A 127,943-nucleotide genomic window follows, 5' to 3' on the forward strand; every position below is an offset into this window, starting at 1 on the left:
TAGGGAGGAGAGAAGGAGCCAAAGAAGGAAGTTTAGAAGCAGTTGCTACGAAATAAAAAGAAAACCTGGACAGTGTGGTGAAACAGAAGCCAAGAGACACCATGGGGTGGGAGCAGCAGTGTCAGGTAGAGGTAGCACACCCTGCCTTGGAGGTGGACCACCTACTCATTTAGTCTGCAGACTTGTACTGTGCATCACCAGGTGCTAGACCTTGGGGTTGGTGAGGCAAGCTGTGAACAGAGCAGGCGGGACCATCTGCAAGGGGCAACGTCTGGCCTTGCACACCTTGTACTCCTCTCTGAGCTCTACCTCACATCCTCTAGCTGCTGTTGCAGACCAGAACTGGACTGCCAGAACCAAGCTAGAGAGCACTCTGGCACCGGACTTGGGGAATGTCCCTTATTTGCTGGACCCCTTGGACCACATCCCCTAGCCCCTCAAGGTTCTGAATTCTGGCTCCACCCCATTCTCTCTCAGGCTCCTGCCCAGCCTACCTCACCACAGACCAGCCGAAGCCCCTCCTCCTCCTCTTGCCACTTCATCCTCAGAGTGGTTGGTGATGGGACTTGGTCTGAGTCGGGCCCTGATTCCTCCTCCCTGCCAACCAATAAGAGAGTGGCATTCATTGCCCCTCCATTCACCCACAGGATGCACACAAAAAGCCTGAAACCAAAGCCATAAACTTTCTCCTATGAAAGGTGGAAGCCAGAAAGCCAGCAGAAGAAAAAGCAAGTCTCCAGAAACTGGAACTACCCATGACTCCTCTGCTCTGGGATTTCCCCAGGCCTTGAGTTACCTAGCCAGGACCCTCCTTAAGAAGCGCCTCCCAGGGGCATGGGGCACCTGGGTGGCTCACTCAGTTAAGCATCCAACTTGAGCTCAGGTTATGATCTTGCAGTTTGTGAGCTTGAGCCCTGCGTCGGGCTCTGTGCTGACAGCTCAGAGCCTGGAGCCTAATTCAGATTCTGTGTCTCCCGCTCTCTCTGCCTCTCTCTCTCTCTCTCTCTCTGCTTCAGATTCTGTGTCTCCCTCTCTCTATGCCCCCCCCTCTCTCTCTATATATATATATATCTTTTTCTCTCTCATTTTTTTTTTAATTTTTAAAGGGATGGCACCTGGGTGGCTCAGTTGGTTGGGCATCTGACTTCGGCTCAGGTCATGATCTCACAGCTCATGAGTTCAAGCCCCATGTCAGGCTCTGTGCTGACACCTCAGAGCCTGGAACTTGCTGTAGATTCTGTGTCTCCCACTCTCTCTCTGCCCCTCCCCTGCTTGCACTCTTTCTGTCTCCCTCAAGAATAAATCAATAGTTTAAAAAATTTTTTTAAATGCACCTCCAAACTCTGAGGCCCAGCCCATTCCTGGTTCTCATCTTCACTCCCCCTTTGGAGTATGTAGCAAGACCCTTTCTGTCTGCATCAGGTAAGGATTGGAAAACAAAATGAGAAGAGGACAAAAGGCAGGTGTGGGGGTGGAAAGGGAAGAGATGAGACAAATGCAGAGATGGACTAGCAGGGTGGTAGAGAAAGGCCATTCTAAGCAGCTGACTTGGAAGAAGGCTCGAGAATCCACCTCCTCCCTCCCCTGGGTAGCAGTTAATGACCAGTGAGGTGCCAGAGAAAGAATGAACCCAGGATAGGCAGTGGGGGCAGGACCCAGGCACAGGCAGCTCATCATAACCAGGTATACACATACACTCACCAGGGGCCCTGGTGGGTAGCAGGAGTGGCATCGTTTGGCTCTGGCTGCAGCTTCTCTGAGATCCGGGCCAACAATTCCGCCTTCTCTAGGAGACGGTTATCTAGGGGTGCAAGAGGGTGAACCTGGGACAGAGACACTTTCCAGAAGACTCCAGGCATACCTGTACAGATACCCAGGGATGCAGACTGGGGGAGCTGCTGACAGTCTGGGCTCTGCCCTTTGCCTTGAGAGGTATTTGTGTAGCTCTACCAGACCTTCAGCCCTGGCAGAGCCTCCTTATGGCACTTGCCCACAGGCTCTCCCAGGAAACGTGCTCTCCTGAGGACAGAGAAATACAACCACAACTGGGGAAGTAGATGGCTGGCCTTACTGCACACTGAGGGTACTGAGGGAAGGAAGAGGCCAGAGATTGATTCAGTCTTGCCGTAGAGCAAGGCTTTGCCCCAAAGAATGAAGAAACACACCAAGCTCCACTTGCTAATGGCCTTTGGCAAATTACTTCCCATCCAGGGGCTCTAACTTTGTACACTAAAAAACAGTCCTGTCTTTCACAGTTGGGGTAAGTAAGGTTCCTCCAGGCCAGAAGAGAAAGTCCTTGAGCAACTCTCTAGCAGACCTCCTTGAGTTTGGTAGTTTTGGCTACAAACCCAGGAATGTCTCCCTCCACCCCCACCACACTCACTTCCTCTTTCTCACCAGTTCCAGGGTAGGGTGGGGGTGGTAATCCCAGGTTTAGCTCCTCAGCAAATTTCCTTCACCCAGTCCCCTGTCACCTTTAACTTAGGTCACTGGCCTAGTTCTCACACAAAACCCCAGCCCAGCCCTCAGGGCACTGCAGAGCAAATCTAAAGTAGATGCTATTTTCCCAATTCATTGGTGAGAAATCCTGAGGTTTAAGGATACAACCCACCCAAGACCACGGAGACTAGAGCTTCATTGTGTCTGATATCAGCCCTCCAGATTCTCTCCAGTCCCACAAATTGCAGCTGGTGGGGAGGGGGTCTCTTCCCTCAAGTTGGATGGTTCTATTATCCCTAAGAGCAGTGGAGAAGTGAGGCTGTCTAGAGGCAGGAGGCTAGCTTCACATCCATGAGGGAGAGTATCAGCAACCTAGAAGGTTGCAGGGAAATCACCCAGGACAAAAGCAGCAAATTCGGTTTGGGCGGTGTGGAGGGAGATTTAGGTTAAGAAGCAGCTAAAATTAGGACAAGTGATGGAGCTGGAAGGATAATCATTGGACCTTCCACCCCAGACATACAATCTCGAATGACCAGTGGCACTCACACAGATGCATACCTGTTCATCCTGACCAGCCCTGCTAGAAACACCTATGAGAGTATGACTTCTTGGGCTTAGCCAGCAGCCAGTTCTCTCTAGAAAGAGAACCCCCTGCTTCTCCCTCAGGCTTCAGTTGCCCAAGCACAAAGATGTTCCAAAAACCTGAGCCAGGATCATTGTCAGTGGCAAAGCCTGGGACACTGAGCTTCCTCCCTAAGAGACTCAGAGTTTAGAAGTAGCTACTCTGGAGTTCTTTCACTGGGCCACAGGGACCAAATGGATTGACTTAGGTTGTACCCTGGGACCGCTCGGGAAGGGGAAGCATAGAGACCCGAGAAAACCAACACTCGCTAACACTAACGAAGCCCAGCCCTGGGAAAGGAGGCCCCTGGGAAGTGAGGAGCGCAGGAGCACCAGGCGGGAGCTCCGACCAGGAACGGGCTCTAAGCAGAACCTGGACTGGGAAGGGCAGGAATGCTGGCCAGTCAGCGGTGGGGCGTAACGGACCGAAAGGCCCGCAGGCCCAAGGCTTTGGAGGCAAGAAGGCATTGTTGCGTGCGGGTGATAACCCGAGGAGCCAGACCGCCGGTCCGCGCCCGGAGCCCCATCCCCTCCACTGCCATCTCCCCAGCCCCAGTGGCGCACTCACAGGCCGGCACCAGTTCCAGGAAGAGTGCCTTTTGCGTGCGGTCCCGCTGCCGAAGCTGCCGCACTATGTGGCATTTCCAGCGGGAGACGGGGACGCCGAGAGCGCCGGGCCCCTCCATGGCAGCTCTCGCGCCCGCAGGGCTCTCAGCTCCTGCGGAAGGAGGCGAAACCGGGGCGGGGCCTCGGGGACTCGGTGATGTCAGGGGGCGGCAGCGGCGGGGAATCCCGGGTTATACTAAGAGCGTCAGTGGGGGGAGAAAGCAACGCAAATATAGGGCGAAGTAGCCACCCCCCGTTCCAGGATCTACACCATCCGGATCGCACCAAAAATCCTCACCTACATGGGGGCTCCGATTGCTGTCCACACGTGGGGATGGAGGTCACGGGTTCCGGGGCGGCTTCCTCCAGGCCTGTGGGCGCGCTCCCGGGTCGGATCATTAACCCCTCCGCGCCGGGACCGAGTTCTTAAGTAACCGAAGGTCGCCCATGGCCCTCCTGGACAAGTAGCCCTCTGAGCTAGGGACCTAGAGACCCCGCATACCCGGACCCTGCCCTCGAGGCGCCCAAGATCTGTGAGAGGAGGCGATACAGACGTGAGGCACACGCAGCGTGATGGCGAGTTGCAGCATAGAGGAGGAAGGGACTGAAGGGAAGAGGTGCTGCTTTCTCAAAGATGACCGTTTTTGAGTTGGGAGGTGGGACGTGAGGGTTGCAATAGGTGTTGGCCAGAACAGCGAAAACGATTCCAAACAGAGGGAAGTGCAGACGTTCCATAATATAAAAAGTCCCAGGAGACACAAACTCGTGGAAGGACAGGAGGCAGAAAAACCCTCGTGAATATCAAGATTTAGGGGCTCAGTTCTTCGCCCCGAAAAAACTGAGGTCCCTGAGAGTGAAGGGCTGCAGCCGATTTCATCTGGCAAATCCCTGGCCTAGAAGGGAGAAGCAGCTGGCTTGAGGTTGCACAGGAATGGGTGGCTAACCTGGCCAGCAGCCCACTGTCCTGAGCCTCAGGGCTCAACAGTTCCCTCCAGGGGTGGCCTCTGGAAGAGTAGCAACGTATCTTGCAGGTACACTTGACAGTGAATCATGGTTTGCAGGGAACTGTGATAAAACTGTCTCTCCGTCCCAGGGGTGGCTCAGTCAGTTGAGCATCCTACACTTGATCTGGCTCAGGTAATGGTCTCATGGGTCTTGAGATCAAACCCCACTTAGGGCTCTGTGCTGACAACCTGACAGTGAAGAGCCTGCTTGGGATTTTCTCTCTCCCTCTATTTCTGCCCCTCTCCTGCTTGTACAGGCATGCTCTCTCCAAAATAAAGAAATAAACTTTAAAAAAAAAAAAAAAAAACACGTCTCCAGCAAGATCCCTGTCCAGAGCTCTGCAGACGTATCTAGTGTGAAGAATGAAAGGAGGGATTCACTGGACCCAGCCTTACCCCAGGGTACACTGTAAGGTCCCAGCAGGCCTTGCTCTCAGTGAGTGAATGCAGACCTGTCCATTCCCCAGGAAACAGAGAGAAATTGGGCGATGCTGGGGAGCCATACAGACCCAGGAAGTGATAGGTCTTTTGAGATGCACATGGGGATGGGTCACAGAACTTGGAAAGCAGTAGATGCCAGTGACACCCCAGGATAAGGTACCCTGCTGTGCTTTGAAATCACTGTGAACTGAGCTCCATCCCCCACATGTCATTGCCTCCGACCCTCATTTCCTTTGCACAAGTTCCTTTGGAACACCTTCCCCTTTAGGCTCCTCCTCATGGGTCACCTCCTCTAGGAAAACTTTCCTGCCCCTTCATTGAGTTCATTCATTTCTGACCTCAGCCCCAGCCCAAGCCTGGCCTGTCTGTTGAAGAGGTGGGTGTGGGTAGTAACATTCACCAGAAGGCATGCACAGGAAAAGGGCATGGTACCGTGGAGAGCTAGAGCCAGTTGGTGACGGTGACAAATTCCTTTTAGGAATTCACCTGTCTGACTCTCAGGTGCCCAGGGGCTATACCAGAGGAGCTGGGGCGTTGTGCATTCAAGGATGTGTTAGTTAACAGGGTTCTGCTTGGCTGTAAGGTGCAGAGATGCTATTTCTCTCAAGTGAAGAGTCATTTTGGGGTGAGGAGGAACTAACCCTTTTTGGCTCACAAAACACTCCTAGGAAATTTAAAATAATTTGTCATTTTTTAATAGTCTGATAAAGAAGTGATTGATTTTGACTAAAAATATCTTCTATCTTTAGAATATGAAAGATTGTGCTACAAAATTCATGTAAATCTTAAATAACACTCATAGTATATGACAACACATTTTTCACATTTAACATGCTGTTTTATTTATCTTTATGTAAAAAAACACATGATTTGATGACCAATATCTATAAAATGGGACTATCTCATAATTCAGAGATTTAATGCCCTTGAGAATATGTAGTTGGCCCTTGGGCAACATGGGTTTGAACAGCACGGGTCCACTGATAACATGGATTTTTTTTTCAATAAATATAGTACTGTGTGATGAGAGAAAAAGAAACAAAAGACAGGCTTTGTTGTAGCTCTGTCGCTCATGGTCTCCAAGCAGAATTCCTGAGGCATACAGATTGTAACACTCCTACAGCTCCCTCAAGGACTTCCTTTTACTTATATTTTACCAATATACCTTTGGTCTTGTTAGTGTTACTTTCCTCTTATAGCCATAAACAACCCCCAAGATATATGTTAGCAATTACCTTATAAGCATATGTCTCCCAGGTATACATCTGAAGGGTCTCAAGACTAATGTTCTAGTAGCCAATGGCAAATAACTTTATCTTACTTAGCAACTGCTGGCTCCTCAAAGTCCCAGAAACCTTGTTTCCAAATTCCTTAGAGACTTAAGCAATCCTTAACACCCACTAACTAAAATGTATTTAACCGGTCACTCCTCACAAACACAAGTGCAGCTCTTTCTGCTCATAGGTCCTGTCCCCGTGCTATAATAAATACATCTTTTTGCACTGAAAACATTTCAAGAATCCTTTCTTGACCATCTGCCTGTGGCCACACATCACTGTAAATGTATTTTCTCTTTATTATTTTCGTAATAACTTTTTTTTCCCTCTAGCTTACCCTATTGTTAAAATACAATATACAGGGATGCCTGGGTGGCTCTGTATGTTAGGCGTCCAGCTCTTGGTTTTGGCTCAGGTCATGACTTCACAGTTTCGTGAGTTGGAGCCCTGCATCTGGCTCTGCAGTGACAGCAGGGACCCTGCTTGGGATTCTCTCTCTCTCCCTCTCTCTCTGCCCCTCCCCTGCTTGCACTGTCTCTGTCAAAATAAATAAACTTTAAAAAATACAGTATATAATACATATAACATACAAATTGTATGTTAATCAGCTGTTTATGTTATTAGTAAGGCTTCTGGTCAACAGTAGGTTATTAGTAGTTAGATTTTAGAGGCACCTGGGTGACTCGGTCAGTTAAATGTCTGACTTCGGCTCAGGTCATGATCTCACAGTTCGTGGGTTTGAGCCTCATGTGGGGCTCTGTGCTGACGGCTAGCTCAGAGCCTGGAGCCTGTATCGCCCTCTCTCTCTGACCCTCCCCTGCTCACACTGCCTCTTTCTCTCTCTCTCTCTCTCTCCCTCTCTCTCTCTCTCTCTCCCTCTCTCAGAAATAAATAAAACATTTTAAAAAATAGTAGATTTTAGGGAAGTCAAAAGTTATATATAGAATTTTTACTGTTCAGGGACTGAGTTGGTGCACCTAACCACCACCTGTTCATGGGTCAACTGTACTTAGAAACTTACACCTGGGTTAGGTGTCTCCTAGCAGCAAGAGTGATTGTTTAAAAAACTAATCAGTCTATGTTACTCTTATTTAAAACCCTAGAAAAACAAAACAAAACAAAAAAAACCTCCAAAGGGTGTTCCCAGCATATTCCAGCATATTGAAAGCTAATTTCAAACTCTTTATCATGGCCTTCAAGGACCTGCTTGCTCTGGCTTGTGCTCACCTCTGTGACCTTACTTCTTTCTACCCTGTGAACAAAGCCTTATTCATAGCACTGAAATAACCATCTAACTCATTCTCATGTTAGTACCTTTGCTATGGATATTCTTTATTCCTAGTGTTCTTCCTTCAGAGCTTTTTAAAAATGTTTATTTATTTATTTATGAGAGGAAAGTGGGGGAGGAGCAGAGAGAGAGAGAGAGAGAGAGAGAGAGAGAGAGAGAATCCCAAGCAGGCTCCACGTTGCCAGCACAGAGCCTGATGTAGGGCTTAAACCCACGAACTGTGAAATCATGACCTGAGCTGAAATCAAGAGTCAGACACTCAACTGTCTAAGCCACCCAGGTGCCCCTTCCTTCAGAACTTTTCAGAACTGGCACAACCCCTTTTTTCAGATCCTCCCTGTTCATCTAATCTGAAATAGACTCTATGCCAATCAGCGGCTACAACATCAACTAATTGCTCTGAAAGAGCCCTTATTGCTACCAGAGAGGCTCTTGTTCCTGCATTTGTGGTAGTTGTTTTTGATCTGTATTTCCAACCAGGCTATAAACTTCAGGAGAGCCAGGACCAAGCTGTCTTTGACCCAGCTCTGTCTTCAGACTTAGAACAGCACCTGAAAACAGTTGAGGAGGTGATCAGTATTGCCTCAAAATTTAAAAAAAATTTTTTTAATGTTTTAGTGGTCCAAGGCTTACAAGTTTTGAATTCAAAATTATAGATATATCTAATTGGAAAATAAATCACATGAATAAGTTTTGAATTCAAAATTATAGATATATCTAATTGGAAAATAAATCACATGAATATAGCCAAAAATTTAAATAGTACAAGAGTGAGCCTATTTGTCTCACACCATCATATTGGTTAGGACAGGACAGGCTGTTCTGTGGTCTTTTGTTTCTCTATTACTTAATACAACTATGTCTTAATAGCTCTCATGATTCTGTGTGCTGGCTGAGCTCAGCTGGGTGATTCTTGCTTTGAGTGCCATGTGGTTGCAGTCACAACCAGGACCAGAGTCATCTGAAGACTCAGCAGGACTAGTTGCTGACTATGGCTCACTTGTTTGGCTAGCAGCAGATGCTGGCTGTTGCCTGGATGGCTGATTAGAGCTGCAAACCGGAGTGCCTCCGTATAGCCCCCGTCCATTAGGTCCCTCAGAGCATGGTGGCTAGAGTCAGAGAGGAAGCATGCCCAAACAAGCATTTCAGCAGGCAGGCAGCTGCTAGTTGTCTATGGCTTGAGCCCACCAAGTAGCACAGCATCACTTGCTCTGCGTTCTATTGGCCAAAGCGGTCACAGTCCAGCCTGGATTCAAGGACAGGAGACATAGATCCCAGCTTTCAATGCAAGGAGTGTCAAAAAATCTCTGGCCATCTTTAATTCATTACATGTGGCACCAAATAAACCTTCAAATCTTAGTGGCTTAACACAAAAAGGTTTATGTCTCACTCGCATCCTAGTGTGGAGTAGACCATATCGATACGTACTCTCCTTTAGCTGGGGCACAATGACTCAGATCCAAGCTGCTTCTACCCAGGATCTCCATCAGCTCAAAGTTCTTTGATCCCAACTGCTTAGGTGGGGGCCGCAGATGGGGGGGGGGGGTGGAAAGTTTTCACAATGACACTTAATTGCCTTGGACCTGAAGCGCCACATTCTTTTGCCTCCACTCTCACCGGTAAGATCATATCTACTAGGAAGGTTGGGAAACATAGTCTCCCATGTTCCCTGTAAGAGGAAAGTGGGTGTGACTACATTGTTGTGGACGCACACCAATTTCCCCGTCTCCTTAGCTAGAAGAATCATCATTCTTCTTGGTGTGTATCCTTTCAGAAATATTTATGCATATATAAACATATAAAAAATAAAAACGCAATTCCACACACTGCTTCTTTATAAAACATACTTTTGGTAAGTATTAGAGAACTTTCCATATCAAATTATATAGTCCTACTTCATTCCTTTTTAAGCCTACAAAGCATCTCATTATATGGATGTGCTAGAATTTATTTAATCAGTCCCATATTGATAAACATTTAGGCTACTTCTCATTATTTGCATTTATTGTGTTATACTGTACAGCCTTGTACATAGATCTCTTTTTTTTTTTTTAATTTCTAGGAGAGAGAGAGAGAGACAGCGTGAGTAGGGGAGGGTCAGAGAGAGAGGGAGACACAGACTCCGAAATAGGCTCCAGGCTCTGAGCTGGCAGTCAGCACAGAGCCCGACGCGGGGCTCAAACCCACAAACCGCGAGATCATGACCCAAGTGAAAGTCGGACACTTAACCGACTAAGCCACCCAGGTGCCCCAACATAGATCTCTTTTTAACTATGTTAATGAGCCTGTAGGAAAGCTTCTATAAGTAATATTTAGAACATATCTATTCAGTAATTTTATAGTCCAGTAACATCGAATTAGAAAATGAAGTAAAAATGAAGTCATTCACAACAGTCACAAAAACTATCATACATAGGAGTATACTCAAGAAGAAATTTATAAGCTGGAAATGAACACCAAATCTAATTTGAATGTTTGTATCAATTTATATTTAATGTATCATAAGTGATCAATGAAATTAACTGAAGGATATGAAAGAACCTGAATGAAAGAAAATACATGAAATGTTTGGTGTTGAGAAGACTAAAAACAAAAATGTAATTTACAGGGGCGCCTGGGTGGCTCAGTCAGTTAAGCGTCTGACTTCAGCTCAGGTCATGATCTCATGACTGGTGAGTTTGAGCCCCATGTCAGGCTCTGTGCTGACAGTTCAGAGCCTGGAACCCACTTCAGATTCTGTGTCTCCCTCTCTCTCTCTTTGAAACCCCCTCACTAATGCTCTGTCTCTCTCTCTCAAAAATGAATAAACATTAAAAAATTAAAAATCTATATATATATATAATTTACACAGATTATTAGTTTATTATTATATTCCAATTGAAATCCCAATAGCATACCTTTTTTTTTTAATTTTTAAATTTTTATTCATTTTTGAGAGACAGAGCGTGAGGGTGAAGGGGGAGAGAGAGAGGGAGACCCAGAATCTGAAGGGGGCTCCAGGCTCTGAGCTGTCATCACAGAACCCTACTCGGGGCTCAAACCCACAAACTGTGGGATCATGACCTGAGCCCAAGATAGTTGCTTAACTGAACCAATGGAGCCATGCAGTTGCCCCTCTTTTTTTTATAGAACTTAATAAGGTGTCTCTGAAACTCATCTCAAAAAAGAATACCTGAGAAAAAAATATTTTGAGAATAAAGTAAGACTATTATAATGGAAATGGTGTAGTGTTGGTTCAGAAATAGGCAAGGTTAATAATAGACTAGAGACCAGAAAAAGATCTCCCATGTAGGAATTTAATATATGATGAAGGTGGCATTTCAAATAAGTGGAAAGAGGGGTCTATTCAATAATTTATGTAAGGACAATTTGTTATCCAGTTAGAGAAAAATATATAGTTAGATTCCTTATTTCACATCACATGCAAAAAAGCAAATTCCAAATGGATTATATTACATTATGATTTATACACATAAAAATAAAGATATAGGGTATCTGGGTGGCTCAGTTGGTTAAGTGTCAGACTCTTGGTCTCTGCTCAGGTCATGGTCTCATGGTTTGTGAGATCTGCTGCTCTCCCCCCACATCAGGCTCTGTGCTGACAGTTCAGAGCCCGCTTGGGATTCTTTCTCTCTGTCCCTCCCACTCTCTCTCAAAATAAATAAATTAGCTTTAAAAATAAATAAACATTTTTTTAAATGATAAAGAAGGGCACTTGGGTGGCTCAGTTGGTTGAACATCCAACTTCAGCTCAGATCATGATCTCATGGCTCATGAATTTGAACCCCGCATTGGGCTCTCTACTGTCAGCACAGAGTTAGCTTCAGGTCTCCCTCCTTCTCTCTGCCTTTCTCTCTCTTTCTCAAAAATAAATAAAAACATTAAAAAAAAAAAAAAGGAAAGAAACCATAAGGAAGCACTGAGAGTTTGAGTATTACATTCTGGAAGTATGCTGTTTGGATTTTTGTTGTTGTTTTTTAAGTTGGTGACTATATGCATTTTTAAAAACCTTAAAAGCACAGCCAAGGGATTTTGCTTCAAGTTGAGTATTTAGAAGGCTACTTCAAAATACTGTGGTAGGAGTGTGCAGTGATCCTTTGGGGCATGATGCTATCACTTCTGTATTCTAGCCAAAGTGAAGGGACCAGGTTCAAAAGTGATCATACTTCCAAGGGTTGCGATTTGGGCATCCTTCAGTATGGGCTAATGTGAACAAGGCTTTGAAATGGACAGCAAAGGGGAAAATGATCCCTTTTTATTTTCTAAGAAGTCAGGTCAAAGTAATGTGAATGAGAGGAATACAAACTTTTTTGGTAGATATGTCAGAAGTGGAGTGGGATGAAGTGGCAAGAGGATCCTTCACAAGGAAGTTAAATCTTCAAGATGTTGAAGAGTGTTTGGCTGCAGATATGTTCACAAGCAAACCAGGCACCGCCCTAGAGGAAGCGGACTCTCACAGTACTCCTGAGAACCACTGGCTTTCCCAGCAGCAGACAGCCCACATCTCTCTCGCCCCTCTGCAGAGCTGGCCCAAGGAGAAAGCCATCAGGCTCAGTGAGGGCAGGTGGCTGTGAAATTCCCAAGGCAGTAGAAGGGATTAGGGACTGGAAGGGGGTGGGGTGAGGGCACCAACTGGAAAGGCTTCAAGAGAGAGAACCATAAGGGAGGAGGAGGAGACAATTGGGATCTCCTCTGCAGCCTCCTCATTGGTGCCACACTCTTTATGAAGGGCCAAGGACAAGTGGCAGAGTAATTTTGGCCTGGTTTCTACCTGCACCTCCCTCCATTCTTCCCAGCTTTCTAAGGTTTTAGGATGCTGACCTATGTGGAATGCAGCTGATTCAGTGTGATGCAGTTTTGAGGACAGTGGGTAAAGAGGTAGGTGAGGCGTGTCCACATCTCATAGCCAGAAGTATGCACTGCCTAGTTCTTACTTGAACACAGCAGTGAGGGATGATTTAAAAAAAAAAAAAAAAAAAAGTTCAGTTTTGAACACACTGAGTTTAAAGAACCTGTGAGTCAACCAGAAGCAGAGGTCCAAGAGGTAGGACAAAGACCTGAGTTAGAGGTTAGTGGGTCATCAACATATGGATGGACATGAATGAGGTCATCCAAAGAGTATGGAGGGTAAAGACAGGGCCTGTGACAGAACGTGGAGGCCACTAGTACATCCAAGTGTCCTAGCCCAATCAGCCAAAGACTACTAGGGACAAACTCATAGTCCAACAAAGTCAGGTTATCCACCCATGTTATGAGGAAGACAACACGTCAAAGGAACCATGGGGTGTCCCACCAAACACAAAAGAGAGAGTCATTATAGGACTTCAGAGAGAGGTAGAATTAGGTGAAATTTAAATGAAGCAATATTTTTTTTAATGTTTTATTTATTTCTAGGAGAGAGAGAGACAGTGTGAGCAGGGGAGGGTCAGAGAGAGAGGGAGTGACAGACTCTGAAACAGGCTCCAGGCTCTGAGCTGGCAGTCAGCACAGAGCCCGACGCGGGGCTCGAACCCACGAACCGCGAGATCATGACCTAAGCGAAAGTCAGACGCTTAACCGACTAAGCCACCCAGGCGCCCCTAAATGAAGCAATATTTTGATGGCTCAAAGCAGAACAGAGCTATGTATAAAGGAGCCAGCATCAGTTCTGGACTGCCAAGTGGAGCCAGGGACCTGTTTCCTTAGAAATAGTTAAGTTAAAAAAAGATGTGGGGGCTCATGGGGGGCTCAGTCGGTTAAGCATCCAACTTCGGCTCAAGTTATGATGTCATGGTTCATGGGTTAGAGCTCAGCTTTGGGCTCTCTGCTGTCAGCACAGAGTCTGCTTTGGATCTTCTGTCCTCCTCTCTCTGTGCCTACCCGGCTTGCGTTCTCTCTCGAAAATAAATAAGCATTAGGGGGAAAAAAAAAAAAGATGCGAAAGGATGTCTGGGTGGCTCAGTTGATCATCTGACTCTCAACTCAGGTCATGATCAGCTTAGGTCATGATCCCAGGGTCATGGATAGAGCCCTGAGTCAGGCTCTGCATTGAGCGTGGAGCCTGCTTAAGAGCTTAAGATTCTCTTTCTCTCTCCCTCCCTCTACCTCTCTCCCCAGCTCAAATGCTCTCTCTCTCTTTCTAAAATTAAAAGAAAAATTTTTTAAAGATGTGAAATATTATGTTCAGAAATTCCTTATCTGAATCTCTCCATCTGGTTTGTGAATTTTGTCCGCATAGTGACTTATACAAAAGTTTCGTTCTTACTTATATAATTTCAAACCGCAAAGTTTCTGACAGTCTGATTTAAACAAATGAAGTTGCTCAGTGAGTAAAAAAGAACTAGTCACTCAAAGGAGGGGGTTGTTATAACATTTTATAGCTGCAGTATGTCCTGGGGGAACATAGTATCTCCCATTAATTTTGCAGCTGGCTTTATCTGTGTGTTATAGGGTCCTGATAAATAGGGCAGATTTTTACAGTCCAAACTAACGTTTAGGCTTTCAAGGGACAAACAATGGAAAAGGACTATGCAAAGATAGATAGTGGATAGGCAGGAAGAAAACCAAAATGTTAAGTCTCACATAGCAGGAGGGTGATTATTGTTGTAGAATGCTGCTAAGAAGTGTAGTTTACTGGCTACTTACTTCCCAATACAATAGCCACTAGCCACAGGTGATTTAAATTTTAAGTTAAAATAGGGGTGCCTTGGGGCACCTGGGTGGCTCAGGTTATGATCCTGCTGAGTGAGTTCCAGTACTTGGGCTGACAGATCAGAGCCTGGAGGCTTCTTCAGATTCTGTGTCTTCTCTCTCTGCCCCTTCCCTGCTTGTGTTCTCTCTCTCTCAAAAAATAAATAAACATTAAAAAATTTTTTTGAATTTTAATTTAAAGTGATTAATTACAGGGATGCCTGCTGGCTCGGTCGGTAGAGCATCCGACTCTTGATCTCAGAATCGTGAATTTGATGAGTGTAGAGATTATTTTTTTTAAGTGATTAATTACGTCAAAGTTAAATTATTTTAAAAATTAAGTTAATTAAATAAAAATTGTTATATCTTCACGGCATTTAGCCACATGTCAAGTGTTTGGTAGCCATAGACTAGTGGCTACAGTATTGGACAGTCCAGATATAGAAGATTTCCATCATCACATAAAGCTCATTGAACAGCAGTAAAAGACCTGGGAGTCCCAGGTGAAGGTGACCCGTGTTTGAGCGCAGTTTCCAAGGAGTGATGTAGGGGGTGGAAGCCTTGTGTGAGGTGCAGACAGTAGTGAGTAGCATTCTTTCTAAAACTCGGCCCTAACTGCACAATTCTCCATAACAGCAGGTGTGTAACTAATGAACATCCATTCCACAAAACCTGGCGCAGAGCACTCAGCGTTCCTACTCCCCTGCGCACTTCCCCTGCTCGCACAAACTCACTACGGTCCCCAAACTCCATCTCCCAACATGCCCCGGGTCGTCCTCAGCGACTCTGGCTCTTTGACTGCTGGGAAGTGTAGTTTTTAAAGCGTTCCAACTCCAGAAAGGATCTAGGCATGAACTAAGGCTCCCATAAGGCAGTGCATGGGCCACTGCAGTTCACTTCACCGCAGCCGCCATGTTTACCGTGAGGGCCGCCAGAATGGGCACCCGCGATTTAGGGGAGCAGGGTCTGAGATCCTGGAGTCTACGCGAACGAAAGAGAATAGAAACCTCGCCGGGCCTCTTCCTGCCATCCCTTATATCTGCCGCTTGGGGGCTGTGGGGAATGCTTCAACCGAAGGGGAGCAGATGGGGGCATCAGTGAGCCGTGGTGACTGAGCGGTCACTACAGCTAAGACACTTGGGGGCAGCGTCTAATTGGGAGCAGCTTGAGGGCCATTGGGCGGTCCCTGGCGTGAAGCGCACGCGCAAATGAGGGCCCTTGCGGCCTCTGTAAACACCGAAGAGCGCCTGCGCTAACGGAGCGTCTCTGCATCAACACATGGGGGCGCCTTAGCGAAGATAACTGTAAAATATATAGTAGCGTAAGGGTCTTGTTTCTTTCTGTTGTGCTTTTTCTTATGGTTTGTAAAGTACAGTCCTCTTCATCGCCTCTCTTATTTTGATCTTCATAGCAGGTTTTTGTGTTGCTTTGTTTTTAGTGTAGTGACATTTGTTTTAGTTTTCCATCATATATTCTACTTGTTATTTCAACAGTTTTTTGTTTTTGTTTTTGTTTTTACAAATGGGACAACGGGTCAGAGAAAGTCACACAGCCGGAGTCCTAGCATAATAAAGTGTGAAGGACCAGAGATGTTTGGGGATTCACTGGCTCTACCCTAGGGTGTGCCTCTGACTTGCTGTATGACCTTGGGTAATTCTGTTCCCTTGGGGAGCTAAGCCTTCTCGTTTGTAAATGAAAATAGGTTGTTGGGAGGATCAAAAGAGATCCAGAAGTGAAACTAAATTCCCAAGCAGTCTTTAAGGGCAAAATATTATAGTCAGGTGTTGAGGGGCTGTTTCTTCATTCAACAAATTGCAAAACTGAGGGCCCCAAAGGAGCAGAAGGTTGCTGCAGGTATCAGCTGTGAACAAGGGCTGAGACCCAGCACTGCTGCTTTCGGGCCTAGAGTCTTTCCCGCATCTCAAGGATCAGTGTCTTTGCTGGATACAGGCTCAGAGATCAACTGTTCACTGAGGCCTAGGGGAGTCCCTATTCCCAGTCTTTCCCTCCAACCCCACTTGGCCCTAATGAAGGAGGGCCCTGCTCTGTTGAGATGACTACCAGAGGCAGGAAGTGAAGGAGGATCTGGAGAATGCTGGAGAAAGAGCAATGCTGCTGGAGCTGTACAGATCCTGCTTCTCAGGATCATGGTCCAGGCAAGGGAAGGAGGCCAGGTGTGACAGATGAGGGGGTGGTGCTAAGGGGACAGACCCTGAGCGGAAGGACTGGGAGGTCATGGGGCTCTGTTTCAGAGCCTGGTAGGAATTGGACACTCAGGTAACCAGGTGAGGCCAGTGGCAGCATGAGGTAGTATCTGGACTGGCCTGATGATAAGAAGAGGATGATGCTGAGAAGCCACTCCCTTAACCAGGTGGAGCAGCCAGGTGGTACAGCATACCATCCCCCAGGATCAGGCAGCTGCCCACCAGAGAAGTGAACTTCCCTCTGTCCCTCATGGTGGCACTGGGCTGTACCCAGGTGTTCCTGTCTAGAGGGCTCTCAGAGGTTCTGGGGACAGGTCAGGGAGGGGCTGGGAGATCCTGAGATCTAGTTGTACATGGAGCCTTCTCAGGCAAGTCATGAAAGGCAAATGTTTGTAGAAACAGAAATCCAAGATTTTTCTCACTTCAAAGTATCTAGTTCTCTTAACACAGGGGAAACAGACTAAAGGAGGAAAGTGCTCTGTTAGGGACACACAAGGAGTTGGAGTAGAACTGAACTAGGATAGGGATCTTTCCATTACATGGCAGTGATCAAACATCTTCATCAAACATTTATTGAGTGTCTAACATACACTCTGAGAAGAGCTACCTTAGGGGCATACACAAGGCAGGACTGCAGTCAGATCTGGCTTTTAATCAGCCCTCTTAGTGACTTACCGCTGTTTTCCTGAGTGAGTCACAGCCCCTCTGAGCCTCAAGTTGCCTGTAAAGTGGCAGAGTAAGACTTACCCAGGGTGTAACTATGAATGAAATGAGTTATGACCTGCTAAGCCATCGAAAAGCACCAGGCACGAGGCACACACTCAGTAAACATTAGCCACTGTCATTACTCGTGAACACAAGATGAGAAGCTGGCTGCAGACAGTGTGCTACTAGAGACAGGCAGAAGCAGCCCCAGAGATACTTCCCCTCCATGCCTTGGGAGCCAGAGTTTCTGGAAGTCAAGAGGGGTGGGGGGCTGACAGGGACACACATCCCCATTTCCTCCTCTGGCACTGGGAACCTGCCAGGGAACAAGTGCCTCACCTGGCATGTTTACACCTCCACTTGCAACATGATTCCCTTCCCTACAACCTGAAGTCCAGAGTTAAGGTGATTCTTGCTCAAAGCCACACATTACAGCCCTGGACCGTCAGACCAGAACCAGACCATGGAGTCTTTACAACCCATCAGGATTTGGGATCATGCACAGTCCTTCCTCCCTGCAAGGCAGAAGGGAAAAAGTGCTAACAGCAGGGGCTTGACCTGTGTTTGCCCTGATCAAAGCAAAAGCTGGAGGGAAGGGGGGGCCCTGGGGGGCCTAACATCAGATACCCTGTCCTGTCCCCAGCCCACCCTGTTGCTGGTAATTTCAGTTCTGGTCCAAGCCTCCCTGACAGAGGTCTGCTTCAAACCCCTTATTTATAGAGGAGGAATGAAAGACCCAGAGAGGCCAAGAACTCACCAAGAGCACCACAGTAAGGTAGGAGTGAGTCTGGGCCAGAACTCAGGTCTCCTGACATTAGGTCAGGGCTCTGCCTGGCAACTAATCTGGGGGAGGCAGGGCTCGGCTCCGTCCCCCCTTCCCAATGCCCCCTTGGCCCTTAGCTTGGACAAGCCCCAGTGCGGCCACCTGGGTGGGCTCTGGTTGGGGACTGGCAGAGTGGAGGTAGGTGCGTGGAGAAGTAAGAGGAGGCAGAGTATAAGAGCTGATCAGAGAGAGGCCCAGAGCTGATCTAGGGTGGGTGGACTGGGGAAGCTCTTCTTGGTGTGGTGGCTGCTGCAGGATTCTAGGACCTTATTAATCAGTCTGAGGCAGCAGAGGATAAAAATACCGTGGGAGCACACTCCTGGAGGAGGGGAGCAAAGCAGATTCAGGAATGAGTCACAGAGCCCAAGCCCTAAATTTAGAAGGTGCTGAAGGAGGCAACCTCCCCCGGTGGGGAGCATTGTGGAGATGCCCACTGACCCAGGACACCAGGGCCTCAGGACAGGGGGCAGTGGTTGGCAGAAGCTGCCTGCAAGGCATTATCCTATATTGAGAAAACAGGCATTTTGAGTTGCTGCTTAGGCATTTTATAGTACAACAACTCTACTCACACTCGGAGTCGACATTTAAGTGAGGACCTGAGTTTAGGATTCCCACCATAAGTTCCTGCTTTGTTTTTCCTGGTTATTTAAAATGACCGCTGAGTTGAGCCCATGAAAAACTAGTGACCTCTACCCCAACCACCTTCTAAGTATTAGGTGCTTGCTACCCTGTTCTCTATCTCTTGCTGCCTGAAGACCTGGACAGAGAGGACTGCCCTTTTCCTGGCTCATGGTGCTTGTTCTGAGATCCCAAAGTAATAAATCTTGTGACTTGACTTCCTTTGTAGGAGTATACTGAAACTGCGCCTTCCATCAAAAGGACCTCGAGGTTTTCACTTTCCCATAGTGGGAGAGCTCTGATCCCAAGGGAGCTACTTGCCCAACCCCGTGTGGGTGTCTCATGCCTCCTCATTCAGCAGATCATAATCTACAGATTCCTGACACACCAGCTCCCAAGTTTTCCAATACTTGCCCCGTGGAAGCTGAGCTTGTCCTAGGTTTGCTCAACGTATGGATTTTGATCCCAGAATGAACCCTGAGCCAAGGCAGAACCTTCAGCCCCATTCTCACACAGAGTCCCTAGAGTGCCTTCCCCACACCAGCCCCTTCTATGGTCCTGGGAACTAGTCCCTGGAGTGTGCACATCTCCATTCTGTTCTGCCCACTGGCTGCTCATGGCCAGGCTCCCCATGTCCTGCTGCTGTCCTAGCACATGGTTGTCCGACACTGGCGGGGGGCAGGGGGGGGGGGAATCTGTGGATGCAAGGAGCTAACATCATTGAGTGAAGGCCTCTCAGAGGGGACCCATCTAGACCTTTAGCAGCATTTGGGAATGGGGATGAGGAAGGGGGACAAGATGTCATAGTGCTCACCTCTGCTTTATTCTCAACCTCCAGGCTCCAGATGAACCCAAGCTGCTGCTTTTCCTCCAGGTCACAAGAGAAAAGTGCTGCCTCCAGGTCAAGGAACAAAGATGCAGGAAAGAGGCCATGTCTTGGGGACAGATGTCAGACATGGGGGGAAGGGAGCTGGGAAGCTATGGAGCTTATTGTACACTTGTTGCTTGCCAGGCACTGTGCTGAGCACTCCACGTGCATGAACTCACTTCTTCCCCAATGATGTAGATTCTACTAATCCACCCATTTTAGAAATGGGAGAACTGAGACACAGAGTTCACTAATTTGTTCTCCTTCACACAGTAAAAGGTTCTAACCCAGACAGCCTGGCTCCCTGGCTCAAGCTCTTAGCCATTATGCCAGACTGCTGAGCAGGTATTTCCTTGTATCTGGGCTGCCTCCTCTCCCATTCTTCCCTCCCCACCCCTTAGTCCCGGTACCCTAGAGCTCTGGGCACTGCCCTTTGGGCCTGCAGGGTGTAGCCCCAGGCTTGGGGGAGGAAGGAGTGTAACAATGCCTGCACATGCAGGGCTTCACAATTTGCAGAGCCCCATCCTACCTCAGCCTAGTGGTGGGAGTCTTGGGCACCACCACATTGTCAGGACAACAGGCCCAGAAAGGTTCCTGGGGTAGAGAGAGCCTGAAGCAGAACCCTGGGAACTCCTGCTGTGGGAGGGCTCCAGACCCAAATGGCCATGCCCTCCCCTGCATGCTGGGTCCCCCTGCTGCTCCTGTCGAATGGGCACTGCCCCTGCAGGAACCTATTTTGACTGCTGGGTTGATGCAGCCTTCCAAATGCCCTGGGCCCTGGAGTTTCCTGTTAGAGGCTCCAGATCCATCTGCCTGACCCCAGGCCTTGCCTGAGGCTCTGTGCTCAGGCTGGTAGTAGTGGGGGTGGAGGTGTCCTTGTGTGTCTTCAGGAAGGACAAAGTTGTCTGGCCCTTCTACTGGGGTAAGAAATCCGGCACTGGGACGAGTACCCCTTTTCTGGAAGCCCACACACAACTTCATTCTTTTGGCTTCTTCTTATTTTTAAATCTCAAAGTTGGGCACCCCAACTCAGGACAGTTTCCACCTTCTGGGACTAGAGGGCCTCTAGGGAGCACTTTCTATCACCCTTTAGATGGTGGAAGGGGCTATTGCTTTTCCTGAGGGGAGAGGCTGCTTAGAGAGGCTTGCCTGAGGACCAGGGACCTGCCCAAGGACACAGCCTGGCCCAGGTATAACACAACTTCCCCCTTCCCCCCTCTGCCCTACACCCAGAGAACCAAGGCAGGGATACCAAGGATGGGTTCTTACTGGGCCTTGTTTTCCTCATCTGTTGAATGGGGCTAATGGTCCCTGCCTAATCTTCCACCTAAAGTTGTAAAAGTCAGACAAAATGAGGATGGAAGATTCTTACTCTAGCCGAGTGCCTCTTCACAGAGAGAATGTGAGGGGCCGTGTGTGTGTGTGTGTGTGTGTGTGTGTGTGTGTGTGTGTGTAACAACTGTGCCTCTGGCAGGCCAGGGACTGCAGTCTGCAGAGGACTGCCGCGTGTGCTGAGTGTGCGGAACTTCCAAGGCTTTGTGGATGTGGGCGTGGCAGTGCTGCAGGTGAAAGGCTGCCAGATTTAGCAAATATTCGGGGCATACTTATACTAAAAGTGATCCTTCGCTAATCTGGAAGTTTCACAGGCGTCCTGTGTTTTATCTGGCAAGCCTACTTTAGCACTCTAGGTGACCTGGTGTGCCCAAGCATGTGTACCTATGTCAGGCCGGCTGTGCCTGAGACTGAAGTGGTGCGTGGCTGTGTTGGGACTGTGACAGGACATCAGTGTGATGCTATGTGGCTATGACAGTGTCACCCGGAGAAGCCAGGTCGTGGGTGACTCTGCCAGTATGGCTCTCTGACTCCCTCAGGCTCCAGCTGCTCCCTCAGGGCAGGGTTTGGGCTGTTTGCTCAGCGAGGCCCAGCAAGGGCAGAGACCCACCCTGGGCAAACACTTAGATCCGGCTCCAGATGGGACTGAGATCCAGAGCTTATTGCCACCTGCCCTCAGACTGTAAAGGACACATCCCTGTCAAGGCCAAGCCAGCCCTGGAGGCCTGAGAGTGCTCTATCCTGGGCCCTTCCAGAGGGGCCCCTGCAACCACCTCTCTACTCTGCTGCTTCCTGGTGACATCACACAGATCACTGCCCAATCTTCTAGAACAGTGCCTCTAGGGTGCTGCTTTGTTACCCTAGGCAACCTGGGAATTTCTCCACCCAAACGGGCAGGCCAGATTACCTCTGAGGAGGGGGTGGGGCGAGAAAGGGCCAGGGTGGGGCCTTCTCATCTCCCAGAGGGGAGATCGGGGCAGCCGTCTGTCTGACTAGATGGTGAGTAGGAGGGAGCACCCAGGAGCAAGTCAAGACTTGGTGGCCCCTCATCGTCCAGGACACTAGGCAGGGTGGGGGCCCTGGGCAGAGGTTGAATCAATCTTAAGACAGAGAGAGGTTGGTGACTGTGCTAACATCACCCCCAGGGGAGTGAAAGGGGTGGCATATAATGGGGAGCAGGATGAGAGCTTTGGGTTAGGACCTCGGAGACCTAGGTTCTTATCTCTGCTTTGTCCCTGCTTGCTGGGCCTTTGTTTTTCCCTTTTGTACACTGAGGGGCTGGCGACAGATGACATTAGTCTGAGGATCTTTAGTTCTGATGGGAACACAGTGAGAGCAGTAAGGGAGAGTGTTAGAGACCATGTCATGGGTGTCTCCAGGCAGGTACCCTGACCCCTGCTCCAGTGGCAGTCAGGGGCAGTGAGCAAAGGCTGGTGTGACTACAACAGACGACCTGTCCCCATTCCAGGAATCACAGTCTTGAGGTACTAGAGCTTCCCATATGGGCTCTGACTTGCTTTGTGATTCAGGGGTGTCCTGTTTCTCTCGTGGCTTCCGCTGCTCTCTCTGTGAGAGGCACGTGTAAGACCTAGCACTTGCTCAGCACCCTAGGTAATGATTCCTCACATTCCCATGACACCTCTCAGTTTGCTAAGCACCTTCTTCTCATACAAGCTCCTCCCCTCCACACCCACTCTGACTCCTGCTCTGTGATGCCCTATTCTGGGGCTTGGGATCCAGACAGGAGCCAGACTGGGGCCCTGCCCTGGGGGCCCAAAGAAATACCTTGATCCACCTCTGATGGAGGGGCCTATGGCTGAGGCAGGGGTCTGCAAGGGCAGAGTAGGGTCATGCCTTGCCAAACTCTTCCACTGTTTAATCTTTCATGAGAATCTTAACCACTATCATATCAAGATGTTACCATAATACTTTTTGTTGGAAACATGCCATTTTTGGACAGTGTATTCTTTCTACCTCCCCTCCCGGTTATATTTTAGATTATTTGGGGGTGAAACTGACACATGCACAACTCTTTCCATTGCAATAATTCTCAGTAGGTATTTTTATTTTAGATAAAGAAGCAGGCTCAGAGAGGATGTGTCACCTGTCCTTGGTCACACAGCTAGGAAATGGGTGTAGCTTGGATTTGAACCCAGGTCCAGAGCCCCTTTGGGCTGCCAGGCTGTGCGGGGGTGGCCAAGTCCTAGAACTGCTCTCCAGACTCCTCTCCCTCCCTCTGTTCCACCCTTAAGCAGACAGAGTCCTTCTCTCTTGCTCAGGGGTGTTTAAGGGTCATGTTTAAGAGGCTGTCATAAACCCCTGAGCCAGAGATACCTAAATTCAGGGGAGTGAGGTAAGTGGGCTTGCAAGAGCAAATTAATGATAAGTAGGATGGAGAGTGATTCTGCCCATCCACTTGGCTAGCTAGCCTGGACTGAACCTAGGAGCCAAGGTTGAGCCCAGGGCATGGCCATCCAAGCAGGGGTACCAGGTCACTTACTTCTGACCCAAGACCTTCAAAAGATTCATTCTTGGCTAATCTGTGTTTGGATTTGAGTAATGGTTTGCTTTCTGCCATCTGTTCTTCTCTGTCAACCTGCCCTTAATACTGTCAACCTAGTCTTACCTCTTTTGCCCTGGACTGGGTGGTAGGCGTGAAAGGTTTATTGCCCTTGTGCCTGCTGTCTGCTGAGAAGAAGAGCCCTTCTTACTGGGGCCCTAAGAAGGCAGGATCCACCAGGTCAGTGCTCCCATCTCTTTTCCTTATTGTAGATCCCAGTAGGCCCTGTGGACTCCTTTTTAGGTCTCCCACCAACCTGAGTTGTGGGAGATAAAACACAACCTGCTTATGGCCATCAGATAAAACCACTGAGGTCAGAGGAGGGGCAGTGACCTGCCTAGAGTTAGGATGGAGGCAGAGAAGGTACATAGCAGAGAGCCATAGCCCTGGCCTTATCTTGAGCCCAGAGCCAGCTCCCCTGCCACCACTCCTACACTTTTAAAGAATGTGGGTTAGAAGGGGTGGGGGTGAGTATCTGACTATGCCATCTACGTACTGGAGATCTAAGGTGATCACACCTCATGGGGACCCACAGCTCATTTTCCAGGATTTGCTTTGCAGAATGCTCCTTGAGGCCACCCACCATCATGGCTCCCTGCTCAGCCCCACTCACTTATAAATTGGGTCTGATTCACAAACATCTTAAGCACTATAGGAAGAAACACCTCTATCTGTGAACCCACTGTGACACCTCCTCTTTTTTTCTCTAGCACCTTTAAGAAAAGCTATTCCATCCCAGAGATCTAGGATGGTGTGGCTAGGAGGTTTTATATTCTTATTCCTTCATTCTACAGATGGGAAACTAAGGCCCAGAGAGCATGGGCAGTCAGAGCAGAGAAAGGAACTCTGGGGTGGGAAGAGGCTGTGACCTGGGTACTGTTCAGGATGGCTATGTACTACTCATCATGTGACACTGGGCAAGTTAGCTGTTCATCCAGGTGAGCTCACCACAGGCTCTCCCTGCCCCTCTGTGGTCAAGGGCCAGTCACTGGAATGAGTGAATGCTCAGCCTTGGGCCATCTGTGACACTCATGCTGGCCTGGCCTCAGAGAAGTTGAACTATTGCCTCAGTTCACTCGAAGTGACTGGAGGCAAAGCTGGCACTAGGACCCAGGTGGTGGGTGGCAGCCTCCCAGGCTGGAAAGGGTGGCTGCAGTGCGAGTGGATGAGTGGATGTATGTCCCTCCTCCCCACCTCCCAGCCTGGCTTTGGAGCTCTGGCCAACTCTGCCTTGAGAGGGGCAGGGGAGCCCCAGAACTCTGGGGCCAGATGCTGTTGAGAGCTTAGTCTGGTCCATGGGAGGTGTGTGGACAGGTGCTGGGGTGCTCAGGATGGATGGTGGTGAACCACTGCCAGTCCGGAGCTGGAGCGGCGCCTGGTTAAATCCCCCAGCTGGGAGTAAGACTGGAGGGGAGATTTTATCCAAGTCGGGTCAGTTTATGAACCTCGAAGCTAGTGGGTTAGAAACTTCCGCCTGGGTTTGTGAACCTCACTGTGAACTGGGTTAGAAGTGGGTAGGCTTGGTGTGCTTCGTGGTTGGTGGGGGATGCAAGCTTTGGCATCTCTAAGTTGCTCTTGATTGTGGCGGGTGTGTGTTCCCATGTTTGGGTCTCTGGAGTGTCGTGTGTGGGTGTCTCTGGATGTCTGGGGACAGAGTGCCCGTGTGGAAGTAGGTTGTTGCAGGGATGTATAACTGTGAGTATGGGAGGGGGATGGAGAGAAGGGGCTCACAATTAACTTCCAGAATCCCTTTTCAAGCACCTCAGGGCCCCTTCTCTCAGAGTCCACTCTGACTTGGCCCCTTCCAGCCCCATCCCCAACCCCAGCTTGAGGACTAGTGCTCTCTGGGCCACGTCCCCTCCCGGGGCGGGAGGGGGCGGGCGCTAGGACCCTGCGGGGCGGGGCGGGGCGGGGCTCCGAGCTCCGTCAGCTGTACCTCCGCAGCCTGGAAAATACCGAGCCCCGGGGAGCGGAGCCCCCGAGCCCCCAAGCCTAGCCCGGAGGGAGGGAGGGTGGAAGGGAGGAGGCGCGCGGGGCGAGGGGGCACGGGGCGGGGCCGGGCGGCGGGACCCACTGCTCCTCCTCCCGGACCCCCCTCGCGCGGCCCCGGTAGCCCGAGCAGCGGCAGCAGCGGTGGCGGCGGCTGAGAAGCTCGCACCCCGGGCCCTGGCGGGTCCCAGCGGAGCAGAGGGCACAGGTGAGCGTCCGGCACGGCAGGCGTCCCACCCCGCCCCCACCACCCGCCGGGCGCGCAGTCCGCGCCGGCGCCGCTGCCGAGTTAGTTGAGCCGGTCCGGCGGGCACCGCGCAGAGCCCCGCCGGACCGTCCGTCACCTCGGGTCCTGGTCTCCCCTGGGTTCCCGAAGAGCTCTCGAGGAACCCCCGCACCCGATACGCAGCCCCTACTCCAGCCCCAGGGAGGTCTGGGGTCGCTCCTGCGGGTGGCCCTCGAGAGACTGCCCTGTGCGGGTCCGCGCTCTCTAGGGGGCCAGCCCCTGCCTGTCTCGAACTCTCCATCCGCCCAGGACCCCAGACAGCCCCACCTGCGCCCCCAGCGCACTGACTCCTGTCCTCAAACCGGTCCTGCAGGTCCCAGGAAGGTGGCGTCAGCATCTGCAGCCGCGTCGACGTTGTCGGAGCCTCCGCGGAGGACCCAGGGGAGCCAGACTGGGACCAGGGCCCTGGGCCTCCCCATGGAGAAGTCTGCTGCCTCAACGGAGCCCCAAGGGCCTCGGCCAGTCTTGGGCCGCGATAGTGTCCAGGTGCCCGACGACCAGGACTTCCGCAGTTTCCGGTCAGAGTGTGAGGCCGAGGAGGGCTGGAATCTGACCTACAGCAAGGCCGGCGTGTCTGTGTGGGTGCAGGCTATGGAGATGGATCGGACCCTGCACAAGATCAAGGTAGGATTGCCCTGCCCCACGTGCAGCCTCCACCGCACCCTTGCTGCCTCTGGCAGGGAGTCTTCTGCCCCTCTGCAGGGCCACAGACACCTGGTTGTGCACCTGGACCCAGAAGGAGTCTCCTGCCAGGGAACCAGGAGGAGGCAGTTTGCTGGACAAGTGCACCTCACCCAGATGGGCCAACTGAGGCCTGGAGAGGGGGTGTGACTCACTCTGGCTCACTCAGCCAGAAGCCAGGCTTCTGCATGCCCTTGCCTGCTCCTGGAAGGTGGGCTGCTGCCAGGCCTGACTAAGAGAGAGGTCTCCTTCTGGGACTCCTCTGCCCCAGCAATTCTTTACTGGGTCCCTGACTTGAATCATCCCGGTCAGGAGACTGAGCCCTTCTCTCCCTAATTCCTGGTTCTGTCCCCACTCTCTGCAGCCCTGGGTGTCAGGGACCTGATTACTTCTTGCCTGATGTGCTGCTCTTCCCTCTTTCTTCCCTGGCTGCTTCCAGAGTCACCTGCAGGGACTTAGGATTGTGGTTGGCAGATCCTGAAGGCAGGGCTTGGATGTCCCTGCTTTATACAGGGCCAGGCTATGGGAGGAGGGGGCCAAGGGAGGCCAGCAGATGCAGGGCAGATGCAGGCACATCAGCTCCATCAAGAGCCTTAGCCCCACTCCTCACAGCCCCATGACTTTCCTCTTTGCCCAATTGGGCAGGTTTGAGATTTGGGACCCCATGAGCCCGCATCCCCTTGGGGACTAGATAGGGCAGAGGCTGGTGAAGACTATGGTCTAGAGGCCTCGGTAGCTGCCCCCAATACATCTGGCATTGCTGTGAGTGCCTCATTTCGAGTGGGGCAGTTCTCCCTTAAATGGGTTCTTGGCAGTAGGCTGTGCCCTTCACCTCCCTTGCCTTCCTCTTTCTGCTGCCCTCCTCCGAGGTGTGGCGGAGTGTATTCTTGTTGGAGGGGGGCAGGGGTGGGGCACTGGACTCAGAGGGCACTCCTGCCCACGACCTGCTCTCAGACTTAGCTCTGGCATCTTGACTTCATACCACGGTCCGAGAAATCTGACCTTCCCTCTCTGACCCTACGCCTTTCTGCTTTACTAAATCTTAGTCATTTACAGCTTTGTCCATCTGTCCCATGAGGCTGCCTGCCTCATGCTTTCTGCCTTCTCTTCCTCCCCCCCACCCTATGACTCTTTGTATACTAGCTATCTGATTATCTCTTTCTCTCTAGGTTTCCTTGTGTGTCTCCTCATCTGGGACTCTGCCCAGGCCTGAGGGCCCTGGCCAGGGGCCTCCTGGGGGTCTGACCTGTGTCTGAGGCTGAGGAGCAGGGAAGAACAGGGCAGCTGGTGTGTCCCAGCTTGGTGCTCTCTGAGGGCAGGGACAGATCCTATCCCTCTCTGCATCCCTAGCATCCAACACAGATAGAGCAGGGATATTGGTTGAATGAAGGATGGAAAGAAGGAATGAACAAACTGAATGAAAGGTGAGCAAGGTTGTTGTGAGAACAAGGTTGTTTTCCTGTGACCTGGGAAAAGCTTAAGGCTCTCCAGAAGGGGAAGGTCTGAACTAAGTCCAGTACTCCCACCCTTTGTGTCAATAGGGCGGAGCTGCCTCCTCCCTCTGGCTTGGTTAATGAATAAACCCAGCCTAGTCCAGGACTGGAGTTGATGGGTCTTGGGGCCAGACTGACACAATAGACCCCTTGTGGTCAGATCAGGCTTGTCAAGTGGCCTGCCTTGGGAGAGGAGGGGACTTGGAAAAACTGAGTGTTGTGCTTCCTAGCTGGGACCTGGATCCTCCTTCCTTCTCAGACTAAGCAGAGTTTGGAGGTGCCAGAAGGCCCTTTGCAATCCCCGTTTCATACTCCCTCCTCACTGGGGTGTAAGTGAGGACACTGAAGCTCAGAGAAGGGCAGAGGCCAGCGAGGGTCACACAGCCAAGTCCTAGAAGAACCAGGCTTGGAACCCAGATTTCCAGTTTTCTGGCCTAACCCTCTCTGTTCTCACCACGATGGAGATAGAGTTGGGGACAGGAGGCAAGCAGGGCTTGGGCCAAGGACAGAGACTGGGGCCTTGGCTATGGGCATCCTGAGCAGCCGGCCCCCTGACTCCTAATCTCCTCAGCCCAGCCAAGTGGAGCTCTGGGAGATGGTCAGAAGTCTCTGAGCTCCCCATCCCCAAGGTTCAAGGATTCCCAGGTTCCATGCAGCAAATCTCATTTCTGATAGGAGCCCCTGCTTTGAGTCAAGCATCTTTTCCATCTTTGAATTTACCCTGAGGCCAGTCCTGGGCAGTCGTAGGCTTGTCTCCCTGCTACAAAGAAACTGAGGTCAAGAGTCACTTGCTTAAGATCACAGAGCAGCTGAGGCAGGCGTAGGACTCAAGCCAGCCTGACTCCAGAGCACTGGCCCCCTCTGCTTGGGTTCACATTGTTAGTCAACGTCATGGCATTTGACCCCATCAATAACTCTTTGAAGTACATGGTGTTTTCATAATCCCATTCCCGTTTGATAAGTGAGACAGCTGAGCCCCAGAAAGGGGAAGTGGCTTGCCAAGGTCACACAGCAGGTCTGAAGCCAGAGTCCCCAGGGAAGATTGGGTCACTCCAGGGGGCTGGGACTCGACCACAGGTGTTTAGCTTTTGCCCCCTTACCCCATCCTGTCCCAGCCTGTCTGTGGGCCTGCCCCTTGAGCTGGGAAAGCCAGCCTGTCCCCTGGACATGCCCTGTTCTCGGGATCCTCGGGGGGGGGGGGGGGGGGGGGGGCGGATGGGGTTTCATCTATCTGTCTACCTGATTTTCTCCTCATCTCCCTTCCTCTAGACTTATCTTCTCCCTGTCCCTGTGTCCAGAGGTCCCTAAAAGCCACTGTAGCTCTGGGCCTAATGTTTAGAGCCAAGACAAAGAGGAGAGGCTATCGGAGGCCGCCTCTGCCCTTTTCTTCTCTCCTGGCCTCAGGTCTGCACTGTGCTTTGGTCACTGGAAAGGAGGAGGAAAACACTGCCTCCTGAGAGGCCTTGTTCCAGAGGCAGATGTTGAATACAGATCCTGGGTCCAAGGCAGAGGGCAGATTGGAACCCAAACCTAGGTCTCTCATTGCCCAGGCCAATGTCTGAGTGTATGAGAAATGCAAAGCTAGGGGATCTGCCAGTCATTTAAGCAGGGCCAGCTTGGGTCCAGTCCTGGTTGTGATATCCTCTTCTGTGGATGACCATTGGCATGTCCCTGCCCTTTTCGGGGCTGTTTCTCCATTTCTTCCTTGGGACTTTCCTGGCTCTAAGGGCCTCTGAACTCAACTCCTGTGCTGGGGCCCATGGGAGAGAAATGAGGAGTGAGGGGGAGAAAGCAGGAGGTGACGTGGCCTGCCAAGCCCTGCCCTTGATGCTCATGTGCTCAGACTCTCCAGTGTTGCAACCCTGCCTAACCTTGTGCTTGGCTAGCCATGTGAGAGCCAGAGGAGAGCTGGTCCTGTCCTCAGAAGTTTCCAGACCCTGGTGAAGAGAGGAATGACAATTCCAAGTGACTTCTGCCTACTACTCAGGGCAGATATTCACAGGCAGATTACAAAGGCAGGAGTGGGCCCAGTGAGCAAGGTCCTTGAGGGGCTTGGTGTCTGGACCAAGGTTGGGAGGTCTCTTGGAGGTTTGTGGCTGAGAACCTGAGGTTCCTCTTGCTATAGGAAGCTGGACAGTGGGGACCTGTCTTCTCTGACTTCCTTTCCTATGGCTCCTCCCCTTCTGCTTTGGAGAAAGCTCCATGGCCCCTCCCTTCCCTATCTCACATCCACCTGCTCCCACAAAGCACCCCCCCCCCCCAGGCTCTGAAGTCTTTCCCTCTAAGTGCCTCAGGTCAGAGGTGGCTGGAAACTTTAGGGGAAGTCTTTCCGGGCTAGGCTGAGTCTGGGGGGAGAGAGCACGTTTTCCAGAGTCACAGCCACATGGCCTTGGGCAGGTTGCTGCCACTACCTAGGCTTTAGCCTCTTCATCTATTGAGTGTGGATAGTAGTGCTGCCCTGCCTGTCTTTGGGCACTTCATTCATTTGCTTATTGACTGAATGTTCCCTGATAGCTTCTCTGCATGGCCCTATCCTGAAGGTTAGGGACAGAGAGGAGGATCAAGCCCAAGCACTGCTCTCAAGGAGCTCCTTTGTGCATGGACAGACATTTGTCACAGGAGCTATGGAGACCCAGAGGGGACCTCTGAACCAGCTTTGGGGCCAGGGAAGTCTTCCTGGAATGCTCAGGTGATCCCTTTGGAATTGGATGGAGAATGGGATGGACAAGTTTGATTGCATTGGGAGCCTTTGATATAGAAGAGCAGCTGTGCAAAGCACAGAGGAGGGAAATAGAGTGATACATTAGGAGACCATCAGGTGGTTTAGTATGGAGTTAGAGGTGATTAGAGAGCTGGACCAAGGTCCTAGGACATGGGTCCTGGAGGTCCTGGGGTGCCAGGGGAGGGTTTTCGATAAAGCAAGTAGGAAGTGGAAGAGGAGGGGGAGGATGCTGTATTTGTCTGGACAGAGTTGCTGAGTCCTGTGCTAAAGCAGGGGCTGTGGGGAGTGGAGCAAGGGATTGCATCCAGAGAGATTTAGGAGGGATAATGGATGGGACATGGCAGTATGGCATAACCCTTTGCGATGTGCAAACTATTCTGCAGGCTGGGGTGTAATACGGTATGGATATGCAGCTCCCTTGGTGCCTGCCTTGGGATGAGGAACCTTGTGAGTGTGAGCAGAATGGGGGTAGGTGTCTCCAGTCAGTGTCGCCCTGGGGCCAGAAGAGCCCTTAGTCCCCAGGCTGGCTCTGTGCCTCCACACCCAGCTCCCCAGGTTCTGGCTTTTAAACTTTAATGAGCTCCAGCTCAGTTTCCAGCCGAGAGTCTTTAAAGTTTCAGGAGGTGAGAGGAAGGAGGGATCCTGGAGACAGATGGGTTTTCTTTCTTCCTCTGTATCTCCACACCTGGCTGGGCCACCTGGAACCAGGGCTGTGGGTGCTAGGACTCCAGAATCTGGGACCTTGGCTGGGCCACTCCAGCTGGTTCCTGAGGGGCTAGGGGCCACAGGCCTGGCAACCAGGTTGCCACCATGATAGATAGGATAGAAACCTTATTCCAGCCCTGACCCTTTACCTTGGTCCCTACCTGGCGGATGAGCATGTGCCAGCAACAGGTGGGAGGAAAGCTTTTCAGACCTGGTGTTAGGCTTGAGGTATCCCTGTTCCTCTTGGTGCCTAACTTTATCCCCTCTGGCATGCTTGCGCTGGCCTCAGTGCTCTGTGGCCCCTGAACCTTCAGAAACACTTTCTTTCAGTGAAAGAAAGTGGCAGGCTCAGGACTTAGTGGTGGATCCCATGCCAAATACAGGCTCCTCTCACCTGTCATTAGTGAGCAGGGGCAGGTGACACAGGGCCGCTGGAGCTATTATCTGGGGCTTTAGCCTAACAATTGCCTCCCTGCCTCTCATCCTGGGCTTCCCCAAGGCAGATACTTGCTACTTCTGATGTCTCTAGATCTTTATGTCCTGAGGCAGGTGAGCAAGGCCTGCACTTGTATGCTGCCCTCCCCACCCCACCCCCCAATGCAGCACACACACCTGAGAGGTAGGGGGATGAGTACTGTGGTCCTGGGCCATGTGTTTCATGCCACAAACTGCATCTGCTCCTAGTTCCCTACAATCCCCTCTACCATCTTTTGGCACCCGCACCCGCCCTCCCTTCCCATCTTTGTTTTCTTCCAGGCTGCCTGGGACCTGATTCTGGACCAGAGAAGTGATAAAAGTCTTAAAGGAGAGGCCTGACAGCTAGAGGGGATGGACTTCCCTTGTGTGTCTCTGACATTCATTCATTTAACACATTTTTATTGAGCACATATTATATGCCAAGTATTGTGTTATATCCAGGAATTTAGTGGCAACTCAGACAGATCAGACTCAGCTGTTAGGAGGCTTACATCCTGAGGAGGAGGCAAGAAGAATAGAAGCAAACAGATCATTAAATAAGATGACAGATGGTGGTTATGTGTTATGGGGACAGGATGGTGTGACAGGGGTTGTCTGGCCTTCTATGTGTTGATCTTCTGTTTGTGAAGCTGGATTGTGGGTGTCTGTGTGTGTGATAGGGTCCTCAGTTGGGTGGACTGTGAACCTCCTCACATCTGCCCAGGTGACAGCCCCGGGGCAGAAACCTGACTGGGGTCAGTAAATCGTATGGAATGTATGCATGTGCGTGTATGTACGTGTGGACATGTATCTGTAGTTGTGTGTATGTGCCTCTGAGTGTGGGACTGTGTGTTTCTGTGTCTGGCGTTACTGTGTGTGTGAGTCACGCCCCCTCGCTGCAGCAGAGTTGTCTCTGATCCAATTATGTCTCCTCAGCTGTCTCCTGGCAGCTCTATCCCCGGGCTCAGCGCTGGTTCTGCCACAGTTTCCGCCCCCCCCCCCCCACCTCCATCCAGCCTCCTGACCTGGCCTCTGGGCCTACCTCTGGGTCTCAGAGTCTCCTATTGGGGTGTGTCCTCTATCCCTGTCTCTGATGGTTACTGCCTCTGCCCTTACGTCTCTACTTGTCCCTTTTCCTCCATTTTCTTCTGTCCCAGTTATTTATTCATTCAACAAACCTCTTCGCATACCTCCCACCCACTCTGTCAGCCGCCGTGCTAGTGCTGGAGACCTGGAGATGGATCAGACGTGGGCCCTGCTCTTGAAGCCTAGTGGGGAGACTGACGAAGGTGGAGACAGCCTTCCAAGAGAACTCAGGTGGAGGGAGGCCAGAGGCTGACAGCATGTGGGGGGTGTTTGGGTGGGGCCTTGGGAGCCCAGCCGGAGCCAGGTGGCAAGCTGAGCAGTTCTTGGTGAATCCTTCTGTGGGGTAGGCTCCCAGAGGCAGGGGTGCAGACTGAGAGTGAGAAGGAGTAGAGATGGAACCAGAGTGAGGAGGACATCTTGGAGTTGGGATCTGGCCCAAAGGCAGAGAGAGAGAGAGAGATAGCAGGAACTTTCAAGCTGGGCAGTGCTGTCATCAGCTCTGGGTTTTCGAAAGTTCCCTAGCTGCTGGGGAAGCACTGGCCTGGGAGCCAGGAGACCGGAGACAAGGATGCAGCTTCCGTGGTCCAAGCAAGGGTGAGGAAGCCTGCCTCAGGTTGGTGAAGAGCTGCTGTTGGGAGGTTATGCCTGAGTGGAATCCCAGTGATGAGAGGGAGGGGTGAGTCCAGAACCATGCCTAGGTTCCAGGCATTGGAGGGGAGCGGAGGGCAGTGCGCATTGGGGTGGATAACACCACAGTACTGGACATGGTGAGTGTGAGCCTGTGGGCCGTCCAGGGGGTGATGCCCCGGAGGCTGTTAAAGATGCAGTCTGGAGCTTACTAGAGAGAGTGCTTTGGGGGCATCGGGCAGTCTCTGCAGCCCTGGGAGGTGTTTCTTTATCCAATTTGTCTTGATGTCTGTCTGTCAGCCCTGGCCCTTGTCTTATGTCACTAGTCTCCCCCTATCCCTCCCTTTTCTTCCAGGCCTGCTCACTCTCTGCCTCTCTCATCTTTCCCTCTTCTGTCTGGCTCTCCCACCTCCGCCAGGGCTGGAGTGGCAGGAGCTCCAGGCCGGGAGGTCAACTTCTGAGATGTCAGAGCAGGCTGGTCCTCGCTGCTGCAGAGCTGGGGCCTGCTGGTCTAGAGTCTGAGGGGTGCAGTGGGGGGTCCAGAGAAGCTGCTGGAGACTTGGGGGAGGGACAGGGCAGGAGGCAGAGCAGGTATGAGTCACTCAGCCCTGGATGGAGAGCATAGCAAAGGGCCCGGGCTAGTCTGTCTGAGCAGACTTAGGAGCCCTGTCTAGGAGAGGCAAGGCAGCACCTGCACTCTCCACAGTCTCAAGGGGACACCACTTTTGGGGAGAAGATGGTTTGGAGGTATTTGGTGCCAGATCCCCTTTCTTTCAGAAGAGAGGGCCACAGGGCTTGTGTGGTCATTGTGCAGGTGGGGATACTGAGCTAGAAGATGGGGAAAGGACCCCCTGCTCTGGGCCCACACCACACATGCTCTCTGTGTCCATCCAGCTCCCCTCACTCCAGACAGACCCAGTCCCTAGTGAGGATCCTCAGGGACAGGCCTCACCTGGCCAGGTGCTTGCTCACCTGGGATTCCTTGGATCCTCCACAGAGCAGAACCTGGTTCTCAGGGAATAGCCTTGGTGAACAGTGGGTCATGCTGGGTTCCGTGTTGGTTCCTGTCTTCACAGTTTTGAGCTACCATTTACAAATGGGCATAATCTTCCCTCCTCCCAGGTAATTGAGAGGATGGAATTAAATGAATATGTGAAGCTCTTAGCACACCATTAACATTTGCTGAATGGATGAATGAAAGAACAGCCTGAGGTACTCAAGGGACAGTTCCATTTCCTCCCACCTCCTTCCAAGTTTACTCAGGTTACCTGGTGGAACTGCTTGAGCCCTCCCCTTCCTCCTGCCAGTCCAAGCCACTTCCAGCCCCCGGGCTCATGCCAGCACCTCTGCCCAGAGCTCTATTGCCTCCTTTTCACCTGAGTGCTGTCTGCTCTTCCATTTATCCTTTAGGACTCCACTTAGGTGCTCCTCCTCATAGCTGCATCTTGGCCTCCTGCATCCTCTCCCCCTGCCCTGCCTACCCACGGTTGTCATTGCCTGTGCAGCTGAGTGGGGTGGGGGTGGGGGGCTGGGTCCCCTCTGGTGCCACTCCTGGCAAGGTCAGATGATGCTGAGGTAACTCAGCATCAACATGGGCAGCCTCAGGCCCCATCTCAGCTCCAGGTGTGGAGGAACAAGGTCTTCCCGATTCTGGACAACACTCTCAATTCAGGGTGAGGGTGAGGAGTATAGTTTCTATATCTTGTATAAACTGTGTTGTACCAAGAATCCAAAAATGGAAACTAAATCACCAGAGCCTCAATTCCTGAGTAAAACTTTTTCCTTGGTTCCTTTCAACTCTCATTCAAGGATATAGATAATTTATACATACTTCAGACCTCGGTACAGGTACAAATTTGTATCCTCTTTTTCCATTTAACATCGCATCTGTAAAAGTTCCTTATATTGCTACAGAATTATTAATTCAACATTTCCAGCAGCTGCTCCATCCCAGGCCTGTTCTGGATTTGGGAGGTTCAGAGCCTGTCCTTCCCTGGGTGGGTGAGTGGGTGGGGGTGCGCAGCTCTCAGTAGCTGGGCAGTGATCATCCAGGTGATATGTCTTAACGCAACCGGGCCCAGCTGTTGGTGGTGTTCCAGGTTCTCAATATATTTTGCTAATTGCAAATGCAATAATATAGTTATAAATATTGTAGCAAGGTTTTTCTTGGTGTTTTTTCCTGAGTATATAAGTTTCTGGTCCTGGGGTTCTGGGAATTGAGTTGAGAGACATTTTTATGATTTAAAAAATATTTCCCAATGGGGAGCATGGGTGGCTCAAGTAGGTTAAGTGTCTGACCCTTGATTTTGGCTCAGGTTATGATCTCATGGTTTGCAACATTAACCCCTGCATCAGCTCTGCACTGATAGCACAGAGCCTGCTTGGGGTTCTCTCTCTCTCTCTCTCTCTCTCTCTCTCTCTCTCTGCCTCTCCCCTGCTCATGCCCATGTGCACCCTCTCCCTTTCTCTTCCTTCCTCCTTCCCTCCCTCTCAAAATAAATAAATCTAAAACTTTTTTTTGCCAAATAGCTTTTCAGAATAGTAGAATCAATTTTTGGTGTCACTTACTGTGTAACGGTTTTACCATGTCCTCACAAGCAGTATTTTCTATTATTTTAGCTAATTTACTAAATATAAATTGGCACCTCAGTACAATTTACATTTACTTTTTTTTAAAACTATCATAACTATTAAGGGTCTTTCAGCAAGTCCCAGAATCTTCCCTGAACCTGTCTCTGACACCCCCTACCCCTCCACTACATTTTTGCAAGGATGATGGCAGAGGGAGTAAGCCTCAAGTGCCGTGGAGATTTTTGCAAGAATCTAGGAGTTTTTCACCAAGACCTTCCTTCCAAAGTCCACAAGAGCACTAGGGACCACTGGCCATGACCCCTGTGCTCTAAAAGTCAGAGAAGCCTACACAGGCACAAGCTCTTTGCTGGCTTACCTGTCCATCCTTCCATTTGGAAACACTTCTTTACTAAACCATGCCAGATACAGGAGAGGCCAAAACTAATTAAGGGGGCCACAGCATTGCAGGCCACTCAGTGCATTGCAATGTGTGCTGATGGAGGGAGGCCCTGGGTGTGGAGGAGACAAGAAGTAGGCCCCAGCTCATCCTAAAAGATTTAAGGACAAGAAAGGCTGCCTGGACAGGGAGCAGCCAAACTGAAGTTTGTTCAAAAACAAAATAGGGAAGGAGCCTGCTTTTTTGGAAAGCAGGACTGATCCAGACCTCTCTCTCCTGCATCCCATTCCCCACTTTCTCTCTGACCCCATGTCAGTGCCCTTGAGCTATTCTTGAAATTTGTTGGGGGGCATGGAGGAAAATCTTAGAGGTCTGCATTCTGGGAGCCCCAGAGGCAAGGGCAGGTGCTTTATCAGCTTGGCTTAATGCTGGCCTCTTGAGGCCTTTGGGAGAGACAGTGGGGGGCTCTGGGAGGGGACCCTTCAGAACAGGAGGCAAGGGGGCTGCTGAAACTGAGCCTCTCACCCGCTATATGCCCCAGGCCAGGCTGCATCTTTCAGCCTCGGGGCAACATGGGGCTGGCAGTGCCTGGTTGTGTGGGCTGTGATGGGGGAGCGGGTACATTTTTGTAGGGCCCTGGTGGCCAAGAGTTGCCCCTTCATTCCCTGTCCATCCATGCTATGGAGGGATACGGGGCATTTTTGGTTTTTTAAACTTTGTTCCCTGGCCCTGTATATACTGCCCTTTGGGGATTAGCAAGAAGGTGTTCCGGTAGGCAGGGCCTGAGAAGTCCTTGGCGGGGAGTAGGGGTGAGGGGGAGAGGCTGGGGCTTGGGGCTGGAGGAAGGGCAGCTGCTGCTGGGGCTTTCTGTACAAGCCTCACTTAATCCTCACAGCTCCATTATGAGGGGAGGATTATCTTTGTTTGACAGAGGAAGATACTAGGATTCAGAGCTGAAGTCCTTTGCCCAAGCCAAGGCCAAGAAGGGAGGATGTAGTGGGTCAGAGGCCTCTCTGACCTAGACGGCCAGGAACCACTGTGTAAACATGAACCTGTGTGGCCTGGCTGGGTCTGGTGGGGCAGTGCAGTGGCCGAGAGATTCTCGGGGGTCTTCCAGGTGCAGAGCTCCAGGGCGGAGTTTTGGAAAAGTACAGCTCTATCTTTGAGCCCAGAGCACTCTGAGGATGGAGTCAGGAACTCTGCTCTGAGGAAGAATGTCTGAGCTTCGCCTTCCTGGTGAGCAAGCCCTCTGAATCCAATGAGCTCTGCATAATAACAATCAATTAACTAAGGCAGTCGCCAGTTGCCAGCATGTTGTTTGAGCTGGGCCAGTCCTGCCCCTTGATGAAGGTAGCAGACAGCCTTGACACTTCGGGGTCAGGCACACCCAGGTGATAATTCTCTGTTTCACCACTCTTAGCCTTTAGGCCTTGGTCAATCCTTATAACACTCTGGGCCTTAGTTTCTCCATCTGTAAAATGGGGATGATGATACGATAAGAGACAGTATTTGTATAGGATACAGCTTGGTGTTGCAGACAACTGGCAGAGGCAGTTTGCCCTACATGTCAGCTCCTGTGGGCTCCATGGGCCACGTGCTGCCGGCTCCTCTGTGGTGATGACTTAGGCAGTGATTTGGAGCCATTGGTACATGGTAATGGTTACTGAGGCTGTGGTTATTATTCAGGGCTGTGATTGATTTGGTACTGAGTGCCCCACCCCTAGTCAGGAAAGCTTCCTTTGATTTGAATATGGTTCTGTTGGGAAAAGATGCTTTACATAACAGTTATTCCTGTTACAACACTATCTACTAAAATGCAGCACGGTGAGCAGTCAGCACAGCCTGTGAGATGTTTCAGAGCCTACATGAACCCCTTACCTTCTCTGGGCCTCAGTCTCCCCAGTGGCAACTGAAGAGTGTGGAGGAAGAGATCATCTCCTGGGTCCCTAGGACTGTGGGATAATCCGTGTGCTGCACGTATCCCACGGGCAAGGATACTGGAGACCTGGGGTGAGAGCCAAACTTGGGCCATACCACAGCCCTGTGGAGGTGACCTTACTTCTTTACCCCTGTCTCAGATCAGCTATCTCCCTGGGTCCTGGAAGATACTACAGCTCTTCTCCCCACCATTTCCCTCCCTCCGTGGAGATCCCTCCTCTAAAGCTGAGCACTGGGAAGGCCTCCAGACAAGCACAGGGCAAAGGGTGGGAGAGAAGAGAGGGGCCACAGTGAGACACAGCTTGGGCACTGGATCCTGCTTGGTACTTATTTATTTATTTAAAATGTTTATTTATTTTTGAGAGATAGAGAGCGTGTGGGCGTGCACATGCACACCCACAAGCAGGGGAGGGGCAGAGAGAAGACACAGAATCCGAAGCAGGCTCCAGGCTCTGAGCTGTCAGCAGAACCCGATGAAGGGCCCCAGCCTACGAGCCGTGAGATCATGACCTGAGCCAATCGGAAGCCTAATCAGCTGAGCCATCCAGGCGCCCCTGTACTTGTTTATTTAAGCCTCCAGGTGTTTGCACCCACCCGTCCCCCTGCTGTGATGCCCTCTCTCTCCTTGCAGCACTTCTGCCCCTTTTCCTCTTAGGCTCTGTTGCCTTCTGCTCCCACAGCCACTGTGCCCCTCTCCTCCACCCCTACTCCTTCTCCACTGGGATTCTGTGTCCTTGTCCGTCATGCCACCCACTTGTTGGGGCCTCTGGTCCCCCTCCGAGTTCCTCCTGCCCAGTTGCAGGCCTGGTACACAGAAGACTCCAGAAAGTGGTGACTGGATGGCTGGACAGATGAGCAGGCCCCAGGATAAGGCAGGAGAAGCACGTAGGGCACAAAACATGAGGTGGCACATGCAAATGTGACCTGGTCCTATCCTGTAGAAGACTGAATGGCTGCTCATGGAAGCCGGCTGAGGTCCTAACAGCTATGATTTTTTGAGTATTTACTATGTGCCAGGTATATTACATACATGATCTCTTTAATTTAATCACAACATCCCCATGAGACAAGTACTATTATTATCCTTGTTTTTCACGTGAAGAAACTAAGATGCAGGTGCTTGTGCCCAAGGACTGGGATGGGAACGTGGGATTGCCAGACTCAAAACCTGCAAGACTCTCCCCTGATGGCCCTCTTCACTTAGCCAGTCCCTTCTGACCATGGCTCTCTAGGACTAAGTGTCTTGAGGGCTGGGGGTGTGCAGGTCCCAGGGCTTCTGAGCAACCCCAGTTTTGTACCTCCCAAGGCTGGAGAGAGTGGAATGCAGGAAATACGGTCTGTAGTTTCTCTGGTGTCACTTGCTCCCTCTGGGCCACAGTTTTTCTCAGCTGCAAGTCAGCTTCCCTGCTGGAACCAGGCTTTGAGGGGTTTGCCGCTCAGCACGGCTCCTTGACTGAGCAACCAAGAGCTACCCCTCTTCAGTTCTGGTTTGCAGGGGGAGCTCCCACATGTCCAGATGAAGTGACTGACTTGCCCAGGGCCCAATGGCTGTGCGATCCAGTCACAGGCCTGCCCCCCAAGTGGTCTCCAGTGACTCACCGCTACCCCCACCATCCCTCTGAAGCCTCTTAGAATTACACCTCACAGATGTGGCGGCTGCCACAGTGGGCAGGAACAATACCCTGTGTAATTTACCCCTCTTGGCACAGCCCCCTGCCTCCTGGGGGCTGTGGAAAGAGCATGGCCAGGAGCCAGGCGGGATGAGGACACCTGCGGTCACCCTCCACTCTGCCCTCTGGACCAGCCACCCAGCCTGCCTGTTTTGTCACCTGCAGTACCACAGCCCCACCAGGGTTCCCTGCCCTGCCAGCAGGGCGCCGCTGACAGTCTTCCTGCCCGAGAGCCTGCCACCAGCCTGGGAAACCTTTAAAGTTCCCCTCTTTATTTTGAAGATGAAATGTTATCTCTTCTCAGCCTTTTGGCTAAGATCAAGGGTAAAGATGAAATGATATGCAGGGTTTACACTCAACTGCCAGGTCTGTCTCGGGTCTGTCTCGTGGCCATCATGCCCCGCCTACTGCCCGCTGTCTCAGAGGGAGGCCTTTGGTCCTAAAGCCACTTAACAGCCCTGAGCCTGAGGGAGAATGGGCAGTGTCTGGGCAGTGTGAACCCCTCCTCAGTGTGCACCCAGCCCCCAGCCGTGAGTGCACCTGGGCCCTTGGGCATGCTGAGCCTGGCCAGAGGGAAGAGGCAGTCAACCCAAGAGCATAATTCTGTTGTCACTGCCCCTCCACACATTCACTGTCCAAGATAACACCTCTGAGGACTCACAAAGCCAAATCAGCTTCCAAACTTGGCTGTAGAGAAGTTCTCGTTTCCTCAGATGCCACACTTGAGTGGTTCTTAATGGCTAAGAGTACAGGAAAATCCGGTTTTGAATCCCTGCTCTGCTGCTTGCTTTGCTGTCTGATTCAGGCAGGTTGCTTAATCTCCTGGGCCCCAGTCCTCTACTTTGCACAGCACAGGAGTAAGGCCAGCTTATAATTTGGGGTGAAGAGTGAGCATGCGTTGAATGTCTGCTGCAGCGCCCAGACCTCCACACAGCTGCTCAGTACAGGTCGTCTGGATCCTGCTGCCGCCGCCAGTTTGACCCTTGCCGCCTCCTTCGACGCCTTTCTCACCATCCCAGCCCTTCCCTCACTCTGTTCACTCACTCACTTGCTCGTTCCTTCACACGTGTCATGAGTCCTCTTAGGTCTGATGGAGTTCCCAAGTTCTTCCTTGACTTTCGCAACCCTGACACTCAGCTGGGGGGACTTTTGTAAAAGTCCCTTATTTGGGGTTTGTCTGATTTTTCTAATGACTAGATTTCGGTTATGCATCTTTGGCAGAAATGTCACCTAAGTGGTGCCTGGATTCTCTTCATTGCATCCTATCAGGCAACACCCAGTTGTAACTTGTCCCATTACTAATAATGTTTGCTGTGATCACGTGACTCAGGAGGGGGTCTGCCAGCCTTCTTTACAATGAAGTTACTCATTTTCCCTTTGTAATTAATAAGTATTTTATGGAAAGTAATACCCTATTTCTCATCAAACATTCCATTTATTTATTCATACCTGTATGTACTTTGGCTTCCTATTTAATTCAGTGGAATATAATCTTTAAAAAAAAATTTTTTTTTTAATTTAAGAGTGTAATTGGGGGAGGGGCAGAGAGAGAGGGAGACACAGAATCCAAAGCAGACTCCAGGCTCTGAGCTGTCAGCACAGAGCCCAACACAGGGCTAGAACTCATGAACAGTGAGATCGTGACTTGAGCCAAAGTCGGCCACTTAACCAACTGGGCCACCCAGATGACCCAATATAATCTGTTATTATCACTATTTTATTTTTTTACTCTATTTTGTATGTTAGAGAGAGTGTGTGCACATGCAAGCAGGGAAGAGGGACAGAAGGAGACAGAGAGAATCTTAAACAGGCTCCATGTTTAGCATAGAGCCTGATGCAGGGCTTGATCTCACGACTCCAGGATCATGACATGAGCCAAAATCTGAATGGGACACTCAACTGACTAAGCCACTCAGGCACCCTGATTATCACTATTTTGATACATGGGTGGTCCTAGCTTTAGTCTGTGGTAGGTTGCCAATTCTCCTCATTTGTCTGAGACTGAGGATCTTCCCATGATGGGGGATTTTCAGTGCTAAAACTGGCAAGGCCTTGGGCAGACCCTGACAAATCGCTCACCCAACCAGTGGGAGCTCTTCATCTGGCTCCCGTGTCTGCTGGGCGAGGTCCCTATCATTCTGTGAGTATGACCTTACCTTCTGGCACAATAAGATGTTCCAGGCCAATCTTATCTGACCCAGCCCCAGGATCCTGCATTTCTCTAGGAAGCCCTGGACCCAGGGCCTTTTGAGTATTAGCTACACCACATCAGGGGAACTGGAGCAGAAGGAACTCACCTTGTCTGCACACCACACTCTTGTCCGCTTCTGTGCTGTTCCCTCACTGCTTTCTCTTCCAGGGCCATTGGCAAACACCTGCCTTTCAGACTGAGCTCCTCTGTGAAGCCTGATGCCTGCCTCCACTCTGCAGAGCTGACCACCTCCTTTGGGCCCTTACCAGGCAGTTTAGGGCACCTCTCCATTTTCAAGTTGGTCTCCTCCCTTAACTAGAAGCCTCTCAAGGACAGGCCTCAGATTCAACTCTGATTCTTCTGTGCTCTGCACAGGGCTGGAATTGGGGCTGTTAGCTAAATGACTGGATCCAGAGTCATAACCTTCCTCATGGATCAGAAAAGCAGAGAAGGAAGGTGATTTGTTCAGGCTCACACACTGAGTCTTTGCAGGCTAGAATCTGTCCTCAAACTTTGGTTTTGTCTTATCTTCTCTTTTTACAGTTTTATACCTTTGTTTGAAAATCAGTAATTACGTCTCATCCACATTAACTGTCTGTAGATTTTTGAAAGCAATGATAGGTATGCAGGTAACCAATGCATGGAGCTTGTTTGAATCTTTATCCTTATTATGTTTCCTGGACAACTGCACACAGATATGGTATGGAACATTCCTTATTCCTTTGGCCCAAACAGCTTTGTTGAGCTTGGTGTGGTGAGCTTCTGGAGTTCCCATCTCCATGGCAAATTTCCGTATCTCTTTGGGTGCCCAAGGGGCACACTTCTTGAAACCCACTCCTTAGACGCTTATGACTGTTGATGGTATGTTCTCTGGCCACTACCTCATTGATGGCAAACAGCCCTTCATCTCATCATGCTTCTTTATGGGAGTCATTCTGGTCCTGGTTGGAAAGTGATATATTTGAGACAACTGGAGAAATGTGAATATGCTCTGAGTATTAGATGTGCTGAAAATTTACTGAAACAAAATGGCAGAGAATGCTGCCTGAAGAAGTTCGCAAAATGGAATGCTCAGTATAATCTCATTGGGGGGAAATATGCACAGAAAAGGCTTGGGAAGAATAATCACTGAAGTGTTAACAGTGGCAATCTCTAAATGATGAGAATATGATGGTTTTCTTTTTGCTGTCTGTATTTCTAATTTTCTAAAATGTATGGTACTGTTTCTACAATAATGGAAAGATTTAAGTAGAAAGATCCCTCAGAGATACTGAGAGGTGCACTCACTACATGCCAGGTACTACCACCCCCACCCCCACCCCCACCCTTCTTTCTGCAGCCACCAGTGGAGGTGGTACCTTTATTTCTGCAAGGTACTATCCTAAGTGCTTTATACACATTACCCATTTTGTTCTCACGGAAATGGCTCTGAAGAATTAGCCCCATTTTAGATTTAAGAAAACTGAAGTTCCTTTTTTACATGTTTCCCATGGCACCGTCTGAATGCCCAGTTCTGGGAGACCTTGTTAAACTACACAAGAAAACGTGTCCAGTTGCTGATGAGTTGCATTAACTGATGTCCAGTTGAGCCTGGGGTTTGAGCTTTTGGGTGAAAACAATCACCAAATAAGGACATGAACTAAGCTTCATCTTGCTGAATGCAAACCTAGCAAAACCTAGTTCTGTTTTTACTTGCTTCCCAGACGTATGATCTGGGTTAAATCCCAGCTCTGCTGCTGACTAGCTGGGTGACCTCAGTCAAGTTACTTAACCTCTCTCAGCCTCAAGTTCCTCCTTGGATTTCTTGTCTGACAGAGTTGTTTTGAGGGTTAAATAAAGAAAGATATTCTTGGCTCTTTTCTTCCCTAGATGGAAAGCTCTTTGAGGACAGGGCTAAAAACTGTAAGAAATCCAAAGATATTTGTTGGATGAAGAAATCCACCCATGAAGTTCAGGGGTCTGGAAGGGTATAGATATAGAGATTTGGTATATGGGAGTCCAGAAGGTCTGGCCTGATCATTCAAGAAGGCTTCCTGGAGAAGGAGACTGGGATGAAAAGGAGGTTTGGTGGGAGCGGAGATGGGGGAGATGGTGTCTGGATACAGGGTCTGTCTGTCCTGGCAAAGGTGGCTTCTGGTAGGGCTGTACAGGTAAGCTGTTCTTCCCTGTTCTCCTTCTCCCCTTCTTGCCTGTCTGTCCTTTGGTCTCCTGGCCAGGGCTTTTAGCCCTGTGTGACCCTGACAACCCATGTGTCTGTCTGCAGTGCCGGATGGAGTGCCGCGATGTGCCAGCTGAGACACTCTATGATGTCCTACACGACATTGAATACCGAAAGAAGTGGGACAGCAACGTCATTGAGACTTTCGACATTGCCCGCTTAACAGTCAACGCTGACGTGGGCTATTACTCTTGTGAGCAGGCACAACGACAGTGGTCCTAGCCTCTCTGCTTCCACCCAGGCCTCCAGCCCAGCTTCTTTCTCCCACCTTTCCTCCTTGTTGTTTTTCTTTAAATTTTTTTTTAACATTTATTTATTTTTGAGAGACAGAGAGAGACAGAGCATGAGTGGGGGAGGAGCAGAGAGAGAGAGAGAGACACAGAATCTGAAGCTGGCTCCAGGCTCTGAGCTGTCAGCCCAGAGCCTGATGTGGGGCTCGAACTCATGGACCACGAGATCATGACCTGAGCCAAAGTCGGAGGCTTAACCGACTGAGCCACCCAGGCACCCCCCACCTTTCCTCCTTGTGATCACTCCCATGGCCAGGCTGCTCAGAGACCTGAGTGCTCAGATGTAGGGCTGCCCTCCCTGACATTTCTGTCCACTCTGAGACCCTTGTGCACACACACATACACTCACAAAGACATATGCACTCCCATGTTCACATATACACACTCCACACACATGTACATGGAGGCATGTACATACCCCACGGCCACATGCCACATACTCACAGTCACACATTTTCAGATACATACACTCACAATAATATATTCACATTCACATATATGAACAGGTCAGGCCAGCAAGGTAAGGGCTGTGTGAGGCTGTGAGCAGGAATGGCTGGTGACACGAGGGGAGAGGGTTCTGTCTCTTTCCTAGTGTCAGCTCTGGGACTGTGGTCTGGTGGGTGGGTGGGGGGTGTACCTATTTGGATCAGGGGGAACTGGCAATTAACTAGGCATCCCTGTGTCCCTGGCTTCTGCTATGCCTTCCCTTGCAGGCAGGCAGGACAATGGTCTTGCTGAACTATCCCTTGCCCTCCACAGGGAGGTGTCCAAAGCCCCTGAAGAACCGTGATGTCATCACCCTCCGCTCCTGGCTCCCCATGGGCACTGATTACATCATTATGAACTACTCAGTCAAACATCCTGTGAGTCTGCCTGCCTTCCCTGCTGGGTGGGCAGGGGAAGGTCCCAGGTTCAGCTGGGCCAGCAAGCCTGGCCCAGGAAGAGATCTCTGGCTACTACGATGACTTTCATGTGACTTCAGCCTTGGCATGAAGCTCTCTGGCCCCCAGTTTCCTTACTTATATAGTGAGAATAATGGCTCTTATCTCCCTGCTCAGCTCTCAGCAGATGAGAAGAGGGCCACGTGGGCCATCAGTGTGGGCAAGTGGGATGGGCTGGCTGGGAAAGGGGGTGCAAGTGGTAAGAGGCCCTGAAGCTGGGCCGCCTTAATCTCTATGGCAGGCAAGACAGGGAGGTACAGCTGGCCTGGGCAAAGATGAGTGCATGTGTGAGTGCCCATGTATGTGCTCATGACCCCTGACCCCAGACTGAGGGCTTTCCTGAGGGGAACAGGGAAGCCTTGAGAGGCAACAGTGACCTAGACTGAGTCCTCCCTTTCTCCTTACCCCAACATCAAGCCTGGTCTGGAGTGAATGCCAGGGGATGTGAACTAACTACCTGTGTGTGTGTGTGTGTGTGTGTGTGTGTGTGTGTGTGTGTGTACTCACAAAGACACTTCTTTTGCCCCAACCCTGAGTCTCATCTCCCTTTGCCTTCCATCCCCAGAAATACCCGCCTCGGAAAGACTTGGTCCGAGCTGTGTCCATCCAGACGGGCTACCTCATCCAGAGCACGGGGCCCAAGAGCTGCGTCATCACCTACCTGGCCCAGGTGGACCCCAAAGGTGAGGGCTTGGCCCTAGCAGCTTATCACAGGATCCTTTCCTATACCACAGGAGATGTGGTCTGATCTACTAGGGATCAAAAAGAGCCTTTGTTAGGAGCTGTTTTGTATTTTAGGGCATCTCTATCCAAAATATCATTTGAACCAACGTTTGAGACTTTATAATGGTTTGAAAAGCAAAGGCCAAGGTGATAGCCACTGCTCTGTGACAAAGCTTGGAGCCCTTCTCCTGGGCTCCCACACCCCATGCTCTGATGGGCTTCCTGCTTACTGGCTGCTTTCACTCCATCTGTCTTGCTGGTTCCCATCCTCTGCCCATCCCAGAGGGCTGAGTTTTCCAGGCTTTAGTCCTCCTCCCTTTAGGAAGGCTCAGCTACTCCCAAGGCTTCTGTGGCCAGCTGACACATCTCTCTCTGCTGGGATCCAGATCCCTGTGGCCATTGGCCATGTCCCTCATCCCTCAGGATGTCTTCTGGGACCTGAGACTTACGGTGTACAAAGCTGAACTATGAACTATCTCCCCTCCTAATTTCCCCCTTCTCCTTAGCCTCTACCCCCTAGTCATCCATACCAAGAAACTGGCGGTTGACTAGGGTGCCCTCTTCTCACTCCCAGGTCTGGCCACCAATTCTTATTGATTCTACCTTCTAAATAGCTCCCGAATCTGTCATTTCTCTCTGTAGTCAGCCTCCTTCTCTGTCCGTACGGCTACACAGGGATTTTTCCCAAACATGTACTTCCTCATGACTCTCTTCAATTAAAATTCTCCTGTGACTTTCTGTTGCCCTCAGAGTGAAGTCTAAGCCCCCTCCCCAGGCTTCCCAGTCCTTCCTCACACCTTACACAGTCCTGCTTCCCTGTCTAGGCAGCTTTCCTCCTTATCCTAGAAATACCTCTCCTCCCTATTCATGCCCCCAGGGCTGCCTCACATGTCACCTCCTCTGTCCCTGATGCCCAGAGTTACCACTGGCTCCATGCTCGCGGGCCCATTCCCCTCCAGCAGAGCACTTGGCACATTGTTGTGTCCCAGGCAGTGAGTCGCTCTTTGGGTCCCTGGGGCTGGCCCAGAGTAGGGATCATGGAGTGGATGCAGAGTGTGAGTGAATGGGTGAATGTCTAGGGGATGGGTAAGCCCTGAACATCTTTGCCCGGGTGTGCCCCAACCCCACCAAGCACCCAGTGATGTAGGCCCAGGGCTCCCTAGAACCTCACTCACTGACTGTCTGTGTTGGGTGTCAGAGGCAAGAGCAGACACTTGGGAATGAGAAGGAGTGGATAGTTGGGCTGTGGATTCCAGGTGAGGCCAGCATGGGGAGCTCAGCCAAGAGGCCTATGTAGCAGCTAGGCTGCCTGGGTTAGGGGACTTGGAAGGACAGGTAGAAAGAGGGTGGAACATCAGGGCCATTCACAGGTTGGGTTTGGGAAGGGATATCAGTAGAGGGGAGGTGGCAGGCAGGAGTTTGGTGGGTTAGGATTTCAACACACTTGTAGCCTGTGGTCACTAAGGATGCTGTGGTTTTCTTCCATGCTCTGGGGCTCAGTAAAGGGACAGTAGGGGTATAGCAGGACGGCTTGGGGGGGGGGGACACGACAGAATTGAGCCTAGGGACCTTGGTCTGAGATGGAAAGAGAGAGTAAGGATGGTGAAGTCTTATAGAACTTGCCTCACAGCCTCCTCCCCTCCCATGGAGAAGAGAGTAGCCTCCTTGGAAGCCCCAGGCTGGAAGGAGTGGGTTGGTATGTATGTTTGGAGAGGGCTGGGTCCCTGAGGCTGCTTCTTCCCTTCTCTCCTCATCACCCTTCCCTGCTCTCATAGGGTCCTTACCCAAGTGGGTAGTGAATAAATCTTCTCAGTTCCTGGCTCCCAAGGTGAGTGGCCTTGGGACTTTGGGGTATGTAAGCAGGGGGAGAGGGTTCTGGCTGAGGGGGTGGGTCTGGGATGGAGACTGGGAGTCAGGGGGCGGAGTCAGGGCCAAGGAGCGGAGTTATGAAATGGGCAGGAGTCAGGGTCCCGGGAGCTGGAGACTGAGCCGCTGGAGCGCGCAGGCCGCGACGTGGCGAAGACTCAGTCTCACGCCGTGTCCACCCCTGACGCGGCTGTGCGGCGGCCCCTCCAGGCCATGAAGAAGATGTACAAGGCGTGCGTCAAGTATCCTGAGTGGAAGCAGAAGCATCAGCCTCACTTTAAGCCGTGGCTACATCCGGAGCAGAGCCCGTTGCCGAGCCTGGCGCTGTCGGAGCTCTCCGTGCAGCACGCGGACTCGCTGGAGAACATCGATGAGAGCGCGGTGACAGAGAGTCGGGAGGAGCGCTTGGGCGGTGCAGGCGGCGAGGGCAGCGATGACGACACCTCGCTCACCTGAGCGTGGCACCACCACAGGGACCTAGACAAGATGGAGTGGGGCCAGGGGTGGCAGATCCTCCCGCGCTTTCTGCCCTCCCCCACCCCCTGCGCCTCAGAGGGACGCTGGGCTAGGGCCCAGGCTGGCTCTGCGGCCTGGCTGGACACAGCCCCAATAAACGATCCCACAGCCTCAGCTGGCTTGTTGCTGTGCCTGTTTCCCACCTGCCAGGGCACGACCACTGACCACTGTAGCCTTTAATCTTTTGTTCTAGAGTCCATTTTGTTAATTTTATTATTGATCCTGTGGCCTTTGCCCCTTTAGGCATCCCCTCATTTCCCCATGTGTAGATGGGGTATGTGTCAGGTTATCACCCCTTCCTCCTGTCCATGGTGTGTTCTGTTCTGTGTCTATTCCTTAGTTAACTCATCCATTCACCTGTCCTTGTTACATGTTCATTCTGCCATTTGCTCCTGGCTGTTTGGCTACCATTCACTGGTCTCTAAGAGAAGAAGTAGGTCTGGCCAGAAGCCCTGGGTCAGGGTTCAGAGGGTGAGGTTCTACTGTGTGACCTTCAGCCTGAGGCCCCTTTAGTACAACCTGCGTTGGTAGAGGTTCTGACACTCTCCAGCCATCACATAAGGAAGGGAGAGAGATTCCTGGGTCTCAGACCACAGGGCTGTGGGCCTCAGAGTGAAGGTTGGAAGGTTGGGGGTTGAAGGTGAGGGTCATCAGACTCCATTGCACTGGAGGGACTAGGTGCTGTGATTTGAGCCTTCCCTGGCGTGCTTTGAAGACCTCAGCCCTGCGTTAACAGAAAAGGTGGGGCTCCCGGGGCTTTGCCAGTGGTCAGATGCCAGTCCCTGGTACTGTGTTCTGTCTGACTGCTTGGAACTCTAGGCTTTGATTTCTAGAGGGATGCCTGCACCTCACCTGTTCTCTGTGGCCTCCAGGAACAGAGAGACATCCTGTCTGAGGATGCCTAAGGGACATCCCTGCTTTCAGGTCGGGAGGAAGGCTCTATGCTCTGCCCCTCTCCAGTGTTCTTACACCCCATATGAATTTGGGACTGGGAAGTTTGCTCCAAGGTTTGGCCCTGTCCTCTCCTCCTGAGAAATGACTTGCCTTAGCCTTGTCAGGAAGACACAGCCTACTTGGCATCAATTCTTTTCTAGGGGAACAGGGTGAGTGTTCAGGGGAGGGTTGGCAAGAGATTCTATAACTCACTAAGACTTGGGTTCCAATCCCAGGCTTGCCCAATACTGGCTTTGTAACTTTAAACAAGTCCTGGAACTTTTCGAAGCTTAATCTTCTAATCCCTAACCTGAGTGATTTTTTGCCTTCAAGGAGAGGTATGAGGATTTAGGTAAAAGCACTGGGCCCAGCATGTAGTAGGTGCTCAAATTAATGGCTTCTAATTTCAGAGTCAACCCCCATGTCCCATCTTGTTGAGAGCTGTTTTTCCAAATATCTCCATTGGGCATTTGGAGAAATAGAAAAGTTAAGAAGTTAAGGTCTTTGGCTTGGCTGGCCCCAGAGGTGACAGGGACCCAGGACCCAGGAATTACTGCCAAATCCAGGGCCCTCATCTGTGTATGTGCTGGCAGGATAGGCAGAAATCTCCCAATATCCCTTGGCCAGTCTTGCCAGGACCTCAGGCTGTAGGCAGCCTTCTGCCAAGGGATCCTTGAGCTCTCTGACTGGGTAGGACTCTTCTGCACCACCCTACCCCATGGGGATGTGGGCCCAGGGAGGGAAGTGGGTTATCCTCAGAGAATGAGGTGGGAAAGGACTCCCTGGAGGAGGAGGTCGGGGACATAGGTCGTTCTGCCTCCAAATGTCCCTTTCCACCCTGGGGGTCTGGTCCCCTGGGGCGGGACTGGGGTGGGAGTGAGCGGTGGGAGTGAGGGTGTAGAATCTCCAGGAGAAGGGTGGCAAGAGTCAGGGAGTCTCAGGAAGAAATGGAGACTCAGCGGGCAGCGGTGGTGGAAGTAGAACTGAGCCTCAAGAGACAGAGAACAGACCTCCAAGCAGCGAGAGGGCCTGGGGAAACAGTCTGACCCGTCCGCTAGGCGGGCCAGAACAGCGGACTTAAAAGATCCCTACTAGGCGGGGCCGAGGAGGGGGCGGGTCCCTGTCCCTTCCCCGCCCTCCGCTCCCTGGGGCATCACGTGGGGCGGGCGGAAGCGCCCGGCAGGGTGGGCGCGCCCCGCCTGCGGCCGAGAGTTTACGGCGGCTTGAATCAGTGGCGGCACTGGGACCCCGGTCCCCGGGTCCGCACGGGGAATCTTCGCCCAGAACAGGTAGGTGTGACTGCTGGGGCCTCTCCGTCCGCCGCTGTTTCCGCAGGTATTGTCCGGAGTTTCCCCATTTCGCAGAAGGGAACGCCGAGGCCGCACGCCGACTGTGCGCTCGGCTCTACTTCCGCGGGCGTTTCTTTTGTAAGTTGTCGTTAGTGTCTAGTCATTGGGGTGAGGGTCGCCTCCTGAGAATGTGTAGTCAGGCCAGAGATGGCAGGGAGGAGGACGAACCGGCAGGACAGGGGGCTTCCAGCTCTTAGTCCTTTGGTATGAAGGCTCCTAGGAGCCGGAGCCAGCCAGAACCCCCGGCGCCTTGCTTTTCTTACCTGTGAAATGAAGGCTTCAGTGGCTCTCACCGCGGAGACCCTTACAGCCCTGAGCATTCGTCTGACCCTATGCCCTGTACCTGGGCCTCCAGTGACCTTGGCAGACAACTTCCGGTCTCTGCAACTCAATTCCCCACCAGTAAATGGAGGCATGACGTCCCAAGAGCCCCTACCTGGCCCAGTTGCTGGAAAAAGAGGAGGTGTGTGTTCACATAATGGGGTCAAGCTTGGAGTGGGTTATTGGCGCTGCAGAGAGCTGGCTTGGAGTGCAGCCTGGGGGACATGGGGTGGGTGTTTGGTGTTTGGGGAACTCTGGTCAGGAGCCATTATAGTGTGGCTTCTGGCATATGCATTTCCCTCCTCCAAAGTTCCTGCCCTGGGGAGCCTTCCCTGATCTCCGGGCTTGGTTGGGGGTGGGGAAGTACTACAGGGTGGCACAGATTTGTGCAGGTACTCAGAAAGGATTTGTCTGCGTGCTGAGCACCAAGGAGGTCCAGACTGAGGCATCCAGGATGTCTGTCTTTGGAGATCAGAGAGTGTCTAGGTTAGGGGAGACCTCCCAGCAAGCTCATTACAGAGTCACGGAGACAAGTGCAGACAGGTTCTGAGATAGAATTGGGGACTGGGACTCTTGGAGGCCTAGGGAAGAAGAGATGCCTGGAATGGGCCTCGGCAGTTAAGTGGCAATTACCAAGGATAAGGACCTTCCAGAGGACAGCACAGCTTGTGCAGAAGCAGGATGTCCATGGTATGTATATTTGAGGAATGGCGAGGTGTAGAGAGAACGCATCCCTGTGTTCCCTGGCTGGTTCGGGATTGTGCAGACCCAGCCTCCCCATTCACCACTTGCTCACAGGAGTGGGGCAAAAGGTGAGGTGGAAGTGGGCAGAGGCCACTAGGGGCCCTGATTGCCCGCACGCTTCACTGGGGTCATTGAGGCCTCCGCATTCAGCTCTAGCCGCACCCCACCACCTCTCAGGCTCCAGTCATGCTTCTGTGCACTTGAAACCTCAGCCCTTTGTGCAGGTTGCTTGTCTTCCCTACCCACTTTCTCTAGAACTTTTCTCCCCATCCAAATCTCCTAGGTCCTTTGGGACTTCACAGGTGGGCTGTTTATCTCCTCCTGCCTAGCCTTTCAGTCCTGTATAGGGGCACAGCTTAGGAAGGGTCTCCTTGGAGCTCTGTGGGGAAGGGACCTGCAGAGCCATGGGGATGACTGGGACGTGGGATAGTCCCTGTATAGCCACCAAACACTATGTGACTCTGGGAGTCCCCAAACTTCTCAGAGCCTCCATTTCCCCATCTGCAGGATGGGGTGATAAGCTCTGGTCTCATGCTCCAGAGAGAGCCTGACGATGTAAGAATTAGGGCCCGAGTCTAAATCCTGTCCATGGCAATGAGTGTTTGAATGAAGTGAGAACCTAGAGGGAGGGGTTGGTTCAGATGGGTAAGGGGCCTCTGAGAGTCCTAGGGGCTAGTGGTGGACTAGCCTAGTGTCAGAGTAGGACATCCGCTGAAGAGAGGGGAGTCCCCTCTATTCTCAGGGGCCCTCTCTACCCCACCCCACTCTTCCTTTAGCCAAGCTCAAAGCCGGGCCGGCTGATGCCCAAACAAGTAGCCTCTGTTCCCAGGGTGGGGGGAGGGGAGGCAGGCCCTGGGCTCCAGGCCCGCCTGTCCAGCTCTGACCCTGCCGCGCACCCCCCACCCCCCGCCCTTCACTCTGGATCTTAACCCGTGGGAGCCTGAGACAGGCCCTGGGTTGCTTGAGGGCTCATACTTCTTGCCCACCAGCTGTCCCTCCACCCAAATTTAGGCTCCCAAGGGTTCTGTCGCAGCAGAAGGGGATGCTGTAGGCCATGAGCTGGAAGTGAAGAAGGAAGGAGGGAATGGAGGTGGGAGCAGATAATATGGTCATGTACACTCAGAGCCCAGTTAGCCCTGAAGCTTTTTTCACAGATGGGGAGACTGAGGCCAAGGGTCAAAGATCAGACCAGGATCACACACTGAGCCTTGGTGGGGGTCAGGACTGATCAGACTCCTAGTCTGGGCCCTCATGGGGAAAGAAGAGGGAAAGGGAGGGAGCTCTCCTTGATTTGAGTACCTAGAGTACCTATCATGTGCTTGGAGCTGCACATTTGTCCTTTTATTTAACTTCACATTGTTCCATGAGACAGGGATCACCCTCCTGTAGCACAGGGGAAGAGACAGAAAGAGCTGAGTAATCACATCTGCCAGAAAGATGTCAGTAAATAGGCACATAACACTGGCGTGGGCACTTTCATGTATATTAACCACTTTCATCCTCCCGAAACCCTAGAGGTTGTGTACCGCTCTGCAGATAAAAAGACTGAAGCATAGGGAGGATAAGTAATTTGCCTAAAATTATAGCAAATAAGTGGTAGAGGCAGGGTCAGGACCCAGGAGTTTGTTTGCTTCCTTTGGCCTGATTTCCTCTTCCCCTACCCTGACCTTACTCCTTGAGCTCAGTCCAGGGTCCCACTCAGTGAGGGGCTTTCCCTTGGGTGGTGGCCAAGGCTGCTCGAGCACAGTGTGACCCCAGCCAAGCAGGCGCAGCCCTCACTTAAGAGTAGACTCCAGTCCCTTCGGTGGCCCCTCTCACCCCCTCTTCTGGTCTCAGGCTGGCTAGACTCATCCCCCTTCACATCCCTGCACAGAGGAGTGTTTCATATTTCAGGAAGGGGTTCTGTGCTAAGCAGAAGGATATGAAGGGCCCTCAGAGACCCCCTACAAGTACAATGCCCACAAAGCTCAGGGCCTGCTGCTGACTCAACACCAGAATGCCCAGCCCTGATCAGAGAGGACATCTTGGCCACTTACCCCTGCTGCCATTGGTCCCCCAGACCTGTACATTCCAATGAGGGCTCTGGGGAGGACAGCCCAAAGAGGCAGATGACCTCGGGTGTCAGGGACGGCTAGGGGGTGGGGGCAGTGCATGGTTGGCCTTCCACATGATCTTCCTGTGGAATTTTTTTCTGTCTCAGCCTTTGGAACATAGTTGAGAAGGGAAAAGATCTGTCCTATAATGAGGACATCTGTCCCAGACTGTTGGGACAATCAGAGTGGGTGGGAGGGGACGTGGAATTAAGTGACCAGTTCAATAACAAAATTATTATTTAATGGTAGTAATTATAGTAGCAGTAGCTACTGTTTCTTGGAAACTTAGTATGTGCCAAGTACTGTGGAAGCATTTTGTATTGATTTAATCCTCAGCAATAGTCTTGTGGAGTCTGTGCCGTTCCCATTTTACAGATGAGGAAACAGACCCAGAAAGGTTAAGTGATTCTCCTAAGACCATCCATTACGTAGGAGAGCTGGGAGTCTGGATCTCTCCCTCTTTACAATGAGAACTCTGAGTACCAGGAGACGCTCAGATGGAGGAGATCCCAACCCGGTTCTATCCTGGGAACTCCCAGCCTGGGTCTCAGGGAGTGGAGGGCTGCCTGGTCCAGTGACACTGCTGGCACCCAGCTGTGAGGATGGCATGCCTGCAGGGGCATCCTGCTTCTAGACGGGACTGACCGCTAGCAAGCCCTGAGCCCCCCATGGGCCCAGCTCTAGGGTGAGCATCTCTTGGAGATCTTCTCATTGCTCCCGTCATGTTCTGTCGGCTCTGGGCTCTGTTGAATATGGTGGTTCTCCCAGACTCCATTTTGCTGACGAAGAAACTGAGGTCCGTAGAAGTTAAGTGACTTGTCTGTGGTCTCTCAGCCGAGGAAAGGGAGAGCTAGAGCCGGCACCCAGGCAGAGGCTCTGAGGCCAACAGTCCACCTCCCTACCTGGGGCCTGGTCAGGGGCCTCCTGGGCCTCTGAAGCCCTGAGCTTCCCTCAGACACAGCCCACCTGCCTTGTCATAGGGTCCAGACTTTCTCCCTGACTGAACCGAGAGCCTGAATCCTCTTAAGGTGCTTGGGGTGTGGAACAGCTGGATGGCATGGACGAACAAACCCGGGAAACACGGTTCCAGAGCTGAGAGGCCGAGAAGCAGGCACGAGCTGTGGTCAAGAGTGTGACACTCAGTGCCAGAGGACTCTGGAGGACGATTCAGGGGTCAAGAGGCCCTGCTACTCAGATGACAGGAGGGAGGAATATGGCAAAATATTCCTCTTCCTTATTATCTTCATTGTGAGGGCAAAAAATGTGCGTGCAAGGGGAAGAAAGAGGAGGGTTGGGCCCTCTCACTGTTGCTCCTCTGTCCCCATTCCCAGGGCAAGGAACTCGGGTCATACCCGGGATCTCCACTGCTCGGGGCTCCTGGGGGCGTCTGACCTGGCTGGGCCAGTCCTGGGGTGGGTCAGCCTCCAGGAGCGGGGAGCTATCATGGCATCTTGCTACTCTGTATGCCTGGGTCTCCTTTGCCTCCTTCCTTACTGCCCGAGAGGGCACTGCCCTGCTCCTGGGCATCCTCTTCACCCTTCACCTCCTTTCCCCAAAATGCCAGGGCTGGGGCTCTGGAGTCCTGTTCCTGCCCTCTGGTTCAGTGAGAGGCTTTGAGCTGGTCATTTCAGTGAACTCAGCATCCCTTGATCTTCAGAGGGTGGGCAGGAAGCAGCAGCTCCCACAGTAGTCTCTAGGTGTGGACAGATCTGGACAGGAGCCAATCAAACAGGGCAGATGAGTTGGGGTAGAGGGCCTTCTCCATGCCTCTCCACTTCCACCCACCCTCTCCCCACATTGGGCAGCTGGAATTTTAGGACTCTGAGATTCTAAGCATTGGGGATTCAAGGATTCTAAGGCTTCGTGTGCTGGCGATTCCCAGCTTCTGAATTTCCAAAATTCTGAGTTCCAAGAGCCTGCAAAGCCTCGAATTGGGCCGGGTAGATGCTGAGTTGAGGCTGAGTCCTGTGCCACGCCTTGGCCAGCTGGTACCAGACAGACAAGGCCCAGAGTTTATCAGGGTTGCTTCTGGAGGTCCGTAGCACAGCTGGCTTCCAGGCTCTGTGGGCTCTCTATACCGCCTCCTCCAGCATGTGCACCCAGCTGTCACCTTTCAAAATATCTGAGAACCAGACCCTGGAAGGGACTAGGCGGTAGCAGAAGAGATAGCCATCTTGGTGGAGAATGGGGAGGGAACAGACAGGGGCCACTCCTCTTCACTTGCAGCCGGTGGGGCTGTCATCCTGGATACCAGGATGCGGTTGAGGAGAGGCCCAGGGATGGCTGACGGCTGGCTGGGTCACAGAGCAAGGTCTGGGTCACACTGCTGGGTGAGCCAGGTCCTCCCAGGGCCAACATGGAATGTGGTTCACCAGGCCCAGGTCCAATGTTGGAGGGTCAGAACCAGGCTCAAGGGCCCTGACAAAGTGGTGGATAAAGACCTGAGCCTGGGAGTCCAAAGGCAGACACTGCCCCTCCTCCGGGCAGGGAGGCTGGGCCTTGGCTCAGGGCCATTGAATATTTCACAACGCTGCCACCCCCACCCACTCCTTCCGGTGCCCATCAGAGCCTATGGGCACATCAGCTGCCCTCAAAGGGCCTTGGGCATGAGAGTGGGAGCTGCCTTGTGTGGAGGAGGCCTGTTTCCTCCCCATGAGGGAAGTGCCCTCCTCCTGGAAGACTTCCTGGCTGGGTAAGCTCCTTCTTGGGTTGTGCTTCCCATCTCCTTTCTGCTCCACATCCGTCGGGGCAAGCAGTGTGCACGTGTCTATGTGTGAACTTGTGTGCCCCTGGGCCCAGATGCGTCCTTGGAGGACCTGCGATTTTTGCCTGCGTGCAGGTGTTCTCGGCATTCCACATCCCAGTGGATTGGAGTAGGAGGTGCCAGGCTTTGTGCTCCTTGATGTGCAATCTGGTGAGGCTTTTTTTCAAGTTTATTTATTTATCTTGAAAGAAAGAGAGACTGAGCAGAGGAGGGACAGGAGAGAGGGAGAGAGGGAATCCCAAGCAGGCTCTGCTCTCTGAGTGCAGAGCTCAACACAGGGTTCAATCCCATGAACCGTGAGATCACGACCTGAGCCGAAATTAGGAGCCAGACACTCAACCAACTGAGCCACCCAGGTGCCCTTTTATCTGTTTGAGTGGGGACTGTCATCCTGGCAGGCCCCTGTGAGTCTGCAGCTGAAATACCATAGTTTGTTCCCAAAGGCCACCCCAGCAGCCTGGTGGGGAGAATGCCACCCCCCTCCCCCCAGAGGGCAGGGTTGGGGACTAGGCTTTGCCAGATGACAACAGGATGGCTTTGGGGTGGGATCTGTCCTGCTTGCTGAAGGGGTGCCAGAACCTCAGCTGAAGTCCTACGTCTCCCCTCAGACTGGGGCTCTTCCTCCTTTGTCTGTCTCCTCAGCTCTGAAGGTGGATGTGCTAAGCGCAGGGAGAGTGAAGACCCAGGAAGCATCTAGTTGTTCTAGTGGTTCTGTTCCAGTTTCTGTTTCAGGACGTGAACCAGGACACTCATCTGCCTCTACTGCCAGTGGCCTGGAAACCCACATCTTTCAGTGCTGGGCCGGCCTAGCCTATGTGGAGTAGGGGGGTTGCTCCAGTAACTTCGAGGTTACCTGAGGGGACTATCCCCTCCCAGTTCTTCCAAGAAACAGGCTAGTGGAAGGGGTAGGGCTTCAGTCTGGGGGGGCCTAGGTCCTGGTCCTGACTTGTTGTGTGGCCCTGGTTAGTTTAGTTTCTTGCACCTCTCTAGGGCTCACTTGCCTCTTCTAGAAGAGGGGAGAGTTGAATAAGGTGGTTCCTAAATGCCTAAGGGGCAGGTGGTTGCGGGTATGGAGAGCTGGGGGAAGGCAGAGCTGAGGTGTAGTAGGGAGGAGGCTAGAGCTATAACTGGGTAGGCACGAGGGGAATGAGAAGTGCCTGATCTAGGAGGCCAGAGGCCAGGTTCTACCCACACTCCGGCCACTGATTGCAGTGTGACCTCAGGCAAGTCATCGCTTGCCTGAGCTACTTGCTTTCCTTGTATAAAACTGCGAGATGCCCATCAATCAACAGATATTCACTGTGTGCTAACCTCAGGCTGGTAGTGGGGATGCAGGGTAATCAGATCCTGGTCCTGCTTTCATGGAACACCCAGCCAGGTCTGGGGTGAGAGTGTGTGTGTGTATGTATATGTGACACACTCACAGATAGTGACATCCCGGTTTGATCAGGACTGTGGCCATGGGAGTCACATGCTTTCTGGAGCAGGTGACATTTAGACTTGAAGGGCAGGGTAGAGAATGATGTTCCAAGCAGAGGGAACAGTATAAGCAAAGACCTGAAGGTAAAGTGTCAGGCAGTGGAAGTGGAGGGAATGAGATGGATGAGGAATGAAGACGCAGGAGCCAGAGGGTAGAGGCCCTTTGACCTCTCTGGGTATTAGAGAGTCATGGAAGGAGTAGGCAAGGCAGAAGGATGGGGGCTGGTCTCCGAGACTTCTGGAAGTCTAGGGAGGTTCTGACCTGCTCTGGAGAATGGTTGGGGGCGGGGGAGGGGGGGGGGCGCCAGCCCCAGGGGGTCTGAGAGTCAGCACTTCCTCTCTGTGGGTGAGGGCTCCCCGAGCAGTGTTTATCAGGCCAGCCCAGCAGGAAGTGGCTAGGGCAGCCTCAGGTGGAGAGAAAGGGCAAGCCTAGCCACGGAGGGGGCCAAGGAACCTCAGAGTTGAAACTTTGACTCCTAGAACTCCAGTCTAAACCTTGACACCTGCCTCGTCCAACCATCTCTCTCCCTACCTATGTCCCAAGCTCCTGACCGAAGTGAGCGAGGCCTTTGTGGACATCCATCCATCCTTTCTTCCGGTGGCCAAACGTATCCAGCCACTGAGAATAGGGCAGTGAATGAGACAGTGCCCCTGTCCTCCGGTTGAAGATATTGACAGTGAACAAATAAATATGTCATACAATAGTGTAATCCAGCAGTGACAAGTGGCATCCAAATATGTGATCCAGTAGTGGTAAGTGGGATGCTGAAAAATGGCACAGGATCAGGGACTCATGGGGGCACATTTTTAGGTAGAGTGTTCAGGGAATGATGGCCTTGTATTTGAGAAAGTGCTGAAAAAAGTATGAGTGAGTCATCAGGTGTGTGGAAAAGCATTTCAGGCAGAAGGAGTGCCAGTGCCCAGCCCTGTGGTAAGAGCACATAGATGGGGTGGAATAAGAACGAGGAGACGAGCAGTAAGGACAGACCATGGACCCTGGTAGGCAGGCCACGTGCTGGCTTTGGCTTTTAGTCTGATGAAGGTGGCAAGTCATTGGGGAGTGAGAACTGGCATATGTTCATTCCTCCGAAACCTGCAAGGGGGAGCTGTCATAATCCCCATTATACAGATGGTAAAATGGAGACCCGGAAGTTATGTGCATTTCTCAGTCTCCCGGTGGTAGGCACCCCAGTTTGCCTGGCTGCCCACCCACCCCGTGATTCATCCCCGAAGCACCCTGCTGCCCTTCATGGCTTCCTGTTGTCTGGATAGTAAGGGCAAGTGTCTTAGCATAGCGTTCAAGGCCCTTCCCAGCCTGCTTCTTCTCTCTTCCCCACTTGACCCCCCTGTATCCTCCCTGCTTTCTGCCTGTCTCTGCACTGTGCCCTATGAGGAGACGGAATAGAAAGAGGGGCCCAGGCAGCCCTCGGTTCGGATTCTGGCTCCTGTGTTATTTTAGGCAGGTTACTTCACTTTTCTGAGGTTTGTTTTATTCTCATCTGTAAAGCGGGCTAAAAAACCATCCACTTTCTAGACTGTCTTGAGGAGGTATGAAGCAGTCCACGTACTGTGTTTAGCACAGTGCCTGATAGACGGTAAGCACTCCATAATCACAACCTTTTGTTGTTTTAGGCAGGGGTGGCTGGGTCGGATAAGTGGGTTAGAATGTTCTCTGAGTGGGAGAGGAGAGGCTGAGTCAGGGAATCTTCCTCTCTGTTGTCTGACTATATCGTTGGGGAGGCTGCAATCACACATGAGGTTGGAGGCCAGGGCCTTTGCTGCTGGTCCTTCCTAGCCCCTGCCCTACCAGCCTGCTCACCTCCACCCTGTCAGCGCAGGCAGCTTCCCCTTTCGGGGGCCGGCAAGTGAGGGGCCTGCTCATCTCCTGGCTTCTCCATTCCAGTGACCACCTAGGGAGATGGCATGTGCCGGCTCCCGTTCTCCCGGGCTGCTTGTTCTAGGGTGCAGGGGAGCCCACCAAGTCTCTCCTCCCAGGTGAGTGAGCTCATCGGGTTCTGGGGAAACTCAGGATCTGTAGAGTCAAGCGGCCTTCTGTCCCTCTCCCCAGGGTCAGGGCTAGCCCTCAACTCTTCCAAGGGGTCCCAGCATGTGACTCTGGTTCTGTCCGCTCCTGCTGCCTGGGAGCCTGTCAGTCGACCTGCTTACTCCCTCCTACCTGTTTCTTCCTGTTTCGGACTTACTCATTTATAGTGTAGAGCCCCCATCTCTCCCCCACCCCTGCCTTAGGAGGCAGTGGACACAGAGAAGGATCTTCCTGAAGTCACTCTGTGGCACCTTGAGCCTCCCCCTTAACCAGCCTTTTCGTTGGGGGGGAAGGTGCTCCCTGCCCTGCCTGGGAAGCCCCCAGTAGAGGACTGTCTGTGACTGAGGGCAGGGGACCAGGCCACAGTCCGGTGTGCTTCTGCTGGGGGTGTCCCAGGTCTCCACAGGTGCTGTGGGGCTGGTCTGAGCTACGCCTGAACAGTGACACAGGCTGGGACACGGGGAACGTGGTGTGGGTGAGGGCTGTGGGGTTAGTGTTAGGTGAGGAGCTCTGCCTTGGGGGCAGTTGTAGGGTGGGCCGGTAGGTGTGCTGGCTGAAGGTGGGTCAAGGGCAGAAGCAGAGAAGAGGGCCCAGAGATCCAGACCTGTCTGGGGAGGCCTGGGGTGGATGGGAGCAGCGGGGATGGAGAGGGTTGTGTGTGTCAAAACAAGGTAATGAGGAGGCACAGGGGAGATGGGAGGGAGTGGTCCAGGGTGGTCCATTTGGAGATGGTTGGCCAAGGGGGATTCCTATGTCATAGACTTTGGCAAGACCTAAATTCCAAATCACTGAACTTCAGCTTTGTATATTTGCAAGTGAGGTACTCTGGACATTCACACTTCATCCCATCCCTTCCTCCCTATCTGACCCTCTCTAAGGTGGGGCTTGGGCATGAGGTTTGGGGGAACGTGGGTGACGGTCGGTGCTAGGGTGGGGTAAGATGCTGTCCAGAGGACAAACCACAGGGACCCTGGAGTCTCATGTTTACTAATGGACCTCAGTCCATTTCCCATTTGAAAGTCCCTGGGCTGCCCCTCTGCTACTGATCTCCATGTCTTGGCGAGGGACCTTATTTGCTGTGTCTTAGACCTTCCGGAGAATAAGACCATGGTGGGAGGGAGGGAGTTTTGGATCTCAGTTTCCCATTCTCCAGTCCAGATGGCCCAGGAAATCAGTCTCATTTATAATAGTTCCTGAGTGGTCTGTTCATGTTACATTTAAAATCATAAAGCTGGAGCTCCTGGGCGGCTCAGTCAGTTGGGTGTCTGACTCTTGATTTCGGTTCGGGTCATGGCCTCGCAGTTTGTGGGATTGAGTCCCACATCTGGCTCAGTGCAGAGCCTGCTTGGGATTCTCTCCCTCTCTCTCTCTCCCTCTCTCCTTAGCGGCTCATTCTCTCTCTGTCTTTCTCAAAAATAAATAAATAAACATTTTTTAAAAATCATAAAGCTACTTTATAATGTTTTGAGGAACAGACGGGGACAAACTCAATTTTGTCATTCGGTCTTCTAATTATAAAAGTATCCACAACTGTAAAATTTTTATACAGGACAGACAGGAAGGTTGTAGAAAGGAATAGGCTTTCGAGATTAGACTGGGAGTTAGGGCTAGGCCTGAAATTCAGATCAAGGATGTCTCCTGTCCCTTAGTCTTTAATGTACCTTGGTCATGAGTAAACCTGGTTTTATATTTTATTAGGATAATGCCGCATGGGCTGCCCCAAGGGGGTTGTTAAAATGTCCCGCCTCGCACCAGGTCCTCTGTGTGTGACGTGCATGTTGTGCACTGTCCAAGGGTACCTGGTTGGGAGGGGGTGAGGTGAGACCTGGGAGAGGGGGTACTGAAACCCAGTCTGTCCTCCCTGCTGAGCTTTCCGTCCTGCGGTGGGGCTCCTGGGGAAAGAGGCATTTTGTCTAATTTGCTCAAAGGCCTCGCCTAGGTTGGTGGTAACCTTGCTTTTCCCTGGAGAGTTCACTGTGGGGTGGGAATGTGGAGTGCCTGGGGCCACCCAGAATGAGGTCCAGGGGCAGGGAGGTATCTAGTCTGGAGCCCTGAAGGGGGCAAGGTGTGGTAGTCACTGGTATCTGGGGTAACAGAACTCCAGGGTGCTGAGGGGTCCAGACTAGAACCTGGCTGCAAGGCCAACACCAAGGGCCCCTCTGGTCAAGGCCTTGGGGCTAAGGAACAGGAAGTATCTGTCTTACCAGCAGAGGAGTGAGCAGATGACGTGAGGGAGTGTGGTCTCTAACACATATGTAGTGACGTGTCACAGCCATCTGGGTGACAGCGCTGCTTTATGGAGGGGGAAACTGAGGTTCAGAATGTGACATGACTTGCCCAGCGCTTCAGGCAAGAAGTGGTAGAGCCGGGACTAGAACCCGGACTTGCCTGGCATCTTGTGGGGAGAGGGCACTGACTCATTAGTGGCCCCCAGCTTCCTACCAGGTGGCTGAGGCCCTGGGACCCCGACTCAGTCCTTACTCCCCGGAGGGCTGCTCCTCACCACCTCCGCCACTCCTGGGTCTCCAGAGGAAGGATCACACCATGGACGGGATGGGACAGAAATCTGGTGCCAGGGAAGTGACAGGACAGAGATTCGGAGCTGCTGCAGGGCAGGAGACTCCTCTGTAGTTCTTTGGGCCTGGTATGCAGCGGCCACCCATCCCTGGGAGACAGAAAGTAGGCATGTGGGCCCGAGGATCAGTCAGCTGCCTGCCTGTGCACCTGCCGCCTTGCTAGCCTAGCTGGGCTGGAAGGAGCTAGCTTCTGCAGGGGGGCGGGGGCCACTTCTGCACCCTCTGGGCCAGGAACCCAGCCCCCACCCAGTTCCTCATATCTAAGGGAAGTGTCTCCAAGGCTTCTTGCCTGTTTGGCAGAGTCCTGAGAACACCCAGGAGGGCGGCAGATCAAATGTGACCCTGCCCATAGGTATCACCTGGTGATTATCTTGGGGGGCAGGTGGTGGAGTTGGGGGTACTGGGCATTGCAGGGCTCCAGGGCAGTTGTGCACAGTCATGTTGTTGGTAGGGAGTGTGGGAACTGAAGGCTGTGTTTGGGGGAGGGCAGATCTGCTGTGTGGCTGCCAAGTGGGGTGGGAGGTACGTGTCCCTGGAGGCTGTGTGAGGTGTAAGTTTGTGGTATGGGTAGGTTGTGGTTTGTAGACCTGGACTGGCCACAGCTGGATGTGTACTGTTGTTGGTTCCTGTGTGGGCCACCGGAGGGGTTTCCTGAGGGCTATATGCTAAGGACCCTGCCTAGCCTGCCCGGGGTGGCAGGGGTGCGAGGGGAGGGCATGTAGGGGAGGAGAGAGTGAGTGGTGGACAACCTCAGGCCTCAGTGTGGACCCTGGGCCTGCCTTCCTTTCCTTCTGTTCACCCATCACTGATCCTTCCCTTGAACCCAGCACGCAGTTCTGTGTAGAGGAGGCCTGAAGATATCATGGTGGGTGGGAGCAAAGAAGGGTCTTGGCTGAAGGGACCTCAGAGCTGAATGTGGAAGGAGTTAGGACCTTCTAGGCTGCCCTGACTCAGGCCTGACTCACTCATGCAAATCAGAATGCAAAGGAGGCTCACACCCTTGTGGGAGTCCCCAGACCTGTCTGGGTGTTACTACTGCCTTCTTACATCCCCCATTCCTGCCCCCACTGAAATCACCCTCCTGGATCTGCGGGGGCCCTTTCTTATTCCTGTGAGCTGTGCACACTCAACTCCCTTTGGCTGGAAGCACAATCTCCTACTTCTTCAAAGCCCAGCTCAGTAGGACCCTCTGGAAGCCTTTCTGACTTTATCAGACAGAGGCAGTCACATCCTCTGAAGGCCCTGTTGGCTCCAGCAAGTGACCTGGGCAAATTTCCACCTCACACAGCTTTCCTGAAATGGGGTAAAAATCTCAGGCCTTGGGATTGTTGTGAGGACAACCGAGATAAGGGTGGAAATCTGGCCAAGGACTGGGCATACAGTAGGCATTTTAGGAAATGGAGGAAGTGGGAGTGTGCCTGTCCTTGGCTAAGGCTTTGGGCTGCCTTCCTGCTGCACTGGTGGGCATGGCACAAGGGAGAGGCTGGCCTGGGACAGAGAAGGGGGAGATTTAAACTGGGGTGGGGGGGCGAAGTGGTAATTAGAAGACAGAAAGGTGAAAGCTTTGCCTCCAGCAAAGACGGTCTAGGTCAGACCGGAAGAAGGACTGGCTAGCAAGGATTAGAGATTCCAGATGACTCTTACCTCTGGACTGAGTGCCCCTGTGCCAGCCAGGCCCTAGGCTCTGCCGTGGAGAGCAGGGAGGATGAGAAGGGGTGCAGATTCTCAGGCGCAGTGGGGGTCGGGTGGAGATGGATCTTCATGAATGGAACAACTAGAGACAGATCAGGAGCAGCGCTCTACCATAGGGCTCAGCCTCCGAGGTTTAGGAGCCCAAGGGGAGCAGTTAGGGAGGATTTGCTGGACCTGGAATCAGTACCTGAAGGTGGGAGGATGTGGCTCATTTGCTCATCATTGTCAGCAGACATTTTCAGGGATCCCATATGCTAAGCTGGTGCCTGGTGCAAAAAGTGACATGGAGGGAGTCCTGAGCCAGCCCAGCCTGGCTGGGGCTTGAGGGATGTCAAGTCACTTCCTCTCTGTGGGTGTTTGTTTCTTCATTTGTAAATGTCAGGGCTGAAGAATGACAAGGGGCTGGACTTGTGGCTTTGAGCAGGGTGGGATCTGAGCAGGGGTGGGATCTGAGCAGAGGTGGGAGCAAGGTTGGCACAGCAGAGGAGAGCTGGAGGGAGACAGGAGAAGCAGGGGCAGGGTGGGGTGTTGAAGCTTGAGCTGGGCCCTTGGGGTGGGGGAGGAGGGGAACCCCCCAGTTTGTGGCCATGCTGTCACAACAGGATGACACTCCCCTCTGCTGGGTCCCTGCTTTCCTGGGGGTGGAGATTCAGTGCGATGTCTTAGCAGCTGGAGGGCTTAAACCCCCAAACCAGGGCCAGGATCAGGGTACAGTGAGTATGGCATTTGCCTTGGGAACAAATTATAAGGGGCCGGGGTGGGCAAAAAGAACAGTAATCGAGGTAATATTTTTAAGCCATATTTTTAAAAAAATCAAAACTAATGAAAAAATCCAAGAAAATAACCAAAATAAAAAAAATAATGTTTATTTTTGAGAGAGAGAAAGAGACAGAGTGTGAGTGGGGAGGAGGGGAACCCCCCCAGTTCCCCAGGCAGAGAGGGAGGGAAACACAGAATTTGAAGCAGGCTCTAGGCTCTGAGCTGTCAACATAGGGCCCCACATGGGGTTCAAACCCACGAGCCATGAGATCATGACCTGAGCTGAAGTCAGACGCTTAACTGACTGAGCCCCCCCGGGCGCCCCCAAAATACCAAAATTTTAAATAAAGAGGTTCAGTATTGCTGTTTCCTTCTTTGCTTCAGGCTCCAGCATGGCTCAGAAGGGCACTGTTCCAAACTTCTTTTTCAAGAGCTGTCTCCTTCAGGAAGCCTTCCCTGATCCTTAGCTTGCTGAGGGCCCTGTGGGCTGTTTTCCCTGGCTGGATGGTGTCAGACCCCCTCTAGCCTGAGATTCCTGGAGTGCCAGTCCAGGTCTGAAGTTCATGCTACTAGAACCTTGAACAGGGCCGTCCTAGAGGGGAATCAGTGTGGATCCCTGAGCCTGACCTTGGCCTGCAGTCTTTCTTGCAGGAATGGGAGCTTGAGGGGGACCCACGATGGGGCTGACCCTTTCTCAGGGATGAAAGGAAGTGGTTTCCTGTTTCCCAGTCCTGGTGATTTCAGTAGGGTGGTTGGGGCCATCATCAGTTCATGTTGAACTGTTAGAACAGGGCCCAGGCTGTAGCAGGTGCTCACTTAGTATTCATGATCGCTTTTGAGAGGCAGTGAGCAGTGTGGTTAAGAGTCTAGAGTATCCAGAAGAAGTGAAATGGAAGCCACAGGTGCGGTTTAAAATTTCCTGGTGGTTGGGCGCCTGGGTGGGTCAGTCAGTTAAGCGTCAGACTTCAACTCAGGTCATGATATCACGGTTCGTGAATTCAAGCCCCTCTGCTGACAGTGCAGAGGCTGGAGCCTGCTTCAGATTCTGTGTCTCCCTCTATCTCTGCCCCTCCCCTGCTCGTGCTCTGTCTCTCTCAAAAATAAAAATATTAAACATTTTTTTTCTGGTGGTCACATTAAGAAGAAACAGGTGAGGGGTCCCTGGATGGCTTAGTCGATTAAGCGTCAGACTTCAGCTCGGGTCATGATCTCCCGGCTCGTGGGTTTGAGCTGGGCGTCATGCTCTGTGACAGCTCAGAGCCTGGAGAGCCTGCTTCAGATTCTGTGTCTCCCTCTCTGTGCTTCTTTTCCGCTCACGCTCTCTCTCAAAAATAAACATTAAAGAAAAAGAAGAAACAGGTGAAATTAATTTTAATAATGTATACTTGCATTGTGTAATAAATAGAAACAATAGAGAGATTTTATATTCTTGGGTGTTTTGTACAAAGTCTTCAAAGTCCATGGGGTGCCTGGGTGTCTTAGTCGGTTAAGTATCCGACTTCAGCTCAGGTCATGATCTCATGGTTCGTGGATTCGAGCCCCACGTCGGGCTCTGTGCTGACAGCTAGCTCAGAGCCTGGTGCCTGTCAGATTTTGTATCTCCCTCTCTCTGACCCTCCCCCTGCTCATGCTGTCTCTCTCTCTCTCTCTCAGAAATAAATTAAAAAAAAAAAACATTAAAAATAAAAAAGTAAATTAAAAAAACAAAATTCAGTGGGTACTTTATACAACACACACTTCATTAGGTGGCAGCATCTTGAGTGCTCAACAGCCCCATGCGGTTACTACTGGTTACTGTATTAGACAAAGCCTAACTAGACTATATTCAAGCAGCCCCGTCCTAGCTGTGTGACTTTGGGCAGATTACTTACCTTGTCTGTGCCTCAGTTTCTTCATCTTGAGGTATGAGATATGTACCTCATAGGGTTGCTGTGAAGATTAATTAATAAAAAGTGCTTAGGTACCTGGCATATAATAAGGACTATTCATGTTGTCTGTTATTTTTTATTTTATTTATTAGGGTTTTTTTTTAAGTATTTTACAAAATATTTATTTATTTTTGAGAGAAAGGGAGAGCACAAGCAGGGGAGTGGCAGAGAGAGAGAGAGAGAGAGGGAGACACAGAATCTGAAGCACAGAATCCATCAGCTCTGTGCTGACAGCTCAGAGCCTGACACGGGGCTCCAACTCACACACTGTGAGATCATGACCTGAGTCCGAGCCGGACAGTTAACTGACTGAGCCACCCAGGCCCCCCTATTGTTTTTTAAAAAATTGTCAGTTGAATAGCATTGCCTTTCTTTGTCAATTCCTTCTGAAATAAGAATTGCCCAAGATTTATTTTTAAAATACTTTTAGGGGCACCAGGTTGGCTCTGTCAGTTAAGCATCTGACTTTTGATTGTGGCTCAGGTCATGATCTCATTGTTCTTGGGATTGATCCCCGAGTTGGGCTCTGTGCTGGCAGTGTGGAGCCTGCCTGGGATATTCTCTTTCTCTCCCACTGTCTCTGCCCCTCCCCTGCTCATGCTTTTTCTCTGTCTCTCTCAAAATAAGTAAATAAACTGAAAAAATAAAATAAAATACTTTTAAAACCTATACCTATTTTAGCCCCATCCTAAGAAATATTGTAGAGTCTACTTGAGACAAATACCTAACTAGTAAGTTGAAATGTTCACAAGTACCCCCTAAAGCCGTCACGCAGAGCCCAGCAGTTTTCCGCCGACCCTCCTCTAGTGGCAGGAAACCTGCTGTGCCCCAGAAGAAGAGCCCATCTACCCTCTCCCGGCCCCCAGTAGAGCCCGAGCTGCCTGAGCTTTCAGGCAGCCTGCCCTCAGGGATGGCCAGTTAGTGCCCCTCCCACCTGGAAATACGCTCATTTGGCCCCCACATGTGTTTAAGAGCAGTACCTCTGAGGTCTCATGCCTCAGCTGGTCCCCTCTACCCACACCCCACCCTGTGGCTATCAGGCTTCATGGAGCGGGTCCTGTTTCCCTGGGTCTCCCCTGTGTCCCCCACCTCTCACTGACAGGCTCTGCCTTCCAGTGGGAACTGCATCTTCCCCCTCCCAGTCCTCCTGGGGGCACTCCAGGCCCAACAATTCCCACCAGAGACCGCCTCTACACCTCCCTGCTGCTGGTTCTGGGGAGGGCCGGACAACAGAAAGTCCTGACTCCTCTTCGCCACCACCACCACCACCCGTGTGGCCGTTTCCTCTGGGAGAGCCTTTGCCTCTTCACTCCTGCAAGCAGGCCTTTCTCTGTCTAACCTCTGCTGCCCCACCTGGCTTCCATTAGGCTCCCTGAACTCTTCCTCCTTCCTCTATCCTCTTCCCCATCTCGTGCTTCCTTCTTACTCTTCCCCCCTCCCCTTCCCTTCTTCCTTCCTCCCTCCTCCTGGTCCTCCTGACACCCCACTGCTCAAAGTGGCTCCACCCCTGTCCTTGCAGGTGCCTCTTGGATCAAGATGAGGAGCAATTCAGAGTAGCTGCTGCCCCCAGGAGGATCCCTGGTGTCCTGGCCACCCAGTGGGTGAGTCAGGAGGTGGGAAGTAGGGAGCTGGGCTGAGTGTGGCCGGCTCAGCCCCAGCTTTGAGGTGGGGGAGGCTTCATGGAGGCCAGACCTGAGGTCCCAGTTTTCATTTTGAAAATAGGCAGAGGAGCAGAGAGAGGGTGAGGCTAAAGAGCTTCCCAGGAGGGCTTTGAAGGGCTGGGATAGGGCAGGGGTAGTGGGTTGGGTGGGGGGTGTGTATCACATTATCTTTTTTCCCCCCACCTTTTTATATCACATTATCCTTTAAATTGTATTTGGTTTTTGGAAAGTGGTACAAAAGTTTAAGATACAGAGCCGTGTAGTGAAAGGTAACACTCCCTCCCTTATACCCCCAGCTGCCAGTTCTCCTCCCCAAAGGCAGGTGGTTTCTTGTATATCCATCCAGAGGTAGTGTGTGTGTCTACATGCATACACACACACATATACACACACACACATATGTACATATATGTACATATAAATTATTTTTAATGTTTATTTAATTTTAAGAGAGACAGACAGAGGTGAGCAGGGGAGGGGCAGAGAGAGGGAGACACAGAATCTGAAGCAGGCTCCAGGCTCTGAGCTGTCAGCATAGAGCCTGATGTGGGGCTGGAACTCAGACTGCGAGATCATGACCTGAGCCAAAGTTGGTTGCCTAACCAGCTGAGCCACCCAGGCGCCCCTGTACATTTTTTTAATTTAACCCAGATATTTACATAATTGAAAAGTGTTCTGCATCTAATTTTTCCACCTAACAACAAATCCTTAATATCATTTTAGGTGAACTTTAGAATTTGCCTGTTGGTAATTTGGTGGTGGGGAGGGTTGTGTTTTGTACTGGCTGTCACTTAACCCAGGAATAACTGATGTCTTCATAATGGTGAGAGCCAGTTTATCCAAGAACACCAAGTGTATTTCTGTTTGTTTGTGTCTTCCTTTGGGGCCCTCAACAGCCTTTTTAAAGAACTCACACGGTTCAGGGGCACCTGGGTGGCTCAGTCAGTTAAGTGTCCGACTCTTGATTTTGGCTCAAGTCATGATACCACGGTTCATGAGTCAGAGCCCCACGTCGGGCTCTGTGCTGACAGTGCAGCACTTGCTTGGGATTCTCTCTCTCCCTCTCTCTCTGCCCCTCTCCTGCTCACTCTCTCTCTCAAAGTAAATAAACTTAAAAAAATAACTGACATAGTTCAAAATGTAGGTAATAGATAAAGATTATAGATGCAGAGTGAAAAGTCTTCCTCCCACCGGTGGTGGGTTCCTGGGGAAGCCAATGGAGCCTCAGCTTCAGGCTCCGTCCAAGGCCCAGAATGGGCCTGGGCAGTGTGTGCATGTGGTCATGTGGTTTGAGAATTTTTACAGAAGTAAGATATTCTTTCTTATTCCAGTTAATTTTTTTGAATTGAGACATGATTTACATACAACATTGTATTAGTTTTCAGGTGTGAAACTAATGATTTGGTATTTGTGTATATTGTAAAATGGTAAGATATTCTGATATTCTTTTTTTTGTTTTTAAGTTTATTTATTTACTTTGAGAGAGAGAGAGCACACGAGCAGGGGAAGGGCAGAGAGAGAGGCAGAGAGGGAATCCCAAGCACTTTTCACTGTCAGCACAAAGACCAGCAATGCAGGGCTCGGTCTTACAAATTGTGAGATCGTGACCTGAGCCAAAACCAAGAATCAGAGCCTTAACTGACTGAGCCACCCGGGTGCCCCTGATATTCTTTTCCTTTAAAAAAATTTTTTTTTAATGTTTGTTTATTTTTGAGAGAGAGTGTGAGCAGAGGAGTGGCAGAGAGAGGGAGACACAGAATCCAAAACAGGCTCCAGGCTCTGAGTTGTCAGCATAGAGCCTGATGTGGGGCTTGAACACGAACTGCAAGATCATGACCTGAGCCGAAGTTGGAGACTTAACCGACTGAGCCACCCAGGCTCCTGCCTGTACTCTTTTTTTTTTTTTTTTAAATTAATTAGTTAATGGGGTGCTAGCGTGACTCAGTCGGTTGATCATCCAACTTTGGCTCAGGTCATGATCTTGTAGTTCATGAGTTTGAGCCCCACATCGGGCATGCTGCTCTCAGCACAGAGCCTGCTTCGGACCTTCTGTCGCCTTCTCCTTCTGTCCCTCCCCTGCTTGTGCTTTCTCTCTCAAAAATAAATAAAACATTAAAAAACAATTTTAATTAATTAATTAATTTTTAAATTTACATCCAAAGTTAGTTAGCATATGGTGCAACAATGATTTCAGGAGTAGATCCCTTAATGCTTCTTACCCATTTAGCCCATACCCACTCCCACAACCCCTCCAGCAACCCTCTGTTTGTTCTCCATATTTAAGAGTCTCTTATGTTTTGTTCCCCTCCCTGTTTTTATATTATTTTTGCTTCCCTTCCCTTATGTTCATCTGTTTTATATCTTAAATATCTCATATGATTGAAGTCATGATAACTTGTCTTTCTCTGACTAATTTCACTTAGCAGAATACCCTTCAGTTCCATCCATGTAGCTGCAAATGGCAAGATTTCATTCTCTTTGATTGCCACATAGTACTCCATTGTATGTATATACCACATCTTCTTTATCCATTCATCCATCAATGAACATTTGGGCTCTTTCCATACTTTGGCTGTTGTTGATAGTGCTGCCATGAACATTGGGGTGCATGTACCCCTTCGAAACAGCATACCTGTATCTCTTGGATAACTACCCTACTAGTGCAGTTGCTGGGTTGTAGGATAGTTCTATTTTTAGTTTTTTGAGGCACCTCCATACTGTTTTCCAGAGTGGCTGCACCAGTTCATATTCCCACCAGCAGTGCAAAAGAGATCCTTTTTCTCCACATCCTTGCCAACATCCGTTGTTGCTTGAGTTGTTAATGTTGGCCATTCTGACTGGTGTGAGGCAGTATCTCCTTGTGGTTTTGGTTTGTAATTCCCTGATGATGAGTGATGTTGAGCAATTCTTCATGTGTCTGTTTGCCATCTGGATGTCTTCTTTGGAGAAGTGTCTATTCATGTCTTTTGCCCATTTCTTCACTGGATTCTTTGTTTTTCTGGGTGTTGAGTTTGGTAAGTTCTTTATAGATTTTGGATACTAACCCTTTATCTGATATGTCATTTTCAAATATCTTCTCCCATTCCATTGGTTGCCTTTTAGTTTTGCTGATTGTTTCCTTCTGATATTCTTTTTCTTAAAAATGGAATTGAACATGTGTCAGCATCCGACCCCTTGAAGCCTGGTTCTGTGTCTGCTCCCTTCCATCCCCTCAGCCCTCAGTTTTCCTCCTTAGAGGCAATGTCACCTTGTGTCTGATGTATCTTTTCAGAGATATTTTATGCATTTACCATCACCACATACTAATCTATCCTCTGGTTTGTTTTTTTCTACATAAAGGCAGAATGTTTTATATACTGTTCTGCACCTTTCTTTAGTCACTTAACAACATACCTGGGAGGTCATCCCATATCAGTATGTATGTACTGAGTTTCCTCATTTTTTTAAGGTTGCACAGTATTCTACTATATGACCACACTATAGTTTAGTTAACCATTCCCTGATTGATGGGTATTTTGGTTATTTCCAGTCTTTTGTTACTGTATACATCACTGTTGCTGGTCACTGAGGAAGACTACAGAATAAGTGTCTAGGGGTGGCTGGAACAAAGAACAGAAGGACTTGGGGTTTTCACAGCTATTGTGGCATTAATTGCCCTTCCCAGAGCCACTCCCACCAGCCAGGCAGGGGAATACCTCACCCTGTCACCACTTAGTGCACAGAGGTTAAGTTCTTTTTCATATGTTTAAGAGCCATTTATATTTTCCTTTCTGTGAATTTCTCTCTTCATATTTTTTGCCCATTTTTCTGTTAGGTCACTGACCAGCTTTTTAAAAAAAATGTTTATTTATTTTTGAGAGAGAGGAGGAGCAGAGAGAGACAAATCCCAAGTAGGCTCCATACCGTAAGCACAGAGCCAACTTGAGGCTCGAATTCATAAACCATGAGACCATGATCTGAGCCCGAAATCAAATTGGACCTGTTTATTATTTCTAGGTGCTTTTCAGTTTTTAGGAAAATTAGTTCTGTGTTTGAGATATGAGAGGCAGATGTCCCTTGAGTTGTCATTTATCTTTTGGCTTTGTTTCTGGTTCATTAAAGTAATTTTTTTTAATGTTTATTTACTTTTGAGAGACAGAGAGAGAGGAGATGGAGCATGAACAGGGAAGGGGCAGAGAGAGAGGGAGACACAGAATCGAAATAGGCTCTACGCTCTGAGCTGTAAGCAAAGAGCCTAATGCGGGGCTCTTACTCCCAAACCACAAGATCATGACCTGAGCCGAAGTTAGATGCTTAACTGACTGAGCCACCCAGGTGCCCCTGTTTCTAGTGCATTTTAATCATGTGTGAATGTGTGGTTTTTATATAGTTTAGTATTTTACTCTTTTATCTTTCTGGGTTTGTATCATTTCTAAAAGGCTTTTGCCTCTCTGAAATATTTTAAATCCTTTCATAGTTTTATTTTTTGTAATGAAATCTTTGATCTTTCTAATTTATCTGGTTATAAGGTGTGAGGTAGAGGTGTAACTTTGTTTCTAGATTGATCTACTGTCCCAACAACTTAATAATTCATCTTTTCTCCACTAGTTTAAGATGTTACTTTTATTGTCCACTAAATTATTATATGCATTTGGGTCTATTTTTGAACTTTCTGTTCTCTCTCTCTTTATTTACTTATTTATTTATTTATTTAGAGAAAGAGAGAGCATGTGCAGGAGAAGAGCAGAGAGAGAGAAGGAGAGAGAGAATCCCAAGCAGGCTCTGCATTGTCAGCACAGAGCCAGACACGGGGATCTATCCCATGAAATGTGAGAGATCATGACCTGAGCTGAAATCAAGAGTCATACACTTAGCCACTGAGCCACCCAGGCACCCCAGAACCTTTTGTTCTGTTTAATTCCTCTGTTCAAATGCTGGTAACGTGTACTGTTTTAATTACTATGTCTTTATATGTTTTAATATGTGGTGAGTTTGGTTCTTGCTCTCTACCCTTTTTTTACCCTCCACCCCCTATTTCTAGAATTTTCCTGCCTCTTCCTGCTTGTTTACTTTTCCACATGAATTTTCAGATCCACTTGTCTAGCTCCCCTCCCCCCCCAGAAGTTGTGTGTATATTTAATAGGATTATGCATATTTATAAATTAACTCCAAGAGAATTAATCTTTATGATGTCTTCTACCCGGCAGCATACTGTATCTTTTCATTTGTCCAAGTCTCTTCTCTTACCTCTTCCTACGGATCCCACACATTTCTTATTATGTTTCTTCCTGGTGTTTTATGTTCTGTGGTGCTGTTGTAAACGAGGCTTTTCATCCTGGTTTCTACCTGGCTATTGCCTGTAACTATTGATTCTGTTATATTAGTTTTGAATCCAGCTCACTTGCTAATTCTTTTATTGTTTATAATAGTTTCTTAGTTGAGCTTCTTGGGTTTTCCAACTAAAAATTTATATTATTGTTAATCAATAGATAGTTTACCTCTTCCTGCCCAAATTTTTGTTTTTTTTGTTGTCTAGAACTTTCAGTGAATGTGAATAATACAATGATGATGTTGATGATGAATAATCATTGAGCAACTGGGTGGTTCAGTCAGTTGAGCATCTGACTCTTGATTTCACCTCACGTCATGATCTCAGGGTCATGGGGTTGAGCCCCACATCAGCCCCATTCAATATGGAGCCTGCCGGAGATTCTCTCTCTCCCTCTTCCCCTCTCCCTGCCCATGTGCTATCTCTCTCTAAAGTAAAAAAAAAAAAATAGGGAGGCCTGGGTGGCTCAGTCTGTTATTTAACTGACTTCAGTTTAGGTCACGATCTTGCAGTTCATGAGTACGAGCCCCATATCGGGCTCTGTGCTGACAGCTCAGAGCCTGGAGTCTGCTTCGGATTCTGTGTCTCCCTCTCTCTCTGTCTGCCCCCACCTCTCAAAAATAAACATTAAAAAAATTTTTTTTTAATTCTCCTCCTCCTCTTCCTCCCTCTCCTCCTCCTCATGAAATGGATATCCTTGTTTCATTCCTGACTTTAATGGAAATTTTTCCATTGTTTTCCCATTAAGCAAGGTACTGATTTTTTACTTTAAGGGAGTATCAGTCTGTTTCTATTTTAGTAAGATTTTTGTTAAGTACACTGGATATTGGCTTTTATCATATGCCTCTTTAGTATCTGTGGAGATGATTTAATGACTTTTCTCTTTTGATTTGTTAATCTTCTCTCTGTGTCATCTACCTCTTGACTCTTGCCACGCCAGGAGCTCTTGAGTACAGGGATGGGACTTGAGTCCCTATTGCCCTGTATGAGGCTTTTCAAATGAAAAAGTGAATGGATGACCTTTCCTATACATGAACCCCCTTGGTGGTGGGAGGGGTGACTCATTCACAGGGCCTGGCCCCCAGCTATGTGATGCTGGCTTGACTTACCTCCCAGAGCATTCTGCTTCCTCCAGGGGCATGGAGGTGGGGTGAAGTTCAACCTGTAGACTGGGTGGCAGGGGACCAGCAGTGGTGTCACTCAATCCCACCCATACTTGCTAAGCCCCTGGGCCTGGCCCTCCGCGGGGGACTGGTACCTCTGAAGGAACTGGGCCCTTGCCTGGGTCTTGCAGAAGGCAATGGAAGGTATGTGTGCCAGACACAGCCATTGGCTAGCCTTGTAGCAGTGGCCCAGGCTGTGGGTGGGGCTTAGGGGTGCTACCAGCTCTGGTTCCTGGAGGGCTTCCTAGAAGAGATGTGAGCCGGCTACTAGGAGGCCACAGGGGTGGTGGAGGCAGGTTTCAGGCAGAGAGAAAAGCCTATGTGTTCAGGGCCCTGGCAGTATCTGCCCTTGCCTGGCACGTGGGCCACAAGGGAGAAAGCTCAAGACAGCGCTCAACCCCAGGGCATGGGAGAGCCACAGAGGGTTGCTAATCAGGGAACTATGGCTGGGTGGCCTTGCCTCATACTTGTGCCTATCTGTCTATTCCAGGTCCAGACAAGGCCCTGCCGGCTGGCCTCTGCTGGCAGGAACCATGGCAGAGGCCGGGGATGCAGCACTGTCGGTGGCTGAGTGGTTGCGGGCCCTCCACCTAGAGCAGTACACCGGGCTTTTTGAGCAGCACGGACTGGTGTGGGCCACAGAGTGCCAAGGCCTCAGTGACGCCCGCCTGGTGGACATGGGCATGCTACTCCCTGGCCACCGTCGCCGCATCCTGGCTGGCCTGCTCCGCGCCCACACGCCCCCAACCCCGGCACCCCGCCCTACCCCACGGCCCGTGCCCATGAAGCGTCATGTCTTCCGCTCGCCGCCTGTGCCTGCCACTCCACCAGAGCCACTGCCTTCAGCTAGAGAGGATGAGGAGCTACCTGCTGCGCCCCCCATCCCACCCCGGAGGAGTTGCCTTCCACCTGCCTGCTTCTCTGCCCCGTCTGCAGCAGCCCGAGACCCTGTGCTGCCCCCGCTGCCTGCCAAGCGGCATCTGGCAGAGTTAAATGTTCCGCCGGTGCCCCCTCGCACTGGGACTTCCCGCCTGCTGGTGAGGTGAGTAGATGCCATCCATGGTGGGAGGAACATGGGTAGAAGATGCTGGAAAGTGGAGATGGAGTTTGTGGCCTTTGGCAGCAGGGTAAGAAAGGCAGCTTAGTGGAGGGAACAGCATGTGGGAAGCTCAGAGATGGGAAGCACTGTCCCTGGGCACTCTGAGCAGACTGGGAGTAAACTGTTGGGTAAGTGTGAATAAGGCTTGTGGACGACACTGGTGGGACATTCTGTGAAGGCCGGTGGGAAGCCGGGAAGGTTTCAAGCAGAATGTAAAGATGAAGGCTGGATCGAATGGATGATTGGTGGAGGAGGAGGCTGCATGACCAGTGAGAGGGCCCAGGCCCCCAGGAGAGGCCCCCACTTGGGCGGCGCTACCAGGGTAGAGAGAAGTAGGCAGACTGGAGTGAGAAGTTGGCCCTGGAATGGACAGGACTAGGGGATGGCCTGGACACACGCAGAGAGGGCACAGGGAGCCACATGGCATCCAGATTTCTATCTTGGGTGGATAGTGGTAGCATCCCTGATCTGGGGACACAGGGACAGAAGAGTTCCCAGAGACCCAGAGAAGAAGTCTGGGGTTCAATTTGGGGCCTGTTGAGTACAAGGCACTGAGAGTTGGGGGTACCTTCTGAGTCAGGAGGTGGCATGTAGAGGAAACAGTCCAGGAGGATGAGCTGCTGTTGGGGGAGCAGGAACTAGCCAGGGCCTGGTGCTGTGTTCCTGTCTCCCCCTCCACACTGCTCTTCCCACACGTCCCCGCATTCTGGGGACACTTCTCAGGCTGCAACTTACTGGCCCTCCCTCCTCAGATTTTTTCCCCTCCCAGCTCCTGCTACCCCTCGGTTCTTTCAGTTTCCTCCCACTTTTGTGGGTGTTCCATTTGAACCTCCTTCGCGTATGCCCTTCCTGCCATTTGCTGGGGTGCCCAGCTGGGAGGGAGCATCCCCAGCTGGTGCTGGATATATCTTTGGGGGTATAATGGAGATTACTGCAGTGCTTGGACCAAGTCAGCCTAATCTGGGAAAACGTCTTGGAGAAGGAAGGGATGTGCAGAGAGAGGTCTCTTGGTCCCTATGTTGGGCACTGTGCTGGCTGCTTCACTTCCATGATCTTGTTTGATCCCTGCTCGACCTTCTGGAGGATTTGTGTCTTGTTTTCAAGCAGAGAAACTGAGGCTCAGAGAAGGGATGGATCCATGCCAATTGCATGCTCAGGGAGCCCCTGTGGGGAGGGTCTGGAGAGTTTTCACCACACAGAGAGGAACATTAAGTAAGGGGGCCTTGCAGGCCAAGCCAAGGCTGTGGTGTTTTGAGATTTGATTGGTAGAAGCATAAAGAGGGTTTGTGCTTTTCCTGAATTCACACAGCTGGGGACCATACTAGGGTCCCCTAGAAGCCTGGCTCGCTGTTTCGATTGGAGTTTCTTGGCACTGTTGTGCCCTCTAGTGGCTATTGTGACACATGCATGAACCGTTTCTATTTCTTTTAATTCCGTCAACAAAATGGGGAGGGGTGGTGGGGAGAGAGAATATGTGCGTGTGCTGTCTATTTCTGTTTGTCCATCAGTCTCTGGGGGTGGGAGAAGGTGAACAAGGACAGGAGGCAGGGCCCTGTCCATTGGGGATTCTCAAGGGCTGAGGAGGCAAACCGCTCATTGAGGCAGTGGAGGCCTGGATTCCTGTTTCGAAGTCAGAACACCTAGGGCAGGCCTAGCTAGCTGTGTGGCTGATTAGCAGCTGCCCCTCTGGGCCTGTTTCTCCATCAGGGGCCCTCCTTGGCCTTCCACAGCCCTCCAGGTACTAACATCTGCATTCAGGAGCCTTGGCCGGATAGAGCAAGAGTCCTGTCTATGCCCCAGGGTACCAGCCTCCACTCTCAAAGCCTCAGTCTGAACTTAGTCACTTAGCCGGCCTGTGGGGGGTCAGGCTTCCATGCTCCGGAGTCTGGCCCCTTGTTTTTTGTTTTTTCTGTTAATGCTTATTTAGTGGTTTTGTTTTGTTTTGTTTTGTTTTGTTTTGTTTTGTTTTGAGAGAGACAGAGGGTGAGCAGGGGAGGGGCACAGGGGGAGAGAGAGAGAGACAGAGAATGTGAAGCAGGCTCCAAGCTCTGAGCTGTCAGCACAGGGGGCTCTTTCTTAAGGCAGAGCGCGATGGGAGGTGAGCTGCCAAGCCTGGCTTCCTCATCCTGGGGGCTTTGACATTTGGAACAGTGGACATCTGCGGGTCCTGGCACTCCGACTTCCAGGGTGTGCAAAATCTTCAAAGTGAAGTGGTAGAAAAGCTCACTGCAGATGGAGCTGCATGTATGGGTAACAAACAGGTGAAGGCTGAGCAGGAAGGAGACCGGGATGAAGCCTGGCTGGCTTTCTTCACAGCCCCTCCTTAGGGACCCAAGGCTCCACGGGGCACTGGAAGGCTATTCAACCTGGCCTGCTCCTGCCTCCTCTGCAGGAGTCCCTTCTTCCTGGTGTGGCCTTTGGGCCCTTGCTTATACCCTTTAGTAATAGGAGTCTCACTGTCTCAATCTTAGGACCTTTTACACCTGGTCACGTGGTGACTGAGTGAGCATTTCCGCCTGGCTCCAGCTCATCACCAGCCTCCCCAGCAGAACTTGGGAACTACCTGCTGTGTGTGCATGTGTGTACTCTTGAGATAGTGACTCCACGTGAGGCCATGCCTTGCCTAGCCAGTTGGTATGTGTGCAACTGTAGGTGTGCATGCTTGTGTGAGCTGTCAAGGTAGTAGTGTATCTGCACACATTTTAAGGGAGGCCGTATGTGATCCTAAGATGTACATGTGAGTGGGTGTTTATGCAGTTTCCATTGTTACTTTCGGTGGTGTGTATGTGAGTTCAGCAGCCTGTATACACATGTGCCCGTGTGTACTGGCGTGATGGGGACTCCAACAGCATGAGTCCATTTGTGAGTGCACGTGCTGTGTGTTATTTGTGTGCTGCCGGGTGTGAGCCAGTGTGTGTACATATGCCTCCACGCCCACTAGCGTCAGCTCCATTAGGGCTACAATTCTTGTTGATTTTGTTTAGTGCCGAATCCCTAACACCTGGAACAGTGCCAGGTACCTAATAGACACTCCGAAAGTATTTGCTGTGTGCCTGACTAGATGAGGGCTGCACGAGTTTCTGTACTGCCCAGTGCTGAGCACGGGGGCTACGCAGGCTGACTCAGCACCCAGAGGGTGCCTTCAGCACACACCAGACACTAGACCATAGGGTTAAAGGGCCCTGCGCTCACACCCCAAATCCCTTTCCGCTGTGCAGCCTGTCACCCCCAGACATCTTAGAAAGGGAAAGGCAGAGGCCTTCAAGGAAGCAGGGATGGGGTTGCCGCATCCCTGCCCCCAGCTGAGTCAGGACTCTCAGAACCAGGCTCACCATTCTGCCTGCCCCAGGAGAACCCCACTACACCCCTCACAGAGTCTGCACCCCCACCATTATTTAAGCCTGTAATAGGGAACTTGCCAATGAGTCCAGAGATGCTGAGAAACTTGCCCAGAGTCACATGGCCCAGCAGAGTGGAAACCAGTGTTCAGACCCTGCCTCCTGGGCCGGGGCCCAGTCTATTCACCTCCAAGTATCATAGATGTGAACCCTCTAAGCCTGCTTCCTGAAGTGGCAGAGGGGTCATTTCTGACCCAGGGTTCCAGGGTCACTCCACAGAGCCCCTCTCAGATTGCTCTGGGCCTCAGTTTCCTCCTCTGATGTCTAGATGTCTGGGGATACCTTCAAAGAGGAAGTATTTGGCCAGAGAGGGCAGCTGCCAGCTGGAATCATATTGTAAGTCCTCCCACCTATGCCCTTAATTGCCCTGCAGCTCAGCCAATCCAGGTCTTCCTGAAGGCTGATCACTTGTTGCTGGGGCAGAACTTGCTCCCTTCAAAAGCCTCTTTCCCAGCTTCTCTGGGCCTTCTTGTGGGGGTGGGGAGGGAGCAGCCAAGTCCAGCACTTCTTGAGTGTCTACTCTGTAAGGCCCTGCTTGCCAGCACTGGGGTGGTTTGTCCCATTGCAACTTGGGGTGGGGGGGGCAGGCTGGAGGCGGGGAGGAAGTGTCTGACCCAGGGGATTCTGGGTGACTTTTCTCTTTCTCAGTGTTTTCAGGAAGTGTGTGTATTGGCCAGGGCTGCAGGGGGTGGGGGAGGAGGAGAGCAGGAAGCCAAGGGATACCAGAGCTAGATGTACACACACTCCCAGACAGATCCAGTTTTACTCAGAAACACACTCAGATAAGTGATCACAGCCACTCAGAGCCGTACCTCAGACCCAGACACAGCCTCAGACCCACCCAGGGAACAGGGGCCTGGCTGTCTGCTAAACCAGCCCTGGTCAGGCAAGCTGCCTGATCAGGCATACAGCACTCTCTTGAGGCGGAGCTGTGGGAGTCCTCCGGCCCAGGACCCGGTGGACATCTGAGGGTGAGCAAGGGGCAGCTTTGGGCTGGGCTGTTGGCAGGGGGTGGGGAGGGAGACTCCTTCAGAGGGTCTGGGAAGGCATGAATCCTTGTCTGTCTGTCATTTCTGGACAAGGTTTTCTGTGGTATTCCTGCCCCCCTCCCTTTTTTTGCCTTCAGAATTTTCTCTCCTCTTTTACTTTCTCTACATCTTCTGTTTTTTGCTTGCCCTTTCTTTTACCCACCCCCTTCTCTTTTCCTTCCTTCTGCCCTGGGCTTTTCAGGCCTCCCATCTTCCCGTAAGCCTGTCTCCTGTGCCCACTGGGAGCCCATGGTACCTGAGAGACTGCTTTTCTGTCGGTGTCTACCCTTAAAGGACCTAGTGCTGATCTCCTCAGTTCTGGCTTCTCTCAGTGTCAAGTTCAAGGGTATTGTGGCTCTGGGAAGCCCCTACCTGAACTGCTTTGCCCTCTCGCTGAGTCCAGGATAATAGGGAGAGGAACTGAGGGCTGGCACTTAGTTGGTATGGTTCCCACCCCTCTTCCCCCGGGCTAGCAGTGTGGTCGGTGCCTATGTTGTTGGGGGCTGGGCTAACCTCTCCCCCCAGTTGCTGTGGATCCCTAATGAGCTCAACAATCCTGCCCCCAGTGTGGACATAGAGGTGCCTCTAACCGGGTCCTGTCTGTGCACTCAGCCTGCCCTCTGCCTTGGCTCATCTTTCTACAGTGCTCAGCAGATCCCTACCTGTACCTTCTCCTGCTAAGACAGCTGTGGGCTGGGCACTTAGGATAGGGGATGGGGTCAACACAGTCATGAGCTCCCTCAGGGCCTCCTTGCAACACTGCGTTTAGTAAACAGCACAGGGCCAGACCTGGGAAGCACGAAGAGCTTCTGCTGCCTACAGCGTGGCTTGCCTGCGGGAAAACTCAGTGTAGGCCTGATGGTAGGCATTCCATGAAGGGCCCAACAGGTTGTGTGAGCTTAGAGGTGGCAGCAGTTGAGTAGACTTCCTAGCAGCATGTCCCAGGTACAGTGAGGCTGATGATCTAGATCCTTGTGGGGATTAAATGAAAAAGTCTCCCAGAAGAGTTCTTTTTTTAAATTTTTTTTTTAATGTTTTTATTTATTTCTAGGAGAGAGAGAGAGACAGCGTGAGCAGGGGAGGGTCAGAGAGAGAGGGAGTCGCAGACTGAAACAGGCTCCAGGCTCTGAGCTGGCAGTCAGCACAGAGCCTGACGCGGGGCTCGAACCCACGAACCGCGAGATCATGACCCAAGCGAAAGTCGGACGCTTAACCGACTAAGCCACCCAGGCGCCCCATGGAGTTCTTAGTACATAGTGGGCACTTAGCGAGTGGCAGCTTTTCCAGGAAGAAGTGCTAAGAGCTGAATGAAGCCTTCACTGCAAGGGTGGATGCCAGGTCAACAGGCGCTGCTTTGTGGAGGGGCTGGGGAGCTGCTGACCTCCTCTAGCAATCAAGATGTGAGTGGGGTTGTGGTCATTCAGTCATCAATACATGCCCTCTGTAGCCACCCCTGTGTTGAGTGATGTCATGTTGTGGAGGGAGGTTGGCCTGCCTGAGGGGGCTCATGGCATGTGCGGAGGCGGAGAGGCATTGTGTAGACACTTTATCTAGCCAAGTGAAAGCCCAGGAAGGGCTGTCCATGCTGTGAGCTGGGCAGAAGGAAGAGAACAGAAGCAGGGGAGTGCTGGAGGGGTTGACCTTTAGGTCTCATAATGGAGAAGGAAGGACAAGGGCAGCCACGGAGGAAGCAAGAAGCACAGAACTGAGGCTGAAGCCCTCATAGCCAGGGCACAAATGAGGAAGTAGGCAGCTGGGAAGTTTTGCCCCTATGGGAAGGGAGGTCAGGGTGGGAGATGGATGTGTTTGGGTCATTGGGCCTCATCCCACCTCTCGGCCCTGCTGGTTAGAGTCCAGGGATCAAGACTGGGCTAGGTCCCTCCAAGGCCTGTGCAGCACTTCAGGGGGAAGGTCTGGAATCCAAGACAGGGTGTAGGCCTGGGTCCTCGGTCCTCCGAGGTGAGTTCAGTGAAATGGGCGATGATAGGCACAGCTATACTGAGCGATTGGAAGTGTGGAGGGTGGAGGAGCCCCAGGGAGGCCCCAGCTCAGCCTGGAGCATGAGAGGAGGCACAAAGTGGAGGGGGAGGATGTACAATTTGGACAGGGAAGGGTGTTCCGGGTGGAAGGAACAGCATATGAAGACACCTAGAAGTATGCATTTATAGAATGCAGCTGAGGCAAGCATGGCTGGAATGTGAGCAGGGGCTGAGTTCAAGGCCAGCCTGAGATTCCGGGTGCCTCACTGCTGGTCCATCTGCCCTTACGGTGAGGCCCGGTTCCTTTGGTCAGAGATTGATATAGACAGAGAGATATGAAGGGAGAGCTAGGGGCCATCCTAGGGGAGGAGGCCATGAAGCAGGTTCCTGGCCCATACTGTGGGGTCTGAGCCTCTTTCATCACAGCCGGGGTGAAAAAATTGTGCTGTTGACCTGCAGGAATGACTCTTCTTACTGCATTGTCAGTGAGCCCAGAAGCAGATCAGAGAGGAAACTGAGGATCAGAGCTATAGTGACCTGCTTCGTGAGGTCAGAAACCGATGTGTAGTCAAGCTGGGATTCGAGTGGATTCAGCCTGGCTCCAAAGCCGTGGCTCTTAGCTAGGCAGACCACAATTCCATTTTGCCCAGGACAGGCCCTGTTTATACTTGTTCCTCTGACATAGTAACTAATAGTGCCTCTTTTAACTGTCAGAAATGTTCTAGTTTATATGATTGATTATGTGGTTACCCTACTTCTATCCACTCTGACGTGGGACCCTCACATGTCCCCTAACCCCCAGATTTAAGGTCAGCTGTGTGTATTTGCCCCGATCCAATAAAACAAACCTTCTCAGGCTGTCATCCCATCCTGGGGTGGATCAGCCTCTGCCCCTGCCCAAGAGTCACCTGGTCTTGCGATGGGCATAGCAGGTAGAGCAGATGTGTCCGTATGTCACTTGGATAGAGGAGAAAGGGGCTGAAGGGGCTCCATGGGGGAGCCAGGGTGGGGAGGACAGGTGGAGGTCCCCCCTAGAGGACAGGCCCATTGCGCTGTACTCAGGTGCACACAGGGTTTCCATGGGCTGAGATGACAGGGAGAGGGGAGTGTGGAGAAAGCAAGCAGTGTAAGCAGAGGTTTGGAGCGGGAGGCTGCTGAGTACATGCTCATGTTTGGGGCTCAGGGTTGTGGCCAGTCTTCTGATCTGTTGGGTCAAAGGTCAGTGGGAAACATCCCAGCTGGACCTCAGCTGCAGATTGGAGCTAAGGCCGTTCTTAAGGTTATAGGCACTGACATCCAGGACTCCATCTGGGGTGGGGGCACTTTATGCTCACTGTCCCTTCCGCTGGGGTTTTCCCACATGCTGTGCCTTCCGGATACCACTTCTCCTTTCCTGGCCTGGCCCTGACTCAGCATGGCCCCATCCCCTCTGGTAGGCAGGCAGAGGTCAGCCAGGAAGGTTCCTGGAAGAGGATGGTAGAATGAGGCCCGGAGGTCCATGGAAGGAGGTAGAGTCCCCTTGCTTCCACTTGCTTGGCACATAGCCATTTTCCTGCAAAGACTGTGCTAGGAGAGGAGCCATTGGCACTGTCCCCATCTCCCTTCTTGCCGTGGTCACAATGGCCGTCAGAGTTGTGATCACATTCCCTCTTGGATGGCAACTCCAGAGCTGCTGAGATCCTGAGTCGGGGTGGCCAGTGTAAGGAAGCGAGCCTCAGAGAAGCTCTCAGATGCCAGCTGTGACCTCATTGGACACTGTGGTTGAGTTTGCAGGTTGTGGTGCCAGACTACCTGGGTACAAATCCCAGCTGTGGGATCTGGGACAAATTAACTTTGTATCTCTGTGCTCAGTTTCCTCATCTGTAAAGTGGGGGTAACAGTAAGCTGTACCTTATAGAGAGCCCTTGTGATAAGTAAATGAATAGAAGACAACTGGGAATAATGCACGCACAGAAAACTAACAAGAATTAATTAGTTCAGGTCTTCATTTATTTATTAATCCCTGCTGAGTGCTGGGCACGCCACAGTGAAGAAGGTAGGCATGGCACCTGCCTCAGAGGACTCACATGTTTCAGATGGGCAGGTCCCTTGCAGACAATCAGGACAGTGTTGGGGGGCAGCTGGGGTCCAGGGATGGGAGGGCCATTGCTTCTTCAGCTCTGAGGATGCTCTGTTGCCCCCTTCCCCTCAGTGCTGGCCCTGAGTCTTGGGGGAGGTCATGGAACCACTCAGGCCTGCTTGGCATTGGAGGAGCAAAGCCTGACCCCATTTCCCCAGGGCCAGTCTGACTGGCACTGGCCTGACAGCCTGGAGTTCTTGTCTCGGCCAATCACAGGCCAGGCCCCCAAGGGCTCCTTCTTCTTGGTGTCTGGCAGGCCGTGTGCGATAGGTTGCTTAGCCGCTCAGGAAGTCTCCAAGGACATTGCACCTGAACAGCTGGGAGTCATGCCCTTGCACTTGTGGGTACTTACTCAGTCTCTAGGTTTCTATTCACCCTTTCATAATGGCCAACCTATCCACTTACCTATCTGTCCCCACCCACCTGTCCATTCAGCCATTTACTTATCTTGTCATCCATCCACCTGCTCATCTGTCCACTCATTCACCCACCCAACATACTCTTGTTGACAGCTCAGCCAGTTCCTGCACTGGGCTGTGGAGATAAAGAATCAAGTCCAACGCTGCCCCTGGCTTAAAGACACTCAAGGTCAAGTAGGGAAGACAGCCTGGTGCAGTGTCCACCAAGGGGTCTTCTTAGGTCCAGCCAAACAGTCAGCCTCTCATGGGCACCATAGGCCCACTTGGCATCAGATTCCCTGAGAAGCATTTAAGAGGAAACAATGGGCCACTAGGGTAGGGGCAGGTCTTCCTCTGCTGTGGGGTCCTTGTGGCAGTCAGTGCCACCTTCCCCACAGCTGTCCAGGAGCCATTCTCCGTGGCTTCCCAGGAGACAGCTCAAAGGTGGGGGACTGAGACTCACGACAGGTAGGTGTGAGAGTCACCCTGGCTTAGAAACCTCTTGACGCAAGAGTCCAGTGTACCGTCTGACAACCCCACAGGTGTGATTTCAGCTTCCTATGTGGGATATGCCCAGTAACAAGCCACCACATTCAGGGAAGCCCAGAGCTCCAGCTCCTCCACCAGGCTGAGAGCCCACTTATAGTTTCTCCCCATCTAGGTGCAGTGCCTCAGTCAGGCCACTTTTGTCCAAGGCAGTTGCCAAGGAGCGTGGCTGACATACCACCGTTAGCAGGTTTCTAGTGGAGCAGCATGAGAAAGCTAGCCAAAGGTCAGATTCTCTTACAGAAAGAGAAAGAGTTCATTCATTCTTTACTTGCACATGGGGAGGCGACCATTAGAGTCCAGGGTAATGTGGAAACAGCCACGTATCTTAGGAAGCACATAGACTGCAGAGTCAGGGTTCAGGTCCTGGCTTAGGATAAATGCCTGGCACAAAGGAGGGAGATACTTTAAAAAATGTTATTTAGAATAATTTGTCTAAAGCTTGTCACAGAGGGGGAGATGGGCGGGATCTGGGGGAGTGTGGAAGAAGGGTCAGAAAAGACATTCAGAGAAGCAGAATTTGAGTTTGGAGATAAAGGATGAGTGCATGTTTTCTAGTCAGAGACCAGGGAGAAGGGATTTCTGGAGGAGGCAACAGCAGGAACAAAGGCCTGGCATCACAGTCATGCCCCAGCCCTTGCTTGCTTTTGTGGTAAACACACACTGCCAATCACTGCCAGGAACGTTGGGGCAATAACCAGGCTGAAAATAACCAGTGAGACAATTGCCCACCCACTCTGATGTTCCTCCTTGGCCCCTGCCAGATACTGGCAGAGACAGTGGGTGGGGCCAGGCCTCTAGGGCTTAGGTACCTTGTTCCAGCTGTGGGGGCACAAAACACGCCCTGTCTTGGTTAATTCTCCAAACACCCTGCCAGGCCAGTGATGTAGTCCCCCCTCTACAGAAGAGGAAACTGAGGCTCAGAGGGGCTAGGTGCTTGCCCTTGGACACGCAGGAACTAAGACGGAGGCAAGGTTCAAACTCACATCTGATGCCAAAGCCAGGAGACACTTGGGAGACACTCAGCCTGTAGGGAGCAGTGTGACCTGTGCTGGGACAGAAACACAGAGCACTGCGGCTGTGGGAGCTCAGGGCCCTGAACCTGGCCCTGGGAAGGGTTTCTCGGGGAGTGATAGCAGAGATGAGGAGCTGCTGTACGAGAGAAGTGTGGTGAGGAAATAAGTGTTGGCAGGGATGTGTAGGAGAAGGAACCCTCGTACACTGTTGGTGGGAATGCAAATTGGTGCAGCTGCTGTGGAAAACAGTAAAGCGGTTCCTCAAAAAATTAAAAATAGAACTACTATATAATCTAGTAACTCCACTATTGGGTATTTATCCACAGGAAATGAAAAGACTAATTCAAAAAGTATATACAGCCCCATGTTTATTGTAGCATTTTTTATAAGAGCCAAGATACAGGCAACTGCAGTGTCCATTGATAGATGAATGGGTAAAGAAGAGGTGGTCTATGTATACAATGGATTATTACTCCACCATAAAGAGAGTGAGATTGTATGCCATGTGCAACAACATGGATGGACCTAGAGGCTATACTGCTAAATGAAACGAGTCAGTCAGAGAGAGACAAATACCATATGATTTCACTCCTATGGAATTTAAGAAACAACAAAAAAGGAGACAAAAAACCAGATGCTTAAATACAGAGACCAAACTGGTGGTTATCAGAGGGGAGGTGGGGGGCGGCGGCGCAGGTAAAATAGGTGAAGGGGATCTACATCTGTGATGAGCACTGAGTACTGTATAGGATTGTTGAATCACTGTATTGTACACCTGAACTAATATGACACTGTGTGTTAACTATATTGGAATTAAGTGTGGTGTGGGATCAGGTGAACTTGAGGCATCTCAGGCACCCAGGAGGTAGTCATGTTTACATCCATGTCTGGGACAAGGGAGAAAGAAGGTAGTCTTGAGCCAGAGACCCTGAGTCTCAGGTCCTTAGGGCTTGGTTTCTGAGGCTCTGGTCTCTGCCCTTGGCTAAATGTCCATTTTGATCCTGACCCATCCACTCACCAACAAATGCCTTCTTATCGGTAAAAGCTCAGGTCAAGCATCACCTCATCCAGCCTTCCCTGACTCCACAGGCTAGGATGGCAGACCACCCCCTAGCCCATTCTGGACTGCTAGATTGGAGACCCTGTGGGTACATGTGGCTAAAAGCCAGAGCTTTGGGGACAGGTGACCCTACCACAGCAGTGCAGGGCCAGCTTATACAGCCCAAAGAAGGTACCTGCCTCATTTAGGCTTGGGGAGCTTGGAGGCTGGGGGCAGGGGAGAGAGGTGAGGAGAGCTCCTGTCTGAGTTTGTGGAACGAATGAACTTTGCTCCAGCTCAAGTGAGCTGAGGGTTCAGTGGGTCTGAGGGCTGGCTCTGTCACACAGCGATGTCAGCCCAGTGACTCCACTGCCTGGAGCTAATCCCCTGGTGCCCAACTTTTGGTCTGTTCCCAGCCTTCCCTCCAAGGAGGAGGAGTTACTGTCATCACCACTGTCATCCCCTCCCCAGCCAGAGCCTGAGGAGCCCCCAGCCACCCTCCCCCGGCTGCCTCCACAGCTCCCGTCTCCACCTCTCAGCCCCCCGAAGGTCCCCCCGAAGCCTCTTCGCCTGCCCCCGGAGTTCGGTGAGTGCCACAGCTGGGCATGAGGTTCCTGGTGGGCAGCCTGGGATCAGGGCCCCTTGAGAGTCTGAAGGATGCCAGAGTCAAACTCTCTCTTGGGCTCTGCCACCAATACAGTGTGGCTCTGGACAGGTGAGCATCATTCTCTTCATCCTCACATTGGAAATGGCACCCACTGACCTGACCTACTGACTGTTAAGTGCATGTGGCAAACTTTTTGAGTTGCCTATGGTTTAAAGTCTAGGGGCATTTTCCATGGTTGTTGATGGTTTGTTTTATACTTGGAGTGTCCATTTTTCTTGAATCCTGATTCTTGTTACTTTTTTAGCCTTTTTAAAAAAAATTTTTTTTTAATTTTTTTTAATTTCTGAGAGAGAGAGAGAGACAGCATGAGCAGGGGAGGGTCAGAGAGAGAGGGAGATACAGAATCTGAAGCAGGCTCCAGGTTCTGAGCTAGCCGTCAGCACAGAGCCCGACATGGGGCTTGAACCCACGAACTGTGAGATCATGACCTGCGCCGAAGTCGGACGCTTAACCGACTGAGCCACCCAGGCGCCCCATTTTTTAGCCTTTTTAAACAGTTCTTGCCTCTGACCCCTAAACTTACACCTATTCAGCCTCCTTGTGGTGACCTGGCCTCTCCTTTGAGGCTGTCCTATGATGCTCTAAGTGTATAAATAGCATTTCCTGTCCCCTGTGCCTATTTTTTAAAGCCGGGCAGGGGTGGGGGATGGGGTCTTTTTAGGCTAAGGTGGCCTTTGTGAAGCCAGGCCAGGGTACCCGGGAGGGGAGGCTAGGCTCCTTGCTTCTGAGTCTCCCCCCATGCCCACTCCCCTCTCTCCTCAGATGACTCTGACTATGATGAGCCTCCAGAGGAGGGGCCGGGGGCCCCAGCTGCCGTGATGACCAAGAAGGTGGGGCATGTGGTGCTTAGGGTTTGGGCTGTCTGTCACAGTGGAGAGGGGGCTGTCCAGCTGCCTTTCAGACCTTGGGGACCACCGGATAGGGAAAGGGGGAGCCAGCTCCCAGGGGAGTTTCCTTCCCCCTTCGTTGTCTTGCCATGCAGGGCTTGAGGATGGAGCATAGCACTTGAGCTCCCGGCCAGGTATCTGGGGCCTCTTGTGTGAGGCCCCAGCTCCAGTCTTCAGCTGCACCTGGATGGCTATGTGTGGCCTCTTCTCTCCCTCAGTGTTTGAGCACATCTCCCTTTGAGCATCTTCCTCTGTCTCTTTCACTTTCTGTGTTCCCGTGTCCCCCTGGTGTCTTAACTCTCCATCTCTGAGTAGTATTCACTATCCCTTCATCTTTCTGTCTTTGTCTTTGTCTGAATGACACTGTCCCCTGGGTCCCTGTGCAGGAGGGAATAGCAATGCAAGTGCTGAGTTGTGTGGGTTCTAGATGGAGTGGATTGAGGGGGCGCAGCAGCCTCCAGGTGGGTGTGATCTCAGGCTTGAAGGGAAGCCTGATACTGAGTGGGTTTGTGGGGGGGTTGCCAGGAGGAGCTCCCAGTGAGCCAAGTCCCACGTGCCGTGCGTGTGGCCAGCCTGCTGAGTGAGGGGGAAGAATTGTCTGGGGACGACGACCAAGCAGATGAAGATGAGGATGACCACGCCTATGAGGGCGTCCCCAAGTGAGTGTCCGCTTTTCTCCAGTGGCTGTCCCACCTGGCTACCCTCCTTTCCCAAGTATTACCAGTCATTCCATCTCCTCAGCTCCTGCCCTGTAGGAGCCCCCATCCTGGGCTCCCTCATTCCTTTTCCTCTTTCCCCAGTGGTGGATGGCACACCAGCAGCCTGAACTCACCCCTGCCCAGCAGTCTCCAGATTCCCGAGCTCCTATCACACCCCATGGACGGGCTCCCTGGGGGCTCCACCCCCATCACACGGGTCATCAAGGCCGGCTGGCTGGACAAGAACCCACCACAGGGGTGAGTGTGGCCTGTTCATTCAGTCTTGCTGGTTCTCTGGATGAGGGTGGGGAGTGCTCTGTACTGGATCCAAAAAACAGAGGGGCCAAGGTTATTTGAGCAGCTCTCTCCAAGCTGACTGTGACAGTCAGTCGTGCCCACCAGACCCATGTTTTATTACTCTTAAAATTGGGAAGTCCTGGGGCGCCTGAGTGGCTCAGTCAGTTGGGCATCTGACTTCGGCTCAGGTCATGATCTCACAGTTTGTGAATTTGAGATTCTGTTGGATTCTGCGTTGGATTCTGTGCTGACTGCTCAGAGCCTGGAGCCTGCTTCAGATTCTGTGTCTTCCTCTCTGTCTCTCTGCCCCTCTCCTGCTCATGCTTTGTCTCTCCCTCAAGAATAAATAAACATTAATAAACTTTGAGTCTGACTTCCATCATTGAGGGACTTGCTATAGGTAAAGTCCCTCTTCTCAGTGACCATTGGGTTCCTTCCTCCCCTGAACCTGGCTATTCTTTTTTTTTTTTTTAAAGGTTTTATTTATTTCTGAGAGAGAGAGAGAGAGAGACAGCGTGAGCAGGGGAGGGGCAGAGAAAGAGGGAGACACAGAATCTGAAGCAGACTCCAGGCTCTGAGCTAATTGTCAGCACAGAGCCCGATGTGGGGCTCGAACCCACGAACCGTGAGGTCATGACAGGAGCTAAAGTCAGCCGCCTAACTGACTGAGCCACCCAGGCGCCCCTGAACCTGGCTATTCTTAACTTTGTATGCAGCTGCCAGAGGGGGCTGGGGTAATCTTGGAGCCTCTCCTCTAATCCCCAGTCCTTTGCTCTGTTTTCCCTCTGCCTCTGCTTCTCCAGATCTTATATCTATCAGAAGCGATGGGTGAGACTGGATGCCGATCATCTGAGATACTTTGACAGTAACAAGGTGAGGCCCATGTTGATCCCTGGCAGGACCTCTGTTCCAGCCTGGCTCTAAGCTGACCCTTAACACTAGGCTCAGGTGGAGTCCCTCCCCAGACCAGTCCTCACCGGAGCTCCATTCTGACTCCTTGCACCGTGTCTTCCTTACCCATTGGCCTGCTGTAGGCCATGGTCAGGGTCAGGGTCAGGGTCAGGGCTATCCCTCATCACCTGTGGAAGACGGGGCTGTAGCTTGCTTTTGTTTCAGCTGAGGTCAAGGGAACCATGGAGGAGCTGGGCCTCTGGGTGCCCCACCCCCCCCAGTACAGCTTCCCTCTCTTCCCCAGGACGCCTACTCTAAGCGCTTTATCTCTGTGGCCTGCATCTCCCGCGTGGCTGCCATTGGGGACCAGAAGTTTGAAGTGATCACAAACAACCGGACCTTTGCCTTCCGGGCAGAGAGTGATGGTGAGGGGCAGGGCAGGGAGAAGATTGGCGGCCTGGCCCAATAAGTGGGGGGAGGAGAACGAGGGCACATCTGCTCCCCCTCCATCAAACCCAGAGAAGAGTCAATCCTCTATGAGGTAGAAGAGAGAAGGGGACACTCTCTGACCAGCTCTCTGTTTGAGACACCCACTGAGTCCTCAGAATCATAGATTTCCACTTACAGGGGAGGTAGGCTCCGATAGGTGAAGCGGCTTGCCCAGTGTAGCTGGGATTGGAGCCTGAGCTTATCCAAGTCCAAGAACTCACAGATAGTCAGAGACGGGTGGGATGGTCTGGGTGGGCTTGCTGGCAGATGTGGTGCCTGAGGAGCCTGGAATGGAGAACGCTTAGGGGGCTCAGGGCTTACTCTTTCCCCTTGGCTTGCAGTGGAGCGGAAGGAGTGGATGCAGGCCCTGCAGGAGGCAGTGGCTGAGCAGTATGCCCGGGCTCGGATGTCTAGCACTTATCCGTTGGGTATTCGAGGCTCAGAGCCACCTGATCGTGCTGGCAGCCTGGAGCTACGTGGTTTCAAGAATAAACTGTATGTGGCCGTGGTTGGCGACAAAGTGCAGCTGTACAAGAATCTGGAGGTGCGAAGGAGTCAGCCAGATTGCTAAAGCCCTCCCCTGCCCCCTGCTTACTTGGTCCCTCAGCCTCCCCAACACCTACCCTGGTCCCCCAGCCTACCCCCTGCCCACCTCGTCCCCCAGCCTCCCCTTTCCCTTTCCTCCTCCCCCTGACTGAGCTCAGCCCTGTGCCGGCCACCCTTCCTGCTCCTAGTCCTGACCCTGTCCCCTGCCTGGTTCCTGAGCATTACCTTCCCGTCACTGCCCTGCCTCATGCCCTCCCTCCCTACTGCTACATGGCCTCAGAGCCTGGGTCCATTTACCCATTTCCAGATTCCTGAGTCCTCCTTTATCTCCTTCCAAGGTACTTCTCTAGTCCCTAAGGTTCTACCTCCCCTTCCTCTCTGTCCCTCCCTGGGCCTTTGAGCCCTGCCCCCCAAGCCTTGCCCTTACCCCTTCCCACCTACCTGCCAGGAGTACCACCTGGGCATCGGCATCACCTTCATTGACATGAGTGTAGGCAACGTGAAGGAAGCAGACCGGCGCAGCTTCGACCTCACCACCCCCTACCGCATCTTCAGGTGAGCCTCCCTCCCTTCACTCACCTGCATCATAACTCCCTGTCAGATTTTCTTGTGTGGGAAGCTGCTCCTTCTAGGATGGATTTCTTCCCTCCCTTTCTAGCCCTGACCACCCACACTGGTCCGGTACCTCCACTCACTAACCTGTTCTGATCCCTCCCTTCTAAGAAATCTCACTTTTACCCCACGCCTCTCTAACCATCGCTGTCCGCACCCCCCGCACCCCCCCCTCGTTCCCAGGCTGTCACCTGCCACCTCTGAAGCACTGTGCCATGCCCAAGTTCAAATCGTGTGTATTAGCCTGGCTGCCATGCATGACAGAATAGGACAGGCTGGGGGCTAAAACAACAGAAGTTTATTTTCTCACAGTTCTGGAGGCTGGAAGTCCAAGGTCAAGAAGCCATCAGGGTTGATTTCCGGTGAGGCCCCTCTTCCTGGCTTGTAGATGGCCACCTCCTCACTGTGTCTTCGTAGGACTTTTCCTCTGTGCACATGCAGAAGGAGAATGCGCTTGCTGGCATCCCTTCCTCTTTTTGTAAAGAAACCAGTCTTATCAGATTAGAGCTCCACTCTTAAGACATTATTTAACCTTAAGTGTCCGACTTCGGCTCAGGTCATGATCTCATGGTTCGTGGGTTCAAGCCCCGCATCGGTCTCTGTGCTGACTTCCAGTTCAGAGCCTGGAGCCTGTGTCAGATTCTGTATCTCCCTCTCTCTCTGACCCTCCCCTGCTCACGCTGTCTCTCTCTCTCTCTCAGAAATAAATAAAACATTAAAAGAATTTAAAAAAAAAAAAAAGGACTTTAACCTTAATTACCTCCCCCAAGGCCCTATCTCCAGATGCAGTCACACCAGGGGACGCAGTTCAGTCCGTAACATTCTGGGTCCACCACTGGGTCACTGTGTGGCTTGGGCAAATTGCTTGACCTCTCTGGGCCTCGGTTTCTTCCTCTGTAAGACCACAGTGGTCTTTGTAAAGACCTTTGTCACCCGATGCAGTATGCAGCAATTGCAATCAACACTGGCACCATCACGCCTCCATCGTCATTTCTCCTGCCCTCAGCTCAGATCTCTTCTCCCGCAGGGCCTTTCTCCTCAGTTCCACCTGTGTGTCCAAGTTTGGTGGATTCCTCCTCGACTCCCTGTACCTCTCAGGCCCCCATCTCCACCCATGGGGATGCCTGCCTCTCCCGCTCAGCCCTGTGCACGCCCATCACAACCCCTGCCTTGCCCCCATCACTCTCACACCATTGTCTGGTGCCTCTCCTCTGTCCCTCCCCATTTTGTCCCAGGCCAGGGGGGCCCCTGGCGGTGGCTGGGTTCCTTCCTCGCCCATTGGCTGACTCTCTACGACTTCCTGCAGGGCCTTTTCTTTTCTTTTTGTTGAAAGCCAAGTGTTTTATTTATTTCTTGCATTTGAAGTTCTCTTTGATGACATCATTGGCCTGAGATTCTTTGCTGTCATCCTTAACTACCATGCAACTGCGACCAACCACCTTCCAGCATTTTCCTTGGCTGTCAGTTTTACAGAGGCCTGCCTGTTCACCTACTTCCTTGTTGTCATCAACCTTATTTAGGTCGATTAAGTGTTCAGTACAAGGGCCTCCACCCTCCTGACACAGGTAGGCTGAGACAGGACAGTTGGATGTAAGAACACAAAGACGGGCTTAGTGCTTAGCTGAGATCTTGGCAGCTTGCAGGTTCCACATGTCAGGCCTTCATGGATGAGCATGGTCTTCAGCACCTCTTATAAAGCACTACTAGAGCCTGTCGCATCTCTAATAGCCATGCCTTTTTTGGCCATGGTGGTGGGTGATGGGGGTAGCTGAATCTTGAATGCACACATATGTGGTGTGGTGGCAGCAGGGAAAGAAAGAACCAGAGGAAGACCCCTCGGTATCCTCTCCTGCACCCCATGGAAACCCTCCACTGCATCCGTTGTCCTCTGGGTGCACTTTGCCCTCTTCTGCCTGGCACAGGCTTGTCCCTGTATGTCTCGCAGCCTCTTCTCTGCAAGTCTGCCCATCCTGCCCGCAGGTCCTGGAATATCTGTGTGCTGTCCCATTCCTTTGCACATGTTCTTCCCTTTGTCAAGAACTCCTTTCTGCCTCTTCTGGCTAAGCCCTTTTCATCTGTCAAGCCTTAGCGCTGGCATCCTTTTCTAGTCTCTGGGTGGGGCAAAGCCTACTCTGGGCTCCCTCAGCTCCTGTGTGTCTCTCAGGTTCATAGTGTCCTTGCCTTTGTCCATGCCCACCTTCCCCACAGATCCAAGACGCCTCCCTCTTCCGGTTATGAGTGCTCAATGCCTTGTTCCCCACCCTCACCTCATGCTGTGCCTCCTTATGCTGCCCGCTAATATCTCTGAGCCCTTTCCCACCAGCCCTCACCCCCCACCCCCCACCCCTGTGTCCCTAGCTTCTCGGCTGATTCGGAGCTAGAGAAGGAGCAGTGGCTGGAGGCCATGCAAGGAGCCATTGCCGAGGCCCTGTCTACCTCGGAGGTGGCCGAGCGCATCTGGGCCGTGGCCCCCAACAGGTTCTGTGCTGACTGCGGGGCTGCCCAGCCTGACTGGGCCTCCATCAACCTCTGTGTCGTCATCTGCAAGCGCTGTGCAGGTGTGTGGGACTGGGGCACCAGGCTGAGGCACGACAGGGCTGGTGTGTCGGGATGGTAGGTGGCCTGTCTGGCTGGAGGGGCTGGATCCCAGACGATAGTCAGACCATTGCTGACGAAGTTGCGCCTGTATGCCAGGCCTTTCCCACTGTGGTTAGCACACAGTCCTGAGATAGTAAGGCAGGGATTTGACTGCTCATGCCACAGGTAAGGACACTGAGGCACAGAGAGGGAAAATGGCTTGTTCAGGGTGGCTTGGCAAGTAAGCGTGCATTTGAGCCCAGGCCTTTTGGGGTCCAGCATCCTGTCACATCAGAGAGGTGGGAAGAAGTGAGCCAGGAGGGGCTGGCAGGGCTTTGCATGCAGTGGGAGGGGCTAGTGTTTCATCTGGAGGTGATGGGAGACGGGTGGGAGGGAAATGGTCAGATTTGTGCCTCAGACTCTGGCTGAAGGGTGCAGTCTGAGTTGGAGAGGTGAGACTGGAGGCCAGCGGGGAGGCTGTTAATGGGTCCATGAGAGAGAAGAACAGGCCAAGGCCTGGTCTGCGGAAGCACTGGAATAGTCGAGGGATGTGCAGGGTCTGTGGTGTAAAAGTCCCAGGGGCAGATCAGGTGAGGAGGGTGAGAAAGAAAGAAGGTGGAGCCCAAGATTCATTCATCTGTTCAACTGGCATTTACTGAGGGTCTGTGGTATTCCAGACACCATGAGGTGTTGGGGATTTGGCCCTCATGGGAGCTGACGATGCCCAGGTAGCAGCTTTGGGCAGCCTGAGATGGGGATCCGGGGCAGGGGACACAGTTCAGAAGAAAGCGCTGAGCTCAGTGAGAAACCCTGTAGCCTGTGGGACACCTAGGGCAAAGGTCCAAGAGGCCTTGGGCTGTGAGTTCTGGGTGCAGGAAAGAAATGACTCAATTTAGAAAGGTGTCAGTCATGGAGGGGTGTGGGTGGCTGGAGTGGATAAAGTGCTCGGTGAGAGGTTGCAGAGGGCGCCAGGCTGCAGCTGGAACCAGGCGGTGCTAGGTACTCCTTGTGCCCCTGCCTCCTCCCTACCCTGGGGCACCTTTGTGCACCGGGAGCTGAGCAAGGCTGAGTTCCCCCCAGCCTGCCCTCTCATTCCACAGACAGTTACTAAGTGCTCACTTTGTGCTAGACTTTATTCTAGACACAGAGGCTAGACCCTAAAGCTGACAGTCAAGGTTCCCGCTCTCAGGCAGCTTACATTCTAGTGAGGAGAGGCAGAAAATACATATATGAAACAATAGAAATATCAGGTCATAAAGTGCTAGGCAGAGAATGTGTTTGTCAGGAAGCTAAGATGATGAGTGAGCTGAGATCTGAATGTGAGGAGTGAGCCAACCCTGGGGAGGTGAGGGAAGAGAGTCCTGGGAGAAAAAACTATGAGTGCAAAGGCCCTGAGGCAGGAATGAGTTTGGTTGATTAGAGGAGGGAAGAGAGTATGACCTAGGGGGATCGAGGTTGGGGAAAATTCTGAGATGAGGTTGGAGAAACAGGTAAGGAATTTGTATCTAATTCTGGGGAGCCATTGGAGAGTCTAAAGTGGGGATTTGGATTTTAAAGAGATCACTCTGGGGACACTTGGCTGGCTCAGTTGGTATGTGACCCTTGATCTGGGAGTGGGGGGAAGAGGGGGATGGGAGGGCCATGAGTTCAAGCCCCATGTTGGGCCTAGAGCTTACTTAAAAAAAAAATCAAAAACATTACTCAGGCTGGGCTGTGTAGAGAATGGCCTGGGGGGAGGGGGGAGGGCACTGCTGCGGGAGCCCAGGTGACTTTACAGGGCTCCATTTTGTGGTGCCAGGAGCGGGGATGTGTGTGGCTGGTTTCCAGAGTGGTGTGGGAGTGACCTCTCCCTGTCTGCCCTGGATGGGCTCTATGGGGAGGCGAAGGTGGGGAAAGGTGAGTGCTTCTATGAAGGGGAGGGCCCTGAAGACCCATAACCCCGAGTCTGGCCCTCTGTCTACAGGGGAGCACCGCGGCCTAGGCGCTGGGGTCTCCAAGGTGCGGAGCCTGAAGATGGACAGGAAGGTGTGGACGGAAACACTCATTGAGGTGGGTAGGCCTTGTTTGCCGCCTACGTTTGGGGTCAGTTCCACTCAGCTACTGCCTGGGTCTCCCAAGCCTTCTCCCCTATCTCACAGACCCTGGCACCCTGGAGCTAAAAGAGACCTTTAGGATCATCTAGTGGGTGGGGACTTTGGAAAAGTTGGTTTTTGGCAAAGTCAGCAAGCTAGCCAGTGAGCTAAAAATGTTTTTACAGTTTTAAAGGGTTGTTAAAAAAAAAAAAAGAAAAAAAAAAAAAAGGAATATGCAACAGAAAGTGTCCTGCAGAGCCTAGTTTGCTTCATCTGCGCTCACATGTGCCGGCGGGAGTGAGTATGTACGTTTGGGAGCATACTTATATGTGCATCCGTGCCCATGTACGTGGGGTCCCTGGGTATTGATATGTGTAGTCAGTCACAGAGGAGCACCTGCAACAGGAGGCCGGCCACACGGGTCTTCCTGACAGCCCCAGCCAAGCTGCAGACCCCAGAGCAGATGGGGTGTCACCTCTCCTGTGAGTTAGGGTTAGAATCCCCAGATTACACGAGGACATTGAGGCCCAGGGAAAGTGACTTGCCCAAAGTCATGGAGTAAGTCAGTGGTGGCGGGGCCTGTTTCTGCTTTGTTCTCTTCTGTGACCCAGCACCCCACACAGGACCTGACATGGAGGCAGGGTGGGGGGCCAGGAAATGGCTGTGGAATGATCAACAGGATGAAAGGATTAATAGACTAGTCCCCTGGTTACTGGACTCAGCATCTCCTCCCCCAGCATTAGCCCCTGCTCCTCCTCCCCTGAGCCCAGAGAGGAATGTCAAGGACAGGCAGGGTTTCCAGAATCCCTACCCACTCCATTGGCTAACAGGTTAGCCACCGCCCCCAACCCATGACCTTTGCCCAAGCTGTGATAGCCTCAGGAATACAGAGTTCCAGATGTGGGACCAGGTGGGGGAAATAGTAGGGCCCCCATCCAGGCACCAGGCTTGCGTCTACCTGGCAGACTGTCTGCCTCTTGTCCTGTCGTTGAGCTCAGGGACTGGGCTTGGGCTCACAGCCATCAGCAGGCCAGGCTTCCCCTCAGCTTCCCTGATTGGAAAGTGGGTAGGTGGCCTGGCTCTCCCAGCCCCTTGCCTGACAATCTCAAAGATTTTATCAGACACGGGCCTCTGGACATAAGCTGCGCCTCTAACCTCTTACCCACACCCACAGCTCTTCTTACAGCTGGGCAATGGCCCTGGGAACCGCTTCTGGGCAGCCAATGTGCCCCCCAGTGAGGCTCTGCAGCCCAGCAGCAGCCCCAGTGCCCGGCGGCGCCACCTGGAAGCCAAATACCGTGAGGGCAAGTACCGCCGCTATCACCCACTCTTTGGCAACCAGGAGGAACTGGACAAGGTCAGGGCACTGGGCCTCTAGGGCTCCTTGAGACCACCCACTTTCTTTCTGCTCCCCTCATTGCTCTCTGTGTCTCAGCTCGTCTTTTGCATCAGCTCAGAGTGATGAGCTGGTATATGGGGAAACTGAGGCCTGGAGGGCCGAAGGGCTCTGCCTAAGCCACAGGGAGAGTTGGAGCAAAGCAAGGAGGAGTCAGGCCTGACCCTTGGGCCAAGGCCACATCCCCAGCATCTGTCTGCCTCCCGCCCCTCTTGATTCCTCTGTCTTCCGAACCGTCCTGCTCCTTGTGAATCCTGCCAAAAGGAGTGAACTTGATGGGGATGCTATTTCCTGTCAGGCTCATGAAAAACAGCTGGCTGCTCTGACCCACCCCCATCCATATCCCAGTCAAGATGAGGCCCCACATGGGCCCCAGGCCCTGACAGGCTGGAAGCCAAGCCCTGGGCCCTGGTTTGGCTCAGCCCGAGTGGGAGGTAGCCTGCTCCGAGGCAGGGGGATGCCACTTGTGACCTCTGATTGGCCTTCACCCCCTCCCCCAAGCAGCCCCACCCAGGCAGGCTCAGTCCAGCTAGAAGCCCAGTGGGAGCCAGACTTCCACCTCCCAGGAACCCAGGCGTCCAGCCCCCAGCCCAGCCCAGTCTAGCCCGCCAGCTAGGAGGGGCAGCAACTCCCATTGGTTGGGAGGGCTGGGCAGGCAGTGAGGAATTCAAATGTGGGAGGAATTAGCTACAAAGCACCCCCCTCTGTCCTTCCACAAGGCAGAGGGAGCTTGAGATCCTCTAGAGAACAAGCTTGGCGGCTGACTGGATCCCAGGGGCTGCCAGCAGAGGTGAGCCCTGGGCCGCTGGGATCCCCAGCCTCTGTGGGGCAGCCTGTACCCACCCTCTTCACCCCTTGGCCTTTCTCTTTCTCCCTCTCTCCTCTCTATCTTCTTCCTGCCTCTTTTCTCTTTCAACCTGAGGATAGGCCCTCAGACTTGGGTGACTCCTTCCACTTCCTCTCTTCCCCCATGCCCCCTCTCCGACCAGCCCCCCACTCTGACTTAGGCTAACCCTACCGTCTTCTCCCCTCCTCCCAGGCTCTGTGTGCTGCAGTCACTACCACAGACCTGGCTGAGACCCAAGCTCTCCTGGGCTGTGGGGCGGGGGTCAACTGCTTCTCAGGGGACCCCGAGGCTCCCACGCCCCTGGCTCTTGCAGAGCAGGCAGGCCAGGCACTGCAGATGGAATTCCTACGGAACAACCGGACCACGGGTGAGTGGCTGATGGGACCATCCACCTCAGGAGATGGGGCCTCCCTGCGGCCACGGCCTGGCCCTTTGGAAGGGGTGCTAGGTGGGGGTTGCCAGAAGTGGTGTATCACACTGTGAGGTTAGATATGTATACCACCTGGGCTGCGATGGCAGCTCCCTGAGGGGCTCTACAACAGTGTATAATTTGGGGTATGTTTGGGTTTGCATCATGTCAGTGTACATTTGTGCATCTGGCTTCTCCTTCGTATGTGTGTCCCTTTGTATCTGTCTCTGCATCTCTTTCTGGATTTGTGGCCCCACAGCAGGGCCTTCTGTGTGCCAGTGTCTGTGCATCTCTGAGCTGCTGCACGTCTGTTGTTTCGTCACACCTGGGAGTATCATGGGCTTTGGGGTTTGTGTGTGTGCAGAGTATCTGAGTTGCTACGTGGGGGTTGCATTTCTCTATATGCGAGTGGCCCACAATGGCAGCCCTGTCTGCTGCTTTGTCTGGGTGGGGCCCGTCACAGACTGGGGTTGGGGCCCATTTGGCTATCGCTCTCCGGGTGTGTGAGGAGGGGATGGTGGGGGTGAGCAGTGCTGGTCGTGGCCCAGGGCTGGCCTCTGGGGCCATATCCCAGGACTGCGGGTGGAGCTCAGCGGCCAGAGCTTGGCTCAGGGCCAGGGGTGGGTGGGGTGTGCTGGGCTGGAGCAAGCCCAGGTGTCCAGGGAGGCCCAGGAGACCACCCAGCTGGCTGGGGCTCTGCGGCCTCTGGGAGCAGGGCTGGAGCCAGGCTGCTTCCTTAGGCTTTGCAGTGTCTGAGGCGAGCCTCCTTCTGGGGATTGTTAGTGAGTTTGCCAAGACCCCTTGTTCTAGTATGCTAGCCCTGTGCCTCAACAGAGAGAGTGGGGTAGGCTGGGCTGGGGACTCGGGGGGCTTCCTGGCAGGGGAGGTGCTGGAGCTGGGCCTTGCAACTAGGGTGGAATTTGCACATGTGGGAAGAGGTGGAGAATGACTCAGGCAAAGCCCTGGATGTGGCACTGAGGGCCTGAGGGTGATAGTCAGAAGGCTGGTGACTTGGATGTAAGCTCGGGTGCTCAACCCAGGCAGGGGCAGGGGGGAACACCCTTGGATGGCAAGCATGAGCAGCCATTCCTCACCATACATTCCCCTCAACACTTTCCCTAAAGAGGTACCTCGGCTGGATTCAGTGAAGCCCCTGGAAAAGCACTACTCAGTTGTCTTGCCAACTGTGAGCCACAGTGGCTTCCTCTACAAGACCGCCTCTGCCGGCAAGCTGCTGCAGGACCGCCGTGCCCGGGAAGGTGGGTGCTCGGCCAGACCCTGTTCTTGCCATGGCACTCTGACATGGTGGCAGGGCCAGAGAAGCCAGGGCTGGCTGCGCCGGTGGACACAGGAGGGTGCCAAGTATACTCGGGCAGAGTCATCCTAGAGGGCTTCCAGGCTGTAGTCTCTGGTACATAGTAGATGCTTAATAAATGGGCCAGTAGGGGTGGGAGTGGGGCATGGCACTGTGGAGCAAGTCACTGCTAGAGTTCCTTCAGGCTAAAAAGCCTTGATTCAGCACTTGCTGGGTGCTAGGCCTCTGGTATTTGGAGCCAGACAGAGCAAAGCTCAGAGCTCCCTGCCTTTGTCATCTCTGCCTTCTGTTTGCTCCCCAGCTCTGAGTACAGCCCGCAGTGCTCCCCATATCCCACAAGGACCTGCAAGTCAACCCTCCCACCCTGTGACTTCTGACCCCTCTCCCTCAACTCACTCTGCTCCAGCTTTACAGGCCTCTTTGCTATTTCTCAAACATGTATATTCACTTCCACCAGGGCCTTTGCATTTGCTCTGCCCCCTGCCCCTAATGATTTTCCCCAAAATATCTGCATGATCATTCCCTCACTTCAATCAGGTCTCTGTTTACTTTATTTTATTTTTAATTTTTCAGTGTTTATTTTTGAGAGAGAAAGAGCTCGAGAGTGGAAGGGGCAGAGAGAGAGAGACAGAGGTTCCAAAGCAAGGGCTGCACACTGACAGCAGTGACCCCAATGAGGGGCCAGGACTCGCCAACTGTGAGATCATGACCTAAGCCAAAGTCAGACACTTAACTGACTAAGCCACCCAGGTGCCCCGAGTTGGGTCTCTATTTAAAGGTTACTGCTTAGAGAGGGGGCCAGGGTGGCTCAGTCAGTTAAGCGTCCATCTTTGGCTCAGGTCATGGTCTCACAGTTCATGTGTTTGAGCCCCATATTGGGCTCTCTGCTGTCAGCGTGGGGCCCACTTTGGATCCTGTTTCCCTCTTTCCCTGACCCTCCCCTGCTCTCCCACATGCTCTCTCCCCCCCCAAATAAACATTAAAAAAAAGTTACTCCTTAGAGACTTCATCCATAACTATTTTATCCAAATTAGCATGCCCTATTTACTTTTACCCTAACTTCATCCCACTCACTTATCTGATGTTAATTTGTCTGTGTATCCATTGATTCTCTGTGCCACACTAGAATGTAAGCTCCTCTCGGCCACCACTGTAGCCCCAGCACATAGAACAGCTCCTAGCACAGTGGGCACTTGACAGATATCACAGGATGAAGAGCGACTGAGGCAGGGCTGCTACTCCTGGAGGGGCCCAGCTTCGGGGGCAGGCTCTGGGACACACTGCCCTTGGAGGGCAGATGGCATATTCTCGCAGATAGGACAAGAGACAGTGTCTGCTGCGAGAACATTATGGAGACCATTGCTCTCAGCACCCCTCCGTGACACCCTCTAATACCCAGAGAGATTTCTTTGGAACTCTGTGCTGTTCACCACCTCACTGCCCCTTGGGGCATTGCCCCTAGTCTACCTCCTTCTGCCTGATAATGTCATTTATGTAACTTCTTGAGTCATTCTTTTTGCCCTGGGTGCCAGGAAGCTCTGAGCCAATGTGAGCTCAGTGCTATGAACTATATAAGCTTGCATGACCTTGACATTCTGTTCTTTCTCCTGCCTTTCCTGGTCCAGATCCCCATTTCTGTTCTTTTATGAGATCTTGTCAGTTTCCTCAGTGCCATTATAGGATGAAACATAAAACAATGTGTATCACTGCCAGGGGAGGGTGGGAGCATGGGGTGGGGACGGAAGCTTCCTCTGACATATGGGCTGTTCTTAAAGGATGGAGGGTGTGGATGGAGGGAACAAGGTGAACAAGAGTAGGGAGGGTGAGGTATATGCCCAGGAGTGGTTGGAGAGGTGGGTAAGGGCAGACCCAGCAGGGCCTTGAATGCCAGTCCGAGGTAGATAGAATAAGGGGGGCATGGGAAGGACGGAGTCTGGTTTTAGCTAGATCACTTTTGAATTAGGAAGAAATGAGTCTAGGAGCCAATGAAGAAGTCACTGCAGTGGTCCCGGGGAGAAGTGTGGGCTAGGCTGGGGCGGCAGCCCACTAGGAGGAGGATGGAATTGGGGGAAGCTTGTGAGTTAGAATGAAGAGGACATGAGCCAAGTGGGAGCGGGGGCCCAGGGAGGATACAGAGGTGGTTTTCAGGGGAGGGCAGGGGCTCCCTCATGGCTCCCCTGCCCAACTTCTTCCCAGAGTTCAGCCGACGCTGGTGTGTCCTTAGCGACGGGGTCCTGAGCTACTATGAGAATGAGCGAGCAGTGACCCCCAATGGCGAGATTCGGGCCAGTGAGATTGTGTGCCTGGCAGTGCCCCCTCCTGACACCCATGGGTGAGTATTCCTGGGGCGGAATCACAGACTCTTATTGCTGTAAGGTCCAAGCCCCCATTGAGGAGACAGGGAAACAGGCCCAGAGAGGGGCAGAACCTTCCCAGGGTCACACAGCAAACTAGGGCTCTGCAAGGGCTGAGCCAGGTCTCCCAAGGTCCCAGTCTAGGGCTTTCCTGGAGGCAAGGCTGGGCTGGGTGGGTCATGGCTGGGTTGAGCGGGCCTGAATCCTGACCTGTGTATCTGCAGCTTTGAGCACACCTTTGAGGTGTACACGGAGGGAGAGCGGCTGTACCTGTTCGGTCTGGAGAGTGCAGAGCTGGCTCGTGAGTGGGTCAAGTGCATTGCTAAGGTGGGCCTGAGTTAGTGGGCAGGTGTGAGAAGTCTGACAGGGGCTGGGGTGGGACCTCCCAGCTGATCCCATGTACCCCATCTCCCCTGCCTCATGAATGGAGGGAGCAGACATAGGGCAGGCTTCTTGGGCCAAGGGCCTGACATAATCTGCAGCCCCCTAGACCTGTCTCAACTATGTGGAAGAAGGGCTGTGAGCCTTGTACTCCATAGGTGCTCAGTACATGTTTAATAATGAGTAACAGCCATCTTAGGATAGATAGTGCTGAAGCCAGGGAGTGTACGCATCTTGTTCAGGAGCAGAGGCAGGGAGGCTGCAGAGCTGTGTCCTGGGGACTAGAGCCAGGTTGCCTTCTGGGGTCCCGTAACTCTTATTTATGTGGTCATTGATTAATCATCTGTGAGCCTCCTGATGATTAGTCCTCTGAGCTCCGGGGACCCAGATGAACCAGTCTTGGTCCTGGCTGTTCAAGAGTTCTTTGTTGCTGGGGGAGACAGCTGAGGCCCAGACAGCAAGAATACTGTGGTCAGTGCTGCAGTAGAGGACAGAAAAGGGACATCCCTGAAGGTGTCTTGGGACGTTTTCCTGAGGAGGGCACATATGAGTGTGTATGAAGTGGGGCATGATACCTGAGTTCATTTACTGTGCTAGGTTCTGCTCTGGGGAAGAGAAGAGGCAGCAAGGTGGGAAATGGGTGTATGCCTACAAGAGAAAGAACCCGGGTCAGGGGGTGGGGGTGGGATGTGGGGGTGGAGCCAGGCATTCCTGTTGGCTGTTGGATGCTGTCACTTTGGCTACCTCCCCTTTCCTCTGGCCTCTCCACCAGGCGTTCACACCTCCCCTGGCTGAAGATCTGCTGGCCCGGGATTTTGAGCGGCTTGGGCGCCTACCCTACAAAGCTGGCCTGAGCCTACAGCGGGCCCAGGAGGGCTGGTTCTCCCTCACTGGCTCTGAGCTCCGTGCTGTCTTCCCAGAGGGGCCCTGTGAAGAGCCGCTACAACTTCGGAAACTGCAGGAGCTTTGTGCGTGGACCTAGGCCTGGGCCCCCAACTTCCAGGGCACCCTATCCTGGGTTCTTATGTCCTCTCCTGCCCTTGGGGTATATCTCAGTCAGTAACTCCATGTATTGGCGGGGGGGTCCCAGGGATGTATGTGCCCAGAGAGCCTCAGGAGGGAGTCGGTTGGGTACCATGAACAGGGCCTTACCTCGACTGGCCCCTCCACAGCCGTCCAAGGGGACAGCGAGAACCAGGTGCTGGTGCTGGTGGAGCGAAGGAGGTGAGCCCTGGCCTCCCTGAGGGCCTCTGAGAAGCCTGCTGCAGTCTGACAGGCTTGGGAGGGGTAGGGCAGGGGTAGGCTCCCAAGTGACTGACTACCCCCCCACCCAGGACGCTGTACATCCAGGGGGAGCGGCGACTGGACTTCACAGGCTGGCTGGGGGCCATCCAGAAAGCAGCAGCCAGCTCCGGGGACACGCTGTCGGAGCAGCAGCTCGGAGACTCAGACATCCCAGTGATTGTCTACCGCTGTATTGACTACATCACGCAGTGTGGTAAGCCCCGCCTCTATAATGCAGGCCCCGCCCAGGGGACCCCTTGCCCCTCCCCTTCCCCCCTACGGCGAAACCCCGCCTTCCCAGGATCCCTCTGACCCTAGCTGAGAGGCCCCGCCCCCGGCTCAGTACCACCCATCTCCAGGCCTGACTTCTGAGGGCATCTACCGCAAGTGTGGGCAGACATCAAAGACTCAGCGGCTGCTGGAGAGTCTTCGGCAGGACGCTCGGTCCGTACGCCTCAAGGAGGGCGAGCAGCATGTGGACGATGTCTCCTCAGCACTCAAGCGCTTCCTGCGAGACCTGCCGGATGGGCTCTTCACTCGTGCCCAACGCCTGGCCTGGCTGGAGGCCTCAGGTGGGTCCTGTAGTCCTTGCCCACCCTGAGACCCAGGCTAGTGGTGCTCTCAGGATTCCCTCCCCTCCTCTTTAATCCATGCACTTGGAGGAGGCATGCCCCAGGGGGTAAGCGCTGGTCCCACTTCCTCCCTCTGCTTCTCTTTCTTTTGTCACTCTATACAGAACTAGGAAGTGCTGCCACCTAGGATGAGAGACAGAGCAGCCAGAGGCGTGGGACAGGGGAGGTGGTTATAGCAGGCTTCCTGACCTGATCTATCTCCCCCCACCCAGAGATTGAGGACGAGGAGGAGAAGGTCTCCAGGTACCAAGAACTCCTGGCACGTCTGCCTCCAGTCAACCGAGCCACAGTGAAGGCCCTTATCAGCCACCTGTACTGGTGAGGAACATTATTATTGTATGGCTCTGGGGGGAGGGGGTGGAAAAGGATTCTTCTGCTCCATCCTGGCTGCCTTCCCCACAGAACCGGGTAGGCCTGGGACCTGAATGTGGACTTTTGATGTGTCCTGATCTTGGACCCTTTGTCTCCCAGCTTACTTCCTGCAGGGTGGGAGATTAGAGGAGGTTTCAGCTAGGACCTGGGGGACCTTGGCCAGATCCCCCAGCTTCCCAGCTCTGTTCCTCCCTAGGACCTAAGACATGGCCAGAAAGACTATTCCTACTTCCCCTTAACTGGTGGTTCACTCTGACAAGGACATCCCCTGGCCTCCTTCCAGGAGCCAGCCGTGGACCTGCCTAGAATGGGGAAGGTGAAGTAGGGAAGTTCTGGACTGGACTTCTCACTCAAGGCTTCTGTCTTGCCCTGTTCAGTGTCCAGTGCTTCTCAGACACAAACCAGATGAACACGCACAACCTGGCCATTGTGTTTGGACCCACGCTCTTCCAGACAGATGGGCAGGACTACAAGGCTGGCCGTGTGGTAGAAGACCTCATCAGCCACTATGTGGTGGTGTTTAGCGTGCGTCCCCAGCCGGTGGGCAGTGGAGGGCAGGGCTGGGCCTCTTGAGTGGCAATGGTCATCTGTCCCTGTGTCTTTTCCCCTCCCAGGTGGATGAGGAAGAGCTGAGGAAGCAGCGGGAGGAGATCACTGCCATTGTGAAGATGCGTGTGGCTGGCACTGCCAGTGGGACCCAGGTGAGAGACAGGGCCTGGGGTAGGGTTCTCAGGATAGCTGCCTACAGCCACTTCCCAGGCCTCTAGCTGAGCCCTATCTTCTCATAGCATGCCGGTGACTTCATCTGCACAGTGTACCTGGAGGAGAAGAAGGCGGAAACCGAACAGCACATCAAGGTGGGAGCTAGGGACCTAGAAGCCAAAGGACTGGAGAAGTCAGGTTGGGCCTGGCACAGGCTCAGTTGACCAGGAGAGCAGGGCTTCCATCCCAGGGAGAGGACTTGTTTGGAACCTGTGTCTGGCTGGTGCCAGGACCTTCTCCCCACACAGTGGTTATCAGGACCACTTAGAGACACCCTTCTAGCATCCCAGGACCCAAAGGGTGGGCTCAGCCCCTGGATCACAGCAAGGTTGTGGGAGAGCAGGGGCGGGGACAGGTAGGCTGACCTCTTCCTCCTTGGCCACTGCAGATCCCAGCATCCATGACAGCTGAGGAGCTCACCCTGGAGATCCTGGATCGCAGGAATGTGGGCATCAGAGAGAGGGACTACTGGACCTGCTTTGAGGTCAATGAGAGGGAGGAGGCAGGTAGGCAGCCACCAGGATTTATGCAGGGTATGGCATGGCCTGCGCTTGTCTGGGCTGCAGCCCTGGTCTGTCCTCCCCTGTCCCACAGTATGGTGACAGTGGTCAAGGGAGTCTTGGATGATAGACACTGCTTTCATACTGTCATCTCTGTGATGGTGGTGGCAGCGTGCTGGTGGGAGTTGAGGTGATGGCTATAATGCGGCTGATGAGAAGGAGGTTGATGGTGTCACTTATGACAGTGCATTCTCGGGTTCAGTGAGAATGGTGTTCTTGCACAGGTGGTGATGCTGAATTTGATAATGGGATTGGCGGTGAAGGGGGCAGTAGGTGGTGATGGCCATGCAAGAGGGGTCGGGTGGGGTGGGGTAGGGTGGTGTTTATAAGGGTGGTTGTGATGGTGTTGTGAGCGAGCCTTGGTGGTGAAAAGGGTGATAAAGGCATTTTAGGATGAAGGATGGTCTTAATGGCAGTGGACAATGAGGGTGTATCTGTTCATTTGTTTTACTGTTATTTGGTGAGTGTTGAACACACAATTCCCCTCACTTCATGGGGGTTGGTTTGGTATGGAATAGACATTAATCCTGTAGCCGCAGAATTAACATACAACTAAGCTGTGATAACTGCTTTGAGTGGCCACTAGAGCTTGTAATAGGGTTTCTGGCTACGGAGTCCCTGCACTAGGAGGTGAAGAGTAGAAGTTACTTGGTGAAGGGGGAGAAGTGTGTTCAGGCAGTGGGAGCGGCAGAGGCTCTGTGGTGGCCATGGACATCACCCTCTCGAGGAGCTAGACATAGGGCAGTAAGGGGGCTGTGTCACGGAGTAGGACTAAAGATAGAGGCTGAGGCGGCCACCGGGTGTGACAACAATGCAGGGCCATCAAAGGGTTAGTGACTGGGAGTTTGGAGAGGTTGCTGCTTGCTGCTGGGTAGGGAGAGGTGAGGAGGGGAATGAGAGCACATGCAGGAGACCACCCGGAAGGCCGCAGTATCAGATCAAGGAGAAACGGTAACGTGGGCCAGCGTGGCAACAATGACAGAAGTAAAGAGATTTGGCATATGGTGGGAAGAGGGGGAGGAAGCTGTGTTTCTGGCTTCAATGGCTTGCTGGGCGGTGTTTTCCCTGACGAGGACACGGGAAAGATCACTGGCTTAGGTTGGAGCAGCTTGGGTCCCAGCCAGTTCTGTCAAACCTGCAGCTCAGGTGTGGAAAGGGTAGTCGTGATGGTGGCGTGTTATGGTGCTAGTCGGTGGTGGGAATGATACCTGTGGACATGTAGGTGATATGTGGGGGTGCCAGCCCTCAGTCCCTCGGTAACAGCGGTGTGACCCCTCCCCAGAGCGCCCCCTGCACTTTGCGGAGAAGGTGCTGCCCATCCTGCACGGGCTGGGCATGGACAGCTACCTGGTGGTGAAGAAGCACCAGTCCATGGAGGCCATGCTGCTGTACCTGGGTAGGTGGCGTACCTGGGTGGGTGGCGCCTGCTGGGCTGGGCAGGTCAGTGGGTCCCTCCGTCTGGAGCCTGCACAGGAGAGGCTCAGGCAGAAGGTGCCACGTGAGCAGGCCTCTTTGGTGGTTGGGGCAGTTTCCTTCATCCTGGGATGCTCCCCTGGGTGTCTGTATCCATGGGCAAGGGGCTGGTGCCACCCATGCCCACTCCAGTCTTCCCCCAGCCAGCCATGTGGGTGACACCAAGCATGGCATGATGAAGTTCCGTGAGGACCGCAGCCTCCTGGGCCTGGGCCTGCCCTCAGGCGGCTTTCACGATCGATACTTCATCCTCAACAGCAGCTGCCTGCGACTCTACAAGGAGATCCGGGTAAGTGACCCCAGGAGGTCCTGCCCTGCAACAAGCATCTGCACGCAGGTGTGCTCACACATCCACTCACAAACATTCGCCAGTGTCTGCCAGTGGGAGCATCCCCATCGCGGGCTCCTGGCGTGGCACAGTGGTGAGGGAGAGCTGTAGACTCTCAGGAGCCTTCTGCTGTAGATGGCCACTCTTCTGTGCTCTGTAGCCCCACTAGGCTCTAGTACATGGATGCCATCACATAAGGCTCATGCTGTCTCCCCCGCGCCTGTGCCTTGTCACGGCACCCACAAGAACATGCTACATGGTGACAGCCCCCAGTCGTGGCCCGTGCACATCTTGTCACTTCACAGGTTGCACCTCCTCCATGCCCACTCTGTCCACATGCCAGGTGGTATCCCAGATCTGGGCACCCTGTCCCCAACATCTTCTGCACATACCTGCCACATCCTACCACGCACCACCACACGCACTGTCCTGGCTCTGGACCTGGACTTCCTTCTTCCATAACCCTGATCCTCTATCAAACAGAGCCAGAGGCCGTGGAGCGGGGCCCCTGAGACCGTGAGTAGCTGTGGGCCAACTGCTAGCTGCCTTACACCACCTGGGGGCCAAGAGAGCCTGGTGGGAACCTGGGGACACAGCCAGAGCTCCTCGCTATCTTCAGGCATGGCTCCCTGCCCCCTTGCCAATCATCACTGGCTCTCACACTTGGGCTTGTGTCCTAGGCTCCTGTCCTTCACCCACAACCCTGCCCCAGAGCCCTTTCCCCAAGAATGTAGAGCCCCCATCAGTGTGAAGCTTTACAGTTTTCCAAAGGACTCGGTGTGGAGGCTTGGAGTCAGTATCAGAGGCCCGTAGGTTTGAATCAGAGCTCTGACCCTCATCTCCTGCCACCCCTGGAGAAAGTTTCGAGGCTATCAGAGTGCTCACACTACTGCCCTGATCCTAAAGTGCTGGGGTGGGATTAAATAGGCTTGTGGTATATTCCCATCTGTGGTAGGAGTTCCTGTCCAGCCTCCCTGGCTGGTTGCCAACCCTTATATGCACACCTCTGGGAGAGGGAGCTTATCCACTCCTCTCCTGGGACTGCCCTATCCCTAGAGGGATAGTTCTGCTGGGAGAAAGCCCTTGCTCAAGTTCAGCTGAGAATCTGCCACTTGTGATGTCCCTCCGGGTCCCAGCCATGCCTCAGGGGCCACAGAGCATAGATGCCCTATAGTAACGGGCAGCAGAAATGTATTTCCAAGTCTAGGAGTCTAGCCTGATCTCCCACAACTGTCCCCACCAGTGATTCCAGCCCTTCCTATCCCTTGCCTCTCCTGAGGACACTGGACAGGCCTAGCTGTCTTGGAGCAGAGCAGATAGACCAGGACCCTCACCTCCCTCTCTTTGCACATTATACCTCTACTAATGCAGCGTGGGCTCCTACAGACCCTTGTAGGCAAAGCCTCCTCTTCTCTCTTTTGCCTCCCTCTATGATTACTTCTGGGCCTGTTCACCCCTCCTCAGTCTCCCTTGCTTCTGGGATGTTATTTCCCTGATGCCTCCTAATGATGGTACTTAGCCCCTTGGAGCAAAGCAAGACCAGTGTGGGCAGAGAGGAAGAAGGGTGGCTGAGGCACCTGGAAAAGCAGCTGCTGAGCCCTTAGCATGGAGGGGAGATGGCACGAGAACTAGAGAAAGGAAAAAGATCTAATGTTTATTGAGACAGGTTTGGTGCCCAGCCCTCCATGTACTGGGACACGTCATCTCACTTGTGTCCTGTGGAGGAGGGGTATTATCCCCATTTCACAGGCAAGAAAGAAAACCGGCTTCGAGTGACTTGCCTAAGGTGATCTCTAGGTAGCAGCAGCAGAGCTCAAGCTCTTTATTCCTTGAAGCACAGGAATGAGGGACTCAGCAGCTGGGCTGTTCAGTGCTGCTCTCCAAATGGCAGCCACCTCTGCCCTGACTCCTGACCCAGGAGGGTGTGGTTTGGCTACTGAGGTGTTGGTAAATCTGGTATTTGCTATTTTATGGAAGAACAGAACAGAATATTTTAAACTGGGACAACACCCAGCAATTCGGGATATGTGAATACCCAGGGCTTGTCCTGGCCATCTCCCATGGTTAAGGACCTTGAAGCACCTGGGAAAGGCACATTCTAGAACGGTCTTGGCTCCAGTAGAGGTCTTTGAGCATCAGGGGGTGAATTTTATTCTTTTCCAGTGACCTCATACCTCAGATGCTGGAAACATGAGCTCTTTGATTAGAAACGAAGTCCTGCGTTGTCTAACGTACCCCTCACCCCCAGAGCTCCCCCTCAATCTTCTTGTCTCAGCCACATTCCGGTCACACACATGCCATGCACACGCCGCACACACCAGAGCCTGAGGAAGTAAAGACCTGTGAGGATTGTTTCTTCGAATTTTCAGGGAGCCACAGCCTGGTTTGAATTCCTTGATTCCCACAATTCTCTCCACGCCCTGACTAGAACACCCACAAGCCTGTTCCTTCCACTGTCAACTCCTCTATCCCTTGCTTCCAGTTCTCCTTCCCTGACACCCACAGCTCAACTTGTTCCAAGCCGTCAGCCTGCTTTCCATTGCCTCAGCCTGCTGCCTTCCATACTTGCAACCTGGCTTTCCCCACGGCCTTTCTTCTGTCGTGCCCAGAGCTTGCTGTTTTCATGTCCGCAGCCTAATTTCTTTTGCAACCTCTGTCTCAAGTCTTTCCATCTCCACCACCTGGTTCCTTCCACCCTGCAGTCTGACTTTTTCAGCACTCTCAGCTTTGCTTCTTCCCTGCTTGCATGGAGGTTTCTTTGTTGGATTTGCCCACTCCTTGTTGGCCCCATATCCACAGCCTGGCTTCCGACCCCACTGCCTGGTTTCCTCACTGTCCATAGCCCAGTTTCTTCCAGGACCCCTTGGGCACTCAGTCCTCAGGGAAGATTAGGGTAAAAGCAGGTCCCTAGGAAGCCCTCTTAAACCACATCTCCTGTGACAGCACCCAAGTCTCCACTAATCTAGGCAGCTCATACTTTTGCAGCCTCACAAGGAGTCCACCAATGAAGCTTTCCATCTCCCTGGTCATCCCTTAGTGTCCCTTCTTTTTGTTCCTGCTAAGGAGCCATGCCTGGGAGTGGCTAGGAGCAATGGTGGGAACAGGGTGGAGGTGGCTCAAACTTTGACCCCCAGTTTTGGTTGTAAGTGAGTCCCCCTCCCCTCCCATCCACCCTGGTGCCCTACTGGTGCCGGGGTGCCTGGTGGGGGCAGGGCTTCAAGCAGGTGGCTCCCAGAGCAGAAGGAAGGCTCATTAGCTTGACTTCCAATTAGCCTTTACCTTGGGGGTTATTGCTCCCATACCTCTGCCTTGGAGCCAACCTGTTCCTTCCAAACCGCAGACCCATATGCAGAGGTGGGGGCCAGAGGTGAGCATGTCAGTGATCTGGTGCTCCTCCCCAGTATATCGGTCTCTCGCTTCCTGACCTAGACCACTGGAAAGTTCTTCCTTTGGTCTACCAGACAGCAGTTCTGCTTTAGCTTGAGTCATTAGCCTACCCCCCGTGGAACCAAAGAGCTAGTAATTGCTGACCCCACAAGTCTTCTGTTCACACGGTCAACCCTGGAGCCTCCATGGGGTGGAGAGGGGTGAGGAATCTATAACCAGAGACAAACAGACCCAAGCAGCCAACCGAGGCTCTCAGATCATACACGTTCATTCAGTTTGATGCCAGAGAGCTATGTGCAGACTTCTCCCTCCACAGACAATCTGATTCAGCCGATATGACAAGTCAGTTCTCCAGTGTGTAGGGCAGCAGGAAGGGACTGGGAATCACTCTCTGGTCATCCTTCTGGATTGGCTGCCTCGGGGACTGAGGGTTGACTGTCTGATGCTGCTGCAGGCAGAGAGGCCTGGGGGGGCTTAGTTGGGCTGGATTGTGAACAGGAACGGCTTTGTCAAGAGGTTCCCTTTGCTGGGGTGCAAAGGGGGGTGGGGAGAGGGAGGAGGGAGGTACTCAATCACCCCAGTTCCCACCCTGACTGACTGAAGTGCCATCCCTCTGCCCTTCCCCACCCCAGAGTCACCGGCCTGAGAAGGAGTGGCCTGTCAGGAGTCTCAAAGTCTACCTGGGAGTGAAGAAGAAACTCCGGCCACCTACCTGGTGAGCTGGGGCTGAGGCCTGTGAGAGCGCAGGACAGATTAGGGGGGAGTGGCACGGCGGGGGCTTTGAACTTGACAGGGGTTGGTACCATGGTTCTGAAGGCGTGGTCTCCCAGACTAGCAGCCTCAGCATTACCTGGAAACATGTTAGCAGTCCACATTCATTTTTTAAAAAAAATTTTTATGTTTATTTTGAGGGAGAGACAGACAGAGCATGCACAGGGGAGGGTTAGAGAGAGAGGGAGACACAGAATCCGAAGCAGGCTGTCAGCACAGAGCCTGATCTGGGGCTTGAACTCATGAACTGTGAGATCATGACTTGAGCCGAAGTCAGAGGCTTAACTGACTAAGCCACCAAGGCGCCCCAGCAGCCCACATTCTCTGTCCCACCCCAGACCTGCTGAGTCCTGGATCCTAAGGGGTGGGGCCAGCAGTCTGTGTGGTAACAAGCCATCTAGGGGACTCTGATGCTTGTTGATATTTGAGAACAACTGGCCTGGATTGAGATCTTGTCACTGACTACCTCTGGGACCTTCCTATGCCTCACTTCCCACATGTGTATAATGTGGAAAATAATGGTACACCTGTTTCAAAGGGTGGTTGTGGTACTCTTGTAAGTGGAAAAGTGATGCGTAGCCACTGTTACTTTTATTACAGCCACCAGACTTGGTTTTCTGACTCTCTCCTCTCATCCGCTGGCTGTGCCTGTTGTCTCTCGGAGACTAGAGCAGGTCTGGGGTGGGGTGGGAGGCAGGTGGCCTGGGAGGCAGGTGTGAGATGTGAGAGGAAGAGGCAGTGGCCAGAATGTACTGTGCTTGCAAGAAGGCCCCGTCCTGGGCCCCTGGGCTGGCAGGCCGCTGTGGGCCGGCAAGTGACTCCATCTGCCCCTCCTCTGCAGCTGGGGCTTCACAGTGGTGCATGAGACAGAGAAACATGAGAAGCAGCAGTGGTGAGTGAGGGCCCGTCCTGAGACCCTGGGCTGAGGAGAGATGGTTGCACGGCCCCTTTGGTTGGGTCCCTTCAACCTCCGTATCTGTGCCCTCCTGGACCCCCTGGGCTGGGGAGACAGGCAGGGTGCTCAGCCTTGGCAGTGTCCAGATCCGTGCCCTGCCTCACAGGTACCTCTGCTGTGAGACGCAGATGGAGCTCCGGGAATGGTTTGCCACCTTCCTCTTCGTGCAGGTACCGGCTCAGGGTGGGGCCCTGGGGGAGGCTTCCATTATGGAGAATGGGAAGTTTGCTTCTTCCTATATAGGCCACCAGTTGCATCAAGGAGATTTTGAGTTGCTTTTAATTTGTTTGTTCATTCACTCAGCAAACCCTCCCTAGAGTCCACTTTAGTCCAGCCCTAAGCCAGGCATGCTAGAGACAGAGTGCAGACCCCTGCACTCAGGCATTCCCCATGTGGAAAGGAAAACAGAGCTTGAAGTGGCCTGTTAAATAGCCCAGTGTGGTCAGTGTATGGAGACAGAGAAAAGCCCAGGGCCCCTACCCACTGAAGGTGGTGGGTGGGGAGGGAAGACAGCAGGGAGGGGGAGTCATAGCTGAGTCTGAGGATGAGGAAGCTTTCACCAAGCAAAGGTGGAGCAGAGCAGGGGGCGGACAGGGGGGCTTCTAGGCAGAAGGAACAGTTTAGGCAAAGGCATGGCAACAGAACCACAGATTGCCCGGTAGGGCGTAAGGAGAGGCCAGGAGTACCAGAAGTTGACACTGGAAAGAGATTCGGGAGCCAGATCTGAAAGAGCCTTGGAGGCCGTGCCAAGGGAGCTGAACTTGATCTAGTCAACAGCTTTAAGGGAGAACTTTAAGCAAGAAGGTGGTGTGCAAGTTTGCATCTGAGAGAGCTCATCCTGGATGTGGCATGTGAGGGAGGACAGGCTGAAGGAGTGAGGTGGCTGTTGCAGCGGGTCAGGTGGGAACAGGCTGAGAAGTGCTTGGAACCAGAGCAGGGCTGGGGTGAAGGGTTAGGGGTGGGGGTGGGGGTTGACTTAAGCCATAGATTTTAAGTGAGAGCTCAGAATTTTTTAGGGAAAAGGGAAACAGAACTGTGCCAGGGCTGTGGGCTGTGTCATTTTAGCCCTGAGCTTCCTGGTAGTCAGGTCTAAAGGGAAACAGGCAGATTCTATAATTTTCTTGGTCCCTGGTGACAGGAAGCACACACATGTTCCTCCAGCACTGTTTTCTTGGTGCTGCATTCTTGGAGCAGTTTGTTTGTGGACCTGGAGGTGGGAGTTGTTGAGTAACATAACTGGCTGTGTGCTGCCAGGGATACAGTCATGTTCTCCTAACAGCTGCTTCTCATATTGGCTGGGATCAAAGCTGAGAGGGTCACCTCAGATCATAGCTGGAGGCGTTTTTGGGAAGGGAGGGTGGGTCCGGGGCTGAGCGTCTGGGTGAGCTGACTGCCCTCTCCCCCCGCTCCCCAGCATGACGGCCTGGTGTGGCCCTCGGAGCCCTCCCGTGTATCCCGGGCAGTGCCTGAGGTCCGGCTGGGCAGTATTTCGTTGATCCCCCTGCGCGGCAGTGAGAACGAAATGCGAAGGAGTGTGGCTGCCTTCGCAGCGGACCCCCTTTCTGTGAGTAGCTTTCCATCCCTGTGGGCAGAGGGCCGGGACCTGGCTGCTGCCGGCCTTCCATCTGACTCACCTGACTGCCCTCTGGCCTCCTAGCCATCCTGACGGGCTCTTTTGGTTTGTGTAGCTCTCAGGAGCCCCCTCTCTGCCTGGCCCTGGGGACTCTGGCTGACTGAGCACTCCCAGGCCAGCACTACAGTGCAGCTGCAGAAGCTTCAGCAGGGTCTCCGGCCCCTGCGCACCTTCACAAAGTACTGATGGAATCTGGGCTTCTGTGCCTTCCCACAGCTCCTCCGCAACGTCTGAGTGCAGAAGCCAGCCCCTGGCTCTGAGACTCTGCTGCCATGAAGCCTTCCTGTTGAGACACCCTCGTGTCCTGTGTGCCTGCTGTGAGCCAGCAGGGGGTGCATGAAGAAGCCGTACCCCACATCCTGACTGCAGCATGGGGTTCCCTGGCCAGGAAGTGGCAGGCAGCAGGGTCTGCCTGAGGAGGAACCCCTCATCTGCTGTCTGGGTGCTCAGCCTTCCTTGCCTGGCCTGGCCTCCCCCTTCCAGGGTCACCCACCCTGAGTTTGAGGGGTTGAAGAGATGGGATGGGCATCAATCAGAAACTCTGGAGGACCATCATCCTTGCAGAGGCTTGAAGCCGTGGGGCCCCCGCTGGAAGGGAGCCCACCCTCTTGCCACAAACTCCAGAACAGCAAAAAGTGGATGCTCTAAAGGAACACTCAGCTGGGATGGGGAGGGAGGTCTTGGGTAAGTTTCACTGTAGCCTAGAGCTGGGCCTGGGGGACTTTAGGAGCCCCCTCTGGTCTAGGCTGACTGGGAGGGCCAAGGCTGCCGGGTGTCCCTTCCCCACTTTGGGGGCCTTTTGATAATATAAATATATCTGTATATTTTATCCTATGGTGCTGAGGCCTGTGATTGGTTGGGGGTTTCAGGTGTTCCAGTATAGGAGGGGATAGGAATTCAGGAGGCCCAGAGGTGAGTGCCTAGTACCCTGAGGCTGGGGGGGACGTGGGCCCTGTTCTTTCCAGACCCTAAGCTGCTTAGCCACTCCCTCCTGCCCCAGGCAGAACTCTGGCCCAGCTCCGTGCCATTCCCAGTGCACGCCTGTGCAGTCAGGCTGGGAAATGCCAGGCCTGACCGTGGCCAGGACAGACCCCAGCTGGACCGAGCTCCTTTCCCTGCTGTAGTCTAGAGTCTGGGCTGCGGCCTGGTTGTGGCATGTGAGTGACTCAGGGCAGCCCCTCACCAGCCCCTCTGAAACACAAGGTCACAAAGTCACAGGAGCCTTATTATATTAAATTAGGAAGAAGAGCCTCAGGTGTCCCTTTGTCCCTGTGCATGCCCCTCCGGAGGTGGGCCCTGCATTGCACCAGGAAGCTGTCCTCACTGGGTACTGCCTGGTTGTCTCCTCCAAGAAGACAAGGCCCTGGCAAGTGGGGGAGATAACGAGCTGTTCAGAGACCTATTTGGGATTCCCTGGGAAGGTGCCAGACACCACATTCCTGCCTCTGCCTAGAGCCTCATTACCGGCCTCTCTCCAGGGGCCCGGCAGGCAGACAGGCTGACCTCCCAGCCTTAGCTTCAGCCAGTGGGCTTGGGCAGAGAGGGTGGAGATGGGTCACATGACCTCTGATTGATGTGATCCGCCTCTGGGGGGTGCCTGTATATAGATGGGGTCCTGGGGTCCTGGATTCAGGTTCCTTGTTCCGGTCTCTTGAGAAGGGGAGGTGGATGCCAGACTGGAATGAGTTTTCTGGCCAGTTTCACAGGCTGGGGCTGGGCCCCTTGAGTCTCCCACTCTTATCCTGCTGGGCTGTTGCAGGCCAGGCTGACAGATGTCACAGACAGGCTCAGGGACTGACTGCAGTGACTGAATTGGGCCACCAGGGGGCAGCCATGGCTAGCTCAATGTGGCTGGTCCCAGAACAGGTTCTGGAGGCCCCAGTGTGGCAGTGCTGACCCAGGCCTTGCTTTGTTGGAGTGTAGGGGTGGGACCTGGCCCTGCCTTTAACCCCAAGACCAGTGATACTCTGCAAGGCAGCACAGTGCTTTGGACTCCCAAGATCTAGGAGCCAAGAGGAGAGAATAGCCCTTTTTCAAGTATCCACTGTGGATCAGCACCTGTGCTCCATGCACTGTCTCCTCCTGGCAGAGGAAGAAAGGCTCAGAGAAGTGAGTTGACTTGCCTGAGGGTGCATAACTCTCCTTAATCAGGGCTGAGGTCCATTTCTATTATCCCACTTTGTGGGGGATGGCGGGGTGTCTCCCTCTTCCACACCCCTCCTGACTTCAACTCTGCTCTCTCCACTTGGCAGTGGTCCCGTATATCCCCAGGTGAGGGGGATCTGTACTGTCAGGAGTTCATGATAGCGTAAAGTGTTTTCCCTTGGGATCAGGGATAGCATCCCAATAGGAGCCTTCAGGCCTGAACTTGAATGAATTATGGCAGTGACAGCAGTGTGATGGGTGGGTTAGGGCAGGAGGCTCTTCTGGTCTTGGCCACAAGGATTCCTAGAAATGGGGCCTCTTGGGACCTTGAGTGGTTTGTTCACATATTATTTGTGGTTGGGCTGGGAGTTGGGGGGAGTGTGGAGGGTAGATGGGTGACGAGCCCAGAGCTGGACCTGCTGAGGGGTGGGGAGCAGCTCTCGGAGAGGGAGAAGGCTTTTTGAGGTGCCCCAAAGCTGGGCCTGAAAGCTGGGAGGCTTGCCAGGTGCACATGGTTGGGAGGGGTGCAAGTCGGGGTGAGGGTGGGTTGAGCTGGGAGAAGACGACTGGGTGACTCAAGTCTGGGCCTGATTGCAGGGGACCACAGTGAGCCCTGGGAGAGAAGGCTGGTGGTGAGGGCATTATGGATGGAAAGGAAAGGGCTGGGAGATGGGACGGGATGCCATCTCCTTCCTGTTCAACTTGCCCACCCTGTAGAATGTTCAGACTTCGAGCCTCAAGATCCCCGGGCTCTGCAGGAAATTGATGGGACTGGGAAGGGGCCCTCCCTCCTCCCTGCTTCCCCCAGATCCGAGGGACTGGAGGGGAGCCTGGAACTGAGGCCTTCTCTTCTGGCCTCATACTCTGATGGCTCCCGAGCCCCATGCCCACGGCTTGTTGTTTTGGAAAAAAATGGGTGTGGATGCCAGCTGGGCAGATGCCGGTGCTTCCGTCTATAAGCTCTGGAGCTTTGGCTGTGTTCCTGAGGTCTCTGATCCTCACTGTTCTCATCTGCTTTGGAGATATTAATAGTACCTACTAATGGGAGGATTAAATGAGCTAATAAGTGTGAAGTATCTAGCACTGTCCCCTGATAATCCCCTTCTCAAACCTGTTTGGGGAGACGTAGCATCCAGAGTCTAATCCAGGCCCAATATATTTTACTTCAACAAGCACTTCTTGAACACCTACTGTGTGCAGTGCTTCGCTGAACAGTGAGGGGGAGCAGATGAGTAAATGCTGTTGGGGAAATGGGGGAGCCCTTCTGGTAGGTGTATTGATCAAGAAAGACTCCATGGAGGAGGTGAGGCTAGAAAGACCAGCATATTTCTGTTGGTGGAGTTAAGAGGGAGAGGTGTCTTTGGAAGAGGGAGTGGCATGAACCAGAGGCAAAGTGACGTGAGCCTGCAGTAAGCAGCCAGTTGTGGTTGCAGCTGAGTGGCCCCAGGGCCTGTCCCCCATGCCTCTGGTATTGGGGGGTTTGCCTTTCTTGCCTCTGAAGTACAACTACATCCCAGTCACATGGGTGCCTTGGGGTCTTCCCCGGCCAGAAAAAGGAGTAACTCCTATTCCTTTAGCTAGCTCTGTGACCTAAGTGATCAAGGCCCTCATCTGGAGAACGTCTCTCTGTCTCACGTATACACATAAGTACAGCTGGCATGAACCTCCCAACCTCTCCTCCGTGACACTTCAGGAAGCTCTTCTGGACTGTTCTTTCATCCTGCTACACTGTGTGCACTTAGAATATGTGATCACATGCCCAGGTCACTTGCATCTGGGGACTGGCCCAGAGCTGTCAGAACAAGGACCCCTGGTCAGCCTAAGCTGGCCCTAGCGGGTCCCCTCTCCCATGCCACTTTCAGCTTGTGGAAATTTCCGCACTTTCTTTGCCCTGGTTACAGCTCCTACTGCTGCATTTATCACCCTGGAGACATAGTGGCACAGGCGCACACATGCCACACACACACTCATGCCCATACACACGTGCCTGCACACCTCAGCCTGCACTTCCAGATGCACGCGTGCCTGCACGTGCGCATACACACATGCATGGCACGTGTAAATTGCCCCTACCCTGCTCCCCTCCTCCACTCTGTCGTCCCACCACCACCCACCTCAAAACACGGAGACCAAAGACATGGGCTGGATGGCCCTCCCACCACTTGTCAGCCTGGGAGGAACATCCCCCTCCACGACTGCAGCGTCCTCCCTCCCACCCCTTCTTCCCCACCACCCGCTTTTCCCTCAGTCTGTCTCCTCAGCTTCTCTGTCCTTCCCTCTGCCACTTCCCTGTGCTCCTGTCTGTGTCTCCCTGCACTTTAGTCATTCTGAGGCCTCTCTTGTCACTCTTAACCTTCTGAGGTAGAAACTGCTTCCTCCCTGCCCTCCCTCCTGAGGGGCTCAGGATGGGGACCCTGTGTGTGTGTGGGGGGGGGGCTTATGGAGACAGAGGGACAGGCCTAGGGGACTGAGGAACCTGAGCTGCCTCATATGCTGTCACTTTCAGCCCCTCATCCTGGGAGAAGGGAGGGCTGTGTGCCTGGCACCATGGAGACCAGCGTCATAGCAACACAGCCTGGGTGGGCACGGCCTTCCTCCTCCTAGGGCCCCCCCTGTGGTCCCCTAGGAACTGCCAAGAGGCCCTGAGGAGATGGGCCTTGTTCTGGTGCCCATCCCCAGCTCATACCAGTCCAGGGTACCCCTACCCTGACCATCTGTACTTGAATCCCAGCCTCTAATGCCACAAGCCACTAACCCGCATGGAGGGGGGCGGGATTCTCACACAAACATGAGCTCCAGAGCTGGGGACCTGAGGGTCTTCTGTTGACTGAAGGCTTATTTATTGACTGAGGGCCAGAGGTCAGGGGCTTGCTTAGGGGAAACCACCAAGTCTGGCTAGGCTCCTGACTCTCAGACATCAGCCTCCCACCTTTCACCTAGGTCAGTGGTCACTGGGCAAAGGGGTCCGACGTGGGGTCCAGACCTCCCTGGGGAGGTCTCCAGCCAGTACTTAGTATTGACAATGATAATGATGCAAATGAGAATGCTAATAAGCTACAATGAAGCACCAACCGCCTCCTGGGCTGATGCTTTGCAAGTGCTCTCTCATTTAATCCTTGCAACAAACACCACGAAGAAGATACTCCTTGTTCTCATTTTATAGGTGAAGGAACCAAGGCATGGACTTGACAATGTCAGGTAAGTGGTGTGGCTGGGAAGAAACACTGGTCCTTCCCAGATGGTGCTGGTGAGCCCAAGCTTCATGCCTGGCGCCCTCCCCAGCAGGCACTCTTTTTCAAAATCAGTGACAAACTGTGTTTTCAGTTCTGCCTTTCCTTCTGGAGAGAGTCCATGGGGGAGGATCTGGGCTTAGTCTAAGTTTGGCCTTGGGGGGTTTCTAGATGCCAGGGGCCTATTTTTCTAAGGAGATGGAGAGGGACCAGAGCTTTCCTAGTGTGGTTAGACCTAGGGAAGACCTGCCTTGCAGTCCAGCAATGCACGATCACAAATCCCAGATCCTTGTAGAGTCATGTCCAAGTCCAGGTTGTAGCAGGGTGATGGAGGGAGGAGACCCTACCTCCCGGACCCAGACTCAGCTTGTCTACCAACCTTGATGGAGTCACGGTGTGATTGCCTCCCTCCTGGCTTATGTAATCGTTCAAATATAGCAGCTACCTTTATCCCACTGAGCCACACCCCCTCCCGCCCTCGCTCAGGTGTGGGAGTTCAGGGGGAAGAGGTAGATTAGGGCTGAGTGGGCAGCTCAGGGCCTCATGGCAAAGAGGACCCTGGTATGCTGCATTGGAGGGTGGTGGGGGTGAGGGAGCTGGGGCCACGACCCCAGGGAGAGTAAAACCTTCTCCAGAGTAGGAAGCCACAGGGCCCATTTCTGTTCTGACCTATCCCTGCTGAAATTCCACATCCATTGGGACACTTCCCCAGGGTCATGAGCTGTATCAACAGCCTTCTTTCCTAACCTTGTCCCAAGGTGGAAGAGGTGAGGAGGAGGAAAAGGTGGAGGATTACAAAGAAAAGGAGGTAGTGGAGTGGGGCAGTGGCCAGGAGTCCCTGGTCCTAGGTCTAGCCCTGCCCTTTACTCCCTGTGTGACCTGGGCATGTGTCTGCTTTCTTACCTTTTCCCCCTCTGCACTGTGAGGGATGGGATTCCACTGGCTCTGGCATCTTGTGCTGCCTGGTCCATTATCTCTGGAGATGACCTCAACCTTAGACAGAAGACACTTGTAAGTGTCTGATCTAGCCCCATCCTAGGCTGACTTCCCTCTCTCCCTTTCTTCTGCCCACCCTAAATCTGTCCATCCTCCATGGGCCAGTTCAGCACCCCATCCCCGACCCCATCCACAGGGCAATGTAGACAGGAAGGATCACTGGGTTCTGGCCTGAGGGGATAGGCTTTGGCTGTCTCTTCCCTTCCTGAACTGGCCACCTGTTCCACCACTTCATCCCCATGCTCAACAGGAATGGGGAGCTTCCTACTCCTGTGTGAGGTTTCATAAGGCAGTTCTGACAGATCCCGGACCTGAAGCAGGCCCACAACACCTCAACCCTCAAGTCTGGGTCCCCAAAGCCACCTTCCTGAGGTGTAGAAGAAGCCACACCACCTTAGAGCTATTCTGGAGCCTGGGGTGGCTTTTTGTTCCTTTGTCAACCATGGTGTGATGGGGGTCTGTGCTTAGTGCAGGAACACGGGGAACTGTGCCAGGCCCTTGGCACGGACTTGGTGCTCCTTCAGTCATTGCCCTTGGAGTCACAGGTGGCAGCTTCCTGGCCGAGGAGGAGGCAAGCAATGTGAAACGGCTTCCTGAGCTTCCCACTTCCCCTACCCCCAGGCGTCTGTTGCCAAGACCCAGGTGTGGGCCCATCCTGGCCCCCAGCCAAAGGGAGTCACCCAGGAGTTTTCAGGCCAACGTTCCATGAAATCCATGTTCCGCCAATTACCAGCCTTTCCCTGAGAAGGCTGAGGGATGCTCTACAGCCTCAGTCTGCCCTTGGACAGGGGTGGGGGGTGGTTCTCACAGAGCAGGTCAGTGAGGACCCCTCATACCACCTGTGTCCCCACATTCACCTGCAGCCTTTTATTGAAGGCTTGCTCTGATGTGATTCTGTACGGAGCTCTGAAGCACACCATCTCACTTCCACACTCACCTGTGTCTCCCTCCTTCCTACTTTACTTCATCAGCATTTCTCACTTGTACCTGGTGAGGCTGCCCAAAGGCTGGGGGCTGGGGCTGAGGTGAATAGGACTTTGGTCTGTTCTTGAGGAAAAGGTGATCCAGTGGAAGAAATGAGGTGAACTTGAGCGGGGAGTGGGGGGGGCTGGGAGAGAGGTAATAGGGCAGATGACAATTAGGAAAGAGCAAGGCAGTCAAAGGCTGCTCAGTCCAGAACCCAGAGACCCTTCCTACCCACCCTGTCCCCTGTGGGTAAGGGCAGGGTATGGGCTAACTGGTCCAGGAAGGATAGGCCAGGATTTGGAATGGGCAGAGAAAAGAAGGAAGAGGAGAGGGAAGTCAGCCTGGGAAACAGATGGCACCAAGTCAAAAGGGAAGAAAGGACTGACTTAGGGACTGGACCCTGCTCTATGTGGGGCAGAGGATGGAGACATCAAGGCTGATCATGAGAGACTTCAGGTATCAGGCTGAGGAGCTTGGCCTTTATCCTGAAGGCACTGGGGAGCCATGCAAGGACTCTGAGGAGGGGTTACATGACCAGTTAGTGCTTGGTGCAGGGGGTGGAGTGGAATAGAGGGGTTGAATTGGGGTAGGGGGCTGGAGAAAGACCAGAGGAGGAGGAAGTAAGCAGGGCCTGGGGGTGATGGAGGGAGTAGATAGATGTGAGAGAATTAGAGAGGGAGAATTGGCGGTGATCGATTTGGCACAGGAGCGGCAGGAGGAAGAGACAAAGCGACTTTGTAGTTTCTAGACTGGGGATTAGAAGTTTGCTGATACCTTTAATAGAGACAAAAGATATGTTGGATGTGAATAGGTGTATGGGGCTTCTGGGATGGTCCCACAGATGTCCAGGAGGCCACCTGTATTGGATGTCTGGAGCCCCAGAGAGAGGACTGGGCTGGGGGGCTGGGGTGGCACTAGAAGTTGGTGCATTTGGGGAAGGCTCCAAGCTCCTTGAAGGTGGGGTGGAGAAAGAGGAAAGAGACAGGGCCTGGTGCTCCTGTGAGGAGCACCCATGTTCAGGGGGCAAAAATAGGATGAACCTGTGAGCGAGACAGAGGAGGGGCCGTCTGGAAGGTGGGAGGGAAGCAGCGGGGCAGGAAGGCGGCGGGAGAGGGCGCTGAGAAGAAGCCGCCTTCTTTGGCAACGAGAAGGTAGCTGGAGCCTGCAGTCCTCGCGAGGCAGTGGGCGCAGGGCGGAGGCTGGATCCCAGAGGCTGCATTTTCCCATCGCTTCGGGCACCGCCCGCCTCCCAGCTTCCTCTCACCTCCTGCCAGCTCCCCAACTAGCAAAAACCGGTGTCTGCTGACCGTCTGCAGGCCGGCGGGCCAGGGCCCCTGCACGCGGCACGCCCGGATCAGCACCCGGGAGAGCGGCCGGGACCTGCGGCGGGGCGGGGCTTCGCGGTGATCGCGCTGGGCCCTCGCTCCTGCCGCGCCGGCCTAGCTGGCCAGATGGAGGTAGAGGCGGGAAGAGCAGCCGGGACACCGGCCCTGCCCCCTTTCAGAAGCACACCCCCCATCCTGGCACTGTCCTACAGGGCCCCTACCCCAACATTTCAGGCCGCTCCTCCCTTAGCTCTACCAGTTCGACCTCTTAAGAGAAAAGGCAAGGGATGGAGGGGGCGGGGGGAGGGAAGACTACCACTATTTACTGGGAACTTTACAGATATTTCCAAAGCCTTACAACTCTTTGAGCTTGGAATCTGTGACCTCTCCTTTTAGATGAGAAAGCTGAATTGAAGTTCAGAGTAGTTAAGTAACTTGCCCAGGCCACATGGATAGCAGAGCTGGGATTTGAACCTCCTGGTTCAAATTCCGGTTCAAATTTACAGCCTGGCTGTAAATCCTAGAGTACCGGAGTACCCACTGGCCCTGGATCTTGTACCTCATTCCTGCAGACTCCTTAGTTCTGGGGTAGCTGTGGAGTTGGGTGTGGTAGTGGGACGGAGGGAGACCTTCCTGCCTTCCTCTCTTGCTTATTTATTTATTTTTTTTAATGTTTTATTTATTTCTAGGAGAGAGAGACAGCGTGAACAGGGGAGGGTCAGAGAGAGAGGGAGTCACAGACTGAAACAGGCTCCAGGCTCCGAGCTGGCAGTCGGCACAGAGCCTGACGCGGGGCTCGAACCCACGAACCGCGAGATCATGACCTAAGCGAAAGTCGGACGCTTAACTGACTAAGCCACCCAGGTGCCCCTTATTTTTATTTTTTTAATAGTTTATTGTCAAGTTGGTATACATATAACACCCAGTACTCATCCCAATAAGTGCCCTCCTCCATGCCCATCACCCCACTTCCCCTCCCCCCCACCATCAGCCCTCATTTTGTTCTCGGCATTCAAGAGTCTCTCATGANCTCGAACCCACGAACCGCGAGATCATGACCTAAGCGAAAGTCGGACGCTTAACCGACTAAGCCACCCAGGCGCCCCTTGCTTGAGTATTTATGAAGGGGATTTATGAAGATGAGGCCTCCACCATTGCTTCCAAACGGAGGCTGAGGGGCAGGTGAGGCTTCAATGCACCTGCTTCCCCTGTGCCCGGGAGGTGCCCTCCTTTGAGCTGCTCTGACTCATCTTCTTACTGTGAGGCTCCTTGGTGCGTGAAGGGGAGCTGTGAGAGGCCAAGCCTGGACCTGGTCCAGGGCCTTGGCTTCCTGGGCCCAAAAAATACCTTCCCAGCCAGCAGGCATAGAGCAGCAAGGTCCCAGGGATGGGTCAGGCTGAGAAACCCGTTTGCCCCAAACTTTTGGAGATCTGAAATTCTACCTTCTGGGGCCACAGTGGGAAGCAAAAGCTCCCTCACATTTTCTTTCCTGACACTTCCTAAACCATGAGAAAACCACTTTCTGTCAGACTGAACAGCCTCCTGCACAAGCTGGGTTGTTTCTTTCCATCCCACAGCACAGCACCTCTGTGCCTGTTAACGGGGGTCAGGTTTTCACTCCGTCTCATGGGTGTTTTGGCCTGGATCCTGGCATGTGTGGCAGGCATTGTTGTCCCTGCAGGTCAGACAGGTGAGGTTATTGGTGAGGATTACACCCAGCCACCCCAGCCTGGAGTACACCCACTTCTCCTGGGGTCCCCCCCCTCTTAAAGACTCCGCTGATCTCCTCTTTTACAGAAATGCTCTCCAACCCCAGACTGGGTCAGGGGCCCTGTTTGGGCACTACAGACTCTGTGCTTCCCTCTGTCACACTGCAAGTCATCCCCCCCTCGCCCCCTCCACACACACACACCTTGACTGGGTGCTGGGTGCTTCTCCAGGGCAAGGAGCAGTCTGAGTCATAGCTAATAAAGTTGGCCAATGGCAGGTGTTTGTGAGCGAATGAAAAAGTCAGTAGAGGAGCCAGCGTTCGAACCCCTATTTCCCACCTCAAGGTGTGGAACCCCAATTTTCTTTTATGTCCAACAGGCGCCTGCTGAGACAATTCCCTACCTGTCCCATTGCCTAAGATGCCCCAATTCCATTGGATTAAGGCTTTCTCCCAAGAATCCTCTCTGGTGACAGGGCAGTGGTGCAGCAGGCCTCCTTCCATGCCTATAGCCTGTGGACACAGAAAACACGTGGGCCGGTTGTGGCCTGAGTGCCCACAACTCCTAGTACAAGTGCGTGCTCTGGGCACCTGGCTGGCTCATTCAACAGAGCATATAACTCATCAGGGTTGTGAGTTTGAGTCCTATGTTGGGTGCAGAGATTACTTAAAATCTTGGGGGCGCCTAGGTGGCTCAGTCAGCTGAATGTCTGACTCTAGA

The 127,943-nt window shown here is 52.6% G+C and overlaps 3 protein-coding genes across 12 annotated transcripts in view; 2 read left to right on the plus strand and 1 right to left on the minus strand.

Annotated features, from left to right (window-relative positions):
* The window catches only part of ATG16L2 (autophagy related 16 like 2), a 14,290-nt gene extending 10,522 nt beyond the window's left edge, over positions 1-3,768 (minus strand). For both annotated transcript variants that reach the window (XM_039252038.1, XM_039252037.1), the window contains exons 1-3: positions 3,629-3,768; positions 1,702-1,801; positions 495-597 (exon numbers count right to left, since the gene is read on the minus strand). In XM_039252038.1, the coding sequence (XP_039107969.1) occupies positions 495-597; positions 1,702-1,801; positions 3,629-3,746 (321 nt within the window). In that variant the 5' untranslated portion in view covers positions 3,747-3,768. The remainder of the gene's footprint in view (positions 1-494; positions 598-1,701; positions 1,802-3,628) is intronic.
* An 18,083-nt stretch (positions 3,769-21,851) lies between these two features.
* Positions 21,852-48,935, plus strand: STARD10 (StAR related lipid transfer domain containing 10). Of its 2 annotated transcripts, none has more exons than XM_039252039.1 (7): positions 21,852-21,894; positions 26,044-26,354; positions 44,531-44,678; positions 45,535-45,638; positions 46,282-46,399; positions 48,215-48,267; positions 48,516-48,935. In XM_039252039.1, the coding sequence occupies exons 2-7, from the start codon at positions 26,148-26,150 to the stop codon at positions 48,759-48,761; spliced, it is 876 nt and encodes a 291-aa protein (XP_039107970.1). In that variant the 5' UTR covers positions 21,852-21,894; positions 26,044-26,147; the 3' UTR covers positions 48,762-48,935. The 2 variants fall into 2 exon arrangements, with proteins under 2 accessions (XP_039107970.1, XP_039107971.1); XM_039252040.1 differs by lacking the exon at positions 21,852-21,894 and adding an exon at positions 25,394-25,652.
* A 1,990-nt stretch (positions 48,936-50,925) lies between these two features.
* Positions 50,926-117,681, plus strand: ARAP1 (ArfGAP with RhoGAP domain, ankyrin repeat and PH domain 1). 8 transcript variants are annotated; one of them, XM_039251987.1, is made up of 35 exons: positions 50,926-51,043; positions 69,023-69,104; positions 76,126-76,677; positions 88,674-88,843; positions 89,687-89,754; positions 90,337-90,470; positions 90,612-90,767; positions 91,610-91,679; positions 92,002-92,122; positions 92,528-92,730; positions 93,181-93,287; positions 95,703-95,902; positions 97,885-97,970; positions 99,168-99,350; positions 100,429-100,603; positions 101,770-101,904; positions 104,157-104,292; positions 104,539-104,641; positions 105,468-105,663; positions 105,868-105,919; positions 106,030-106,193; positions 106,339-106,551; positions 106,824-106,929; positions 107,361-107,508; positions 107,598-107,684; positions 107,772-107,840; positions 108,134-108,251; positions 109,588-109,701; positions 109,922-110,067; positions 110,590-110,622; positions 114,126-114,208; positions 115,106-115,156; positions 115,326-115,389; positions 116,634-116,783; positions 116,908-117,681. In XM_039251987.1, exons 3-35 carry the CDS (start codon positions 76,169-76,171, stop codon positions 116,950-116,952), a joined length of 4,395 nt encoding a protein of 1,464 aa, XP_039107918.1. In that variant the 5' UTR covers positions 50,926-51,043; positions 69,023-69,104; positions 76,126-76,168; the 3' UTR covers positions 116,953-117,681. The 8 variants fall into 8 exon arrangements, with proteins under 8 accessions (XP_039107918.1, XP_039107917.1, XP_039107922.1 ...); XM_039251989.1 differs by lacking the exon at positions 50,926-51,043 and adding an exon at positions 63,444-63,476; XM_039251986.1 differs by lacking the exon at positions 69,023-69,104.
* Positions 117,682-127,943: the final 10,262 nt, after the last annotated feature.

This window comes from Hyaena hyaena, unplaced genomic scaffold (assembly GCF_003009895.1).
Source record: "Hyaena hyaena isolate Hyena2069 unplaced genomic scaffold, ASM300989v1 scaffold_406, whole genome shotgun sequence".
Lineage (NCBI taxonomy): Eukaryota > Metazoa > Chordata > Mammalia > Carnivora > Hyaenidae > Hyaena > Hyaena hyaena.

Coding starts and splice junctions, on each gene's coding strand:
- ARAP1 (XM_039251987.1), top strand. CDS start 76,169: ATGGCAGAGGCCGGGGATGCAGCACTGTCGGTGGCTGAGTGGTTGCGG. Junction 88,844..89,686: donor TCGCCTGCCCCCGGAGTTCG/GTGAGTGCCACA, acceptor CTCTCTCCTCAG/ATGACTCTGACTATGATGAG. Junction 104,293..104,538: donor CCCCCTCCTGACACCCATGG/GTGAGTATTCCT, acceptor GTGTATCTGCAG/CTTTGAGCACACCTTTGAGG.
- STARD10 (XM_039252039.1), top strand. CDS start 26,148: ATGGAGAAGTCTGCTGCCTCAACGGAGCCCCAAGGGCCTCGGCCAGTC. Junction 26,355..44,530: donor GGACCCTGCACAAGATCAAG/GTAGGATTGCCC, acceptor GTCTGTCTGCAG/TGCCGGATGGAGTGCCGCGA. Junction 44,679..45,534: donor TGACGTGGGCTATTACTCTT/GTGAGCAGGCAC, acceptor TGCCCTCCACAG/GGAGGTGTCCAAAGCCCCTG.